Source organism: Cervus elaphus, chromosome 30, assembly GCF_910594005.1.
Source record: "Cervus elaphus chromosome 30, mCerEla1.1, whole genome shotgun sequence".
Classification (NCBI taxonomy): Eukaryota; Metazoa; Chordata; class Mammalia; order Artiodactyla; family Cervidae; genus Cervus; species Cervus elaphus.
In genome coordinates, this window is record NC_057844.1 from 33,112,700 (window position 1) to 33,256,878 (window position 144,179).

A 144,179-nucleotide genomic window follows, 5' to 3' on the forward strand; every position below is an offset into this window, starting at 1 on the left:
TCAGGGGCAAGGCGATACACCAAGCCAGATATTCGGAGATGACTTGCAAATAGGAGGTGCTCAATATGGTGCTGCATTATGTGATTTGGGGGAGAAAAGAAAACTGCATAGAATGAGCATTTGGGAAAGAGCAAATATCCCTGACTCTTAGAGAGATGAAAATAAAAGCGCAGGGCTGTGCAGGCAGACCAACTGCAGCCAAGGTAGGCTGGATGCTCTACTTAGGGGAAAATAAAGCAGAGTCAAAAATAGTCTCTTTCATCAGCAGGTCCCTGGCAGTGCAATCAGCCACCCACCCTTCCTTGACTGTCAGCTCCCAATAGCCCCAGGCGAGTGGTCCCTTGTTCCATCCTGATCGCTTACTGTCCCCTGGAGCTGGGACTGCTTTGAGGTTTGTCTTTTCACAACAGGGAGCAGCCGCTGCCCTGCATGTGCCCCCTGGGGAAACACTCTGCAGCGCCTTCACTCTGCTAGCCAGCCTTGCTTGGGGGCCAATAGCCAGTCCCTGGAGCCTTCTGAAGCCCAACGAGGGGCCCTGGCAGGGGCTGTGCGGTCAGCGCACAGTCTGGAGGTGCGCAGAGCCCTCAAACAGCTGAAGGGACCAAAGCCAGTGGGTGCCTCCCAGGCAGGCCTTCCCAGTGGCTCAGCCAAGGCGGCTGGCCTGGCCAGGTAAACTGAGGCAGAAGCTGGTGTGGCCGGGGGGGCATGGGGAGGGACCACGCTCCAGAGCCCCCTTTTGACCACTCAGGAGTGAGGATGCTCCTCTGGCCTTTTAGACTCCCAGGACCCTGTCAGACTGCATCCCTCCTGCCAGCTGGATTTGGTATGAAGACTGACCTCTCTAAAGCACTTGGGTCTGGAGTGTAGCCGCAGACCAGTGACCCTCATGGGCACATTGTGGTCTCAGGCTTTAGTAAAGACTGCAAGGCCCATGGCCTGGCTCCAGGACTTGGTCCATTTCACCTGCATTTTCAAATGTATTGGTGTAATTGCTTATTACCTTTTTGATGATTGGTGGGACTTTTAGCAAAAATCCCCTTTATACATCCTGACGTTGATTTTGTTACTTCCCTTTTTCTTTAAACTGGGGTTGTAACATTTGTCTTCTCAAAGAACCAGTCTTTGGCTTTCTCAATCCTCTTTTGTGTGCTTATTTTTCTAAGTCTTTTTCTTGACTTTTATCTTTATTATAAATGAAACTTTCTTTGGCTTTATTTTCCTGTTCGTTTTCAAACTTGTTGAGATAGACTCTTAGTGCTTTAGTTTTTAGCATTTATTTTTGTCTAATAAACTCATTTGGGCTTCCCAGGTATCTCAGTGGTAAAGAATCTGCCTGCCAACTAGGAGATGGGGGTTCAATCCCTGAATCAGGAAGATCCCCTGGAGGAGGAAGTGGCAACCCACTCCAGTATTCTTGCTGGAGAATCCCATGGACAGAGGAGCCTGGAGGGCAACAGTCCATGGGGTCCCAAAGAGTTGGACACAGCTGAGGGACTAAACTGCAGCAACAGCAATAGATTCATTTAAGGCCATAAATTTTTCTTCAGCCATGGCTTTGGCTGCATCCCAAACATTTTGATATGTAGTGTTTAAGAATAATTAAATTTAAAAATATTTTCGAATTTTTATAATGATTTCTTCTTTGTCCCATATAGTTCTTTAGAAAAAAATACTGCTTAATTACCCATCAAATACACTTATCTTTTTGTTATTGATTTTTAACCTAGTTGCATTGAAGTGAAAAAATATTCCCCTCTTCCTTATATTTTAGATGTGTCTCTTGTCAACGGCGTATCACTGGGCTGTGTTTATCCCATCTGGCAAACTTTGTATTAATTAGAACATTTATCATGTTTACAATTAATGATGTGTATTATAGATTACTTTTATTATTTCATTCTATTATCTCATTATACAGGTTTTCATATTCTAGTGGTTACCATGGAGATTACAAACAACACTCCAGACATGTCAAAGTCCAATACGAATTGGTTGTCTGCTTCCTTCTGCTGTATCCTGCTTTCTGTCCCTTCTTCTGCCTTGGATTGTTGGACGCATTTGTAACATTAATTTTCATTAGAGTACAGTTGCTTGATAATGCTGTGTCAGTTTCTTCTGTATGGCAAAGTGAATCAGCTCTACGTGTACACATAACGCCTTTTTATGGATTTCCTTCCCATTTAGGCTGCACTGCGCAGAGTTCCCTGTGCTCCATGTCGGTCCTCAATAGTTAGCTATTTTATACGTACTATCAATAGTGTATATATGTCCGTCTCAATCTCCCAACCCATCCCACCTCTCCTTCCCCCTTGGCGTCCACATGTTTGTTCTCTACGTCTGTACCGGTGTCCCGGCTGGGCCAGAGCTCAGGTTCAAAACACAGACTCCACTTGTCCAGCAAGTGGAGTCTGTGTTTCCTCAAGACTGTCTTTGTTAACAAGGACACCCGGATGTCTGCAGGCCCATGTGACATGCATGGTGGGGGGTGGTAGGTGGAGGTCAGGGTTCACTGAGTGATATCAAGCCTCCGGAGAGGAAATGCACCCAGGGGAGGAGGAGATGGGGCAGAACACAGAGCCCCGCTCCAGGTCAGGCCTCCATAGGGAGCTGGCACTTAGACTCCCCCCCAGACTCCCCCCCCACCCCCGGCAAGACACCCGGTCACACACATGGCCTCATCTGGGTGGGTGCAGGCTAAAATGCTGGACTACTGGACTTTGGGATGGGGGTCCCCTCCCCGAGGTGCCACCAGGGTGGTGGGGTCTCTTCTCTTTGGGTGTCACTGACTGGGGGGAAATTGCAGGGCCTGACATGCAGACAGAAGAGAGTCTGACCCACCGGGGGGAACACTGCCAGTGCTCCACAGAAGGCGGGCAGCCCCCGGCCTCCTGTGTGAGATACTAGAATTGCCCAGGGCTGCCGCCCGAGGCCTGGAGTCAGCGTTAGTGTGATCGCTTTCCTACTTCCCAGCAGAGACATCAGATCCCTGGGCAGTTTGTTAAAAAAAAAAAAAAAAAGATCACCATCTAAACTAAAAGAAAAACCCATGTGGGGAGAGTTCGTCCTCTGAGTTTGCAAGATAAGGGCTTGGAAACCAAGAAGTCTAAGCTCCTCCACTTGATGCCACAGACATGCAGTGAGGTTCCAGCCAGACCGTCTGGGGAATCTGATCACAACCACACTGAACACCCTTTGGTCATTTTTCTGAAAGTCTCTGCCTCTTGCTCAGCTGTGACGGCTCTCAACGCGCCCATGTCACGGCTGCCTGGTGAAGCCCATTTCTGGAGAAGGTCCCCCTATACCGCCGCTAGGTCATCCGCTCCCAGACTCCCCCACAGCTGTCCTCAGAATCTCAGAGGGACCTGGGGACCCAGGGCATGAGTCTGCGGCACCTCAGAGATGCCAGCTCCTCCCAGAGGCCACACCAGCCTGGGGTGAGGCGACGAGAAGCCTGTGGGTCCGAGCCCAGGTGCTGGGAGGAGAGACCTTCCCCCCGGGAGAGGGGGTGGACAGACCCCAGGGGTGGGGGTCGCAGGCTGACCTGGGGCCTCCCCCAGGCCTCTGTCCAGGGCCGTCTCACCTCTGCTGCCTCTAGACCTTCAGACCACAGGAACCTCGGCCTGGCCCCCTCCCTGATTACCAGGCAAACCCCCCCACTCACCGGCCCCCGCAATCTCAGGACACTGGCAGGCCTGCTTGCGAAGCCTGCCCTCTCTTCCCAGGACGCCGGCTCGTGTGCCTGAAGAACCTTCCACACTCCCTTGGCGTGTGGGCCCATCGCAGACACTTGAGCTGAGCTTCAGACAAGAGGCGCCCGGCAGCTCGTGATTGTTACCTAAATGAAACACAGCTGCAGCGGGCGCGGAGCGGGGGGCGCAGGGAGGCCCTCATGGAGCATGCATCCCCCGCTCCACGGAGTGAAAGAGCTTGCAGCCAGGCCACCCCGTGCTCTACAGGGCGTCCATCCTCATCTCTGAGTAGGTCTGACAGGAAGGCCTGCCCTCGGCACTCCCCGGCTCTGCTGGGCACCAGGGGCTCCAGGACGAGAGGGGACCCGCCAGGACCCTCCAAGGAAGCTGCCAGTCTGCAGACTTCTCCACTGCATCTGACCCGGCTTTAGGGAACAGCACAGCGGAACCCCAGCTCTGGTCCTGCACGCCTGGCAACTCGGGGCTGGTGGGACCCTAAGGACCTAGAACCCTCCTCCTGCATCTCAGCACCAACGAGAGCGAGGCTTCTACAGGCTTCTGAACACGACTATGGTAGGAAACGTGACACGCCACCACCCTCCACACGCTAGTTATTCCATTTCTTTTTGCCAGGGCTGTTTATGACCCAGCAAATTGATTTCATGTCTTCTAATCGATTTCCAACGCACATTTTGAAAAGACTAGCTTAAGGAACCCATACATCAGGAACCTGTTCATTCTTTCAGTGAATAATTTTGAGTCCCTCCCCGGTGGCGAGCGGGCTGGACACCTAATACGTAGTGCTGAGCTAAGGAGATAATGCCTGGCCTGGGGAAGTACACATGTTACCAGACTATGGGTGCTCAGTAAACAAGTACATTTGTAACTTTTGAATCGTATCATGGGCTGTGAGAGGGAAGAGCAGGGGGACGGAATGACTTGGACGAAGTGGGCAGTGAGAGTGCTCTCCAGGCAGAGGGAGCTCTGTGCACAAAGGCCCTAAGAGAGATCTCCAGGGGCTCAAGGATGAAAACCAAACTGCCAGTGGGCCCGAGGGCAGGGAGCCTGGCGGACACTGCAGGTGACCAGTGGCCACAGGCTGCAGGGGCGCCCCGCCCAGTGAGGGAGCCGCAGTCACGGGTGCCCTTGAGCACTGAAGCATGTACTGAGATGTGTCCCACCTGGAAAATATACTAGGATTTCTAAGACTTAGGGGATAATAACCATGTCAACCATCTCAGCAACTTTTTATATTAATTTCATGTTGAAATGATATTATGTTGACTATTCTGTATTGGGTTAACTAAAACAAATTATTCCTGGAGAAGGGAAAAGCTACCGACTCCAGTATTCTTGCCCGGAGAATCCCCATGGACAGAGGAGCTTGGCAGACTACAGTCCATGGGGTCGCAAAGAGTCGGACACCACTGAGCGACTAAGCACAAAATATATTATTAAAATTAATTTCAGTTTTTCAAAATTTGCAGTATGGCTACGAGAAACAGAAAGTTGTACCTGTGGTTCACATCTGTGGTTTGCATTAGAATCTGCTGGAAGGTGCTGCAAATCACAGAGGTTTAATCAGGGCAGTTAGGAAGTCCTTGGCTGCTCTGCAAGAGGCAGATTCAGGGCTCAGGGTGACAAGGAAAGATCGTGGGAAGGGGCTGTCTCACCCGACAAAGAGGGAGGGAGAGCGTTGACCTGGATAAGGGGGGTGGTCCTGAGGATGGGCAGATGGGGATGATGTCAGATGCGTTCGCAGGGCCCCGCACTGACCCACATACTCCTAAGCATCAAGAAAGAAGCCTTGGCCATTTCCTTCATCTTATGTGAAAATAGAGTGAAAGAGTTAGTCCCTCAGGTGTACCCGACTCTTTGTGACCCCATGGACTGAAGCCTGCCAGGCTCCTCTGTCAATGGGATTCTCCAGGCAAGGATACTGGAGTGGGTTGTCATGCCCTCCTCCAGGGGATCTTCCCGACCCAGGGATGGAACCCATGTCTCCTGCATTGCAGGCAGATTCTTCACCATCTAAGCCACCGTGTGTGTTGCACATAAGTATTTGCCTACACCCCTTAGTGGCATTATTAGCAGCTTTATTGTGTGTGTGTTTAGTCACTTAGTTATGTCCAATTTTTTGCAAACCCATGAACTCTGACCCCCCAGGCTCCTCTGTCCATGGGATTCTCCAGGCAAGAATACTGGAGTGGATTACCATTTCCTCCTCCAAGGGGATCTGCCCAACCCAGGGATTGAACCTAAGGTCAAACCACCTTTACTGCAGGCGGATTCTTTACCCCACTGAGCCATAGGGTAAGCCCAGCATTATTAGTAGTAGTATTTGTGTGCATGTGTGTGTGATTAAAAGGCTACTTTATTTTCTTTCCCATCACCTCTTTGTGACTTATTTGCTGAACATGAACTTCCTGCCCTTGATAAAAACATGGAAGGCCCATGACTTTTTTGCAAGTACACAGCTAAAATCAAAAGCTGCCACTAATATTATAAGAGGAATACTGTACCAATTTCATTATTTTTTTTAAAAAAAGATTTAAAAATCCAGTAAAACATTTTAAAGGGGTCCTTAAGGGCTTCCCTTGTGGCTCAGCTGGTAAAGAATCTGCCTGTAATCTGGGAGACCTGGGTTCAATCCCTGGGTTGGGAAGATCCCCTGGAGAAGGGAAAGGCTACCCACTCCAGTATTCTGGCCTGGAGAATTCCATGGACTGTATAGCCCGTGGGGTCACAAAGAGTCAGACATGACTGAGCGACTTTCACTAACTGTCCACAAGTTGGTATCATATTAGCAATATGAAGTGGTTTAACACTAGGACAGCAAAAGACGTAATTCACCGCACTGATAGAATATGGAGAAAAATGAATGATCAATTGAACACATGCAGAAAAAGCACTTTTAAGAATTCAGTATTCATTCTTGACAAAACATTTAGGAAATAGGACTACAGGGGATCGTCCTAATCTCACAGGATTTCCTAGCAGCAGTTTTAGAGGCATCTTTGCCATGTCTCCTTTGGCCCCCGTGACAACTAGAGCCAGTGCCTGTAAGATGTGGGCAAATCCCTCATTCTAGTGTTTATATCAATAATGGGAACATTTATATTTTGAGCCTGAGGGCCAAGGAATCTAATATCCGATATCTTGATCATTCCTTCCAGAGTTGAGTTCATTGCACATGATCAATATCTAACATAACTGTCGGTTATTAAAGCTCTGCTTCTTTAAAAACAACAATTGACCCTCTCCTGCAATGGACTCATGACACCGGGGACCTGGGAACCTGGGATGCTGGTCATTCTCTGACAATGATGGATTCCCTTCCCCTGCAAATATATTCTTCTCTCTATAAAATTGCACTTGATTGGGACACATGGATGATGTTTCAAAAAATGACCAAAGCTCAGCTTTCACAAGAGAGTAAGATCTCAGTATAGCCAGTCTTTGTAAAGAAGAGACACAAGACAGTGATGTGGCTCAAAAGAACACCAGGTTTTAGGGCCAAGGAGGGGCCAGGGCTCCGCGAAGAAGAGTCTTATTCCACTGACAGTACTGTTGAGGGGGCCACCTTTTCACATGACCCCAGGAGTCACAACACTGAGGTTCTCATCCACCTCCCACCCTGTGACACAGGCAGGCGAACTCAGGCCTCAAAACAACGTCCTCTGCCCGTGCTACAGATGGGAAAACCAAGTCACTAAGAAGTGAACACACGCAGAGAACTTAGAAGATGGTTCCACATGCAGAGAGTCCAGTATAAACAGTAATTATTCGAAAGCTGGCAGCTGTCTAAGGGTAATTGAAATTAATTGGGCTCACTTCTGAAACCATCAGCAACGGTAGCAGGATACAAGGTTAACAGACAAAGTCAACCACTTTCCTATTTACCAGCACAACCTGGACACTGGGACTTTCAAAACTGCCTCCAGATGGTTCTTCCATTCAGCCAGTGTTGGGAACCCCGGCCCCAGGCCACTGAGGCACCCCCAAGCCACCGACCGAGGCCTGATGAGCAGGCGGCTTAAAATGATCATAATATCAACTTTGCATGTTGCTAAGAACAGTCAGCTCCCTTGCCATGTTGCCATCCTAATCATCATAAAATTGTAGTGCATTGGCATAATTTGGAATCTTAATGAGAACTGCTTTCTTCATCTTAATTGGATTCCAAGTTACATTAATTCTTTATAAATATCTCTCAATATATTATGCTTAGTAAGTCAGAAATATTTTGTTAGCACTGCATTTTAAACATGAGAGAGAGAAAGGGGGGGAAAAAAAAGAACAGAGCAGATAGCTCATTTTAAAACACTCTAAAAGGCGAAAGCAATTCTTGCACACACCAGCACTGCAGACACGAATGCAGCCCCAGCTCGTGTTGTATAACAGAAGCGAGACTTCTAACTGCAGGACACAGACCACAGCCACCCAGGAAGCAGCGTGACTTGGGCCATGACCTGCCCCATCAGGAGACACGCCCCTGCCGCGGCCACCTCCACCCTTTGAGACTGTTCTTGGATTTGAAAGAGAACCTGCCACTCTCACTACCTGTGTGTGGCGAGGAACTGGGTCAGGTGCCTGTGCTTGCAAGCTGATGAGATAAATGATGAGACTTTCTTAACTCAGGCAAAACAGAGACCCAAGCACATGCGTTGTCCAAAATTACACAACCAGGAGAGGCAGAGACAGGATTCAAAAAACTGGGTACCTTTGAGTCCAAAGTCTTCTTTTTTTTTAATGTATAGAAACACACAATATTTGGGCTTCCCAGGTGATGCTTAGTAAGCAGTGGTAAAGAACCCATCTGTCAATGCAGAAGACAGGTTCGATCCCTGGGTCGGGAAGATCCCCTGGAGGAGGGCACGGCAACCCACTCCAGTATTCTTGCCTGGAGAATCCCATGGACAGAGGAGCCTGGCGGGCTAGAGTCCGTGGGGTTGCAAAAGAGTTGGACATGACTGAGTGACTGAAAACACACGCACAAGCTAATGTAAGCAAAAAAAAAAAAAAAAACAACACAACTGCATTATCTAGCAATATAAAACTCTAGGAATGAAAGAAATGTAGAAACAGACTATATTTGTTTTATTGAATAATCATAAAGATGAGATAAAATAACAGTAAAATTTTCAAGTATATAATACACTTAATAGGCACAAAGTCTTTCTGTCTATGCCACTCTGGTCTATTAATTCTGACTGAGATAAAAAGCCAGTTTAGACTTGAAGGCATCATGCCAATTGAAATAGACCTGCCCATAGATTCCGCTGATGTGAGGCTCAGGAAGATTATGGTGAATGAAGAGGCTTCTTAGACCTAAATCCATAACACACCGGGGTGGGAACCACTTTCTTATTTCACTTGAACTGTCTTGGGCCACTCAACAGCAGGAGTCTAGGAGACCCCAGGGGTGCCCTGCTGAGGGTGCCCTCTCTTCCACAGTGTAACCTATCCTGTGCCCCTTCCAGCTCTCTCTCCCTTCCGGCTCCCAGGAGGGCCTTCAGAGTCAGAGCACAGACACAGGGAAGTGATTTCCATCTCTTGCACCCAGCCTTCATCCCAGCCCGGTCCATGAGCCAAGGCAGCCTCAGCCAGCCTGGTCCAGTCTCCTCTGGCCTTGGATTCTCTGTTACAACAGCCTGGCAGCTCCAAATATGGAACTTACTGTACTTTTTGCAACTTCTTTTTCTAAGTCAGTGGCTCTCCCCCAGCTCCCTGGAGCAGAGAGGATGCTGAGGAGAAAGCTTCCAGGCCAGAGAGGTGCTCCCCCCAACCCCCGCCCCAGCTGTCTGGTTTGATGTGACAGCCACCTCCACTTACCACACAGCTAGGCCCACACCCCACTCCCCCCCAGGTCCCTGAAGGGTCCTTCACGCCCATCAGAGAGCAGACAGGGCCACCTCGTGACTCAGCATCCCGCCTCCGGGGATCCGCCCACGTCCAGGACTGTCCGAGGGGACAGCTTAACCCCTGCTTCTTCCAGCAGGAGGGAAGACCCGGGCAGGACGCCCACACCACCCTCCTCTCCCCGGCTCCATCCAGGGCACGTCCCACGTGGAAGGAAAAGCCCCTTTCCAGGCAGAAATAGCCTGGGGAAGCACACGTTTTAGACCGGTCACCCTGACTACCTGCTCTTAGAAGCTGGGCTGAGGGGCGGGGAAGCCCTGGACTCTGGGTCCGGGGGACCAGCTCTGAAGCAGTGCCCTCCTGGACTGGGCAGCGGGTCACCTGAGGGCAGGGGGTGACCAGGCAGGTGGGAGGACTCACCCCCGGGGCTGCCAAGGGACGCGGCGCCCGGTGACGCCTCATCCCGGTCCCGGAGCCGAGGCAGCACTGCCCCCGTGTGGACGGTCCCTGCACCGCAGCCACCTGGCCGCCCAAGGCCCGCCCGGCAGCCGCCTCGGACCGCCCGGCGTAGTAGCTGGATTCAGGTCCGCTGATGCCCCCACCATTCTCACCACGTTCCGGGTGAGGAACCCAACACTCAGAAGCCGCCCGCGACCTACCCCGGGCCGTGCAGCCCGTGACGGGCCGACAGGGGGCTGGGAGCCCGGTGCCCTGCAGGCCTGCTCCTCCCCGGCGCCACACCGGACTGACCGCCGCAGCTCCACAGCGAGTCTCAAGCAGGATCCTCCAGCCTCTGACTCTGCTCCCTCCTTCAGCAGTGTGCGGGCGGCCGTCCCTCGCCTCTCAGACCGCCTCTCTGGCCACTGGCCCATCCACACCCTCCCCCAGACCAGCCCCACCGCTGCCCCAGACTCGGCCAGGCCAGGCCCCCAGCCGCGTCCTCCCGGAGCAGTGGTCGCTGTGCAGGCCAGCGCCCGCGCACACTCTGGGGAGGTTTGGTTTTGGTTTTCTTCTGTTTCGGTTTAGTCCGCGGGGGCGGCCCTGGGAGAGGGGTCCCTGTCCTAGACCTGCACCTTCCCTGCCCCCTCTCGCCCACCAGATGCAGAGGCTGTTCTTTCAATGCACCTCCCTCCACATTCCCTGGGGTCCTCTGAACCTCTGCTAGGAGCTAACCACCTTGTCTTGTTCTACTTGGTAATTCTTTATATCAAAATGCCCTTGTTCAGGGGAAGGCGGGGTCAGTTGAGACAGTAGCACTGACGTATATACACTACCATGTGTAAAAACGCCAGCTTCTGGGAAGCTGATATATAACACAGGAGCCCAGGCCGGTGCTCTGTGATGACCTGGAGGGGTGGGGTGTGTGGGGAGGGGAGGGAGGCTCAAGAGGGAGCCCGTGTATGTATAATTATTTGTTATAATCACTGATTTGTGTTGTTCTACAGCAGAAACCAATACAACATAGTAAAATATGTAAACACAATACAACCAATACAACATAGTAAAAAATAAACAATAAAAAAGAAAGCATTAGTCGCTCAGTCATGTCTGACTCTTTGCAACCCCAAAGACTGTAGCCCGCCAGGCTCCTCTGTTCATGGGATTCTGCAGGCAAGAATACTGGAGTGGGTTGCCATTTCCTCCTCCAGGGGATCTTCCCGAATCAGGGATCACCCAGGTCTCCTGCTTTGCAGGCAGATTCTTTGCTGCCTGAGCCACCAAATATCCCTGTTCAAATAACCAGTGTAGTTACTGTTTCCAATCAAACCCTGACAGCCTGCTGGCAGAGCTCAAGACTGGCAAAAGGGGGCAGATCTCTGGCAGACCCTCCCCACCCCAGGGCATAAAGGGGAGAGGGAGCAGGGGGCCGTGGTTGGGGGATGCTTGTGAAGATAAGAGTCAATCACTCAACAACTGAACCAAGGGTGAAATACAGATAATTTCAGATGAAAATAATGAGTTTTTCCATCAGCAAACCCTCACTGAAGAACATTTTTAAATAACGTACTTCAGGAAAGAATGAAGTGATCCCAAATGGAAGGTCTGAAATACAGGAAGAAAGGAGGAGCAAAAATAATGATGAATTTTGGGGTAGATCTAAAAGGACATGAAACAATGCTATCTTACGAGGTTGAAAAAGGAAACCATAAGTCAGATCGGGGTGCTATGGACTAAATTTTGTCTCCAAAATTCACACAGCAAAGCCCTAATCCCACTGTGATGGTGTTCGGATGTGATTAAGTTATAAGAGGGGACCTTCTGGATGGGATGGGCGTGCTTATAAGAAGAGACCCTGGAGAGTTCTCCTCCACCCTGCCCCATGAGGGCACAGCAGGAAGGCAGCCGTCTGCAAGCCAGGAGGAGGTGCCTCCCCCCTCCGCCAGAATCCAGACATACTGGTACCCTGATGTTGGACTTCCAGCCTTTAGAACCATGAGAAAATACATTTCTGCTATCTAAGCCACCCAGGCTGCGGTACTTCGTTATGGCAGCTGAGCTAAACCAGGGAAGGTGATCTACACTCGAGATGTGGCAAAGCCTTCATCTTGTCCCAAAGGAGTGAGCAGACAGGGCTGGCAGCCAGCCCAATTGAACTTGTACATCTTCCCGAGTGGACTGGCCACTAGGGCTGATTGGCCCGTGTGTGTCATAAAACAAATAAGTTCATTACCTCTGGGGAAATTATTGACCATCTTTAGACTTTGATAAATTAAGCTTTCATATTATAATGCTGAGAGTAATGACCCATTAAAAATTTTCCAATTAAAACACAAAAACTGTCAGGAGGAGGAAAAAAAAATCCAAATATTTGCTAACAAGAGGCATATCCAAAACATAAGAATACACAAGATTGAAAGTAAAAGGACAGAAAAAGATACATCAAGAAGATGTTAATTTTAAAAAATGCTACTGGAACATTATAAATATTAGAACAGATTTAAGGTAAAGACAATCATCAGAAAGAAGTTCGTGTCATGACAACAAAAGCTCATTCACTAGAACGATGTAAGATCTGGTTAAAAGAACAGATTCCATTGTCTGTTGCTTCGTTTGCTATTATTTTCTCCCATTCTGAGGGCTGTCTTTTCAATAATAGCAAACGAAGCAACAGACAAAGGATTAATCTCAAAAATATACAAGCAACTCCTACAGCTCAATTCCAGAAAAATAAATGACCCAATCAAAAAATGGGCCAAAGAACTAAACAGACATTTCTCCAAAGAAGACATACAGATGGCTAACAAACACATGAAAAGATGCTCAACATCACTCATTATCAGAGAAATGCAAATCAAAACCACAATGAGGTACCATTACACGCCAGTCAGGATGGCTGCTATCCAAAAGTCTACAAGCAATAAATGCTGGAGAGGGTGTGGAGAAAAGGGAACCCTCTTACACTGTTGGTGGGAATGCAAACTAGTACAGCCGCTATGGAGAACAGTGTGGAGATTTCTTAAAAAACTGGAAATAGAACTGCCATATGACCCAGCAATCCCACTCCTGGGCATACACACTGAGGAAACTAGATCTGAAAGAGACACGTGCACCCCAATGTTCATCGCAGCACTGTTTATAATAGCCAGGACATGGAAGCAACCTAGATGCCCATCAGCAGACGAATGGATAAGGAAGCTATGGTACATATACACAATGGAATATTACTCAGCCATTAAAAAGAATTCATTTGAATCAGTTCTAATGAGATGGATGAAACTGGAGCCCATTATACAGAGTGAAGTAAGCCAGAAAGATAAAGACCAATACAGTATACTAACGCATATATATGGAATTTAAAAAGATGGTAACGATAACCCTATATGCAGGACAGAAAAAGAGACACAGATGTACAGAACAGACTTTTGGACTCTGTGGGAGAAGGTGAGGGTGGGATGTTCTGAGAGAATAGCAGTGAAACAAGTATACTATCAAGGGTGAAACAGATCAGCAGCCCAGGTTGGATGCATGAGACAAGTGCTCAGGGCTGGTGCACTGGGAAGACCCAGAGGGATGGGATGGGGAGGGAGGCGGGAGGGGGGATCGGGATGGGGAACACATGTAAATCCATGGCTGATTCATGTCAATGTATGGCAAAAACCACTACAATATTGTAAAGTAATTAGCCTTCTACTAATAAAAATAAATGGGAAAAAAAAAAAAAAAAGAACAGATTCCAGGGACAGTCTGTTCAAATCCCAGCACAGCTACTTACTATATGTGGAGTCCACAGCAAATTACTTAGTCTCTGTATTTTTCAGTTTCCATACGTAAGTGGCCTACTAATAGTAACTACCTCATAAGACAGTTGGGCTTCTCTGGTGGCTCAGTGCTATAAAGAATCTGCCTAACAATGCAGGAGACTTGGGTTCTACCCCTGGGTCAGGAAGATCCTTGGAGAAGGAAATGGCACCCCATTCAATATTCTTGCCTGGGAAATCCCATGGACAGAGGAGCCTGGCAGGGTGCAGTCCATGGGGTCACTGAGTCAGATGCAACTTAGTGGCTAAACAACATAGAATAGTTAAGAGGAAAAACAAGTTAGCATATATTTAAAGCAATTAGAACAATGCCTGGCATGTATGTATATAGTAGGCATTCCAGCCATAGGACTTGAAATTACAAACCCTAATAACATGAATCAACATATGTGAAAATAAGTTTCCTAGAACTACAAAATATAAGAGACACCAGCCCAGGCCCGTGCGCGGAGTCCATGTGGGCGCCGGCGCAGCCGGGAACCGCGCGCGCGCCGCCTGCTGTGAGGAAAGCCATGCGTCCATGCAGCAAGTCCATTGAGCGCTGCCATGCACCGCTGGCTCAAGCCCAGGCCCTGGTGACCAGCGAGTTGGAGAAGTTCCAGGACCGCCTGGCCCGGTGCACTGTGTATTGCAATGACAAGGCCAGAGATTCGATAGATGCAGGGAGTAAGGAGCTTCAGGTGAAGCGGCAGCTGGAGACCTGCGTGACCAAGTGTGTGGATGACCACATGAACCTCATCCCAACCATGACCAGGAAGATGAAGGAGTCGCTCTCATCCATGGGGAAATAGCTGTCTGCTAGTGGCCATCAGGGCTGAGGGCAGGAATCGATTTAAAAGGAGGAATGGGGATTTGGGTCTTTTAAGGAGAGTTAAGGAATGAGGAAATTAAGGATGGCAGCAAGTCTAAGGCCTTTGTTTCTTTCCTCTGGACGCTGGTTCCTTTGTGTTTCAATCCTAGAAAGTGAAATGGAAAAAAAATGGTGCTAAAATTTGGGTCACAGATAGCACAGGAGGTTTGTTGTGAGCCTGAATTTCATGTGGCAAGTACTTCTCCTGCCAATAGGGAGTCTCCCTTGTCCCAAACCAGGGCCCTCCAAGGTACCAGATTCTCCTACTGCACAGATACCAAGAGGCCGGCAGGTTCATGTAACCTGCTTATGGTCTAGTGGAGTATGAAAAGAGGAGTTTCTATTTGTTGCCCACCTGCTGTTCACCAGAAGGATCACTACAACATTTTCCACAAACTAATAAAATTCATGCAGTCACTAATGTCGAAAGGGGCAGGGGGCTTTAGGGGGTTTGTTTTGCTTGTTTTTCTTTTATAGACAAGGGCATGACGTTAAGATGTAAAGCTGGGAGAGCCAGTTTGGATAAAAACTTTGAAAGGTTAAAAAAAAAAAAAAAGAGACACCAGCCCAGATTCTCAGTGGGCTATTCTAGATACATCCTCTCAGTGATTTAAAAAATTCAGTAACAATATGGAAAAGTTGACAGTACAAAAACCTTAAATCAATGAACACATACAAAACACTGCATCCAATAACCTCCTATGAATTATTTTCCAAAATTTGACATATACTGCGTCATAAAGTAAATGTCAGCAAATGTCAAACAAAGCCTGCATGAAATCATGAAAAACATATTCTAGAACTAGACGCAACAAAGCTAGAAATAAAAAACCAAAAAACCCTAGAAGTCCCCTTATGTTTGGAAATTAACATGTCTAAATATTGGATTGACCAAAAGCTATTTGAATAACTTACCCAAGGTCACGGGGCAGAGGCAGGATTGGAATTCCAGAAGCCCAATTCTAGGGCCCCATTCTTTTCTGTTTGCCTTACTTGTAGAAAAATAAGGTGAGTTTTATGATGAACAGGAGTCTTTCATCTCTATATCACACGTGCAGCATATCAAAAGGACTTTATACATTTTAAAATAATTGGTCAATGTTTTCTAGGCTGGTGAACATTTGTTGTTGTACAGTTGGCAAGTTGTGTCCAGCTCTTTTGCAACCCCATCCATGGACTGCGTAGCCCACCAGCCTCCTCTGTCCATGGGATTTCCCAGGCAAGAATACTGGAGTGGGTTGCCATTTCTTTCTCCAGGGGGTCTTCCTGACCCAGGGATTGAACCCGCTGCTCCTGTTTGGCAGGTGGATTCCTTACCACTGAACCACCAGGGAGGCCCCCAGGTGAACATTTTCTTGGCTATAAAAGTGACAGGTATGAAAAGGGAAGCAGGCGAGATCCCTCTCCCCCACCCCGAGACATGTGTACGCTCCTGAGGTGTACTACTGACACTGTCTTGTGGATCCTTTCAGAAATATTTTATGCACCTAGAAATAAAGACATGCTTTTTTCTTTTTTATTTAACGAATGGCATATATGCACATTTTTCCAACCTTTGTTTTTTCACTTTAACAATTTATCTTGAGAATCATATTAATTCATTTAAAACACTCTTGTAGTTTGTACAGTGGCAGACTATTCCATTGTGTATACATTAAATTCTATAATTTGTATTCTGTCGATAGAACAGGAGGCTGTCTCCAATGTTCTGTTATTTCAAACCATGCTGTGGGGAAGATGTCATTTTGCAGTGTGCAAATAAGCTGGAAACACCTCTCTGTGCCAGCGACTGGAGTATGTCTCAGTTCCTAAAGGTGTGTAACAAATTACCCCAAATCTGAGTAACCTAAGGGGACATTTATTTTTGCTTACAAATCTGCAGTTTCAGCTGGCAGAACTCAGTGGGAATGGATGTCATTGCCCCAGCAATGGTGGGCTGTGGGGCCCCCAGTCCTCAGCAGGGGTCTCTCCCACTCCCCAGGCTGGCAGGCAATGCTGGGTGCCAGCTAGGACCAGACCTTAATGTGGCCCCTCTAGTGGGCTTCCTTGCAACATGGAGGCTGACCCCAGAGGTGGGTTCTGAGCCAGGCTTTCTTGTCTTTGTGACCTCGGCTTGGAAGTCTGGCCTGCAGAGAAGCAGCCCCTAAAACCCCACCCGGCTCCGGGGCTGGGGGGGTGGGGGGTGGGGAATAGAATCCGCTCCTGACACTGGAGGGGAACGTGGGCCCAGAAATACTGCTTCTGGAAAAGTCCTGCACAGAGATGGACTTGCTCGATCACAGGCATGTGCAGTCTTGATAGGTGTTTGCTAATCGCCCTTGGGGGGAATATGTCCCAGTTCCCTCCCAACGGTGGTGAACGAGAAACTCACACCTGTTTGATGGAGGAATGAGAGATGGAAGCAAAGAAGGGGTGCGGGGAGGGACCGCAGGAGCGCTGCTGTCCCACCAACGGCCGCTGGGGGGCGGCGCTTCCCCAGAGAAGCTCAGGGCGGTGCCCTCCGAGGCCCGCTGGGCCCTGGGGACCACAACGCGCTTGAAGAGCGAGGCCAGACGCTCTCTGCATCTGGTCGGCTCTGCGGGCTCACACCGCGTGGGTGCCTCGGTGGACGGAAGAGGAGAGGTGGGTCAGAGCCGTCCGTCTCTCGAGCTCTTCAGTAGAGCGCTGTCTGGTCTCCCTGGAGAGTCCATCCAGGGACTCCGCCCCCACCATCCTCCACAGGACTCTGGGGTGATGCAGTTCCATTTAAGGCAGGTTTCCAGAGGGCCTCAGGGTTAAGTGCCAACGCCTGGCTCGCTCAGTCCCCAGGGGAACAGGAGATGATGCTGGGGGTCAGAGGTTGTGCCGATGCTGAGCCCAAGCTGCGCTCCTGTCCAGATGACTCCAGGGGTGATTGTCTCTGATTCCACCTTGCTGAAACCTCGGTCACTTCCAGGGACCCTAAGACCAGAGCCCCTGGGACCGAGCCTCCTCCGCAGCACTGTGAGGCCCCGGGTGTGGCATTGGGGTGCTGGTAGAGGCTCAGCAACCCTCTGTGCCCGAGGTCTGAGATGCAGGCCTGCCTTGGGGTCATCATTCACACAGACCCACACCCGCCTCCAGCGCCCCTGAGTCTGCCCTCAAAATGCCCACCTTCCCATCTCCCTGCCCGGCCTAGAGCACCGAGCGGGGTGTCCACCGGCCGTGAGTGTCTCTCACCAGCTGAAGGCCACCCACGGGAGGGAGGGGTCAGGCCAGGCACCCACACCAATCCCCAGGGAGGTCCAGGCCAGCTCCCTGCCTACACACCGCTCCTCAGACGTCAGTGGGGCCCAAAGCAGGATGTCTTGACCATGAAGCTTTGATGCCAGGATGGTTCCATTGTGCATAAACCTTCCAAAAACCAGTGAAATGGGTGCATGGACCCCCCTATTCATCACCCTCCCCTGCCCGCACCATGTCCCTCTCCACCAGGGCTCTGGGGCTGGTGGAGTCGATTTGCTTGTAGTCCAAGCAGGCGACCAGCAGGTGGAGGAGCAGGGCTTCCCAGGTGGCGTTAGTAAAAATCTGCCTGACAATGCAGGAGATGCAAGAGACGTGGGTTCAATCCCTGGGTCAGGAAGATCCCCTGGAGAAGGGCATGGCAACCCACTCCAGGATCATCACCTGGACAGTCCCATGGACAGAGGAGCCTGGTGGGCCACAGTCCACGGGGTCGCAAAGAGTTGGACACGACTGAGTGACTAGGCAACAACAAGGGCCAGGCCTTTTGCCCAGGCCTGCTGTGCACCATGAAGAGGCCGTGTTATCACTTTGCCTGGGTGGACTCATCTACCTCTGGGGTGCATTGGGGCCCCGACTCTCTCACTTCCCACCTTGCAGTCCCGCGTCAGCTTCCTGGCAGAGCAGCGGCAGCAGTGGGGTCTACCAGCTGCCCACCAAGTCCTCCTACAAATTCCTGCCAGTTCGCCTGGCCAGGAGAGCGGAGTCTCACTGGGAGGCCTGGTTTGAACCTCGGTCCTTGGACCCCCGGGGGAAACAGGCGGCCTCACTTTTCTCACCTGTGAAATGGCTGCATCCCACTGCAGAGAATCGCTGTGTTCAACCCAACGGCTCACTCAGCCATCCTAGCGTGGGGCCGGGCATGGGGCAGCCGGGGGTCCGGGGGGGGCCTGTTCCCATCACCCTGGCCCTGTCCCACTCTTACAGCTCCCGGCCCAGTGCCTTCATCCCAGCGGGAGAGGCAGGTGTTCTGGTCACAGAGCGGAGAGGGGTCAGGTTTAGACTCAGGCCACGCGGACAGGGGGTCACGGGTGTCCCTCCAGCCACCCCCTCCACATGGTTTCTCCAGCTGAAGTGAACGGGCCCTCGGGGACACTCGATTGCTTCCCCTGTATCACCCTGCAAGGGGGGCAGGGTGGCAGTCTGCGTGCCAGGCCCCGAGTGCCTGCCCCCCTGGGCCCCGACCCGCCAGACTCTCTGCTGGACTACAGGGGACGCTTGACCTCGTCCCAACCCCCGTGCTGGTGGCCCCAGGACATGGTGTGAGGGGGCATCCTCTTTTTCACGCCCTAGTGGGCCTCTCACTGCCCTCTATTAGCATCCACTAAGGAGCCAGAACACAGGAAGCCCCGCCTCCAGTCTCCCTGCTCTGAGGAGGCCTCTGTCCAACCTGCTTTTAGGATGGCTTCCTAGCCGTGGCCTTAGGATAGACGGTGCTGCTCCCTCCTTCCGGGCGAGACTGGAATGAGTTCCGCGGGCAGGGCCGGGGAGGGGTGGGCGGGCTCCAGCTGGCTCATCCCCAGGCTCCCTGGGCCCCCAGGCTGAACACAGGCGCCCAGTATTCCTGATGCGCTGGAGGGCCCACCAGTATGTAGATGAGTCTCTTTGGCCACTCATCTTAGCAGAGGGCTGATAACCATGTTACCAGGTATGGGATCCAGCCGAGAATCTTTACTGTTTCCCATCTAAAGTGTTAGTTGCTCACTCGTCTGACACTCTGCAACCCCATGGACTGTGTACTCCACCAGGCTCCTCTTGTCTATGAGATTCTCCAAGCAAGAATACTGGAGTGGGTAGCCATTCCCTTCTCCAGGGGATCTTCCCGACCCAAGGATTGAACCCGGGTCTCCTGCACTGCAGGCAGATTTTTACCATTGCAGCCACCAGGGAAGCTCTTTCCCATTTAAAGTCAGTTACCAAATGGGAAGGGACGCCCTAGGGCACCCTCCACCCTGGGACCAGCTAGGGGACCCACCTGCTTGGGTCAGTCCTGCACCTGCAGACCGACTGTACTTAGGGAGACGAAGCCACTTTCCCCACTTCCCACCCCGTGTGACAGACCTCCACCAGCCCCCACAGAAGCATATTTTTGTAAAACACGTGACTCTAGAAAACCAAGGCAGTGCTTGGCTTCCATTCCTGTTGCCGTTCCCCCAGGGCCGGGGGTTAGGGCCCCTTGCCTCTCATCATAAACTTGCCTCACATGCCAGTCCTAAGGGCCATAAAGAGGGGTGGGGGAACTTTTAAAAAATATATATATTTTTAATACACCTTTATCTTTTGTCTCCACCGTGCAGGGTCTTAGTTCCCTGACCACGGTTTGAACCCATGCCCCCTGCAGTGGAAGTGTGGCGTTCTAACCACTGGACCACCAGGGAAGTCCCAAGAGAACTTTTAAGAGCAGGGTGCTCACACCTCCAGGAGAGAAGTCCTGGGAGCTTGGGGCCAATCCACACCCCTGAGCGTATCACACCAGCCCTGTCCCCACCCCAAGGACCCCACAGTGGTAGAAACGGAGCAGAGAATCAGACTCATCTCCCAGTCTAGCCAGGGCAGGACAAAGCTCTGTCCAGTGAATGGTGTCAATGGGGACAGCCCCCAGACAAAAGTCAGGCCCTGGGATTTTGTCTTCCCAGGTACTGAAGCCAAGAGTTCAGAGGGGCTCCTAAATTACCTGCTCTGCCCAGAACCATAAACTCTCCCAGGCGCTGCGTGCAGCCAAGACCCATCGGTACAAACAAGTGAGGAGCTTAGGGGTGGGGGGTGATCAGCAGGCAGGTTTGGAGCTGAGGGGACAGCCGTCCTGCAGGAACATGGGGCTGGGCCAGCGGATGTGAAGTAGCATGGCCACTCTGCACCCCAGCCCTGGGGTCCAAGATGAAGTTGCTTGGCGGGGGACTCTGCCCCCTCATGCACACCAGGACGGCATACTTCCCTCCACCGGGCACTAGTGGCAGACAGCCCTGGACTGGGGGGGGGGTCTGAGCCCCACCTCGAGTCCACCTGGTGCCTCGGTGGGCTGGCCTGGGTCACTGTCAGAATCTTTGGGTTCTGATCTGTCCTGTAAGGTCCTGTAAGAGCTCGTGTTTCTTGAACTCTAATGTCCCCAAGAATCACTTGCCTGGTGGGGTGAACTGCAATTCCAGGGTCTCCTGCTCGAGGTTTGGGATGGAGCCCGGAAACCTGCATTTTTAACACGCATCCCCCGGTAACTGCGGTGCGGGTGGGGTGGGAACAATGCTGGGAGAAAACTCAGACTCTTGGCTGGTGAGACCCTGGAGGGGGATGTGACCGCCGGGCTCCTCCGGCAGCATCCAGTCAGACGCACTGACTCCTCTATTAACTGCCCTGGGCCTCAGCGCCCCCAGTATTGCCTCAAGACCCAGTGGTGTGGCAGGGTCTGGACCCAGAGGGGAGGAGAGCAGAGAGCCGCGAGCTGGCCACTGGGGGTGGGGGCCGTGCTCTGGAGGAATCCAGGGACTCAGTAGTGACTCATTGCTCAGCTCGGCCTCAACGTAGCTGCCACTGAAAGCCTCTAACTTGCGAGTCAAATGAATGCCTAGGTTCTTGAAATGGTCAAAGACATTTCAAAGCAGATGAGAGGTAACACCCTAACTTAATTATCAAGATCGCAGTCTTGATTCCAAGAGGGTCCATTTTGAGCCACCATCACCTGCGCCCACAAAAGGCAACGTGTGATCCACATAAATGCTGAGTTACAACTCTCATCTGCAGGACGGGAAGGCTGCATCCTCTCAAATTGCTTGACTTCGATTTAAACCGGTTTGGGGCCAGAACTGCCAGAACGCACCCTAGAATACTAAATGCTTTGAAATGTCACTTCATGGAAAGTACCACCACTTGGTAGGTTTTAAATTACTCTCAGGGGGCCTGTTTTCTTCATGGTGAATCATCCACCAGTTCACCACCTCTAATCACGGTGCTGTGTTTGAAGCTAATTACTCAGATCACAAGCAGGCAGATGAATGTAGAGGGGGCCTTAGAAAGATGACATATGCAAATATTCACCACAGGGCTGCTGTGTTTTGGCACATACATGTCCAGCAGGTGTCAGCTCTGTGAAGAAAGTGTACTTTGAAAGCAAATCTTTCTCATCTAAGTCCTTGTCAAGACACCACCACAAGTTACTCCCACCTGCAAATACGTAAGTCTTCTCAGGCTTTGATGAATCTCTGTGTTAGCACTGCCTTTGCTGAATATACGAGAGCGCAGTACAAAGTGGGTTAACAGTGTGAAACCTTCTTGGTCTAAAGGTAAGAAAATCAGAGAGTGATGATGTCACGCAGTGGTTCTCCAGCTTCTAAGTAGAAAAACCAGTGTTTCAAATGAACCCCTAATAATAGAATTTCATTTCTAACAGTGAAAATATTAAAGTGCTTTGGGGAGCATAAAATTTGAGACTGGGGTTAGGACTGGCAATTTATTAAAGCAATCTCAATTTCCACATTATTTATGTGCTGTGTTTTGCTTACAGCTTAGAGACTATCCTGATTCATAGACATAAGGAAATGCAAACAGCGAGTGTTTCAGGGCACATTGTTCCTTAGTCACAGCCATGTCTGACTCTTTGTGACCCCATGGATTGTAGCCCGCCAGGCTCCTCTGTCCATGGGATTCTCCAGGCAAGAATACTGGAGTGGGTTGCCATTTCCATCTCCTGGGGATCTTCCCTACCCAGGGAGCAAACTTGCGTCTTCTGCATTGGAAGGTGGATTCTTTACCGCTGAGCCATCAGGGAAGCACATCATGCATGCAATTCTTCTTTACCATGTACATATAAAGAGATCGCAAGTCTCACTGCAGCGTCCTTGCAAAAACAAGTTTGCCTGGTAGAAAAATTGAACCACTGGTCTTCTGTTATATTTTTGGTATTTAAAAGTGGTCTGCGTTTTTAAAAATTACATTTAAAAATATTTAAAAAATAAACATTGCATCAGATATTTACAGAATGAGGCTCCTGGGAATGGAGGATGAATCTGTGCCAGACCAATTCTTTACAGAAAACAATTATAAGCTGGACAAACTACAGCACACAACTATTCCAGGCACTGGAGAGCAGTCAGAAAGACACTAGAGACACAAGCTGGTGCTTGAAAGGAAAGAAGTTTGGTGTATTTCCTGTTTTTTAACTGCCTTTTTTTTCCTTTTTTTGCATGAGGACAGGCTTCATCCTATCAGGCAGGGCAACTAAATTTGAATAGAAACCCTGCAGGGACTTTCCTGGCGGTTCAGTGGCTAAGATTCCACAATACTCTCAATGCAGGGGGACTGGTTTGATCCCTGGTCAGGGAACTATATCCCACATGCCTCAACCAAGATCTGACAAAGCCAAATTAAAAAAAAAGAAAAAAAAAAAAGGAACCCTGCAGCCTTGCTGGCTCACTCCAAAGTCTACTGGCTTAAAGAATAAGAGAACCAAATTCAGAGTGACCAGAGTAGACAGAAAGTGATGGGGGGGAATCCAAGAAAGGAGAGCTGGAGACGGGGCCTAAACATTGTGTAAAACTGCACATCTGTGGTTGAGCCTGCAACCAGGCATGTACCAGGAAAACTCCAGGCAGCCTGGCTAGGCTGAAAGAACTGAAAAGATTTCTGCTGTTACCCATTGCAAGGGGGAGTGGGGAAGCATTGGCAGTTTAATTCTTGCCATGTGAACTCTCTTTAAAAAATTAGCACTTTTCAGAGCACATAACAGAATCCAGAGTCTCTAAAATGTGTTATTAACCAAGTTTATGATACAATCCAAAACTACTAGGCATCATGCATTCATCAATATCAATAGAGACTGATCCTGGAAATATCCTGATGTTGGGGATTAGCAGGCAAGGGTTTTTTAAGAGGTAGTATAACTACGTACAAAGATATAAAGGAAAATGAGCTTTTAGTAAATGAACAAGTAGGAAATCTCAGGAAAGAAACTATTAAAAAAAAGAACAGCAAATTCCAGAATGGAAAAAAAATGAATAAAAGATTAGATGAGCTTAAGAGCAAATTATGGATGACCGATAGACTCAGTGAAACTGAAGATGGATACATAAAAATTATCCAACCTGCAAAACAGAGAGAAAGAAACTTTTTAAATGGAAACAGTCCCAAGCAACTGCGGGCCAACACTAAAAGGTGTAACACATGTAGACAGGCAGACCTCAGAGACACTGCAGGTTTGGCTTCACATCCCTTGCAAGATAGTGAGTCACATGAATTTTCTGGTTTCCCAGTGTTTTTGAAAGTCATGTTTACACATGCTGTAGTCTATTAAAGTGTGCAATAGCATTATGTCCACAAAAACAATGTACTTACCTTAATTTAAAAATATTTTACTGCTAAAAAATGCCAGGACAATTACAACAGTAACAACAAAGATCACTGATCACAAATCACTGTAACGCATCATGAAAAAGTCTAAAATATTGAGAGAATTACCCAAGAGTGACACAGAACATGAAGTGAGCAAATGCTGCTGGAAAAAAGGCACCAGCAGTCATGCTTGAGGCAGGGGTGCCGCAGGGCCTCAACTTGAAAAAAAATGCATCATCTGTAAAGAGCAATAAAGCAAAGCATAAAACAAGGTCTGCCTGTCACAGAGGTCTAAGAAGGTAAGTGTGGAAAGGGGCAGAAAATATATTTGAAAAAATAATGCCCAAATATTCCCCAAATTTCATTAAAGACATACATTTACAGATTCAAGATTGGTGAACCCCAAGCAGGATAAATACAAAGAAAATCCCAGCGAAGGATGTGACAGCATTTAGTGTCACCTCTTTAGATGAGATGCTCCCTGAGGGCAGAGACTGGCCTGTTTCTGTCTCCAGCAAGTGGCCTGCAGACACGGATGGCTAACGGTCCCCTCTGTCAGCTAGGCGTCCAGCACAGTTCTGTGTTTTACATGAGCTATTGCATTTACCTTCTTCTTAAGCCTTCAAATATGTGTTGATGAAGACTCCCTTTCTGATGAAGCTCTGTAAATGACCATCAGTCAATAAATATGTATGGACCCCTGTGAAGCACCAGGCGCTGTTGTTTGACTAACAGGCTGTAACAGTAAATATGATGCCCCCCGCCTGCCCTGCTGAGCCCTAGCTGCTGGGGGACACACGTAAATAGAGTGGGAGCCAGGCATCCAGGGACAAGTGCTAACAAGGCGGAAATACAGAGTACCTAGCAAAACGCTTCATATTTTAAAAATTGCACACAGCTAACTTTTGGTAAGAAAGTAACTCGGAAATCCACCATCCATCCAATCACTCCACGAGGAGCTGCTTGGTGTGGAGGCGTCGGGGCCGTGCTGGGGCTCAGACACACAGATGGCCGGGGTCCTCGCGGAGCACAGCGCGTGGACAGCCAGCTCAGAGCCGCGGCCGCAGGAGCCTGGATGCCAGCCTGCTCCCCTAAGGTGGCTGCTCCTGCCCCCCGACCTCAGCTGCCACAATCCCCTGCGGTGCTTTCCCATGTGCAGTGCAGGTCCATCAGAAACCGTCCCCAGCCAGCAGCTTAACCTCACTCTGTTCTCTCACAGGAAACAGGCAGAACGCCCCCTTTCAAAGGATCATTTTAAGGAATAGAGGGAAGCATCTCAGAAGCTATCCATGCTCCCGAATATCAGTCGCTACAATTCAGACTAGATGTGGTTAAGATGCCAAAGCCTCCTGGGCAGGTTGCTTCCTGCTCTGGGAACAGCGTTTTCAAACTGTACCAGTCCTTTCCCAAGTCACTCGCAGAACCAACTTCAACTCTTGTCTACACAAAAATTGTGTCAAAATTTTTTGAGCAGTATTACATCTGAGCAGTATCTTTTATCATCTAATAATGGAAAGTGAAAGTGAAGTCGCTCAATCGTGTCTGACTCTGCGACTCCACAGACTGTAGCCTACCAGGCTCTTCCATCCATGGAATTTTCCAGGCACGAGTATTGGAGTGGGTTGCCATTTCCTTCTCTAGGGGATCTTCCCGACCCAGGGATCGAACCCAGGTCTCCCACATTGCAGTCAGATGCTTTACCATCTGAGCCACCAGGGAAAAATGGAAAGGCTAATTAAAAACCCTACCAAGCCCCAATTTCTCCCCCCACCCCAAAAGGTTAACCATACAACACTGCTATAATAAGCAAAACTGTTTAGGGTTAAAAGTGTAATTTTATTTAGATGTTACTTGTACATAATCTATAGTAAGATATACAAACAGATAAAAATTGTTTACCAGGAGGTTTTTCTTTTTTAATACCACTTTAAATTCAGTGTACAACAGCATTGGTAATACTGCAAGGTGACAGACTCTGGTTTAGAAAACAAAAATTACTTGCTACTCTGGCTGATACATTCCCATGAGTCTTCAATGGATGAAAATGTATCATGAATTTCAGCTGCAAATTATTACAAAACTTTCACAATCTAGCCACGTGGTGCTCAGAAAAGATTTCGACATTCTAAAAATTTACTGAAATGAAAATGCTAATTCTCCAACAGTATACTTTTACTGAAGAAAAACGTAAGTGACCAAATCTTATGGTTTTAGTGCTAGACAACAGAAAATTGACTACATCATATGCGTGCAGTTAATGGGTGGTTCTGAGTCTTCTTCTCATCCCTCTGCCTGATCCATGACATGAGAAAAAGCTTGTAAGAAATTAGACTAAACAAAAAAATAAAATAACCTTACAACATAGAGCTTACTTTAAAATGTAAAATCCATAGATAGGAAATATGCATTTAAATGTTTTTCTCCATTTGTCTCGTAAATACTTCTTGAAAATGAAAATGGACAGTTCAAAATAGTCACTTTTTCCTTTTCATGTGCTATCGTATTAGAAAAAGTCTGGATTTCATTTTTAGAATAAATCAGTGCTGAGAAAAATACTGCAAAAAATAATTTAAAATGGATTTTAGTCCTTTTCCATTCTCTTAGAGGCTACATAACACATCAGGGCAAAAGCGTTTTCACTGGTCAGAACATCAAGTTGAAAATAACTTGTTGATTAAACTACAGGAAGACAACCAATACTTAACAGGCTCATGAATATGTATAAAGTGCCACTAATTTTACTGTGATAAGATATAAATAGAAGAAATCCTGACACGGATAGTAGCTTTATGCATTCTCTCCATCCTGAGGACAGAAGGGACATTACAAAAAAAAATAACAAAACAAAGATTTACCAAACATAGGTTCTAGAAGGACACAGATGCTTCCGTATCCAAAAGTAACAGTAAAGACAAAATACTGTAAGAAAGACAAAATATGACCACAATTGGTAAAAGTCCCAAGAAAAATGCCAACACAGCTGGCCTCTGCACTGGAGAAAAAGAAATTAAAAGAGAGGAACTGGGGAGTTGATTAATAACTACTTAGAGGCAACACAACATGGTGATGAGCTCCAACAAGCGTGTGCCTGAACAGCTGGTTTTAGCTGAAAAGACTCAGAGACAACCTTGGCCTGGGCACTTGGAAACAAGGGTAATACAGATCTGAGGCTCTTCTCGAGTTCCAACCTAGGTGACTCAAGGCCCGTCAGGCAGCCCTTACAGGATGACTGTGACCTTCCACAGCCCGTGTGTGTCCTTCAGGGACACAGACGTGATGGTGGGAGCAGCGGCTTCCTGGGGAGAACTCAGCAACAACACCCCCCACCCCCGGCAGTCAGGGTCCTGCTGACATCCTACCGTCCACCCAAACATCTCTGTTTTAGCCACAGATGCCTTGGTCACAACTGAGCATCACCAGGACCCGAGGCGCATGTGGCAGAGAAGGCAGACCTGCTCTGGGGTAAAGTGTCTTTGTACATCTGTGAAGCTGCACCTGAGATCAAAGCCTGGGGTGTTTTTTTCTTCCAAACAAACAGTTCACCTTCACCCAGCATTACAGAATCTAAGTTCTCATTCACGAGTTTCCTAGCAGTTTGTCCTGACCCGCTCAGGCTCACCTGTCATCACGTGGGAAGGGACAAGGAAGGGTTGACCCTCCCCCGGGGTACCTGGTCAAGCATGGTGTGCTGACAACTGGGTAGGAGAGGAACCCGTGCGCTTTGAGGGCTGAGTCCCTAACTGGCCACAGCACCAGGGAAGGCAAAAAAGATGCGACAGTCTCCTCTCACCCAAATGAAGCTCTCAGAACTCAAGACCAGGTGGGGCCAGGTGCCACCTGGAGCCTTCGCTGTGGCTCCAAGGCCTCCACGTGGCCCGCCTGGGATGTGGTTCCAGGAGAGAGGTTGTACAGGCCCTGCTCCCAGGTCCGTGTGGGCTGGTTCCCCAGCTCCAGGGGCCGCTGAGGGTGCTGAGTGCACCCCCGCCCCCGACAACCCCAAAGGAAAAAGAGCTGTTCTCCACTTCCCTTCCTACTGCGCTGCTGAAACCTCCTACAGAAACCACCAGCGAGCACTGACTCTGTGAATGCCTGCGAGGGATCCTGCCTGAGAAGGGCCAAGTTCACATTTCACAAGGTCAGCAGAGAAAATGAGGTTCTTCAACAGAGCCTCCAGATTGACAGAGGCCGCCGGGCCATGATAGTGCAAGCTCAGACAGCTGAGTCTCCTACTTGTCAAATCTTTCTCTCGAGAATCAACTTCTTGTGAAACACATTTTCTTTTTTTCTTTTTAAAAAAGTGGAAAACAATATCGCTTACTGATCGGAAGACACTGGTCTGTCGCACAGTTGTGAATCTCGCAGACACCTGACAACAGGCAGCTTCACAAACACACAGCAAGTCTGCAGGATTTTCACGATCAAGGAGCGTGAACCCAAACGGCACTGAACGGGTTTGTGGCCGAGAGAAAGAAGCAAGAGGCTGTTCTCAGGACGATGCGATAGTTACAGCGTTATTTCCTCATGTGCCGCGCGGTTTGCTATGTTTAGTGGCACTTAAGTATTACACAGTAAATACTGAAAAAACCCAGAAGTTTTGGATGTGCAAAAGCAATCTCACATTATTGATACAAAAGTGGCTAAGCTACGGGATTATAATACCACTATCTGGGTGCTGGGACCACTGACATCGTCAACACGCCCCCCCGGCCCGGCCCGGCCCGCTGGGAGCCCGTCTCAGTCGGACCAGTCGTTCTCATCGAACTCCGAGTCGTCGTCCGAGTCGCTGTACTCGACGGCGATGCGCCGGGACAGGATGGTGGCCACGTCGTTGCCCACCGGCTCGCGCTTGGCCTCCTGCTCCCGCTGCTCCTGCACCTTCTTCAGCTGAATCCCTAGAGACACGAGACGCGGCTCAGAACGCAATCCCTCTGCCCGCTCCGATGAAACAGAGATGGACCAGCAAGCCTGTTAGACTTTTTTTGGCCTACTGACGCTACAATGAAATGTTTTAGAAACTGGAGGGGAAATGCTTGGGAAATAGATGTTCCAGGACCAAGAAGAAAAATAAAATGTATAGAAGCCGTGACATTCCTTAAGCGATGTGTTGAAATGTAAGACAGACAGCTAACGATTCCAGAGCACATGAGCACTGAGAGAGAACTTTCTAGAGCAGCACAGCCCACCAAGGTAGCCACTGGCCACCAGACGCTGTTTCAAGGTTTCCAGTGGCCCCCTGCACTGGGACAGTTGTGCCAACATGAGTGTTTCCATCATGAAGACCATACTCCTGGATGGCCTGCAGCTCACTAGCACATCAAACTAAAAATATGAAAAGTCTAAGATAAGACACATCCTAGATATGAAAAACTAGATCACTGACAGGAGCTAATTTTCTTTTATTTATACTTCTGACCTTAAGTATAAGATGGAGTGAAAGAAGTATAAGTAAGTTTAAAGTATAAGTAAGTATAAAAAATATAAGTAAGATGGAGTGAAAAACAGAAGATCCAATTAATTGATGATCATTTTTATAACCTATTTCTAGTCAAGTAAAGCTTTCCTGAATTCTCAGTGCTTTATCACCATGTTTACTTGGCACTGAAAAAACACATCCACTGTTTAAAAAAAAAAAAGGAAAACCAAATGCAGCTCCTGTCACCCTCTCCTAAAGGCCATCTGGTGGAGGCTGGAGCTGATGGAAGCCGAGGAGGCCATGGCTGGTGGGCCGCTGTCCTGGGACAGGCACTCACCCATCCGGATGGCGGCGAGCAGGTCGCTGCGGGCATCGCTGACCGGCGGCTGCGCGGCCTCCTGCCTCTTGGCCTCGGCCCCCGGGGGGGCGTGCATTGGGGAGGAGGAGAGCGAGGAGCCGGCACCTGGAGGGCCAGGCGGGGGCGGCGGGGGGCCCGGGGGCGGCGGGGCCGTGACCACAAGCCCACCCGAGGGAGGGTGGGGAGGGCCGGCATAGGTGGAGCCGGCGGAGGCAGGGAAGGGGGGCTGCAGGGGCATCTGGAGGGGGCAGACGAAAGCAGTTTGTGCGGAGGGGATCACGGGCGGGGGCGGGGGCGGCGGGGGTCCTGAGGGGCTGTAATACTCCGTGATCTGAGCCGGCAGAATCCTGGCAGAGACAGGAAGCAGAGAGTCACTAGAGAGCAAAGGGCAGTCCCATCCTTGGAGGGTCTCCCCCACCTTGGAGACAGCGCCCCCCCAGACACTGCACACGCTGTCATGTGAAACACTGCAGGACACAAATAACCGTGCTTTGGACCACAGGTCATCACAAGTCACTGTGATGGGACTCGAGATGGTCCGCTGACGTGCACCAAGTGATAACCACCAGAAAAGGGGACGTTTGTGGAGCGCTGGACAGCTGACTGCAGCGTGAAGAAAGCAGGACAGGGCATCCTTACATGGGGCATCTCAGGAAAGGGGCTTGGGAGGGTTCTGAGGCCAATCAGATTGGCAAATTCTGTGTTTTACATCCCGTCCCCATGGAAATTCCCCAAAGCCCACAAAGCCCATCAGAACATCCAAAGCTTCGAAACCCCTCCAGCCAAGAAACCTGCAGGGTTCTACTTAGCCGAGAGTTTTCCAAACCAACTGGACCACAGACTCTCTCTGCCTGACACTTGGAGCCTTGGAACACTCTGTGGGAACCCTGAGTTACAGAGAACCAACTGCAGGGACTGTCTAAGACCCTGCGGTCGGAGAGAAAACTCCTGGGGGCTGAGGGATGTACGTTTAGAGTGTCACCCTTACTGCTCCACAGTGGAGAAAACCCTGTCCGTGGAAACACGTGTTCAAATTCCCTAGGTGCTGACTAGGAGGGACTAACTCTTGAAAGACTAAGCTTAAAGCCGAAAAGACCGCTTACCAAAACACAGGCGGTGCTTAACTTAACAAGCCCTTAACATGAGGATCACTTTTTTAGGAGATGTTTGAACTTTTCCCAAATAACACAAAACAAGAGGACCTGGTGGCAGAATAGTATTTGGGTACCCAGAGGTCAGGGTTACATACATCCAAGTCTAAGAAGTCCTGTGTTGCATATTATCGTTTTCTCCTTTGAAATGTGAATTCTCTGGAGCATTTGTGACATGCTGGTCACAAAACTGGCATGTCGTCCTTTGTCAAGGCCCTGCCTCAGCCATTCAAACATAAAGGTAACGTGTGTTCACAAACATAGACACAAACCTGAGGCTTGTGTGTAATAAAAGGGGAGTGGCGTGACCCTGCCTTTCCTAACACAGAGTTTCTCATAACAGATGGAATCTGCACCCGCTCATTCCTGGCTTCATCCTGGCCTCCAGAGTTTGGCTCAGGGTTCAGTGTTAGTCACTCAGTTGTGTCCAACTCTTTGTGGCCCCATGGACTGTAGCCCACCAGGCTCCTCTGTCTACAGAATTCCCCAGGCAAGAATTCTGGAGTGGGTTGCCATTTCCTTCTCCAGGTTATTCAGTGACAATTCCTCATCACCCATCCACAACACCCCCAAGCAATGGCGAGCCCCAGAGCAAGCCCAGGATGGGGTATTTACCCGTAGTCGGCTGGGGCCACGGGCGCGGGGGCCTGGGGGCCCTCCGCAGCCTGCGGCGGGGGCGGCGGGGGCTGCTGGGGCCTGTTCAGGGCCAGGTGTCGGGCCGAGGCCGATGGGGGCCGGAACTCATGCTCGGGGGCCTGGGCTGCCGGCCCATGGGGAGGCGCGTCACCTGCTCCGTAGGAAGGGGTCCCAGGCTGCGGGTGCAGAGAGTGGTTGGGGGTGGCCGGGTACGAGTAATCCGTGACATCCGATGCGTGGGACCTGAGGGCCAGAGCCAGGGGTGGGAGAAAGTGGCGTCAGTTAAGAAGACTTCCCCCCCAACCAGGCATCAGCGTACATTTAAATCTGAACACGGCCAAGGCACAGAAATCACACGCTTATTCCCTGTACTATCGACAAGGTCGAGGCCCATAAGAGCTTCCAAGCACAATGCAATCATGACTTTAGCGGCAAAGCTCCAGGGTTACGTGGTTTCAGAGCCACAGCTGTGATGTGCGCGGTCAGACAGACGGACAAGCGGCAGACAGCACAGCCCCTTCACAGCATCGCAGCAGACACGTTTGTAAGACAGGAGCCTCCAAGACAGGGCGTTGAACTTGAAAACGGCATCCAAGGTGGAAGATTTCAGTGGCGATTAAACTGACAGCATATAACTAGACCTTAACAAACGGCAGATGAATCAAAAAAAAAAATGAACCGTAAGAACAGAGAAAAAAGTCAAGAATGCAGTGAGTGGTAGTTTTCTTGAACAGGAGAAATGTATTTATGGCCAAAAGAGAGAGAGAAGGAACACAGTGCTGCAGGCAGAAGCCCTCTTGCTGCCTCCAAGGCCCGAGGGAGAGAGAAACTCTGAAAGGATGCACACATCTCCGTGTTAGTCGGCAGAGTTCAGAAGGGTGCTGGGACCCTGGGGGTACCGCTGGGGGCGGGGAGGGCTGGGCAGCGCCGCAGGGCGTTAGTCACCCGGGTTATGGGACGTGTGGTCAGTACAGGGCAGGGCATCCTCTCGTGACGCCGAAGCGGGGGGCCACGGGGGCTGGAACCCGGAGCAAGCGGAACCACAAACCCGGCGGGCGTCCTGGGCTCTGCCGCGCCCCCTGCCTGCTGCAGCCTCCTCGCGTCACTCATGAACTCAATGCCCATCTTCCTTCTCTCCCACTCTTCTCTTCTGGTCCTGACTTTTCTCACACTTATCTGCTGGCTTCTGTTGGGATTCAGCTTGTGTCTCTCTCTCTGAAGGGAAGAGGCAAACACACGTCGGGTCTTTGGAATTCAGACAGCAGCTTCCCTGGGACATCACTGCGTAGAAAAGTTCTCTAAATGGCAGAAAGACTACTGTTTTTGTTTTTTTTCCTTTTTTCTTCCCTAATTGCAGTATAAACATAACTTGAAACTCACTTCCTTTTTCCCTAACTGCAGTATAAACTGTACATTATGGTGTGCATACGACTGTCTTTTGAATTATGCCAACTGTTGGCAAGGGAGTTAAAAATATTTTCATTGGGGGAACAATCTGACCTGTTTTTAGTTTTAGCAAATTTTAAAAATGTAAATACCTGAAACTCTGGATTCCCTGATGATGAGGGCGTGACCCCATGTGGGGAACTGTGTCATAGCCGGGGTACAACTTTCTAAAGGAAACAAACTCATCTACAGGCTACGGACTGCTTCTGATGGGGCGAGGAGCCGGGGCTGGAAATACCCTGGCACAATTCAGAGCTCTGTTCTGTAAGGTGCGGGGTGATACAGGAGGCCATGGAGGACAAAACTCAATGGAGGACAGAAGTGAGCAGGACATGCCCAATGTCGGGAATTACAGCAGGAGAGCCTGGGGGGCAGGGCTCTGTGATGGTGGTGGGGTGGAGTGGAGAGGGGGCTGACTGGTCACTCCAAGTGTCACTGCCCCTGTTCAGGGGACACCGGTGGACTGGACAAGAGATGAGAAGGAGGGTGACCGCTGAGCGAAAAGGACCCCCCAACAGGAAGTCAGAATCAGGCCCAGGATTCATGGCACCAGTGTGGGCCCGGGCGGGTGGTCCTAAAGCTGCAGGGGCACCAGGAGCTATCTGTTAGGGGAAAGAGAATGTAGAGGAGTGAAGAAAAGATGGGACAGGAGAAGTGTCAGCAGTGGAGACTCAGTGGGAGAAGCGAATGAAGCCCTCGGGGTTCTGCGGGAGGGCAGGGTCGAGTGTCTGCGACACAAGGTCAGGCAGCTGCAATACCCAGAACAGGGTGAGGAAGGGGGAGGACAGGGGCCAGGGGGCACCCTGCTTCCTGATCGATGGGGGGAGCGGGGGACAAGCATTTCATCCAGGCTCATCCTAAATGTACCCTTAGAATCAAACCATTCCTGATGATCTACAAAGAGAGTGAAAACTTATCATTAGTTTGTGTGATGAGCTGAAAATGTATTACTTACAAGAACAAATTATATACATACCATCAAACTTAAAGCTCAAATTTCCCTCAGTTACCCTGAGTACATCCATTAAAAACCACGTTTCTAAATAACACTTCAAACAGGAATGTGTGAAAGTCGCTCAGTTGTGTTTGACTGTTTGCAACCCCATGGACTGTAGCCCACCAGGCTCCTCTGTCCATGGGATTCTCCAGGCAAGAATACTGGAGTGGGTAGCCATTCCCTTCTCCAGGGGCTCTTCCCAACCCAGGAATTGGCCCAGGTCTCCCACACTGCAGGCGATTCTTTATTCTCTGAGTCACCAGAGAAGCCCAGAAATATGAGACATTATAAAGTCAAAAGGTAAATAACACAGGGCAGACTTCAATTTCATTAAGTAAAAAATATACACATGTACAGAAAAAAGACCAAAAAAAGAAATACACTAAAATGCAAAAACAGTGATTTCTCTGGTAATAGGATTATGAATAATTTTTTCCAAATATAAAAATTTAATCTTATTTTATAATAAGAAAACTGTTACACTTTCATAAAATAAAAAATATCCGAAATAATTTAAGGGCTATAATCCATCAATTTTATACCCAGCATGGCACAGTCTAATCTCAGATTCCGGAATGAATATCGATTAATTCAACTGAGAGATTTTTAAAAAGTCATTTTTCCATCTGTACCTATGGAAAGAGTTATGTATGGAATATTACAAAGTATATGTTTTACACGAATAAACAGTCACAGCTTAGCTGGAGAAAACCGAACAGCAGATGTGACATCCTGGGAGCTGTCAAGTTCATGTACTTCTCACCCAAAGAACTATGAGCAGAAGTGTATCTTCAGTCTTAACCTTCTACAGAGATAAACTGACACAAAGACTAAAACTTGAGGCTACAGCTCAGTTCAAGCTGCAGGAATTGTCAAATCATTACCTGTTAACAGCTTGTATAGAAAAATCTAGACGCTGCAGTGACCGGCAGCCCTTGTGGGATAAGTGTATTTATGGGAACTATACCCACCAAACATTAAGCATCTTCTGTACGTCAGACTGAGCTAACCACGGAGGTTAATACACATTTCTTAAAACACAGATTTAATGCAAGGTCCAGGTTACTGCTGATGTAAGAATCCTCCATTCACATTTTTAAATGCCGATGGAAGAGCCCACCTTTACAGAAGCAAAAATATGAAATTAACTGTAAATTACAATTACTGGTCAGTTCTTCCTGTCCAGTGAAGCCCTTTCAGGATAAATGCTGCTTAGTGACCATGTCTTTCACATCTGCAAGAAAACAGCTTTACTGAATTGCTAACAATCTTTTAAAATAAATTCCTAAGAGAATTCTCCTCCTGCAATTAGAATACATAAGATTAGCGAACTGAAGGGGGGAAAAAAAAACTTTGTTCATCCCTTTTGGAAAGGTTATCAAAAAGAAAAATGAAGTTATTCCTTGATCACATCAATCACTACCTACAATCGTTTCAGATACCAAGTGGCAAAGGAAAAGCAAAATTCTAAGCAAAAGAGGCAGAGAAAGAATGAAAGGATTATCAAAATGAAAATGCCAGTCATGGGCAGGTACTAAGCCCAAATTCAGAATCGAGGTTAAAACAGTACATCTAGATTAATCAAATGATTAAGTGAAGTCACAGATGGAAAATGATGCAAAGTAACCCAACATCAAACAAAACTAAAGTATTATTTCAAACTCAAAACATACACAACACTCATCTTTAAGGGAAGTTTGGACACACACTGTGGACCACAAAGACACAAAGCTGTGCTCCATTTCCACTTACGGGAAGCCGGGCCCACTCGCCCTCACAAAGCATGCACGCGCGCGCGCACACACACACACACCTAGTGTCTGGGGACAAGGATCCTTCAGAAGACGCTCCGTGGTGTGTGCTCTGGGATAACCTGGTGTCGGGTCTAAGCTCTTTGTCATACGCCATCATATTCCATTCTTGGCGCCTGTTTCTGGCTTTTCTAACCTTTTTCACCTCCCGGGTTGTGCCATCTATACGCTTTTGCTCCTGACGTCCGAGGAGGAAGGCAAGTGTGCCGAGACAGAGGGAAGGAAAAGAGCGGGTTAGTGCGGTTGCCACGGCAGCGGTGAGGCAGGGGTGCAGACAGGGTGGGCCCCTTTCCATCACTCCCGGGTCGAGAACCTCCTGACACCCTCGCCCAACTCAGACCCAACCAAGAGAACAGAAACCTACTGATTTAACACCAACGTGTAAAAGTTACTGTGCTGCAGTTTCAAGAATTGCTTACCATCATTTTTGGTTAAGAATTCTCACTTCACTAAGATGGAGCTTCTTTTCAGTGTACGATACTTCTAGATCTATTTTATACACACGAAATACCTGCCCGCTCCATGCAGAGACATCGTTTCCCACCCTTATACTGCTCTGACTTGTTAATGTATAATTATCTGTCACAAAATAATTTTAAGTGCTCAGTTTCAAAAGGATTATTTCAGAATATTTGAGCGAACCCTGCAACTAGCTTAACACAAACTAAAAAGGAGCTGAGAACTTACCTTCCCTCTCACTCCTGCTCCAGATCTACTTTGCCAGTAAAAATGTCTTCAATAAATAACTTGGGTCCTATGCAGGTGCTTTTTTAAAGGTGAGGACACTGCTTCCATGAGTGTTTATATGTCCTTCCTGCTCCCCTCGTGAAATCTGACGATCTTCGGGAAACTGATCTATGAGCCTTTAAGTCCTACGCCCCCCCTTACAGCCCCTCCACACACGGCTCTGCAATGAACAAATCCAGGTAACAAGATGTTCACTACGGCTGAGGCACCTGCCAAGCCCGGACGGTACGAATGGCAAACAAAAGAGGACAGGTATCTGCCCTCATGGGGCTTGTGGTCTCACCCAAGCCGAACTCCTAACTGTCAATGGAAAGGAACCATTAAAAATTATATTTTAAAATTTTAAATGAAGATAATGCCTAATAAAAAGAGCGATAATCTTCATGACTGGAGGAGCCCTGTTAGGGGCATAAACTGGTCCAGTCCTGAGAGGGTCAAGAGCAAGAGGGTGGCACCTTTCAAAATTTTAAGTCCACGCTGCACTGCTGGGAACTGACCCTGAAGAAATATGTGCCCCGGAGTACAGGTACCCCCTACAGTGCTGTGTTAGTGACAGTTTAGAAGCAACCTAAATACTCATTAATTTATTAACTGGTAAATAGCTTATGAAGCATCCAAACTTTGGAATATGATACAACTCCTAAGAAGAACAAAGCATATCTTTATTATATCACGGTATGGATCTGTCTGTATCTGTGTATGCAGGTCAATTCCAGGGATAAAAAATACTTTGTGAAGTGTGTACACCTGTATTATGAATGCAGAGCTGTTACCAGAGGGCAGTTATGCCTGGGCAAGGGAGAAACTCACCCCCAAATTTTCTAAACGCATGTGTTTACTTCAGGATGGGTTAGGCATTTTACAACTGGCGTGTATTGTCTGAATGCTTTTAACACCAAGAGAAAGAAAAGGAAGGTGATTTCTCTGGATTCCAACATACCTCCTGCTTGAGAGTCACTGTCTTCGACTAATTAATAGCTATCACCCTACTTTTAAGAGGTGAATGCTGACATGGGTAGGGACAAGTGTAGTGGTATCTGCCACTCTCTTTACAATGGCTCAGCCTCCAATCTACCCATCAATGCTCAACTCACATTCACACACACACACACACACGCTGACTATGACATAACATTGACCCTGACACACCTGCACCTGACTACACCGCCTACATGAAGACCCCAAGGCTGTCCCCAGCTCCTTTTTACCCCAGGATGATTTCAGCTGCTGCTACTTAGAATGCTCCTCCATCCTGAAGCCCCACCACCCCCTCACACACACTCACTCCGCTCAGCCAGCCTCCTCTGCAGCCAGCCTGCATCTCAGGCACAGGCCTCCTCCACTCTCCATGTCCTCCTCGCAGTCACCTCGCCTCCTGCTGCCACCTTCCCCAAAGCCACCCGATCCCTCACTTTCCAGCTCTGCAACTTCAGCCTGACACCAACGTCGTTATTTGCACGACTTAAATGTTTTTACACCAACAAATGAAGGAAATTTCATGTTCAGAGACAACGGATGTCTTCTCCCCAAATTTGCTAAACTAATTCTTCTTTCAGATGGGCTTGTCCATTCCAAATGAGAGTGTGACTTCTGGGGTTTCTAGATTCCTGGGAAATGAAGGCTACCTTGCCTCGTTTTCTGTTCCTATAGAAAGCAGATTTTGTATTAAAAATTTCAAATTTCTTTCCCTCTTTATGAGTTCCAGAGGATGGCATGACTTTTTTTAATGTCTGTTTCCTCTACTCGACTCTCATCTCCATGAGGGTGATAGTCCTTTCTTTTACATCACAGCCTTTAGAAGGCATTCAAAAAAGAACCATTATACAAATGAGTGAAGGAGAAACTCTCATCAGAATTTTATGCGTTTGAGGCACAAAGGATGAGACAAAACCACCAAGGAAGTGACAATTCTGTACACACCGTAATCACACACAATCAACTGAGACTGCTTTCCCCTGAAGAACAATGGCAGAAAAGTTAAATATTTTTGCCAAAATGAACACTGCTGCTTCGAGGGAATTCTGGGAGGCCATTTTAAAGGAGGCATGCTGTAAAGGAGAGAACTTGTAAAGTCTTGGGGTTCTGCCCTGGTGCCATGAAGAGGTTTGGGGATTCAGATCCACTCCTTCTCCTTTGGAGATACCAGCACCTTCCCATTCTGTACTTCAGTCCTTAGCGGTGTCTCTGCTTGAATATTTCTCCACTTGAACACCCAGCAACTCTTCCAAGATTCCCCACTAAACTGCCCCAGTGGGAGTCTCCAGGCAAGAATACTGGAGCAGGTTGCCATGCTGTTCTCCAGGGGCTCTTCCCGACCCGGGGAACGAACCTGGGTCTCCTGCATTGCAGGCGGATTCGTTACCACCTGGGCCCCCTGGGGAGCCCCGAGAAGAGCACACAGACAACAATCTGAGAAATTCCCTCCTAGGATTTGAGGTAACATTTCACACCTGCAGTCTGCATGCTCCCTTTCCGAAATCCTGTTTTCAAATCTCAAGTCCTCTTCCATCCTGAGCTGTCACTCCTGCTGCGCCGGTACACCTACGGTGGTCTCCCACTCCCAGGGAGCCAGCCCACAAAATGCTAATAAGCTCTTAACTCACACGCTAGGTGGTCATTGTTTAAAACATTGTTCATATATAAAAGGCTTGGCAAACTAATTGCCTTTGGAGAATTAACTGATTTTCAGTCAGTTAAGTCTAATTTCTGGGCCCCAAAGGCACAATTTTCAAAATAGAAGTTCCTGAACCTGAGGGTGGGTTTGTCCCTCCAAGAGTGTTTGCAAGGCAGGTGCCTCAGTTCTCCTGCCTACGACCACCCCACCAAAGGGAAGCAGCTCATTTTCAGGAAATGCTATCCTCTCAGTGTGCTGACCACACATGCTTTTCCATCTGATACGAACCTCTCTCACCAAGGCCTTAATTACAGTTAGGTGGCAGCCCAACAATTAATACTGTTAAAAATGCCAAAAGCAGACAATTCTAACTGATAGTGGAAGGTTGACTGCTTTATGCAATTTGAAAGTGCAAGAGAAAAGTTATAAAATTCAGTGACAAACAATACTGAAATTTTTGCCACTACTTTTATGAAAGCAAAGCAAGTTTTAGAGAATAAATCAATAGAATTTATTGGCAGTAGTACTGTATTACTGTGTTAGATTGAATGGTATCTTCACGTGAAGAATGCAACCTCTAAAAAAACTTCAGCACAAAACCCAACATGTCAACTGTTTAAAAAATGTACTGATTTTTAAATCTCTAATTTCTAAGCAAGCATCTCAATTACACGTTTATATGAGCATTTCCCCTACTTGAATTCTTTACCTTTTGACGTCTTTTCTCTTTCCTTTTGTCTTCCGTGTCCTGTAACATTTTTTCTTTCCAGAGGTCAAAGAAATAGGAAGGATCAGTATAGAACTTCAGCCCATCCTTCTTATCATCTCTGTAAATCAATGTATTACAAGTCAGGTGGGAATAAAAGGTTGTTAGATATTTTCATATGGGGTAATTATTAATGTTCATTTAAACTCACGAGATAACAGCTGCATGAGAAATCTGAACTATCCTACACTCTCTGAAGTCTCCCAATTTTCCTTATTTGAAAAAAAATGTGTGAACATGCAGTAACAATAGTTTTTTCTAGAATAATTAAATAAAAACTACTCTTGCATATTTAGATTTAGAAAAATGCTACCCAAAATCACAATATAGCTCATAAACAGCAATATTTAATACCACAATTATTTCAAGGTATGTTCTGTTTATTCCAATGGGGGCTACATATAGAGATGGATGGATCTCTTAGCACATATATGTTCACTTCTATTCTGGAGCGACAAGGCTATTTGGATAAAAATTAGCAAGTACTCTTTTTTTAAAAATCAGGTTTGCCCAACATCTATAATTCAATTAGGAAAGAAGCAGAATATTCATGGTGCATAAATGTAACTAGGATAGAAAGTGATGACCTAGATACTTTTCAAATGGAAAGTGAAAGTGTTAGTCACTTAGTCATATCACTTTGCGACCCCTGGGACTGTGACCCGCCAGGTTCCTCTGTCCATGGAACTCTCCAGGCAAGAATACCAGAGTGGGTTGCCATTCCCTTCTCCAGGGTTGTAAACGGAAGTAACTCACAAAGAAAATTCACTTACAGCTATTTAGTTTTCACGAACTGCTATAATTACTATATATTAAAAAATATTTCAAGTCTTTATATGCTACTCATTTATCACAAAGTCAATAAAATGCAGCCAACATGGACCCAAAGTTGTAATATACATCAATAGACAGCAAAGCTCAAAATAATCATGTTAAGAAGTGAACACTCTATCTGCTAATGCTTTAAAAAGAGCATGTGACCTGTATATTACTTTCAAGAGGAAGCAAAACATTTTCACTTAAAGACAGCATTTCAATTAGTCATTTGAGGCATACAGAGAAAGAAAAAAAAATCAGAGAAAATAAGTCTAGGAAAGAGTTTGTGGCCCAGTAGTCAAACAAAGTGACGTGAATTACTTGAGGGAAACTGGTCTTGAAGTTCCTGCTTTGCTGGGTTCTCTAAGCTTCTCAGCATCAAATGATAGACCAGGCTCTCAGGAGGGTGGTCTGGCAGTTCCCTGCCTGAAAGTCGCTAACAAACCAGCACAATTCACTCTGTACTTCAATCTTTAGTTATTTAAAATCCTCTCTCTTCCCAGTTTCCTAAGTGACAAACAACCTGCATTATTGGGATTTTATTAAAAACATTGTTGTGAAAAATATAAACTATTTCCCTAAGATACTACTAGGTCATCAATATAGTTGAGGACATAGAAAAACTGAGCAGCAACTTGCTGCAATTTTAAAATATATAAAATGCATCTTCTTTTTTCCAAAAGTGGAGCTGATACTTTGATGAGGAGTTACTACTTAATGGAACAAATACGTATAATAACTTAAGCAAATGTTAACCTTGACACCAGAATATAAGCAGAAATATTCTATGTTTATCGCAACACTTGACTTTTCATTCACACTGTACTTATTTAAAACTGTGTTGTCACTATCATATTTAAATCCAATTGCAAAAGTTTGTGTTTTTTCCTACCCAAAGTATTTCTGTATTAATAAAAAGTAGATTTGAGTTGGCATGACTATTTTTAAATACACTATTAAAAGACAGTTTTCTTTTCCGTAAAACTGAGTATACACAATATATATGAACATCAATTTATTTTTATGCAATTAAAAATTTTAACCACCACAAAGATCATTTAATCATGATCTTGATTAGTAAATATGAGTGGTTCACTGAGTCTTCTGGGTTTCTTTTCTCCTTTATAACAAAATATTTAGTGAAGTTTCTTAGGAAAATTTTAGTAAGTTCTCATGGCTCTGGGATAAAAAGAGCTGAAACTGCCCCCAGAAAAATGTCTGCTGAACAAGTTAAAAAATTAGATTTCCCACCCCATCTCACCTCTCTAGCTTGTCACAGAGCCACGGTTTGAGTTCCCAGAGTCATATGGCAAATTCCCACTGGCTATCTATTTTACAGACAGTGGAGCGGGAGGCAGGAGAGAGGTTCAAGAGGGAGGGGAAATGTGTACACCTAGGATGGATTCATGCTGATGTACGGCAGAAACCAACACAGTATTACAAAGCAATTATCCTTCAATTAAAAATAAATTTTTAAAAGGTAAAAAAAATAAATTAGGCTTACAATACTACTATTCATTTTTAAGATGAGTATCTAAAGACTCCAGAAACATACACTTGTTTCATAGAAAAATGTGGTATCCTGATCCTCTCCCATCACAGCTTCCATGGAATCCCGATTTCATTTTCTGGAGCATTTTTCTGTCCATGCTGAAGAAAGGGATGCAGTCTGAACAACTACTTTCCTAGCAGAGCTGCAATAAAGGACGGGCCCAAACATTTCCTTTTGCACCCTGAGAAAGGACAGGAATTCAGACCAAGAAAACCCCTGGGCACTGCCTGAGAAGGGCCACTAGACCCAGGAGAGAAGTAATGGAAATGAAGGACTCGGTGAATTCAGGAAGGCTGGGGTACCACCCAGCAGAGCTAATCCTGTGGGACCATGAGGACCACCCCTCACCAGTCTGAGCTCATCAGAGGCTGAGAAGCAAGCTCTACAGAGGGTGAAGATGGGGACGAATTACTTGGGTAGGCCAAAAAGTTCATTTGGGTTTTCCTATAACCGTTCCAAAGACCCAAATGAACCTTTTAGCCAACCCAATACATGAAAACAGGAAAGAACACAGTGATGTGGCAGTAGGTCAGAGAGGAGTTCTAAAGAGCATTTTTAGTGTCTTAATAATAATTTTTGTACAATTTATTTTTCATTCTTTTTCTAGGAAGTTCAGTCCTGATAGTGAGTCCTACCAATTCAAACGAAAGGTTACCTTCTTGATTCTATATTCACTCTTAGAAACCCCAACGCTGCAGAACACACGTTTCTGAATTAAATAACAAACGTCTGCGGGGCTGAAATGCTGAGACAGGTACTTGACTGCATTAGAGATGAATTATGCAACTCCTTTAAACTTGACTTTGAACGTGAGGATCAACACAATCACACACCATTACTATGTAATGTACCCTCCTCTACTCAAGATATCTGCATCTGAAAGCTAACATCAGAGCTCACACTTCCCTTGGTAAGCTTATCTGTATTTTGAAATACTCAAACTTTAGCAACTCTGTAAATCACTAATGTCATCACGGTTGTTTTTGTTGTTGAGTCACCAAAAGTCGACTCTTTTGTGACCCCAAGAACTGTAGCCCGCCAGGCTCCTCTGTCCATGTAATTCTCCAGGCAAGAACCCACTGGAGTGGGTTGTCTTTTCCTTCTCCAGGGCATCTTCCTGACCCAGGGATCGAACCTGTGTCTCCTGCATCGGCAGGCGGGTTCTTTAGCATCTGTGCCATCTGGGAAGCACAATTTCATCGTGGATAATACTGCAATTATTATTCTCAAAGTCTGAAAAGATGTTTTCACCACACTGTCCACCTCTCCCAACTTACTTACCCTAAGAAGCTCTGGTGATACACCTGCACATGGAGGACCTACCTGTACGGTGTAAGGATGTTCAGAGGAGGTGGTTTATCACTCTGGTTGTAAATGTCAGCAACAGGATTAGGAATGCTGTTCTTTGAAACCACCTGCTGGTCTTGGACTGTGGAACTTTTGAAAGCTTTTTTCATGTTGATATCCTGTAGTGACACTGTTTAGAGAAAAGTCCCCCAAGTCGGGTTATGTGGAAATATTCTGAACCGTTTAGAAACAAGTATAATTTGATTCACAATCGTAAACATCTCCTAGAATAGCTGAATATATAACATCTATTCTAGCCGAACAATAGTATCTATCATTGTTCATTTAAAATCATGCTTACTAGTATGCGCAACCCCTACCTCTGATAAACAACAGTTATCTCTACAAATCATGTCTTTCCTTCTTTTGTGGCAATATAATGATTTCATTGAGCCTAATTATGAGTGCATCATTCTTTACCTAAATAGCATTTCTCAGAAATCACACAGGAAAAAAATTATGAGTATAATAGGTATGTAAACACAAAGATTCAGGGTATCCAGGGGGAGGGGACCCATTCAAACAGTTAATACCAGTTTAGTTACAATACATGTGGGAAATGCGTATGTAAAACATACATGAATGTAGAAAGTGCAGTAAGTTTTTCTGACAGCAATATTAAGGAGAAATGGCAAAGCTTTTCAGGACACCTAGAGTCCTGGAAATTAAGGAGCATGATACAACTCTACACTAAGGAGTCTGAGAGAAGCAGGCTAATTACACTCATTTCTTGAGTCTGAACGGCATGCTGCATCTCAGGTATTAACTCATCTGACCTTGACATGACTTTCTGAGGTGGGTGCACAGGCGCATTCACCCACTGGACCAATGAGGCTGACGGTCAGGGGTGTTAAATGACCTTTCCAAGCCTGCCCAACGGAAGAGTGGCAGGATCACATAGAGCATAGATTTCCTGACTTGGTCAAGGATTCTTCTATAGGAATATCCACACCAAGGAAAGTCAAAAGGGAGAATACTGATTGAGAAGGGAATTTAAGGCTATAAAATGTACTGTAGAATCTCAGGATGCTAACCTTTTCCAGGGTAAGTTTTATCACAAGCATCACAACTGCAAGAGCCAACAAAAAGCTGAATAAAGACAAGTAAGTATTTTTAAAATCATTTTTAATACCATTTGAAAAGTATATGATTGATTTAACTCCTTGTCTGAATAGACCCAGTAGCTATTCAAACTTTTCCTTTTAAATAAAAGATATATTTAAAAATCAAATTAAAAAGAGCATGTCTCTAGCTTCCTACTTACTGTTGGAAAAGTAAGAATGTTCCTAACTAATATTAAAATCTCAATGTTCTACGCTTGTTAAATTTTTAGTTCACTAATTTAATTTCGACCTTTGAAACAGGTCTGAAGATAAGAAAATAAGTTTTTTTGAGTGATGAGGGATGAATTTCATAAATAATTACATTTAAAAAAAAACTTTCACTTTTTATTAATACTGCTATTGTAGGCCTAGTAGAAAAATAAGGTGCTAGGATCATTTTAGTGCCAGGAGAGAAACTGTAACTACCTATATAAAGGAAAAATAATTTTTAATCTGAGCATTTTCTTCAAAGTAAATATAAAATGGCACATCTTGATGTGGGGGGACAGTTTTTTTCAGTCTTTTATTTGAAAGAGACAAAAAGTGAAAAATTTTTTAAGGGATTGTTGAATTTTAATTTTTTTTTAAACTATCCCAAATTCAGGGTACATCATCAAAATGACCATCAGTTAACTACACAGCACCTGTGGATATTAACTTTGTTTTAGAGGCCTGAAGCCCTTCATTTCTGGGCAATTAAGTCAGCAGGATCAGCTCAATTACTTACAATCGGTCCTAAGGGGAGCAGAGGGTACAGGGCTCTCTTAGCTGGACAGTATCTTTGGAGTGAGTCTGTGATTTTTCCGGTAAGAAAGTATCTTTCTAATAACAACCAGTAACCTCCATTAGGACTTCTAACACCAAATGCATTCAGAGAGTCCTTTAAAACAAATACTGCATGTGTCATTTATTTAAAAATTGAGTGTGGTTCACAAGATAGACCAGATGTGACTCTTAATTACTAAGTAACCCCTCACTGTGGGTTTTGCCCCTCGCTTTTCTTCTAGGAAAAGACGAGATGAAGGATGAGCGCACGACCCGAGGAAGCAGCAGGTGACTCCCTCCCCTCCTTCAGCATCACTTCCAGCTCCCGGCTCTCCAGGGATGACCTACCCTCTTCCACCGTGGAATCCAGCTGGGTGACCTTAACAGCGAGGCGATCAATCCTGTCCTGCAGAGAGTTCGCGCGGATGTAGAAGTTGTTGGCCTCGTTAAATAGCTCTCCGAATATGTCCTCAGCATGTTTGCCTGCAGAAGGCATGAGCAGAAGGGCGCCTGGTCAGAGGCGACACTCTCACCCAAACCCAACGCCAACCTCCACATGTGCGGTTTTGTGCAAATCATCACAAAATGCATCACTGTCAAAGACCTGTAGGATCTTTCAAAATTTATTAGGAATACTCATACATATCTGAAAGTGACCCAAAGTTGTAGGATTTTTAAATGACCCAGATAATATAGAATTTTTACCATGAGCTTTCCACCCCCACCAAGTTGCTTCCCATTAAATTAAGCTTCTTTGAGAAAAAAACTCACTCTCATTTTGCATGCTTTGCGATACACGGCTCAGAACCTGAACTTTCCTTTTACTTCCCAAGTAAACAAATTTAATTCAACAAATCATGTTGGCTTCTAAATTCAGGATTTTAACCTCAGCAATATCAGATATCTTATATGGTGCCTCACACTTCCAATGGCATCAAATTCTTCTAATTCATATTTCAAAATCTAGGTATAGAATGCTGACTTTGGCCCTCCCTAAGAATCAGTACGTTGAATTCTGAGTTAAATTTTTCTGTACAGATCATCTCTTCTTTTCCGTGAGTGTGAGACATACATCCATCTTCCTTAAAGTGTAATTAATAACATTTCTGAAAATTTCACAAGATGGGAATCAGTATCTGCTTATGCTCAATTTCCAAATCCTAACACCATTCCTTTACTCACTCAACAAACATTTAATAACTGCCTACTAAGCGTGCAAGGAGCATGACCGCTAGAGCATGACTGCTATGGTGTGAGTAGGTTTAGTGCTTTAAGAAACAGCTAAACCGTCTTCCAGAGTGGCTGGACCATTCTGCATTCCCACCAGCAATGAACGAGAGTTCCTGCTGCTCTGCACCCTCCTTAGCACCTGATGTTGTGAGTGTTTTATGTTGTGGCCGTTCTAATAGGTGTTTTTTATCTTGTTTTAAGCTGCATTTCCCTGAAGACTGTGATGTGGAGCATCTTTTCACGTGCTTGTTTGCCACCTGCACATCTTCCCCAGTGAGAGGTCTGTTCAGGTCTTTTGCCCATTTCTCAAACAAGTTGTTCATTTTCTTATTGCTGAGTTTTAAGAGTTCTTTGGATATATTTTGGATACCGGCCCTTTATCAGATTATGTCTTTTGGAAACATCTTTCCCCAGTCGTTGGCCTGTCTTCTTCTTCTCCACAATATCTTTTACAGAACGGAAGTCTTTCATTTGGATGAAGTCCAGCTTATCAATTATTTCTTTCACTGTCATGCCTTTTAGCACCGTGCGTAAAAAGTCACAGTCATATCCAAGCTCATCTAGGCTTTTTCCTTTGCTATCATCGAGGAGTTTTATTGTGTTACATCTAGGTCTAGGATCCATTTTGACTTAATTTTTGTGAGGGGTATAACATGCGTTGACCTGCAACTTTTTATCTGCACATTCTATCAACTTATCACTCAAAAGGGAAGAAAGCCTGAACCTTCCCAGAAGAAAAGTTACCTGGAGCAAGAATAACTATAATGTTTTCACTGTGCTTTACAATTTACACGGTTTTCTCACACTCACTCACCTTAGTCTTTGCTGTGAACCCTGAGACTATAACCTCCATGAGAGTTAAGAACCACCTGTGTCCACCGGGTGTCCCCAGCTGTCCCCACCTGGGACAGAGCCTTCTGGCACCACCTGTATGATGAGTGAGAACTCATGAGCCAGACATGGAGCCGCTGCTCCCACCTTCCAGGTGACTAAGCTGGGCACCACGTCCAGACACCGTGCCAAGCAAGCGGGAGAAACAGATGAAATGACAACTTGGGTCTCCTCTCTTCTGATTCCGTGCCTTAGCTCATACTTCCCTCAACTTTCTCGGCTAGAAATTTGCAACTCCCCATGAATTATCTCAGGTCATGAGACACTTGGAAATTTCCTGTTTACTTCATAAAATGGATTGAAATATTCTGCTGCTTCAGTGGTTACTCCTAGATACTGGATAAGCATCTCTTAAGAATTGAGAATTTGTATAATTTCATAAATTCTAACACTGTAACTGTCTTAATAACAGGAACGCTGTCTGAGGAAGGAAGAATAAGAAAGGCATCAATGAATACCACTAAAACCGGGAGTGGGGACTTTGACTACGTACCTCAGTTGAGCAGTAAATCATTTCTCCTGAAGCTGAAAACCTGCAGTGCGGCTTTCTGGAGTCACCTGAAATCCTGCTGACAGTCCCCACTCACGCAATATACAAAATGGTTCCAAAAGGCGAACCAATTTAAAAAGGGTCTTCAAACGAACTATGCATGCTTTTAAACACTGTAACTAGATGTGGCATCCAACGGTAAGGTTTGCTTGCTGCCTTCATTATGAACTTCCTGAGCAGGCCTTGTGTGTCTAATTACCTAATAGACATCTCCATGCTGGTGTCCTGTAAGAATCGAAATCCCTGGACAAGTTCTCATAGGAGCTCATGTTCCCATTAACTCAAACCCACACCCCTACGGGGAAAGGCATGGTCCACCTGCGATGAAGCCCCAGAAAGAACAGAGTCACCATGACTGCTCCCTCCCCCCACGGGACTGACATCAAACCACTCCTGCTCCCCACCCCCTGGGCTCCGGCCCTCCCTGTTTCTCTCCTAAATTACATCAACAGCTTTGTTTTCCCGTGTCCAGATTCACCTTCCATTCTTAGATCTGCACATACAATGCTGCTAGTCCGACCCTTCACGGCTTCCATCATCTCAAGACCAAACCCAAGGCTCTGAGCAGGCACGGGGGCCCCATGCACTTTCGCTCTGTCCTTTTTCTGGGCTCCGGCAGAACACACTGCCTGAACCCTCCCCGCTTGCTCACAGATGCCGTTAGTCCTCTGCGTGTTCAAACCCTTCCATGATGTCACCTCACTCAGAAGGAGAGATGAAGGCCGGGAGTGACTCAGAAGGCTCTGCCGGATCCAGTTCAGTGACCTCCCGGGCCCATCCCCTGCTTCCATCTCCCTCCCACGTTCCACGCCAACCACACGGGCCGCAGATACTCAGACACGCCAGACACGCCCGCTCTTGCCCGGGCTTTCACATTTCCTGCACCTCCCGCCTGGACCACTTCTGTCAGCCAGGTCTAGACCCCAGTGTCATCTTCTAAGGGAGACGTTATTAGCACCTCTAGCTAAATGGAGTCACCTCTCTGTACACACACTCACAGATGTAAACAAACTCCCACACCCCCGCCGTCCCCTCCCTGCTATGTTTTTCTCTGAGCACTCACCGCCATATAATAAGTTATACACTTGTATTTAGTGATCCTGTTTCCGGCCTGCCTCCTTCCACAAGAACGCACGATCCAGGAGAGGAGGACTCTATGCATTGCTGCACCCATCGCCAAGGTCTAGGGCGTGTCTGGCTTATTGTAGGTGCTCAAAAAGAGATTTGAAGAAACGAACAAAAATGCACACACTTAAAACCTATCCTTCGGGAAGCAGACTGGGGTCCGTGAGACCAGAGGCCCCTTCCTGTGTGCGCAGATACCCAGAGGACATCTCAGTCACAGGACGCATCCCACACCCCTCCGCTTGGCTTTTTCACACAAGTCCTGTAAGGCGTGGGCCACGCCCCTGGTCTCTGCACTGATCGCGCTAGCCGGTGCTCAGCATCTCTTGAATAAAAACACATAACCTGTACTGGTGTTTTCATTCACAAGGACACAACCAACAAAGGCTCCCTGCTCAGGTACATTTGGGAAATGCTGGACTAGAAAGTTTAAACATGTATATGCCTCAGGCATCTCAAAATCTTCAACATGCTCATGTGTGTTGGGGTTCCACAGGACAAGCACGGTGCACACCACCTTTTCAAACTGACTGGTTTTTGAAACACCTGTAATGCCTTTCAGACTGTTTTCTGAAGCCTGTTTGGGAAAACACCTGCCCATTCAGCTGGACAACCTGTAGACAAAGTACCATGTTCCAAATGGTTTGGATTCAAGTCTACCAGCTGTTTTTCAGAACGCCAGATGTAATCAAAATAGAACCAACTAATTTTTTTCTACTTGACCATTCATGGTTAAAATAAAAAAAAATTCCAGTGGAACTCCAAGAAAACTCCTTTCCCTTCAGCACTGCAGAAATCTAATTAATAGCGACAGTGTGTACCACCAACAACTCGGGCATGGACAGCCTCTTGCTGAAGGGACTTCAATGTTCTCAAAACACACTCTGTAGAAGCTAAACAGGTTGAAAAGAATCAATAACACGGACCCTCCACCTTCATTGCTTAATCCTATTTGAAAAAACACAACGGACACTCTACTCCCCTTAGAAGTTCTCAATTTATAAAAAGAAACAGAAATTAAAGACTTGCAAACTTAATCTTCTACCAGCTGCTGGAAGCTGACAAGTGACTAAAGAAAAGAAAATGCGAGGAACTCTATTTTCTGATGAACAAGAATAAAGTATTGCAACCACAGCACTCAGTTCTAGGAAGAGTCACTTGTTTGAAGAGCTTCATTTGACTCACTCTTCCAATGGCAAGTCCGATAATAGTTGACTGAACTAATTCTGAATTGAATTAAAGACCATGAAGAGGTAAGAGCCACTGATTCATTCTTAACTGACAAAGAACCAATTAGGGATTTATCTGTACCACATGAGTTCGAGTCCAAGCTCAAAAAATCTTGTTGGGAAGGAAGGGAGCAAGGAACGGGGCAATGGACAGAGGGTGATCTCTCAATAAATGAGTATTTGGTAGGAAGGATACAGACGGGAGTCAGGGGTGCATGAGGCAGGCAAGAAGCGGGTAAACCCAGTCCCGGGATCACCACCGTAGAGTGGGCGGGGCAGGACGTGCCGGTATAGAGGCAAAGCAGAGGGCTGAGACGGCAGAAGGGGGATGTCTGGTTCTCCCCTAAAAGCTTTTATTTTCCCAGTGAAATAAGCAAATCATTAGCTCACTATCTGGGATGGGGGGCTGAGGTGAGAAAAGACGTGAAACAGGCAGCAAACTAATTACTGCAGGAATTACAGCGTGCCTGCCGAGAAGCCCTGAATGCCCACATGAGGAAGGCTGCTGATTTCACGTCCCTCTCCTTTTCTGACACAAGCATTTAAAGATACAAACTTCCCTCTGAGCACCTCTTTACATAAATCCCACAGATACGTTGGTGATTCTGTGTGTTCATTACCAGTGCAGTGAGAGTTTGCAATTTCCTTTTTGATTTCTTCTTTGACCCAAGGATTAATTTAGAAGCTGCCGTTTGATTTTCCAATATGTGAGAACTATCTAGAAAGATTATTAGAATTATTTTCTCATTAACATCATGCTCTTGGTGGTATGAGTCTCTTCAAATGTATTATTTTATGGCCAAGCACATGCCCCATCTTAGAGAGGCAGCATTAAAAGAATGTATATTCTGCAGGTGGGAGTTCTGTGTTCTACAAACACGGATGAAGTCAGCCTGGCAGGCACTGTAGTTCAAACCTCCCATATCCTGGTGGAATCTGTCTTTCCCAGTTCTGGGGCAGTGGTTTGTCCTGTGACCTCAGTTCTCCGATGATCTAAGAGAAGCTGCTGAGATCTTTTCTTATGAAGGTGGGTGTGACTTCCATGTCTGGAATGCCAGGCTGGGGTCATCTGTGGTTCCTGCTTCTTTCTGTAACTTCTCTTTTTCTTGATCGGGTGTCACGCTTTTCTCCCTTCCCATGAGTCTCCTACTTTATTTTTTGGCTGGACCACGTGTGTAAAAGGCTGGTAGAGAAAGAAACAGACACAGTAGACCTACCCTTACGAAAGGCCCTGTGTCGAGGAGGAACACAACTGACCTGAGACTGCTGATGATCATAGTCATGGACTGATGGGACAGTGGTGTCATGGTTTGGACAATTTTAGAAAAAAACATTAAAAACCTTGAAAACCTTCCCTCAACGTTTTTAGGTGATAATAACAGTGCAGATCGCAACAGTCAGAAAGACACCTGTAAGTCACTTATGAAACGTTACCGTAGGCCTATGAACTCATGAGACGGGAAGAACACAGATGATGAAGGCAGAGAGGTCTGATAGCTGGCTCTCCACGTGTGTTAGGAAGAATCAGTCTGCATTTAAATCCTGCCGCGATGCAGTCAGCCCAGAGCAGGGAGAGGTGAGAAACAACCCCGGTGTCATTACTTCTATTGAGGAAACACGTCTAATGCTCCAGGTGAGGGATGGGTGAGGGAAAACGCTTCAGTTTCCAACAGCCCTGTCTTTGTCAGGAGGGGATTCTTCCACTTACCTTCAATTCTGTGGCTGACAGAGCCTTACTTTACACATACACATACACAGGACTGCTTACCTCCTTCACTGGCTTTCTATTTTTATCCACAAGAAATGTAAACACGTATCTCAGTTTGAGGCAGTAAATTTTTAAAAATTCATGCTGTTTCTTCCAGTCAACTCTGTCTAGTACATAAACCCCTCTTCTCTCAAAGCACCCTTAGCCTAGCCTGAACCTGCATGGTAATGAACTTGTGATCTATCTCTTGCATATATTATATTTAATCTTCGCTTTTTCCCCCTCAAATCTTCCATTTGGCTAAAAACATCCAAGAAATCTATTCAGCGCATGCCTTCAAAACACTTACAATCTCTCTTCTGACTAAAACTGCACTTGGTATAATCAATTAACACAACCCTGAATTTCAGATCCAATTACATAAAGCAAATGTATTATGCTTCAAGCCATCAAGAAAAGTATTTTGATTCAATTTAGCATTTGGTTTGATATGAGACATAATACATAAAGAGTATTAATAAAAATATTAATCACTAATTAAAAAACTGAGAAGAAAACAGACTTTCCTTCTCATTTATACAAGTACTCAATGTAGAAATTAAATGGAAAATAGGTTTTGTAATCTTTTTTTTTAAAGAGACTCATGTTTAAAACTGATAGTCTCAGAATTTTTATACCATTGGTAAGGATGATCTTAGCTCTGTGGGAGGAAGCTTGATGACATATAAGATGAAATCTTAAAAAAAAAAAAGAAAAGAGAGATGCCAAAAAAGATTTGAGATGTAAGTACTAGTTTTATACAAGAATTATGACAGTGTTTCCCCAAAGAAACATATGTATGCGCAACAGCAAGATAATGGTTATTCATGGTATATCAATATAATAATCTCTAGCTATTAAAAATGTATCTTAGATGCTGAATATCTACCAAGTGAGAATAGGCTATAAAACCAGATGTATGAGAAATCACTTTTAGAATGATATATATATGAACCATTATCAATGACTTCCTGTGATTAATAAAAAAAAAATGGTAATTTTTTCCTTTCATGTTATCCTGTGCTAAGTTCTCTATACTATCTTATTAGTACCATCAAATATAACCAAAAACTCTGGGCAGGGGGTACCTAAGGTCTAATTCCTTTCCTTGTGACATCTTGGGGGCCTTCATACGAAAGGAAAAGAAAGCTATTACTGCAAGAATGTAGAGAGAGAAACGGAAACTGGCTTGGGAGGCACAGAAATGGACTGGACACAAATGCTCTGTCTCCTTTTTAAAGCAAATTCTATTAGAATTATATTATAATATCGGAAGGAATTTGATTGCAAGACAATAATTTTAATTGAGCAACTAGGTGAAAAGGACAAGAGCACTCAGATAATTAATCAAGGAAAATGATGAAAAAGCACTCCCAATTCAATGTTAATTGCTACACGAAACTGTCATTATTTGAAGAAAAAAATATCAATACTCCATTGCTGGAAAACCAAGTAACACACTAATTTTTTTTCACTGAAGTAAAGTTGATTTACATATTATTTTCATTTCAGTTAAATAGCACAGTGATTCAGTATTTTTACAGGTTATATACTGCATTAAAAGCTATTACGAGATAATGGCTATAATTCTCTGTGCTATATATAGTAGATTCTTGTTGCTTATCTGCTTTGTACATAGTCGTTTGTATCTCTTAATCCCACACCCATATCTTGCCCCTCCCTCTGCCCCACTGGTAACCATTAGCTTGTTTTCTGTATCTGTGAGTCTGTTTCTGTTTTGCTATATACAATCATTTATTTTCTAGATTCCACATATAAGTGATATGCAGTATGTCTTTCTCTGACACTTATTTCACCAAGTATAATATTCTCTTGGTCCGTCCACATTGCTGCAAATGGCAGAATTTCACTCTTTTTTATGGCAGAGTAATATTCTCCTGCATGTATGTGTGTATCTGCAGCCCACTGTCTCTGTCCATTGGTCTGTCAATGGACAGTCAGGCTGCTTCCACCTCTCAGTTTTTGCAAACAGTGCTGCTAGGAACACAGAGGCTGCTGAAGAATGTTTTCCAGTTAGTATACATTTTCTTCTGGATATAAATCCAGGAGTGGAATCGCTGGGTCATATGTGAGTTCTGTTTGCATTCTGAGGGACTATTTGGTATCTATTATCCCTTCATGACGCTGAACTATCCCCCCACAGATGTAAAGAGAACCAGAGAGACACCAGAGGTGCACCAGGCCCTCCACTGCTAAGTCTTCCTTCTGGAAAAGACCAAAGAGATGCCTTCTGGCCCTGGCTCTGTTCTTCCTCCCCTAGACCCACGAGAGCAGTGCTCCCCAGCCTTCTTGGTCTTGGGGGACCGATTTTGTGGCAGAAAATTCTTCCACAGATCGGAGGCAAGGGGCTGGCTTCAGGATGATCCAACACACTACACTTGCTATGCTCTTTATCTCTACTCTAACATTACCACTGACCTGACGGGAGGCAGTGGTCTGTGGCCCAGGGGTTGGGGACCGCTGCACTAGAGAACTAATGACTCCGGATTGCCCATTTAAAGGACCCCCGGTTTTCACTGGGCCCACCTGGACAGCCCAGGGTAACTTGCTTCTTGTGAGATGAGCTGACAAGCAGCCTCAACCCTCTGCCTGCCGAGTGACACAGCACACCCGTGGGTCCCCAGGGTGAAGATTCAGAAGCCCTCGGACGGGCGGCCCTCAGTCTGCCCAGAGGGGGCTCCACGGAACAGACCAGACCGTGTGGGCGGCTCCACTTACAAACAGGCCCCACAGACACGGCTGATGCAACGCTGTACGGAACACGGCATGATTATTAACAACCGTAATAGTTCATGTTGGTTTTCCTCACGTAGACCCCATGCCCATAGACGCTTCAGGCATAAAAACAAGAGACTGAAAAGCATTCTTACAGAAATACATGAAGGCACACAGAAACACGTTCACCCTTCAATAATCTACATGGTGTCCTCTTGTAACATGAATCTACACATTTTATCAACAACCGCTACCAAAAATCAATTATAATTAGTTCAGACTCCAGAAGAAATCTATTTTGAAACACATTTTAAGTAATTTCCAGGTTATTCTGGCCTCAGCCAACGATTATAGGTATCATATATCAAAAATATATCCATAACAACACAGTACAATTCTTTTAAAGAAAAAAAAACTCATCTGTTATGTTTCTTCTTCAAAACAAATAAAAGTACTTGAGTTGTGTTTTTTTTTTTTTTTAAACCACTCTCCTGTGCTTGAGGTGACCGGGACGTGAAATTTCATGGAGGATTTTCTCATTATTAACAGAGGTTCTGAAAATTTAACTGTGAAAACCTGTCACCCAAAATGCAGTGTGAACCATCTAAACCGAAAAGGAGTGGGATGAAGTGAGAAAATAAGATCACGACGTGAATGTAAAAGTTAGGCAGAAAGACTGCAACTTCAAAAAGCTTTGGAGGAAAAGCATTTTCATGCACAAATAAGTCTTAAGAAATGGAGTATTCCTTGTGTATCTCATACTAATGTTCAAAATTGGAAAAAAAGGAAGCCCTCTCCTCCTTATGCTTGTGTTTGCTTACATGTCTGTAACCCACGCGTGTGATGTGTACATAGCACTGCATACGTGTCACCAGCAGCTCATTGCTGACCTCCATTTGGAAGTCAGTACCCGAACTTTAACTTTTAGAAGGTTAAAATCGGCAAGTCTCACTGGTTTCAGGCTGGATCCTCTGATTCAGTTGAAATCTTATTCAATCAACAAACATGTATCGAGCCTCCACTCTATGCCAGACATAGCACCAGTTCTCAATTCACCACGTTTAAAAAAAAGATTAGTCCTGTCCAAGTGTAATAAGTAACTCACTTAAAAAAAAACAACTACCAATGACTTTATCCTTATGTATAATAAGCTTTTAACAATGAACACTACTTTAAACTACACATTTGGTCTTATCTAGTCATCTGCGAACCAGTCAATTCCAACGTGATCACACCAAGCTGGTGTCAGCAGACCAGAGAGGGCAGACAGCTCATTTCATGCTGGGAAATTTTCAGGAGGGAGGAAGGCTCTTTCCTCCAAAGCCTCTTCTTTGGACAATCCCAGAACCACTGAACTGAAATCACTTGGCTGAAGTCATTAAAATTAACACGTCACTGGCAATCGGAACGGAGGGAGCCTGAGGCGAGGGGACTCACTCAGACTGCTCAGCTGGCGGATGATGGCGGCCAGGGTGCTGTTGGTCACACACTCGAGCTCGCTGGTGATGCCCTCGGGCAGGGCTCCCCGGCACAGGTGCCGGGGCTCGATGTTCCTCTTCACTAAGGGCATGGCTCACGACCTGAAAATGAGAAAGATGGTTTCAGAAGCTCACAGTCCCAGTGCAACACGCCTGGAGCTTCGACTCCCTGGAAAAAGACTCTTGCCCAGGAATCTGCATTATCCTATCGCTTCTATGTGAGTGAACTGGCTAAACACGCAACAGATGTCGAACTACTTATATAAACGTTACAGATTTCAAAGATATACAGACAGCACATCCTACTTTTATAGAAAAATGATGTATGCACAATTTCTAGTTAAGCATGGCTAAAATAAAATACTTAAAATTATTTCCCATCTAATTTTGCTTACTGTACAATTAATCTAAATCTGAATTTTTCCTGTGATTTTACTCATTACGCAACAAGACGCCTGCATACTGGCATTTAACTTCCAGTAGTACTCTTCATTACAATTCAAGTCAAATGATAAAAGAATTTCAGAATCGTATCAATATGCTTTCTACTTTCAGGCAACTTTCCTATCTTCCAATAACTCATCTAATCTCTTTTAAAAATTCCATACAACGAAGCTCTTCAGTTATCCCATAGAATGATTAACTGGAAGACCTTTTTTCTTAAAAAAAAAAGAAAGAAAGAAATTAAGGAAGCAACTCCACAGATGTTTAAAACAGTATGAAGTTCTCAGAGCATCTCTTTCTGTGACCATCCCTTCCATGTGAACCATCTGGAAGATGTCTTTTGGGTGAGCAGCCAAAGCCATCTGAGTGAGACAAACACAATTAGTCAGTTTTTCCAGATCTCTTACTGCTGGTGGTTTTCAGTTTAATTTTGTTGTGATCAGAGGGCATGCTTTGTCTGATTTTAATTCTTTTAAATCTGCTTTGTTTTACGGCCCAGAAAACAGTGTGTCTTGGAGAATGCCTCACACGTGCTTCAAAAGACTGTGTATCGGCTGCAGTGACTGACGCTGCTGCTGAGATGTTCCGTATCCTTGGCTGATTTCTAATACACTCGTTCCATGAATTACTGAGAGGGGGGCTGGAGCTGTCAGTGATCACTGTGGATCTGTCAATTTCTCCCTTGAGCTCCATCAGTTTTTGTTTATCTATTTTGAAGGTCTGCTGTTGAACATACACACAACATTTAAGATTCCTGTGTCTTCTTTTTTAATTTATTACGTTTGGTTGCCCTGGGTCTACATTGCTGCTTGTGGGCATTCTCTAGTTGTGGCAAATGGGGGCTACTCTCTAGTTGTGGTGTGTGGGCTTCTCATCACACCGGCTTTTCTTGTTGCAGAGCGTGGGCTCTAGGTGCACGGGCTCTCAGGCTCAGCAGTTGTAGTGCCTGGGCTTAGTGGCTCTGCAGCATGTGGGGTCTTAGTTCCTCAACCAGGGATCAAACCTGCGTCCCCTGCACCGGCAGGAGGATTCTTAGCCCCTGGACCATCAGGGAAGTACCCACTGTATATTTTCAGTGAAATGACCTCATTATCTTTCGGTGATGGTCCACTTTTTCTGGGAGATCGCGGTGCTGGCTGCCCGTGTTTGGATCTGTGATCATGTTGACAGGTATGCAGGAATTCTGTCCTCAGAATAAACATGATCCCAGAAAAACTGGCCACATAGAGCCTGTGCTCTGACTCCGCCGTACTGTCCACTGTCAAGGGCAAGGTTGCGGCTGCTCCCCAGTTTTACAGCACTCCGCTTGCCGGCTGACATCCCAGGAGGTCACGTGTCCGCAGTCAGAGGGGGAACCTGGGCTTCCCCAAGGCCCAGCCCATTCTGTGACCTTCTAGAGAGATACCGCCTGGCCTCTTCCTAGTTAAGCTTCAGATGAAAGTCGTGATCAAGTGAGGGGCGGGGCGGGGGAAGGATCACAGATGGTTCACCAGTCGTGGTTCACTGGGATCAACGTCCTGACTTTGCTACTAGGACACAGTCTGTCCACTTCTGCAGGATGAGAGACAGAGAATACGGGGTCCTGCCACTAACACCGCGCGGCCCTGGGAGACATCTTAACCGAGAGAGGTCTCAGGTTCCTCTTCTGATCAACAGAGCCACTGCTCTCCAAGGGTCCCGGGCTCTCATAGGCTTTCCTTCCTTCCAGTTAGATACACTTAGCTGGATTCCAGAAACATCCACATTGGATTCGCCTGCACGCCAAACATCTGCATTTTGATTATACTTCAGCCAGTGGAAATGCAGAGAATAAACAGCAAAAAATAAGACAAAATTCCCTTTCCTCAAGGAATTAAAGGTTCAGTGAGAGAGACAGGCATATAAATGAAGTTACAATCCAGGGTGACAAGCACTAGTTTAAGGTATTTCCCATTTCCCGGGAAGTTAAAACACAACTGGAAAGACTTCACTGGCGGGGAAGAGGGGGAAGGGGCGGGGTCGCACTGCATCGCCGACCCCATGCGTGGCACATGGAGGCCACTCACTAAACACAGGGGTGGTGGAGGAGTGCCGTTCACAGCTGTGGCTTAGAAGCAGATCCGAGGTACAGTGGGGAGCAGAGCTGCCTTCCAAGGCTTAGAAGCAGCATCCCATTATTTTAAAAAAATCATCCAGTCTTTGCTCAAAACCCTTTACAACTAAATAATAAGTATCTCTGGGTGGGGAAAGCAGAGTTCTGTCTATGGACTAACACAGTGATACATAAACAGTCATGCACCTTTCCTTGACACGTGAACCCTTCAGGTGGATGCTAACACCCAGTTCTAACTGAAAAGGCAGAGAGCAGAGGGCAAGGATGACATTCCTCTGCCCCCGTGCGTTCACCACTGGCTCCTGTCTCATTGCTTGTCTGCTATAAGAAGAAGCCCCAGAGCCATCAGTCTATCATGAAGGAGATGCAAACTGAAACCACTAGGAGGTGGTGGGCACACCTGTTAGAATGGATAAGGTAAAACCACCGGCCACACTGAATGTTTGGTAAGGATGTGGACAGAGCAGAGTTCTCTGCAGAAGGGAATGGAAAACGACCCAATCACTACGGCAGTCTGGCAGGTTCTCCAAAGATTAAACACACACTTCTCAGGATGATCCTAGGATCTACTCCATGCCTGGGAACTCACGCAGAAGAAGTAAAAGCACACGCCCAAAAAAAGACCTGTACATGAACGATCATACGCCCTCATCTGTAAAAGCCAAAAACAACCCCAGAATAGAAACAAGCCCAAATTCATCAACAGGTGAGTAGATAAACAAACAGCACTTCTCAGCAACAGCGAGGAATGAATCACTGATCCGGGAAACAACGTGGATGAACCTGGGATGATCACACTGAACCAAAGTCAGACCAAAAAACAGTACAACGATGCAGGACTCCATCTATGTAACTATTATACTGTGATTTATAGTAACAAATATATATATATTTGGTCTTCATCTCCATCGATGGTACAGAGCTCCAAAAACTCTCGGAATTCCTAAGTGACAAGAGCTATAAAGGTGTCTTTTGCCACAAACAAGCCAACCCCATTGAACCACACCTGTGGATGTTACTGAAGTGACTCTGGACCCTCCCCAAGGATGGGGACTGGTTATCAGGGGAACCAACCCAGTGAGTAGGAGGCTGGAAGCTTCAGTCTTACCCCCGAATCCCTGAGGAGAGGACAGCGGCTAGAGGCTGAGTCCCATTACCCACTGCCGATGACCTAATGCATCGTGTCTGTCACGAAGCCACCATACTCCCAAAATGATGGGGTTCAAGGGCTCCCAGCTTCATGCACCAGATGCATTTACGTGCCAGGAGGGTGAACTTCAAGACCAAGCTCACGGGGACAGAAGCTCCAGGGGCTCGGGGCCCACAAGATTTTGCCCTCTGTCCTCATCATCGAACTGCGCATCGTGTCCTTGAAGGTCCTTCTAACAACGCTGCCATGAGTCTGGTGGGAAAACTGGCTTCCTGGGCTTTGGGCACCATGAAGCTCAGATGGGGCCATGGGAACCTTGGATTTACAGTTAGTCGGCCAGAGCGCAGGTGACAAAGGAAGCTTGTGGGGTGAGGGCGGGGGGTCGTGGGGGACGGACACAAAAGGCCACAGTTAATGGCTCAGTGAATCCAGCAGACTGAAACGCTAGCTCAGTTCCGAGGAAAAGTTTCCTTCTGCAGAGTTCCCTCCTCCTCAGGGGATGAGTTCCCCCCTCAGCAGGCCCCAAGTCAGTACTGCAAAGAGGGTGAGCGCTGAGCAGAGACAGCTGCTCTGCCGGGCCCCGCCTCCCTCCCGCACCGCAGCCAGACAAGCCAGACCACTGAGCCGAACCCGAGTTCTTCCACTAAACCCCACTCCTCACCTACAACACGGGAGCAACACCAGCTGCTCACCTCCAAGGGCCGCGATGAGACTACACACGAGCAAGGTCGGGAATGCCGAAAAGTGGACCCCAAACCCCCAGACACTACTCCTGTGAAGGGATCGAGGCTTACTTGACACATTAAAGAACTAGCCCCATCCCTCCCTCTCCTCTTTAACTGGACAGGAAGGGGAGGACGGTTTATCAGCACCACAACCGGGCTGTGATCACACTGTGATGAGCAGGCCAGGCTCACGAGCTGCCTTCTGCAGTATTATTCCTGCGGTATTCATTAGGATCCACACTAAGTGTCTGTTACGTGAATGCCCTTTTAAATAAAACTAAAATAGTCAACTTCTGATCCGAAGTACAATAAACATGTGACCTATAGACACTTGACAAACACAAGATTAAGTTGAGTGGCCACTGCATTATTTTCCTAAGAACACATGAAGAAGCTGAAACCATCAAGAGTGCTTTAAGACTTGTGAGGGAGACAGAGCTTTCTGAAAAATATGAATCTCAAAGAATTCTCAGGGGCTCAGACTCTACTATATGACCTATGAACTCAAGGTTTAATTCTCAAAAGGCTCTAGTTTTTGTTTCTGTTCACTCACTTGACCATAAATGGAGAGTCTTCCTGGAGGTAAGTCAGCATCTCCTCTTCTTGTTAAGAAAGATGCAGCTCTCCTTTTTCTCCACCCTACTCCTTTACAGCAACCATCTGAGAATGACATTCACCAAAGAAATGAACGAAAGTCCAAAATGCATTAAAAATAAATTTAAGGTCCTGGAGGAAATGAACTATAAGATACAAAAGCAGATCATTTGCCAATCGTGTAAAGAAAACACTATCGGCATAGCCTGAAATATCAACTTGAACCATACAAAATTACCACTTTTGTTGGTCAAAAATAGTCAAATGTTGGTGATTCATATGAATGACATAAAGTAAGGTCAAAATAGCAGTAAATCTGTAGAACCTATCAACTGTTCCCCAGTACACGTGCTATGAATCTGTGGAGTCTCTGTATTTTTAGAAACCAAAAGCATCCTGATGGCAGTATTTTTGGCAACTAGAAGCTGTGCTCATGGAAGAAAGTTAAGATAAACTGAACGGCTATTTTAGTTAACTACTCTCAATTGTTTGCACTATGAAAGCAGGAAGTGATGTACTAGTGAAGTATCTAAAATTTGCAACACTCGGTCTCAAAGAGCACACCCGGCATCCTATTGGTTCCAACACAGTACAAAAGGTGGATTATGATCATCTCCAAAAGGATCATTCAGGCTTCCAGGTGATGCAGAGTCCTGCCCCAAGGCCACAGAAGCTGAGCCCAGTACTAAGGTCATCTCTGGAACTGACTGGGCCCCTTGTAACTATTGCCAAATAGTCCCCCTGATCCTTACCAGCCAGTTTTCATGACCCCAAATTAGGCAAAAATGCCCATCCCAGTACTCTCCCAATAGCACCCTAACCATTCATCTAATGCCACCCTTCCAGCAGAAATTTTCTTTGTTTTGAAGCTATACACACTGGCTCAGTTCAGTTGCTCAGTCATGTCCGACTCTTTGCAATCCCATGGACTGTAGCATGCCAGGCTTCTCTGTCCATCACCAACTCCCGGAGCCTACTTTAACTCATGTCCATTGCGTTGGCAATGCCACCCAACCATCTCATCCTCTGTCATCCCCTTCTCCTCCCACCTTCAATCTTTCCCAGCATCAGGGTCTTTTCAAATGAGTTGTTTCTTCGCATCAGGTGGCTGAAGTATTGGAGTTACAGCTTCAACATCAGTCCTTCCAATGAACACTCAGGACTGATCTCCTTTAGGATGGACTGGTTGGATCTCCTTGCAGTCCAAGGGACTCTCAAGAGTCTTCTCCAACACCACAGTTCAAAAGCATTCAATTAATCCCCAAAAAGCAGTGATTTGCCCTGGTCGGTCAGGAGGACAGCCTGCTGCACTCACGGTGCCCACATGATCTCTGCTCTTTGTTCTCAATAAACTCACTCCTTTCTGAAATCATCTGTGCCTGGAACTTCTCTTCTAACCCATGTTCGGACATGTCATTTTACAGAAAATCAACCAAAGAAACAAAATCATAAAGCTGATGATGGTAAATTGGTTATACATGATAAATGGGAACATGTTATCAATACATATGTAAGCATTTTATATGTCATTGATACCCACTACAACTTTATAGGCTGGCAGATAAAGATACACTTAACAGATTAAGAACTCAGGGCTCAAAAAGTAACTTATCCAGAGTGATGTGACTAGTAAGTGCAAGAACTTCAACTCCAAACCAGCTGTGGCAGGTGCCAAAGTCTTAGTATGTTTCTGCAACTAACATCCTCCGTCAGCATCACCAAGTGAGGGTCCACGGTCTCCAAGGTGCCCTGAGGAATGTTTTTCAATGTTTTCAGCAGCTTATCAAGATTGTGTGTGTGTGCCAAGTCGCTTCAGTTGTGTCCCACTCTTTGCAACCCCATGGATTGTAGCCCGCCAGGCTCCTCTGTCCATGGGATTCTCTAGGCAAGAGTGGGTTGCCCTGCCCTTCTCCAGGGGATCTTATATTATTACACAAAACATGTCGGCATACTCTAAGACATGACAGCAAGCACACAGAACAACTGTTAACTCCTCCAAAGCCAAGTGACAGTTATAACACAGTTAACAAATAATGTTGTTATACTATCACAGAATTTGAGAGGACCTCTTAACATTGTTTCAGATAGCCTTTTTCTTTGAAAAACAAAGGCTATTTAATGAAGTTGAAACCAATGCATAACTTTTAAGTACTATACACAGCTTTCCAGTTACATTAACAGAAAGAAGAAAATGCCGAAATAAGACCTCCCAATAAATGATGCTGACTTTTAACTTTAAACTTAAAAGAAAACAGTAATTTAAACCCGCAAGTGATATAAATGTGTTGCCTTGCTTTCTTGAGTTTCAGATCACAACCACAGAAACCAAAATTTAGTAGACAGTACGGGCTGGTATTCAACAGTGACTCCCAGCCCCTACCCTCCCTGATATATCAGAGGCTAGCAGGCGAACCCACATTTCTGAGGCCCCTGGCGAGGGGAACCCTGAATCTGCTTTCGCCTCTTTCCCTATCCATATACCTTATATTTCTTTTTCTTGCTTTGTTTCACTGACTAGGACAATTCTGAAGTAAATGGGCAAAATACACAGGGGAGAAAAATGAGACCCAGTTTAATGAGTCAGAAACTGCATAGCCACATTTGTGGTTCACATAAAAATTAACAGGAAATTAAGATATCAAATTTCAGTTTTCCTCTTTCAAATTCTTACTGTTGACTAGGAACAAAAGCTTGATATGTTACCTGGCTGTTAATATTTATATATTAAATTATATTAATATTTACTATTTAGAAACATTAACATATTTTATCCTATTCTATTTCAAATTAACATTTTGAACTACAATGTTATAGAAATTAAATGGCTTTAATGATGAAATGCATACACACTTACCATGTAGCTGTTGACTTATGGGTTGCAGAAATGTCCCCTAGGTAGCATCACCACTGGCTCAGGTATCAGTAGTAACAGCAATCAAAATTAAAGCTAAAAAGGAAAAAATAAAATTAAATACTGGCAAGCAAAATGCATTCGAGTCTCCAAGAAAGTTTAAAATTCAAATTTCACATTTTGATTATCTCATCAGCAAAGCTCTAGTCCCAGAACTAGTTCTTTTTTAATTAGCAGGGAGCTAATAAGGAATGTGCATTCTGGTATGACTCCCACTCCTTTTCTTGGAATAAGCTCTGCAAGTAACTTCAAGGAGTCGAGTAAATAACAGCCAAAGGGAAGAAACACAAAAGCCCAGTAAATCACAGGTCTGTTCAATGGAACTGCTCACACACAATGTAGGCTTGTGACCACCCTCAATTAATGGAATACCAACCCTCTGCACAAGAACTCTTATTTCAAGTCCATAAAAATTTTGGTGATCACTTCAAAAATATTTCAATAGCACATATGGGGATAAAACAGTGACAAAGACTCCATGTGAGCCGAACTGACCCTAGTGTTTCCAGGATGACTGACAGTAACAGCAAGTCTACAGAGTCACCTGAAGTTAAACACTGTTCACCAGTGAGAAGAAGCTAAGCCAAGTCACTTCAGTCGTGTCCGACTCTATGCGACCCCATAGACATCAGACCCCCAGGCTCCCCCGTCCCTGGGATTCTCCAGGCAAGAACACTGGAGTGGGTTGCCATTTCCTTCTCCAACGCATGAAAGAGAAAAGTGAAAGTGAAGTTGCTCAGTCGTGTCTGACTCTTAGCGACCCCATGGACCGCAGCCTACCAGGCTCCTCCATCTATGGGATTTTCCAGGCAAGAGTACTGGAGTTGGGTGCCATTGCCTTCTCTTAGAAGAAGCTATGCAGTACCAAAAACAGTATAGCTTCCTACCCAAACAGAGTTATGGTTCACTATGGCGAATACAGTTAAGAAAGTTATAGTGAACAAGCATTCATTCATCCAAAAAAACTTTTCCAAGTACCTGGCATAAGTTGGCCCCGCCTTTTCAACACTGCGGACACAAAAATGACTGAGAGGATGCCCGCTCAACCCTGTGAGGATGGCCAACGCTGGCATGTACAACACAACACAGCAGGTGCAGGCAAGGTCAGAGCAGCCCGGAAGTGGGTGTAGGAGAGCAAAAGCTTCCCGGGAGATCAAGGGCGGCTGGGGAGGGGTGACGCTAGGAAAGGAGGCCCAGGAAAGGACAGGATACAATGTCCTTAGGCAAGGTGAGCAACCTGAAGTCTAGAAAAGGCTGTGTTGTGAGCTGTACGTGGGTCAGCAGACAACGAACACCCAGAGTTAGGATCATCACCATCCTTTTGAAAGTGTGGAAAAAAAAAAATAGATCGTTCAATGACACTCTGATCCACATATGTCCTCCTCGTTTGCTCACTTAAAATTAACAGCAGCACATGACTTCCTTCCCCTTTCTCAGGAGCAGCTGTACGGCGGGCGCTTGATTACACAAAATTAAAAATTACTTTTCCCTAAGCCATTTGCATAAGCGACCATCCTATTTTCAATGACAGAGAAGAATCTCTGGGTTTTAGATGATCCAGGCCAAATTTCTCCTGAACCAGATCACCACATCTGCATGATTCTGAAAGTAACCAGCATGTATGTTTCACTTTGGATAAGGTTATTATATATATCTGCTAGCTGTGCATAAGGGCAAGGCCGGTGTCCACATACACGTGTCCTGGGTGACGCTTTGTATTTACAGCCCTGGGTTACCTCTTTCTTCGGGAAACACAAGTGTGGATTTCCTCATTCATGTGAAAGGCTATGCAACTAATATTCTGTTATCAGTTATCTAGTGGTAAATGTCTCACTGAAGACTAAGCAGAATGCTAACATGTAACTCACACTTAACCTTCGCAAGGCAGGACAGAACCATGCTCCCTGCCATTTCAATAAACAAAGAACGCTGCCCACCATCCAACCAGCAGCCATAGCAGCTGCCCTGACAAGTCAGCCCTGAGGGAATTCAGAATTGAGAAAAACAGGATACCAGCCCTAGGCAGTCAAGACAGAGGATGAAGGACTATGTTCCATGAGCCCAGATCCCTGCATCTTCCCCCAAACAGAAAAGCACTAAAATCATTAAACTAAGACGTCCATCTTTTATGATTACTAGTGACCTTCTGATGTTCAACTACATGTTTGTTCATTTTTCCCCAACAAAACTCCAGTTTATCCTGGCTCCCCCTTCACCTCTTTGGAGCAGTCCCTCAGAGAAACTGCGAGGCTATCTCCCAGGCTCTAGTCCTCAGTAGGGCCCCCACCCAAATGAAACGTAACTCCCAACTTTCAGGCTGTGTGGTTTTCTTTGGTTGACACAGGTAAACACCCTTATTAAAAAAGAGAGGAAACGGGGGATAGGAAGGTGTCTTGTCCAGATGACACGGCTTTGGAGAGGCAGAGTCCGGACAGGCTGTCTGGCCCCACCATTGCTCTTAGTTACCACATCACACAATGTGCATCACAGGACCTCCTTGGGACGTGCACACGTGCACTCTTCTTTCCTACTGACTGGCGAACACGTCTAAGCTAAGTCAGGAGCTGTGAAGGGCTTGAAGAATTAACTCGGCTCTGTGAATGTGCTGCCTCACTTTACAGGGGAACGTGAATCTTTAACTCCTTGGAAGTTACAGGGGAAGACTGCAAAGTGTGAAATGCAGTGCCTCTAAGGAGAGATGTCACACTAGCTCAGGGAAACACAGTTATATGCCGCACCATCAACACGGTAACCCAAAGGTCTATGTCCCTGGGTGAGGCCCTGGCCATGGTGCTGAACATGCCCCTCCGTGGCTCCTCCTGGGAGCACAGCGCCCTTCACTTCCTGCCAACAGGCGTGCATCTCTGACGGTCCCCATCACGAATGCCTCTTTTCTTCTGGTTTCCATGCATCCGAACTGGCTCCAGCCTTCACAGCGCAACCTCGAGTGGCCTCCTTCACCCACCCGTTCCTCCCTCTGTCTGCTCAATGAACACACACCTGCTGGGGTGATGTGTCAGGTTTCGTGTGTGTGTCCCGACCCTGTCAAGTCAAAGCCCATACTGCACCCACAAGAACCTCTTGGTGCCCCAGAAGAAAAGTCCTATTGATGAGGAATCAGCGTTCAATGTGATGAATGTATGCGTGTCGTATCGAGAGCACAGGGGAGCAGTGGCAGCCATGGGGGACAGGGGAGGAATTCACAACCTGGTAACACTGCAGCCTTAATTCAGACGACAGATGACCAAGACCTACAATGAGATGGGGAGAAGTTTTTAATGGGAATGAGCTTGAGAGGCGTAGGCGCTGGGTGATGGGGCAGATGGGCACTGGGGTGTCTCAGGGGTAGGGGTGGGCCTGGGGCAGAGGCAGCACTGCCTGGCTCAGCTCCTCCATACACAACCCCATGCCACAGCGATGGACGTGTTCCACAGATGGACACTGGTCCGTGTACAGCCCAAGCCACAGACGGCACTTGAGTGACTGCTTGACCTTGACAAGTGTTACTGAGGAGCTGAGTTTTCCATTTTATTTCTTAATTAACATTAAACAGCAGTACATGGGGCTTTCCAGGTGGTGCTAGTGATAAAGAATCCACCTGTCAATGCAGGAGACATAAGAGATGAGGGTTCGATCCCTGGGTCGGGAAGATCCCCTGCAGGAGGACATGGCAACCCACTCCAGTATTCTTGCCTGGGAAAATTCCATGGACAGAGAAGCCTGGCAGGCTATAGTGCATGGGGTCGCAAAGAGTTGGACGCAACTGAAGTGACTTAGCATGCACACACTCATGCGCACAGCAATGCGTGGCTAGTGGCCACGAGACGGAACAGTGCAGCTCCTAATGTTGCAGGCTTGCGATTCTGAGCTGAGGGGTGGTCACCAGATCTGGGAAAGGGAACACTAAGAGAAAGGCATGCAGACATGCAATTATTTGTTGAATAGACGGATGAAGAAGTCAAAGGACAGAGGAAGAAACTGAGTGAGCTTAAGGACTCCTCCCTTTAAAATCCCACCAAGACGTGGCTGTCCTCATCCAGTCAGGTCTCCAGTAAAGTCCTCAACATGGGGGCATCAGAGTGTACTCACGCTGGCCTCAGATCACAGCCTAATCCTTAAAACACTGCTACTAACTTAAAATCCCTTATCCTGTGAAGTACAAAAACAAAAGGGAGGGGGGAGAAAAAATGAAGAATAAGGAAAAACTATTATTTTGAAACTACAGCGTCATAATGCAGATCAAGGATAATGAACGAAGCCAGGATAAGTATCTGTCTAGAAAAATATGTCTTTTTCTAAAAAGAGGAGGCAGAGAAGGGAGAGGTGGCTTGATCGTGAGTTCAGGTCATTTCAGATACATTACAGGCCACTCAGCTCCTAAGCGGTTCAGCTGAACTTGGTCTACACTCTTCTGTGAAAGAAATGACTGAATTTACTTACGAAATAACGCATTTTGTTCTAAACAGCATTTTGTTCTAAACTTTAAAAAGATAATAAAGCTGTCCCTGGGATTTTGCCCTTTCCTCTTAGTTCCTACAACGTCCAAAGTCAACACAAAAGAAGGAACTCTGTGATGTGAAAACATCTAACCTGAGGACAGGTTGTGTCTAAATAACTCACTGGTAATCTGCCAATAATTAACCTAATCTGATTGTATCAGGATTTGTTTACTATTTCGGTCCCTGCCATCCCGCCTAAGCTTCTGAATTCCAGTTTTCCGGAAATGGGGAGCTGCGTACATACGACACACACATGTGGTCCAGGATGGTGGTTTCTGCACTGCATTCCGGGGCCACCTTCCTTCTCAGACTCAGGTTCTAAGCTCCTCTCCATCCAGGAGATCACAGCATCAACCATCTTCACTCTGCACACAGCAAGCTCTACTTACAAGATGGTGAGCACCCCGGAACATGCAGACTCTACCGTCTTCAGAGAAACGTCTCATCAGTATGTCTAACAGGAATGGTTTTAGCTAAAGTGCGTGTCTAACAATATGATAAAACAGCAACCTCTGTGTTGCTCCGCCTGGCCTCTCAGGTTGGTTATCTGAGCTTCAGCTCCCACGGCTGGAGTCGTTTTACACCTCCCAGGTCAGGGCCACTAGGGACACACTTAGCCGGCCCCATGGCTCAGCTCAACATGTAGGGAGCTCCTGTGTAGAAGTGCCAAGGGGCACACACGGTCCTGGTGCCCTGTGTGTGTGTGTGTGTGAGAGACACAGTCCTGATGCCCTGAGCTTCACCTGGTGAGGAACAGGGTGTGTGCGTGTGTGTGTGTGTGTGCATGTAAGACATGGTCCTGGTGCTGTGTATGTGTGTGTGACACAGTCCTGGGGCCCTGAGAGCTTCACCTGGTGAGGAACAGGGTGTGTGCGTGTGTGTGTGTGTGTGTGTGTGTGTGTGTGTGACACAGTCCTGGGGTCCTGAGAGCTTCACCTGGTGAGAAACAGGGGTGTGTGTGTGTGTGTGTGTGTGTATGTGTGCATGTAAGACATGGTCCTGGTGCTGCGTGTTTAAGACACAGTCCCGGAGCCCTGAGAGCTTCACCTGGTGAGGAACAGGGTGTGTGTGTGTGTGTGTGTGTGTGTATGTGTGTGTAAGACATGGTCCTGGTGCTGCGTGTTTAAGACACAGTCCCGGAGCCCTGAGAGCTTCACCTGGTGAGGAACAGGGTGTGTGTGTGTGTGTGTGTGTGTGTATGTGTGTGTAAGACATGGTCCTGGTGCTGTGTGTGTGTGTGACACAGTCCTGGGGCCCTGAGAGCTTCACCTGGTGAGGAATAGGGTGTGTGTGTGTGTGTACACATAAAACAAGCAGCAGGAGAGGTACTGCTGTATAAAACACAAAAATAATGTCAGCTGACATTCAGAGCCCACCCCCAACTAGGGACACTCATTTAACAATTAACAAAACCACATTAATTATCTTATGAGGATGCAGATGAGGAAAAATTCTCCCAGTTTTAAGTATTTGTTCATTTAAAAAGTACGTATCACAGATTTATATGCTAAGGTCATAAAAACAATAGTTTCTCCCCCTTCATTTCATGATCAATAACTACCCAGTATAACAGGAAGATAAAATGATCGATTCCTGATACGACGCGGCTGTGTGGAGCCACGGCTGGCCCACACCTCTGGGCTGAGTCCCCAGCCAGAGACTCGGATAACCCAGACGGAGATCTGGGCCATGTCAACACCTCACAGTCCATTCAATCACTGAGCGTCTTCCTACGACACAGAAGAAACACAGTCACAAATCAGGCGGAAACGAGGCCTGAAAGCGCTATGTGGCCAGAGCGACCCGCACAGTGTCCTGGGAGGAGAGGACCAGCTGCCACGAATAAGACAAGACTTAGACGTGTGTGCAGAACAAAGTGACACCAGGAGACTGAGTCCTGTCCTCGGAGGCACGGGGACGCGGCGAGGTCCAGACAGACAAGGGCTCCGCCACCACCTAAATACGGAGGCATCGTGAGGGGCTGAGAACGTTCCCAGGTCCAGAGCCTGCTCATAACATAAACCATCTGTCCTCTCTGCCGAGGTCTCGACAGCTACAGGAAATGCAGTGGCCAGAGCGGGAAGGGCCGGAGAGCCGCCCACCACTCAGTGCAGACTCCCCTCTGGGCTGCCCCACCCCTGGGGGCTTCTCCTGAACACTGCCCAGGCAGGAGACGCTGTAACCTCTCGTGAACACCAGCTCTGTATTCAGTTCAAGCCTGTGTCTTTATCACTTCAAACCCGTGCTCTCCGTCTGCCCTTGGAAACCAAAGAATCCAGCTTGGCCACCTCTCGCCTCTGCAAGCTTCCAGGGACCTGAAGGCAGGGGTGGGCTCCCAGCCCCTCTGGCCTTCCCCAGGTCCTCCAGTTCGCCCTTCACAGATGCAGGTGCGTCAGAGGCACCGGGGGCTGCAGTGCACCCTCCCATTAACACGGCCAGCCTGCCTGCTAAATAAGCTGGCTTTTCCTTGGGGTCCCCATGCGATGAGCACAACCCCACCCCACGGGTGACATAGCCAATTCCTGGGCAGGCTCCACAGGTTTCCCCACCTGCCCCTCCTCCCCACCTGCATCTCCCACACCTGCCCTCCCACCTGTACGCCCTCGGTTCCCCTCTGACCAATGAGTGATCACTTACACTGCTAGCTGCAGGTGGAGCCCGCCCCCTCCTCTGTGCCCACCAAACCAGCTGGGCAATGCAGGATGGCATGGTGTGGTGGGCTCTGGAGCCAGAATCCAGCTCAGACTGGGCTCCCACTTACACCCTCTAAGGCAGGTTACTTAAGCTTAAACTCCCTGAGATACAAAAATGAGACTGAGAATCAAAGGAATGATCCCTGGGACAAGCTGGGCTCCCACATGGTAACATCGCCCTGAGAGCCTCCATCACTGACCCGGCGCTGGCCCTGCCTGGTCCCTGTGACTGCCCCCCAGGCTGCGGGAGGATCACCTCATCCTTATACCCCCAGGGTTTCACACAGAAAGGAGCTCAGAGACCTCCTGAACCATCCTGGGTCCAGAACAAAACAGTGAACCAGTGAACGAGCACACAAGAGTCTAATACCAAGACGATCGAAGAAGCCCAGATTTAGGTCTGGTCTTACATCTGCCTGGTTATTCATTACCGCAGCACAAGATACCCGAGCTATTGGAGACCAAAGAACTCAGAGGCTGAAAAAGTTTGGAAATTCACAGTAAACAATCAGTTTTCAAAGAAAAGTGGATTTTCTAATTAGTTGTTGCTTCTGCCAACTATGACTGTTTAGCGTTCATAAATATATATATAATGTTTTTAGGGCTTCCCAGGCGGCGCTAGTGGTAAAGAACCTGCCTGCCAGTGCAAGAGACATAAGAGACACGGGTTTGATCCCCGGGTCGGGCAGAGCCCCTGGAGGAGGGCACAGCAACCCACTCCAGTATTAGAGAATCCAATGGACAGAAGAGCCTGGCAGGCTACAGTCCATAGGGTTGCAGAGAGTCAGACATGACCAAAGCGACTTAGCGCGCACACATGTAACATTTCTAACACTCACAGCAGAGAGGTCTGGCTGTGGGCAGCTACCTGAGTCCTAACACTGCACTCCTCACTCCCAAAGATCTTTTTCATTTTCTTTTTTAATTCCTAGTACCCGGCTCCATGCTTGGCACACAAGCAATGATCAAAGGGCATTTGTCAAATAAGTGAACTTTCCCAAATGCCTTGGTTAAAAAAAAAAAAATCACACTGCACCTTCATGACCTACTTCAGCCAGGTGCCTCGTGCCCTGGCGTCAGCCCCACGGTCACCACCTCAAGGGCTGGGCTCCACCCAGGGGAGCAGCAGGAGAATCTGGGTCAACAGAACCCCCGATTCAACGCAGCCCAACAGTTAATGAGCTTTTGCGGAAGGGGCATGAAAGACAAAGTAATAATAACTTGCACGGGATAAAATAAGGCTCCCAGCTCGAGGAGAGATTGCTGACAGGGAGCAAGTTTTCAGAGAGCTGTTTAGCAACGTTATGGAACGATCCACAGCCATTAGATACAAATGTGGATCGGGACCAACTGGCAGCTATATGCCCTGTGCCTTCACAGTATTCACAGGCCGCAGAGAACGGGAAAAACAACCGAGCACAGAACCGATGCAGGAGACGGGCAGAACTGACCAGCGGGGAGGGTCTGAGGACAGGCAGACGGGGGGACGCCCAGGGATCCCTCCGCATTTCTTCCAGAGCCCTGCCGATGACACAGTTACCACAAGCTTACCCATTAAAGACATCCCAAGGATTTTTTTTTTTTTAAACTTCCCTTCTTAAAAAGGGGACACTGTGTCCTTGGCTGAGGTCCTGGCACTCTTCTTCTTGTTTGTGACCCCACGGGGGATGACAGACCAACAATTCTGGGCAGACCCCGAGGACAGCAGTCTGAACCCTGAAACAGAGTCAACTCAAGTAAAAAGATTTTCTTGCCTACACAATGTTATATTTTTCTCTGCTTTAATTACTGAATCCTGTAACTGGGATTCATCACTGATTCAAACAGATGCTAAAAATAGTCTGTTCTAGAATGTGGAATGAGAAGCATCGTGTGATTTTGCTACTAAATGGACTCTGTTTTTTTCACAGCTCAGTAACTTACTCTTCAGATATATTTCCTCTTTTTATTAACCAAAAATGTAAAACCCTCCAGATTCACACTAAACATTAATTTTCAGTACTAATTATGTATTTATAAGTTTGTAAGTTAAGATCTCAGACATACACTAACCTTACTAAAAAAGTCTCTTTGACTCCTTCCCTCAATGTCTAATCACGACCTTCATCAAACACCTCTGATTACAAGAATACAACCTCATTTACATATGATGAATGAATTAAAACGGAGCTGTGATCCAACAGGCTCCTGCTGCAAATGGCAAATTATTAATAACACCTCACATCTGAATCCATGGTGCCATTTACAAAGGGCTCTCACATAAATCGTCCTGTTTAATCTCTACAACAAGCATGATGCCAACAAGCAAGGCAGAAATTAAACTAGCTTACCAGTGAGGAAATGGGCTCCAGGGGCCAACAGCATGAAAAGGTGGGAGAGGGAAGGGCCCTCCCCACATTCCCCTCACTGAAGTCCCACCTAGTATAACATTTCCTAAGCACCCCCAGGCCAGCCCGCTCACCCCCTCCTCCGGCTTCAATAGAACTCAGGATAAGCACCCAGGTAACACCCAATGCCTCTTCTTCCTACTGAGGTTTCCCTCTGGATGCAGAGGCTCTGTCTTCTCACCTCAATGAGAAGCTCTGTACGGTAAAAAGAGCAGCTTACATTTCATGCTGTCCAGAATAACACCACACACACCACAGGGGGACGCTGGACCAGTGTTACGACATCTCCTATCAAGAAACCGGCGTGGCTCTTGGCTTTGGCCTCGCCTTCCTCGCTGCAGCTATGTTAGAAAGTCCATCCCAGGCCATCGTTAGTAAATATAAAGGAGGTTTCCTTAGCAATGATTCAAGTTGCTTTCACCTTTATAAATGGTCCCTGGCTTCTGACTGTGTGTTGGTTCTTGAGAACCTGGGAACCTGACCCACTGGGTGTCTCCATGGTGTCTTATTTCCTTGCTATGACCCTCCTTGATTCCCATTTGCCCCTGGCTTCTGTCCATTCCTTTCACTTCCAGCCCCACCAACCTGACTTTCTAACCCGTCCTCACATGGACCCCAGTCAGTCCCTACAGGGACCCACAGAGTTTCTACAACTGCCGGAAAGAGGGGGTACTTCTTCACTTATACCTTGAGTCCTGCAGGTCCAAGCTCCTTCAGGAGGACAGACGTAACTCAGATATGAGGGCAGTCACTCTGGCCTCCCCACAACAATATACTTCCTCTTCAAACTCGGACTAATCAATATCACAACCTCCCAAAGCACCACACAGTCAGCAATCAGCACACTGCCAGACACCAAACAGACCATAACAAATCAGGACCACTGTTTAGTTTCATTCAATATGCTGAATCTTAAATTTGGACCAAAACTATCACATAAATGCACAAAAGTACTTAAGAAATCTGCACCTTATCAGATGGAAATAGAGGATATAAATGCGCAGCAGAGGGCTGGGTTTTTCCCATCACCATGACAATTTTTATGTATTCCAGAATCAAAATCTATTTCAAAGCTTTCTGTGTACCACTAAACCTGACATAAAGATTTCACGAGCAATTCAACAAGTAACGTCAGCTCTTTTTCTCCCTGGGGACAGAGTATAGTCACAGCTGCTGTAACAAAGGGGTCCATAAACAGCGCCCCCCGCCCCCAGCAAAGGGGACCTGTTCCTGCAAACAAGACAGATACACGTGGCTATCACAGTTTATGATGCGTCCGCATTCAGGTCTCCCGAGTCCCTGGTCACACCCTGCAGTAGCCACGCCTGAAACACACTGAGGAGGAAAAACACAGCCCGTGGGAGGAGACAAACAGGGGGGAATGATAACCGCCCAGAAAGACAGGTGAAATTTCAGTCGCCTGGAAAGTAGCTCATCACTAAAGAGGAAATGGGAAAGAACTGAGAATCGCTCCCACACCCCCAAGCTTCACTTGTCTCCAAAGGGAACAGGGCAGGAGGAGCAGGTCGCGATGGAAAGAGAACACTTACCAGCCTGGAGGTGGGGACCCGAGGTGCAGGGAAAGCCCCAGACCCCCAGTGAACAGAGCTGAGCCCAGAGTAAGAATGTCAGGATCCACCAGCACTGCTGCAACTGGCGGACGGAACAGGGACACGGCAGGTGGGAGGCCAGGGGAATGAACACAGATGAAAGAAAACAGCCTGAGAGCAAATGCCAGCAGAAAGGCGCTCTCCTAAAGTGCCAGTGGGGGTAGAAACTGTTGTACTTCTGTTGTCAGTGTATGTTAAGAGCCTTAAATTATTTAAACGATTTCAACTAGCAATTCTTTATATATATGGAAGTTAAAGTGAAAGTTGCTGAGCCGTGTCCGACTCTTTGTGACCCTGTGGACTGTATAGCCCACCAGGCTCCTCTGTCCATGAGATTCTCCAGGCAGGAATACTGGAGTGCGTAGGCATGCCCTCCACCAGGGGATCTTCCTGACTCAGGGATCGAACCCAGGTCTCCTGCAGTGGAGGCGGATTCTTCACTATCTGAGCTACAATGTGTCACTATATATATAAATATACGCTAAAGAAGTAAACACAAATGTGGGCAAAGATTTGTACATTAAGATGTTCCCCTTAGTGTTATTTATAATAATAAAACACAGGAAAAATAGAACAAAAGAAATTAATTTAAAGCAAATTATGTTACATTTGTAAAATAAATTATTAGGCAACCACCTATGTTGCATTTTAGAAGACTTCCAAATTACATGGTAAAAGTCTTGTGACACAAGGTTACATGGGAAGCGTACAAAATAGTATCTACAGTATTAACTTATAAAAAAATTATTTGTTGGGTATCTACTACGTACTAGTGCCTAGGTACTAGGGACCTAGTAAAAAATGCAGTAAAAGATATAATTCCTTATTTTTGTGGAACATGGATTCTATTGGTAAGCATCCCAGAAAGGGTAAATAAATAAATCTGCAAGAGAATCTCATGTGAAATAAATGCTAACAAGGCAAACATTAACAGATGATATAAAAAGAGTATCAACTATAAGAAAAAAATCTGAAGTTGAGTTAAAATGTAAAGCAAAAAGCAAAATGTAAAATAAAAACCAAGAGCGAATTTCAGGTGACTTAATTTCAGGTCTAGAAAAATAAAGGTGGCATTAAGACAACTGAAAAAGCGTCTGGGTCCTTTATAGTTTACCCTTCAGTATCCCCAGGAGGCGAACTTACAAGCTCCGACCTCTCAGCCTCAAACATAAAAGTCAGGAAGTGCAGGAAGGCAGGCTGCCCACGGAGGCCTGGGCTCCACCCCTGGCTCCCAACAGCCTATTCCCCACTCAGAAGGGAGAGCAATTCTGTCAACAGGGGAGCTGGCTCTCCGTCTTTCCTGATCTGAAACTCTCTAAGGGCTGGTCACCTCACTCAGGTAAAAGCCACAAGCCCTACGACGACCCGGAAGAGGCACCTGGCCCGTGTCCTCCCCTCCCTTCACCGCTCTGCCTCGTCTCTCCCATCTGACTCTGGCCACCTCCCTGTCCTTCGGGGACTCCTCTTCCCCCAGACCACCGCCTCCTTCCGATGTGCACGTGTGTGTAACTGACTAGGTTTCCTCCTCTGCCGCCCATTTCTCCCATTAATGGTGGCTCAGCAGGGGTGGGGCGAAGATTTTCTCACTGTCTGGTTCACTGATGAATCCCCAGTGTCCAGAGAACACAACACATAACACGGGAGTCAACAGCCAGCCTGCTTTAAGTCCGTGTGGCGTTTCATCCCTACTTCTCATACAGAAGAAACTAGCGAGTTATGAGACTATCAGATTTTAGATGTATTTATTTGGAACTTTTCCTCAGTGATCTCATCTAGATCTGCCTTGTACTTAAGTCTCAGCCAGATTACTTTCTACGAGTAAATTTTCAGGGGATATTTCTGGTTTAAGATCTACATTTAAAGATGAGATCTGTAGGAAGAAAGACATTTTATAAGAATCATCAACTTATCAACTTATGCCTCCTTTTAGTTTTCCCCTCAAATAAGAAAGGTCAAAATTAAAAAAAAAAAGTGACTGAAGTGAAAGTAAATATCAGGTTACATCTTTTTACAGAGAGTGAGAGACGGCAATCTTCTGAGTCTGATTAAATGGGGACGAGAGATCTTCTCAGCAGAGGATCACAGATAAGAAAAGAGCAGGGAGGAAACCCAAGCGTTCCAGCCTCCAGCCAAGAATATCCGAACAGTGTCTTGCTGCCGAGGACGGACAAAGCATATTAATGAGAAATCCTGTTGTGAACGCTATTCAGATGCGGGCTCAGCACCAGCTTCCCCAAACGGAATGGGTTTCATTCACAGGGGAGGGAAAGTTACACACACGAGAACAAAGGCGTGTTTACATTCCCCATTCACTCCTGTAACCTGAGCTTATGAGGCCACCTTCGCCCGCACTGGCGGAAATCCAGGAAGGGGTGGTGGTGGTCAGTCAAGGAACCAATGTGGGGACGGGACGCTGCCCTGCTCCAGTTCAGTGTGAGAGGCATGACAAGGGTGTTCACCGAGGCTAAAGTCTAAAGAATCATCTGGCCAAGCAGCGTGAGTCTACCCATGTCCAAGATCACGCAGAGCACGAGGTCTAACATTGAGAGGAAGATGGTCCACTCCACCCCAACCTTCACCAGCGGGACTGTTTTTAACGTAACTGCAAGAGAAGCACACAGACACGTCTGCCCAGCTCCGTGGTGCTTTGGAGAAATAGCCAAAGGGGAGATTTGCAAATATATGCAAAATCATTCCCAAAGGATTTTTACTTTCAGCATTCAACAATGTTGAATCAGCAAGATGCATCCGACACAGGCATCTATGGACACTACCATACCAGGTCAACGTCTCTAACGTTCATGGAACTTTGTCACTTGCGACATAGGTAACTGGCCAGACCATACAGTTCCCGATGCCTGCTGAGTGGTCACGGCTACAGTCCTACTGATCACGATCGACCTGTCGGCCCGGCGGTTCCCATCAGGCGCGCTCACTTCCTTCCGTGCTCTGCTGGCACCTGCCTGCTCCCCCCGCCCAAGCTGGTCCCAAGATGAACCTATATCTATGTGAACCTAGTGCTATATCTGATGCCTCACAGAACAAGTTGAAACTCTTCCCAAATGAATCCTCTCACAAAACAGAAGACTCCCTGCAGCCCAGGGACTCGTCTGAACAAAAACAGGGAACTCAGGGAACTAAGTCACGCTCCATCCAGTGATTAACAGAAGAGCAGGCATGAAGAGGACTTTCCTGTGGCTCAGATAGTAAAGAATCTGCCTGCAACGCAGGAGACCCGGGTTCGATCCCTGGGTGGTGAAGACCCTCTGGAGAAGGGAATGGCAATCCACTCCAGTATTCTCGCCTGGAGAATTCCATGAACAGAGAACTTGGCGGGCTACAGTCCATGGGGTTGCAAAGAGTCGGACAAGACTGAGCAACTAACCCTAAGCATGAAGAAGTGGCTAACCTCACGTGACATCCATAAATGCAGAGGAGAGCCGCTGCGCCATACGCTCTTTTCACTTATTATATTAGCAAAGGTTGAGACACGAAAATCTACATGCTGGCCAGGGTAGGGGAACAGACACTCTGACACTTTACTGGCACACATATAAGCTATAAAGGAAGCTTTTTCAGATGGCAAAGGGTGCCCAAGATCAAATTAGAATCTAAGGAAAAAATATGTATTTCCCGGGCTTCCCTGGTGGTTCTGTGATTAAGAATCTGCTTTGCAATTCAGGGAACACCTGTTTGACCTCTAGTCCTGGGAGATCCCACGTGCCTTGGGGCAACTAAGCCCATGTACCACAACCACGAGCCAGAGCCACAACTACGGAAGCCCACAACTACTGAAATCCCACACCTAGTGCCCATGCTCCAAACCAAGAGAAGCTTCCACAGGGAGAAGCCAGTGCACCCCAACAAGAGTAAGACACACACACACACACACACACACACACACACACACACACACACACACACACACACACACACACACACACACACACACACACGCTCCCCGGCCGCAGTGTGACCAGGACGGACATGACCCAAAATCACTTCCACAGGGAGAAGCCAGTGCACCCCAACAAGAGTAAGACACACACACACACACACACACACACACACACACACACACACACACACACACACACACACACGCTCCCCGGCCGCAGTGTGACCAGGACGGAAGCCAGTGCACCCCAACAAGAGTAAGACACACACACACACACACACACACACACACACACACACACACACACACACACACACACACACACACACACACACACACACACACACGCTCCCCGGCCGCAGTGTGACCAGGACGGAAGCCAGTGCACCCCAACAAGAGTAAGACACACACACACACACACACACACACACACACACACACACACACACACACACACACACACACACACACACACACACACACGCTCCCCGGCCGCAGTGTGACCAGGACGGAAGCCAGTGCACCCCAACAAGAGTAAGACACACACACACACACACACACACACACACACACACACACACACACACACACACACACGCTCCCCGGCCGCAGTGTGACCAGGACGGAAGCCAGTGCACCCCAACAAGAGTAAGACACACACACACACACACACACACACACACACACACACACACACACACACACACACACACACACACGCTCCCCGGCCGCAGTGTGACGGAAGCCAGTGCACCCCAACAAGAGTAAGACACACACACACACACACACACACACACACACACACACACACACACACACACACACACACACACACACACACACACACACACACACACACACACACACACGCTCCCCGGCCGCAGTGTGACCAGGACGGACATGACCCAAAATGGGCTAGTCGGCTTCCCTCCCAGGACCTGGGATCTGAGACTCTGATTCTGGCTGACCCCCATCATGTGTGTGCCAATGAAGGAAACTCACATCAAGGGCTTTACCGACTGAAGTCCCACGTTCCTGGCATGTCCTCTTTCTACTTAGCACACAAACAGCATCTGGATCCAGTCAACTGACTCCCAGTTTGAATTTTCCAAATGTAGGATTGCTGTTGCTGTTTTTTAGTTGCTCTGTCATGCCTGACTCTTTGCAACCCCATGGACTGTAGCCTGCCAGGCTCCTCTGTCCATGGGATTCTCCAGGCAAGAATCCAGGAGTGGGTTGCCATTTCTTTCTCCAGGGGATTTTCCTGACCCAGGGACTGAACCCCCAGTCTCTGCAATGGCAGGCAGATTCTTTATCACTGAGCCCCCAGGGAAGCCATACTCTAAGATTATTTTCTTATGTTCTTGTTTTTCCTAAACCCCCTTCTTTAACCTTTCTAATTTCATAGTGGTGATTTAACAAGTTTATCTGATGACTATATTGACCCCTATGATTTGCGTTTCTTAAAGAGACTGTCTGCTGTAACTAGATTCAACACATCCCAAACCTCACCCTTCACTTCAGAATACCATTCTGATAGAATTATAGGATTTTTCATGGCTCTTTTTTTAGGTTTTTTTCCTTTAAGTCCCATAACAACTTTAAAATCAATGAATCCTGAAAGTAATTTTCCAAAGGGGACAAAAAAAAGAAACTGTCATCTCCTCACTTTTAAAACTCACTTTAATGGTAACCGCTATTCACTTATAGATGAAGGCCAATCTTCTCCCATCATTTGTTCCATTATTTTCCAATCTGTTACAGAATCCCACAAAGTATAGACGTGATGTGCCCTTCAAAATGTAAACTCTGGCTCATCTGAGAATTAACACAGCCTTGATTGTCTCCTCCCATAATCATTCCATCCAAGGCTTTCTCCGGCCCTAACAACGAACACTCAGAAAGGGAAGAAGATATGTACATACTTATTTCAATCATAATAGTCAACTATGACAACACAAAGAATGCAAGCTTTCAAAGCACTTAATTCTGCTGAAGATGCAGTTGCGTTACATGCTTCGAAAATAACCCACTCCCCCATCCTGTTTTTAGAGAACTTTGAAAATCTAGACAATATGCTTCCTTTCAAAACACCAACTGCTTACAGAGGAAAAGAAAGAAACAGACAAATGATCCTGCCAAGAACCACTTCTGCAGTTTCTCTTGTTGGAGTAGCCCTTTCAGCCACGACAAAGATGTAAATTCAATCCTTGATGGGGTTGATGATATACCACCTCTCGTTTATCTAGAACTGAATTTTAGAACAAAAAAGAGCTTACAGGACTCTAATTCAGCTGCTTCCAACTTCTGCAAGGATGAGCACCCCACTTCGATGCTAAAAAATGTTAAAGGTTCTTACAATAGTTGTGTCTAGTGACTGAGAAAGTTAAAAAAAAAAAGTGAGTACACAGCAATTCTTTAAAAGCACCTGCAAACAGCTGTAAAACAGTAAAACGTGAATCCGATTTTTTTTTTTTTATTACAAAGCCAGTTAATGTCCGAACTAGGTTTAAAATCAAGTCTCTAGGCTAACAACACAGATGGGGCCCTAAGAATCCAGAGTGTCACTCATCACAGAGGATGGTTTTTCACTAAGTATGCCCAACAATCCTCTTAGGAACAAGACAAGCCGATTTTAAAGTTCTTATGGGAAAACAAGCAGAGATGTGAAATTCTGAAAAAGAAGACTAAAGAGCTGATAGCATCCCCATCAGACACAGAGACACTAAAGCTACAGTAATTAATCAGTGTGGTGCTGACTTATGAGTAAATACACCTATGAAGGAGCAGATTAGAAAATGCAGAAAATGACAAATACATACACATCTAGGAACTCAGTCTAAAATGGATGTGGCATTTCAAACCACTGGAGTAAAGATTATTATTAAATGCTACTGTAACAACCCATTCAGTCAGTCAGTTCAGTCACTTAGTCGTGTCCAACTCGTTGTGACCCCATGAATCGCAGCACACCAGGCCTCTCTGTCCATCACCAATTCCTGGAGTTTATTCAAACTCATGTCCATCGAGTCGGTGACGCCATCCAGCCATCTCATCCTCTGTCGTCCCCTTCTCCTCCTGCCCCCAATCCCTCCCAGCATCAGGGTCTTTTCCAATTAGTCAACTCTTCGCATGAGGTAGCCAAAGTATTGGAATTTCAGCTTCAGCATCAGTCCTTCCAATGAACACCCAGGAATGATCTCCTTTAGGATGGACTGGTTGGATCTCCTTGCGCTCCAAGGGACTCTCAAGAGTCTTCTCCAACACCACAGTTCAAAAGCATCAATTCTTAGGCGCTCAGCTTTCTTCACAGTCCAACTCTCACATCCATACATGATCACTGGAAAAACCATAGCCTTGGCTAGATGGACCTTTGTTGGCAAAGTAATGTCTCTGTTTTTTAATATGCTATCTAGGTTGGTCATAACTTTCCTTTCAAGGAGTAAGCATCTTTTAATTTCATAGCTGCAATCACCATCTGCAGTGATTTTGGAGCCCCCAAAAATAAAAGTCTGACACTGTTTCCACTGTTTCCCCATCTATTTCCCATGAAGTGACGGGACCAGATGCCATGATCTTAGTTTTCTGAATGTTGAGCTTTAAGCCAACTTTTTCACTCTCCTCTTTCACTTTCATCAAGAGGCTTTTTAGTTCCTCTTCACTTTCTGCCATAAGGGTGGTGTCATCTGCATATCTGAGGCCCATTAGGGGGTTAAAAATCCACTGAGTCTGAACCCATCCTTTATACCAAAAGAAATTTCAAATACGAGCCAACAAAGGACTGAAAGAAACAGAAGATTTTTTTCAATATGTATCGTGCAGTGGAGAAGGTCTTTCAAAACATGATTGAACAAGAAGCCAAACGTTAAATTACTTGAAAAAAATCAAATATTACATCATTACTGAAAATTCTATGCATGCACTGTCAGTCGTCTCCAACTCTTTACTACCCCATGGACTGTAGCCCACCAGGTTCCTCTATCCATGGGATTCTCCAGGGAAGAATACTGGAGAGGGCTGCCATTTCCTTCTCCAGGGGATCTTCCTGACCCGGGGTCAAATCCCATGTCTCCTGCATTTCCTGCACTGGCAGGCAGATTTTTTTACCACTGAGCCACAATCATTTGAAACATGATTGAACAACAGAAGCCAAATGTTAAACTACTTGGAGAAATCAAATATTACTTCATTATTAAAAATTCTATAAACAAAGCCAGAATTCTGCACTAGAAGAGGACCCCTTCAGAACACGATTCCGACCAGCGAACACACCCAAGTTCTCCGCCACCGCTGCACAGCGCTCCTGTTTGCTATACAGCTCCAGATTAAAAAAAAAACTAAACCTCACAGAATCCAGGGGAACAACGTCAAACCTTTCTCTCTTGCCTGGACCTGGGAAGCGAGGTTTCTAGAGCACTGTCCTCAGCTACGACCTCCACTCACACTGGAAACCATCAGCCACACAGTAAATCTTTCATCAGGCATCTGGGGCCACAGTTGAACTTAACAAAACATACACATGGCAAAGCAACAAGCGATTTTTGTTTTTTTGTTTCTGTTTTTTTTTTTTTCCAGAATAAGCCTGCTCTGGGGTTTACGGTCTGACGGTCCGCATGCAGACTCGGCAGTGAACGCTTACTGATTTATGATGTCCACAGACGCGCCTGGGCACCTGCTGTATGTAAGCTGTGACACCAACTCTAAGATGGAGAAGAGCCAGCCTTCTGCCTTTGAGAAGCTTACTGTCTAACTTATTAGCCAAACAAACCGTATGGATCAACAGCAGCAACATGGGTCACGTTTCAGTCTTCTCACTTCCCCGTATGACCAAATAAAGCAAAACAACTGTTATCTAATGTATTCAGTCAGTTCAGTTCAGTCGCTCAGTCGTGTCTGACTCTTTGCGACCCCATGAATCGCAGCACGCCAGGCCTCCCTGTCCATCACCAACTCCTGGAGTTTACTCAAACTCATGCCCATTGAGTCGGTGATGCCATCCAACCGTCTTATTCTCTGTCGTCCCCTTCTCCTCCTTCTCCCGATCCCTCCCAGCATCAGGGTCTTTTCCAATGAATCAACCCTTTGCATCAGGTGGCCAAAGTATTGGAGTTTCAGCTTCAGCACCAGTCCTTCCAATGAACACCCAGGACTGATCTAATGTGTTATTTATAAGCAAGTCACTTCTAATCATGTTTTTTTTTTAAAACCAGTTTATGGGTTACCTAAATGCCTCGGCCTCAAACTAGAAGGCACCAAAGAATAGCCTCTTAGCTGAGTGGGGGCTCCATTGGCATGGTAAACAGCTGCTGTGTGTGTATGTGTGTGTGTGTGTGTGTGTGTGTGACTCAGTCACGTCCGACTCTTTGTGACCCCATGGACTGTGACCCACCAGGCTCCCCTGTCCACGGGATTCTCCAGGCAAGAATACTGGAGTGGGCTGTCATGCCCTTCTCCAGGGTATCTTCCTGACTCAGGGATCGAACCCAGGTCTCCTGCATTGCAGCTGCTATTAATATTTAAACTCAACCGTTATTCAGTATCAGTATCACATAGGTCCTGAAACCATGGAATTTCTACTTCTTGTGGATTCGTTCCCCTTTATCCATAGCCTGTTTTCCTCCAAGTTTTCATCCACTCATTCTTTCTCTTTGACATGAGAATTCCATTTGCTACAATTACGTATTCGCACACTTCTATTTTTGCCAAGTTTTCTTCCTTTTGTGCTTCCCGTGCTATTACTTTGGAGGATATTATGTATTTCATGATGGAAGCTCTGATTCGGAGGGAATTTGCTCCCCACCATCCCACCATCACTCCCCAGAGAACGGGAGACATTTCTCCTTCGCGTCCTTGGCCAAACGCACCAGCTGTCAGAACTATCAAAGGAGGAACTCTTTTCATCTTTTTCGTTTACAGTCTTTGAAACAGTTCTGACTTTCTGTAAGGTCATTTGCAGGGCAATTCTGACTTTGCAAAAGATTCCAAAACCTCTTATCCTATGTGTACCTTCAGCATGCAGAGTCTAAAAAGATTCCTGAATAACTATTTCATGTGTTTCTTTGCTGCCCATGAACGTTCCCCATAAAGCTGAAAAAGATTTTATAGGTTCCTTATTTTAATTTGAGGAAATGACTGAACTCAAGACAAAGCATCCTTTAATCTGGTAGTTACGAAGAGGTGAATGAAATTATAAGTCAATTCCATTAAGCTGTCCTTAATAATTTCTGCAATAAATAATTCTTTGGTTAACAACCAGGACTCTCAATATACTGCAGTGAATATATTAAATGTAGATTAGGTTAACAGAGGCCATATAGTCTTAATTTCAGATCCCATGACTAGTTTCATAAAAATTATGTTCACTGCCTAGTACTGGAAATTAAAGTCACACTTCTACTCCAAAAATAAGTGCTCCAGAGAAGCACTCTTAGCAAATATTTCTCGTGAATTATAAGATACCTTCATTTGCCACAGTCAGAGATTTTCATAGTAAATATCTTTAAAATACTGAGTGTTTTATTTGTATTCCAGCAGAAACCATCCAGCCCTCAAGAAAAAGGAACAGGAGAAGGCTTCCCAGTCTGTTAACGTACAGGTCCCCTGTCATTCAGCCATGATGAAGAGCCTTTGTTATCATGCTCACTGGACCTCCATAATCCTGCAAAACCAAGGGTGTCTTTGCTTTTCTTTTCTGGAAGGGAGGGGAATGATAGGAGAGCACCAGAGGTACCACTTAAAAGTTAGAGATGTAAGGAAACAGGAGGCAAAAATGCATTATCTTACAGGAGGTCAGGGGCTTCCCTGGTGGTTCATCAGTAAAGAATCCGCCTGCCAGTGCAGGAGACAATGTTCGATCCCTGGGTGGGGAAGATCCCCTGGAGGAGGAAATGGCAACCCACTCCAGTATTCTTGCCTGGAGAATCCCATGGACAGAGGACTGGTGGGATACAGTCCATGGGGTTGCAAAGAGTCAGACATGACTGAGCACACAGACCAGGAGATCAGAGATTCACTGCCCTGAGCCCAAGATGAACTGCACTGACCTGAGTTCTCAGGACCTTTCTGAGATCTCTTTCTGGTGAGCCGTGGCTTCTGCACACCCAACCTTTCCCGGCTACTGAGGGGACGGCCATCTTACTGATGCCTTTTACCACCTGTGGAGACTGAAATGGTCCTGACGCAGCCGCCCAACCACAAAGGCAAACTTGAAGAAAGCAAGAGAGGCTCCAACAGACAGTCATGGCTCTAAGGGACATCCTACAGATGTGATACAGAAGAGGAATGGGGAGGCGGCCCAAAGCCACAGGACAGTGTGTTAGGGGCCATTTCCCCAAAAAACTTCTCAAAGAAACAACAAAAGCAGGAAATAACAAATTCACAATTTAAAAAGCAAATACAAATACTTTTTAATAGAATGGGCTTCCCTGGTGCTGCTCAGTCTATAAGGAATCTGCCTGCAATGCAAGAGATAGGGATTGTATCCTTGGGTCAGGAAGATCCCCTAAGGAAAGGCATGGCAACCCACTCCAGAATTCTCGCCTGGAGAATCTCATGGACGGAGGAACCTCGCATGCTGCTGTCCATGGGGTCACAGTGTCGGACACAACTTAGCAACTGAACAACACAACAACAACAGTGAGAGAGGGTTAAAACATAGCCTTGGTGGTGGTGGTGGTTTACTCGCTAAGTCGTGTCCAACTCTTGCAACCCCGTGGACTTTAGCCTGCCAGGTTCCTCTGTCCATGGGATTTTCCAAGCAAGAATACTGGAGTGGATTGCCATTTCCTTCTCCAGGGGATCTTCCCGACCCAGGAATCGAACCCAGGTCTCCTGCATTGCAGGCAGATTCTTTACTGACTGGGCTACAAACATAGCCTTAGGATGTAGCATTTACTGTTTCCGCATCGCGTGAGAAGGAAGGACAACAGATCAAAAAGTTTTGGTCAACTCAAACCTCTCTGGGTTTACATTTATTCAACTTTCCTAAAATGTGGCTTAACTCACTACTGTTCATATCCCCAACACTTCAAAACTTCTGGAAACTTAACTTTAAATGAAACTGGCGCAATCTTATGTATTTTAATAATTTCTTATATATTTTAGTACTTGAGATAAATCAAATTTCACTCAATTCAGGAACAGAAATCATATTCCATCCATCCAGATAAGGGTTTCTCGTTTCACCAACAAACCAATGCTTGTAAAACAAACATAATCTTTAAAAAAAAATCTGAAATTACCAGAAATAATTTGAGGCTGACACTAGAATTACGGGGCAGAAAAAAGTCAACAAAGTGCTGAAATGTATTATATGAAATCCAACACTTCAGAAATAATATTTCAAAGCTAACTAGACCTACAAAAGCATATGAATCTAATGCTTGGCCGCTTTTATACAAAGCCCATTGAAAGGGATTCCATTCACTGAGGTTCTTTGAGATGTTCCTGATAGAAACAGAAACTGCACATATTTTTAAGCTTCATTATGCTATAGCACTTCTGAGGGGGAAAAAAAAACATGAAAGCCAACTTTTGGACACATTCATATTAATAAGAACCTATCCTAATAACTGCTCTAAAAGGAAAAACTGAAAAGGTTATTTTCAAGTGCCTTTCATACTGGAAACCCAAAAATACATAATAAGAAATGACTGGAAATACATACATCTCTAATTTTCAACAGCTAAGGCTTCTGAAAGGCAGTCAATCCAGAAATCATGTGTTTTTTGGGCATGATTCAGTTTCATTTTTCTCTGGGCTCATTCATTTGCTTCTGATGACCATGCATAATCAGTGGGCATGCTAACCGTCAGGAATGGCGTCTCCTGCTGGAAAGGGTCATCACAAGAATATGTGCTCAGTTGTGTCCAACTCTGTATGACCCCATGGACTGCAGCCTGCCAGGCTCCTCTGTCCATGGGATTTTCCAGGCAAGAATACTGGAGTGGGTTGCTATGCCCTCTTCTAGGGGATTTTCCTGACCCAGGGATTGAACCCAAGTCTTCTGCATTGCAGGCAGATTCTTTACTGCTGAGCCACTGGGGAAGCCCCTCACAAGGGTACACACCATCTCTACAGATCATAGTGAGGGATGGATGCAGGGTGACCAGGATACAAAGAGAGTCACGTTTTTCTTTTTCCTTTTTTTTCATTCCCCCCCCCAAAAGTTCATAGACAAAAGAAAAATGGTAAAATAGGCAAGGTGATAATATATGTGAGATTTTGTTATATCTGGAAAACAAACCAAAATACAAATATTCCCTCATAAAGAAGAACTATTATTTTCAACCTATTTCCTATCTTCCATACTTTGATTTAATGTTTGTCTGGAATCCATGAAACATTAAAACACTTGAATTTTATTTGCCTATATCGAAAATTACTCAGTAAAAGGGAAGCAAAAAATTATAATTAAATAATTTGCTTATTATTTAAAGGTGATGGATCACCACCATCTTTCCCCTTCTCTAGCTTGCGTAGTTTATTTACCTTTGTGTTTTAATCTAGTTTCTCTCTTCTTGCTGTACAACAGTTTCACAGTAAAGAGACAGTTTCAGACAACTGTCATTCTAAAATTTTATAGTCTAAAACACATTCATAGATCATTTTTCAACAGTTTTGAAGTTAAGTTCTACCTAGATGGAGAAGATTAACAAAACTGACTGACCATGAAACAAGGAGAGGAATCACAAATCGGTAAAGTCAGGAATGAAAGAACAGACATTGATCACTACTAAGGATTACAAGGAAATACTCTGAAGAAGTTTATGCCACTAAACTAGACAATTTAGATGAAAAGGAAAATTCCTAGAAACATGTATATTAACAAAACTGACTTAGAAAGAGAAAAGCTGAATAAATGGACAGCAAGTTAAGAGACTGAATTAGTAATTAAAAATCTTCCCACAGAGAAAAGCTCAGGTCCAAATGACTTCACAGGTGAACATCTAAAAAGAAATACCAATCTTTCACAAATTCTGCTACAAGAGGAAACACTTCCTAATTCATTCTACAAACCAGTTTTATGCTGACACCAAAGCCAAACAAAATACCACAAGGAAATTATACATCAACAGCCCTCTTGAATTAGATGCAAAAACCCTCAACAAAATAAATCAAATCTAGAAAATAAAGTTACATATCATGAACAAATTGGATTTATCCTAGGAATGCAAAGTTAGCTTAACCCCACAAAATCAATTAGCACAACATGTCATATTAATACGGAGAAGGCAGTGGCAACCCACTCCAGTACTCTTGCCTGGAAAATCCCATGGACAGAGAAGCCTGGTAGACTGCAGTCCATGGGGTCACGAAGAGTCGGACATGACTGAGCGACTTCACTTTCACTTTTCCCTTTCATGCATTGGAGAAGGAAATAGCAATCCACTCCAGTGTTCTTGCCTGGAGAACCCCAGGGATGGCGGAGCCTGGTGGGCTGCCGTCTATAGGGTCGCACAGAGTCAGACACGACTGAAGCGACTTAGCAGCAGCAGCAGTCAATTTCATGACTAGAGCATGTCATGATCCTATATGTAGATCCTATATGTAGGGAATCCACAGTGACACTGCTAAAACCAAAAGACAGGTTCTATAAGGTCACAGAACACAAACCAGCACAAAGCAACTGGTGCCATGAAACCAGAAGACGACTGCTTCCTGGCAGGAAAGCAATGGCAAACCTAGACAGTGTGTTGAAAAGCAGAGATATTACTCTGCCAACAAAGGTCCATACAGTCAAGGCTAGGGTCTTCCCAGTGGTTGTGAGAGTTGGACCGTAGAGAAGGCAGAATGCCAAAGAATTGATGCCTTTGAACTGTGGCGCTGGAGAAGACTCCTCAAAGTCCCTTGGACTGCAAGAAGATCAAATCAATCAATCTTAAGGGAGATCAACCCTGAATATTCACTGAAAGGACTGAAGCTGAAGTTTCAGTATTTTGGTCATCTGATGCGAACAGGCGACTCATTGGAAAAGTCCCTGATGCTGGGAAAGATTGAGGGCAGAAAGAGAAGAGGGTGTCAGAGGATGAGATGGCTGGAAGGCATCACCCATGCAATGAACATGAACTTGGGCAAACTCCAGGAGATGGTGAGGGACAGGGAGGCCTGGCGTGCTGCAGTCTATGGGGTCGCAAAGAGTCAGACACGACTGGGTGACTGAACAAGAAGAAGGTGAAAACAAAGGTTTTTCTTTTTAATTACATTAAAAACATTTAAAACAGACTCAAATGGCCTCTTCCTTTTCTTTTTCTACTTAAATGTTTAAAACTTTTTTCTTGGAAATATTTCACATCTACAAAAAGGTTCACATCCCCCTAAACCTACAACTTTTAGAGAATTACCATAAAGTGGACAAACCCAGGTAATTCACAGAGATCATGAAGCGGGGCACTGTCAGCACCCTCAGATGTGCCCTCCATGCCCGCTCAGGTGTTAATCCTTTCTCCTTCCCAAAGGGAACCATTTCCTTAACACCCCTTTTTAATTTTATTTAAGTAAAATCTCACAGTTATGAATTCTGCTGTTGAGCATCTTCTGCCCAACATTAAATGTACGAGATTATCACTGTTGTTGCATGGAGGCATTATGTTTTCCGTTTCTATCACTGAACAATACGTGAATTCACCACAATTTACTCAGTCGCTCTACTGCTGATGAACATCTAGGCTGTTTCCAAACGGGCTATTGCAGCAGTGCTGCTGTGACCACCACCATACCTGCATCCTGGTAGGGTCGTGCATTTCTGCTGGATGTGTGTACACCTAGAACAGAGATTCTGGCTCACAAGGCATGTAGATAGTCAGCTTTAGTAAATAACGCCTGACAATTCTCCATGTTTGTGACAATCCGCACACCCATGGGTCAGGGATACGAGTGCCCGCTGCCCCACTGCTCTCCACACTACAGGCCTCTGTCTGGTCTTTTCCATGTTAGCCAATCTGATGACTGTACGGCGGCATCTCAGGATTATTTCTATCTGTGCTTCCTGATTCCTAATGAATGTAAGCTTCTTTTCATGTGTTCACTGGCCATCTGTATGGCCATACCTGTACATTTGCAAAATACTTATTCAAATCTCTTACCCATTTTTCTTTTGGATCACACACCAATTCTCAAAAAGACCATACTTTCCAAACTTTCTGTATGTAATACAATCAAATGTCTACACATTTCTGGTTCTGTTTCAGGGCTTTCTATACAATTTCATTAATCTGTTTGCCTACGCCTGTACCAATATTGCACTGTCTAGAACATATGACTTTATAAACTCTTGATATCTGGTAAGTCCACTTGTTTTTCTTCAAGGGTATCTTGAAATTCTCTGCTCTCTACATTCATATAAATCCTAGAAACACATAAACACATAGCCAATTTCCATACCCCTAAATTTTTTCAGGCTATGGACTAGAGTTGAAAGGAATCTGTATCAATTTAGGAAGAATGGACATCTCTGTAATATTAGTCTCTCACTCCATGAACATGGTATATTCCTTCTTTACTTACCTGTTCCTTGAATTTTCTAAATATTTTATGGTTTTCTACGTAAAGGTATTGCAAATTACTTGCAAGTTCTACTCCTGTATATTCAGATACTTACTGTTATTATAAACAGTACCTTTATTAACTTCATTTTCTAATTGTTTATGGCTATAGAGAATCTAGCAAGCAGCCTAAACACCCATCTTAAGTCTAATAACTTACACATAATCTTTTGGATGTTTATACATACAAAATAGTTTTGTCTGCATGTACTGAATTTTCTCCTCTTCCAACTCCTGTTGCTTTTATTTCGTTTTCTTATCTTCGTGCACTGGCAAGAACCCAGAACATAATGCTGAATAAATGTGATAACAAGCATCCATATCTCATTTCCAATTTCAGAAGGTCACTCTTTATTATTTCACCACCAATATGACACCTGCTGCACATTTTCTTCCAGATACTCTTCCTGCTTTGCTTGAAAGTTTTTCATCACAAATAGATATTAAATTTAGTGTTTCCTGCATCTAATGGTGATTGTCTAGTTTTTTTTCCTTCATTAATATGGTGATATACACTGGATTCTGAATGCTAAACCAACAATGCATGCTAGAATAAACACAAATAGCACATGATGTATTATCCTTTTATATTAATAGATGTAACTATTATTTTTTAGGATTTAGCAAGCACATTTATGAATCAGACTACCCTTTGATTTTTTTCCTTGTAACATCCTTGACAATATTAGATATTAAAATTATGCTGGCCTGGCAGGACTTCCAGGCTCCGAGGATTTTTGTCTACCTAATTTAAAATCTCCCCATTCTCCCTCCAAACCATCCACAAGAAGAGTGAAAAATTCACCTATGACCATGCCTTCCAGCATTAATAGAGAAGGCAAAATACAACAGCCTTCAAACTACTTGTAAGTAGAGGAATAAACTGAATTCCAACAGAGCTTCCAACACACACCACCTCAAGCCACTTGAGTCACTGACACCTTGCATTATTCAAATAAGTCCATCACATCTAAAACAATGACCTGGAAGGCTCGAATGCCACTGACAGTACAGATATTGTCGTTTTAATTCCCGATCCTCATAGAGTTTTGATTCTCATTATTTATAACAGCTTTATTATTATGAGCATCTCCTATAAGTTAATTCAAGCCTCTATGTAATGGGGGAACAAGAGCGATAAACCCCCATTGTTTCTGTCCAATAAAATCATCAAGTATCCCAATAAATATTTGAAAAGACTACACATTCCATTTAAACAAAACTGTACTTGGAACTTTCACTTATACACAGTGGATCTAAGTTATTTCGGTGTCCAAAAAAAAAGAAAAAAAAATGCTGAGTAAATATAAAAATACAGGGCAATATCATTTGTCTCAAGTGAAGTTTGACAATCATTAGCCACCAAATAGCTGCAGAAATAAAGCCATAAACTTCCAAACTGTGTATCAGGGAATAGTAGCCACAGATGTGGCTTAAAAGAAATTCTCTTCTAAACCCTTTAATGCCTAATCCCTAATACAATTCTTTCAAATGATGCCCAAAGGTTTTGTCATGTCCATAGTTTTTTTTTTTTTGGAGGAGTAGAATGTCCAGGATGTTCCTGGACATCCTGAAGAAGGTTTTAACTAACCTATGTGACTGCAATGGACAAACAGTGCATTTTTAATTAGGCTCAGGCAGGGACTTCACTAAGGCTGACAAGCCTGTAACCATTCAAAATTACAATGCCAATTTGTAAAAAGAAGTAATGTTTTAATAATCTTCCTCCCTGGGACATCTCAAAGAACAACTTCCACTGCAGTCAAGCCTTTGGAAACAAAGCTGTTTGCCATGTGCAATTGAAATCTGAAGACAGGTGACTGGGGAGTTTGGGGGATTCTGTGTACTGCCGTTTTTTAAATCAATAATCAAGGTGGTTAACTCTGAACTGTACAAAAATGGGAGACAAATCCTATGGAAAACCAAGAACAAAGATATGTTCTAAATATACAGGGCCGGTTGTAAAACAAATTAGTTTTCTGTTACTACTGAAACAGACGAATGTCTTATCTTAAAAAATTACAATCATGGCCCCCAAATTAAGATGTTACTTTGCAGAAATGGAAGGTGACTCTGTGGCTCCCCTTTCCAGGCTACGGACAGCCGCTCTGAGGATGAGACCAACAGGAGCAAACGCTGCTTCATCTCTCTCCTTGCAACTTCCTGGTTAATGCCATCCCACTTCGGACTGGACACTTGGCTCTCTGTTTAGGCACTATTCCTTCCAGGCACCACAAGGAGTAATTTAAATCCCTGAGCCTCTCCAGAAGCATTCATTCTAGCCTGAGGAAAGAGCTACAATGTCAGGCCGATGCAGAAATCTGCCAGGTAACTCCCTAACCCAGCACTACATAAAGGAACAGGTGAAAACCAAAAACCACAGCATCATATACAAGTTTGAAAAGCTGAAAGAAAATAAGTGTGACGCTAGCAGGACAAAATGACTCCAGTCAAGTTTTTACAATTACACAGTAGGGGTAGTGCTCTGCTTAGGTCATGAATCAAAATTTATGACATTCAGTCAATGAAAAAATATTTGTTGAGGCTCTTCTATGGGCAAGGAATACACTATTTCATTCATTTAGTGGATAAAATATGGCCACATGGGCTGTGGTTCACAGTCAATCACATCCATACCTTTACACTGCCAACAGAATTTCACTGAACTGTTGACAAGCACAAAACAGGGACCTGCACTCAGGGAGAGGATGGCAGGAGATGAACGAAAATGGAACTGTTGCCGTAGATAATAAAATCTTTCGATTGGGACTCCCTTGGTGGCCCAGTGGCAAAGACTCCATGCTCCCAATGCAGCCGGCCTAGGTTCAAGCCCTGGTCAGGGAACTAGATCCCACATGCCACAACTAAAGACTCCACCTGCCGCCATAAAGATCAAAGACCCTACATGCTGCAACTAAGACCCAGGGCAGCCAAAATAATAAAAATAAACATTAAAAAAAAAAAACTTTGGATAGCACTGGAACACAACTTTTAAAGTCCAATACTGTCAGAAGCACTCAGAGACCAAAGGTCAAGTTGGCTGGCAGAAGACAATGAGTGTTACCCCTTTGAGCTAAGGCTATGAGCTATTGAGGTCTTTACCTGAGGTCATCTGACAAAGCCAGACACATCTACCAAGACAGGCACCACCTGTCAGGTTCCTGCCCATCAGGAGTTTATAGATGGTGAATGAGACAATTAACCCTCTGCCTCACCTCTCTGGCTTTAGAGGACAGGGGTTTGGCTCTATCAATCCTGTCACCACCAGTAACTATCATGATACATGGTAGGCATTCAAACACGAGGGAACCTCCTGAAAAGAACCAGAAAGCAAAAACTAAAAGAAAGAAATTAAAATAAATAAAACATTGAAAAAGTTCAAGGATATGTAATACAACTGAAAACATCTTTACATCAATTTCAAGACCATTGTTCCAGAAGGTCAGAGGGTACCCCAACAACGGGCATTAAGAGGGAAAAAAAAATCTCATTTGTAAGAAGTCTGAGAAATGATCCCAGGTGCTAAGCTCAGACTCAAGGCTCAGAGGCTCTAACAGACCTGAAAAGTGAGAAAATACCCTGGGGTGTTTGGGATATTTAAAATTTTTTAAAAATAAAAAGTCAACAGAGGTGAAGAGCTAACCTCAGAGACAAGAGGCATGGTCCAGGGAAAAAAAAACAGATGAGGGTGACTCCAAAGATCTGGAGTGAAATCTGAGTATGGAGAATATTCTAATCAAAGGACATCTATTAAGTTAGGGGGAGGGGCTCTGATAGGAAACAAACAAGACTGGCCTTGAGACCAGTGGGCAAGAAAGCACCACCAGGACGGTGCAGCCAGAGAAAGGATGTCACAGACAATGTGACCCCCCAAGGACACCAGGACCCGGGAAAATGACAAGGCTGTGTACACAAATACCCATCCTTAGAAGAACCACCTGCTGCAGGAAAAGCATGCCTTAAGAGGAAAACAGCATCTTAAGAAGACTGCTTTTAACAAAGGAAACTTCTGACAGTACTGGACCTTAAAAGTTGTGTTCCAATGCTATCCAAAGTTTTTTTTTTAATATTTATTTTTATTTATTTATTTTGGCTGCGCCGGGTCTTAGTTGCAGCATGTAGGGTCTTTGATCTCTGTTGTGGCAGGCGGAGTCTTTAGTTGCAGCATGTGGGTTCTAGTTCCTTGACCAGGGGCCTTGAACCTGAGGCCCTGTGCTGGGAGCATGAAAGTCCCAATCCAAAGATTTTACTATCTACTGCAACAGTTCCATTTTAGCTTAACTCATAACAATCCTCTCTCTGAGTGCCAGTCCCCATTTTGTGTTTGTCACAAAACACAAAACTCACCCTGAACTAGGGTTCCTCTCTAAGCAAAGGCCCTTCTCTCATCTTCAAAATCTAGCCTTCCCTGACTGGCTTCACCCCCTTCGCTCCATCACCCCTCAATCCAGAGCAATAAGGCTCCCTTGAGATGCTTCCTGCCAAAATCAGTAACTACATCTTAGGGCTAAATCCAACAAAAACCTTGAAACCACCATCCAACAGCATGTCTGTCTAGCACCCTCTCCCCCTTGGTCCTTTAATATGCTCAAACGCCTCCAGTAAAAAAGAAGAAAATGCCCCCCTTCACCTACCCTCCTCCATCACCCTTCAGCACCACACTTCTGGCCCCCACTTACAAGGAAGCCCCCTTACAAACTGGCTGTCTTGCTCCTGTTCCCATAACTGTGTCACCACTGCCATCACCTCTGTGATAATGTCCTGGCTGCTATCACCCCCCCCCCTTGAATGACGTTTCACTGGATCATGGTTTCCCAGACACCAACCATGTCCCCAACTCCCATTTGCAGTCTTGACGTGGCAGCCTGCCTTTTAAACATGAGAACCCCTCAGAGTCCATTCTCCTCACTTCTCTTCTCACTCTACACATGCTCCCTGAATAACCTGATCTACTCCACAGCCTCCACTGTTAACAAAGGCAGAGGTTCCAGAACTTTCTCTGCTCACTGCACATGTTCACTGCACCCAGAAAATACCCAGCGAGTAATGAAACCCTTAGCTACATGAAAGTAACAAATATCTACTAGCAACTTAGTACCCATTTGAAAACAGTGCACTTCTATTGAGAGAAAACGGGTATTTTACTTCACTCTTAAATAAACCATGAACAGCCCACATACCTGTGTGGAACAGCTCACAATTTCTCACACCTGGAGTCAGACTGGATACCATTCCCCCCAGCCCTTCCCTAGCAAGCAGGGAAGGTCTAGCTTTGCAAAGATGACATCATCAGAAGGAATTTTGTAGAAACTCCGGTGGAAGCTGTCCTTAGGTGCTCAGCACTGACAGGTGTTTGCACCGCTGAGGCTCCTTCAACAATTTAATCCCCACAATCTCCCTGTGACTTCACTGTAGCAAGTAGTTTGGGAGCCAATGCTGAGAACTCTCGAGTGTGTGTCTCCAAGTCCAGACACCTCCCAATATCTGGATCCCAGTGCAGCCACTGACCGATGTGCCCTGCAGGCACCTTGAACTTGACAAGGTCAGCATCTTCCCCCAAGGGAATGGCTGCTGCTCCCTGACCTGGTGTCGAGGGACAGCAGTGCCATCCACCAGCCAACACCCTGCATGGCCCTGTCCCCTCCCTCTGCCAACACACACAACCCCATCCTACTCTTCAACCCCCCTCCCTCCAGCCTTGCCCCAGTGCCCGTTCTCCAAGGACACACCTGACCATGCAGAAACAAACAGGACAGGACTAGAGCGCCAATAAGAGGAGGAGAGGAGACTGCAGACTTTCTACTCCACTGATCTCTAGAGTGATGTTAAAATTACTGTACAATATGCATTATTTATGCACTGCTGGTCTACGATATTCCTGTATTACCTGCCTAAAATGAGGTGGAGGTAAAGAACCAGCGCTGAAGAAGAATGCAGAGGTCCAAATGCCAAGAGCATTTGGAAAAACCAGGTGCTAAGAAAAAGATGGAAAAGAGAAGTTGAGCATTTGCAGTCTGTCCAGCCATGTGGATGCGCTCCCAAGAAAATATAAGGAACAACAGTCGCCTATGCCTGGAAAACACAATCTCGAAGAGCTATCCTTCAGAGAAAGTTCTGGGCACTCTGAAAGACCATCAGCAGTAGCCCAGGAGCTCAGATACCTCTGAACACTTGAAACAGGCAACTGTTTCAATCAAAATGTCCCAATAACCAAAAAGTTCCTTGTCACATGCAGACCTCCACAGGAAGAAGGGTAAAGCCCACCTACAAGGACACACTGGGAAGAGAAGCGATGCCCTAATGCTGGCAGGACTGCTCAGCGAAGTGTGTTTTTCTACCTTTATATTCAGAATTTGTAAAAATGGTATAGAACATCATTGACTATTCAGTCAATAAATCTGAGACAGACAGAGAAAACGATGCTATAATGCAACTTCAGGTCAGCAACCAGAAGGGCAGGAACAATTTTTTATAAGTAGATAGTTCTAGAACAAGCTTTTCATGGTGGTAAGAAAACAGAGACTACAGGTCAGATGGTAACTACATAAAGCCAAGCAAACTTTCCAACCTAGTGAGTTTGAAACGTCTGAAAAGACACAACTCTCATGAATATAAATTAAGGAGGTCTTTTAAAATGAAGAAAAATGAGTCTGACTGTGGCTGTTCTTAGAAAGGAGCCCAGACACACAATGAGAACTGCCTATGGGAAAGACCAGACCGGCTTCCTTTTGTTTAACCTCTCAAGCAGATAAAAAGAACTAGCTTTCAAGAATCTCCGCATTGTTTCACTGCTAGAAAAGGAAAGTTGGGTGAAGCAGATACGAAAAGAAGCAACCAACCTTCAGCGGAATTTGCCCTAGAGGCAAAAGAAAAGTAAGTCAATTATAATACTTTGAACCTAATTTCGATAGAGAAGCAGACATTTTAAATTTTTGGCAAACCTCATTTTTTTTAAAGATGCAAAACATTTCTAATGGCTGGCTCCTCCCCTTAAAAAAATGTGGATTCCAGTTCTTAAGTTAGTATCTCCTGCCCCACGAGACACTTGATTTGAAGCGCTTCAAAAGCTAAAGCAGACCTTTTAAAGTGTCAGCTTTTAAAAACTTATTAATTATTGCTAGTAGTGACTGAGTATTTAAAATTCACCCCCATATGAGAAAGAATTCCTATTCCGCCCAATAGCAGCTAAGAAATGAGATGTTCCATTCATCCCTTAAGCCCACGGCTGAGTTTCTTAATAATTAAGAACTCTGCTCTCCACCAGGGAACTCTCCCTTGCAGAGACTGAACCAAGAAGAAATCGCCATTGCCCGTGAGCCGGCACACCGAGAGGCAAAGGCTTTCGCCCCCGGCCGAAGCCCCGGGCCCCGCCGGCCCCGCGGGGAGAGTCTCCCCGAAGGACGCATCCCTGCCCAGCGACCCCGCGGCCCCGCGGCCCCGCAGCGCGCCGCTCCCGGGCTGCCGACCCCTTCCCGGAGCCCAGCCCGAACGAAGGCCGAGGCCGGGACCCTGACCTCGGGTGCCCGCAGCCCCGGGGGAGGGCCGAGCCGAGCGGAGAAGGCCGGACCTCGGTCGGCGGGCACCCGGGGACCGGGCCAAGGTGCGACGAGGGCGCGCGCAGCCCGGAGGGACGCGAGGTTCCCGGGCGCTGGGCAGCCCCGAGCTCGTGCGTGCGGCGCGAGCCGAGGCCCGGGCGCCCGCCCTGGGGCCGGGAGGCGCGTACCGGGGCCAAGGGCCGCAGACCGACCGCTGGAAGCCGGCGAGGAGAATGCGCCGGGCCGCAGTGGGCCCCGCCGATCGCCCAGGCGCCCGGGCGATGCAGCAAGTTCACTTGGCCGCGGGGCTGCGGGGCGCGCACCCGCCTCCGCCCGGCCCGGAGCCGGCAGGGATCGAGGCCGGGGACAGACAGCCGGCCGGCCGCAGCACGCACTCACCGGTCCGCGCCCCCAGCTCCATGGTCCCGCCGCGGCCGCCCCGCACCTCCCGCACCGCCCCGCACCGCCCCGCGCGCAGCGGCGCCGGCGACGCCGCCTCCGGCCCGGCCACGGCCGCGGCCACGCCCCCTCCCGGCTGGGGGCCCGGCGGAGCGGGGTGGGGCCCATCGCCGGCTCCACCAACCAGAGCCCGCTCACCGACCGCGGCTCTCGGATTGGCGGGCGCCTCGGCCAATGGGGGCGCGGTAGGAGCGCGGCGTGTCTGCGCCGAGGGGCGGGGCATTGCGGAGGAGGCGGTACTTAGCCTTGGTCCTCCGCCCCTGGCTTGGGGATGAGGCTCTGGCCGAAGTCCCTCCCCCGGGGGTTGGACAGGTGAGGACGCTGTGGGCAGAGTTTAGCGTGCGGACCGTGCATCCTCTCCGCTTACGATGGGCCCACTGCAGTCCCTTCGGGTGTCCTCCCCTACCTGAACCTTGGCGGGCTTGGAGGGCTCTTGCAGACAGAGATGCATGTACCTGCGTGCTGCAGAGTTGAGGGCTGGCCGCCCTGAGAGGATTAGAGCCGTGCCCGCGGTTGGTCTTATGCCCTTCTCAAATCCTTTACCGGCCTCCCTGCAGAGCATTCTCATCTCCCTCTGCAGGTGTTTTCCCTTCTTTTCCCCAACCCCAGTCTCCCTCTTTCCAAATGTGAGAGAATCCACAATATCTATTAAACGCAGGGTACGCCTGAAACTACTCAGCCAAGCCCCCTGGCAGTGGGACTTGATGACTTAGGGGTAAACTTAAGGAAAGAAAAGAAGGGGGGGGGGGGGGGGGGGAAAAGGGAGGAAAGGAAGACAAAAAGACAAAAAGAGAGAGAGAGAAGCCAATTATGTTCTCCTAGGTCCTGAAGGATGTGTGGATCATAACAAATAGTGGAAAACTCTTAAAGAGATGGGAATAACAGACCATCTTACCTGCCTCCTGAGAAACCTGTATGCCGGTCAAGAAGCAATAGTTAAAACCTTATATGGTACAACTGACTGATTCAGGATTCAGAAAGGAGTATGATAGGGCTGTTTATTGTCACCCTGTTTATTTAACTTATGCGCAGAGCACATCATGAGAAATGCAGGGCTGGAAGAGTTACAAGATGGAATCAAGCTTGCAGGGAGAGACAGCAACAACTTCAGATACGCTGATGATACCACTCTAATGGCAGAAAACGAAAGGAACTAAAGAACCTCTTGATGAGGGTGAAGGAGAGTGAAAAAGCAGGCTTAAAACTAAATATTAAAAAAACTAAGATCATGGCATCTGGCCCCATCATTTCATGGCAAATAGAAGAGGAAAGGTGGAAGCAGTGACAGATTTCCTCTGCTTGGGCTCTACAATCACTGCGGATGGTGGCTGCAGCCATGAAATTAGAAGACGATTGCTTCTTGGCAGGAAAGCTATGACAAACCTAGGCAGTGTGTTAAAAAGCAAAGACATCACTTTGCCTACAAAGGTCCCTATAGTCAAGGCTATGGTCTTCCCAGTAGTCACATACAGTTGTGAGAGTTGGACCATAAAGAAGGCAGAGCGCCAAAGAATTGATGCTTTTGAACTGTGGTGCTGGAGAAGGCTCTTGAGAGTCCCTGGACAGTAAGATCAAACCAGTCAATCTTAAAGGAAATCCACCCTGAATACTCATTGTTAAGGGGAACTTCAGCTGAACCTGAAGCTCCAATACTTTGGCCACCTGATGGAAAGAGCTGACTCATTGGAAAAGACCCTGATGCTGGGAAAGATTGAAGGCAGAAGGAGAACAGGGCGACAGAGGATGAGATGGTTGGATGGCAGCACCAGTGCAATGGACATGAACTTGGGCAAAATCCAGGAGATGGTAGGGGACAGGAGGTCTAGGAGAAGGAAATGGCAACCTACTCCAGTATTCTTGCCTGGAGAATCCCAGGGACAGAGGAACCTGGTGGGCTGCCATCTATGGGGTCACTCAGAGTCGGACACGACTGAAGTGACTTAGCAGCAGCAGCAGCAACAGGGAGGCCTGGCTTGCTACAGCCCATGGGGTTGCAAAGAGCCAGACATGACCTGGTGACTGAACAACAGCTTTATTCTTTTGATTTACCAATAAGAACACTAAATCCCAAGTTCAAATCCCAATAAAGAGTTCTAGAAAAACTAACTCAGGTTGTCTTTACAGACATGTGATAACTACCCACATCTTATCCTGCTGGTAACAGCAACTACATGCTAGGAAAAATGCATAGTAGTTGATAACAATTTTAGCAATGTTTGCAGCACTGGAAATGCAGAAGAAAAAGCATACACCCCTCTTTATGTGTAATCTATTAACCTACATTACTTCCAAAGGAAGGGTTTTTGAAGCTCTATTTTAAGGTGACATATATTTAGTTTCCATATCATGGCAACATGAAATATACTGGCCATTCATAAGGTAAACAGGATATTAGTGAATTATCACAGTGCTCTGTATTTGAAGTATTAATACCCGAGTGATAAATTTCTGCTCAATTCAAAGCTGAATTGGCATTCAAGTTAAAATGTTTTTTCTTCATTCTGTCTTCACTTACCCAGGGGAGTAGCTTCCATGTCTATATTTAGGTCATTGATTTAGAATTCAAAAACATGAAGGCATAGATTATCCAGAGTGTGTTTTCAGGGCTGCTAATCACATTTGCCTTGTTCCTCCTGGCTTCAGTGACCGCCCCCCACCACCGTATGTAAAGTGCTGCTACACTTAATTTACACCTTCTATTAGCTCTTAATTGTATTATCCTGATGTGTACAGGGTTGTCTCCTAGAAGTTGGCCTGATCTCAAATTAGATGGTAAATCCCATGAGGGTAAGGCACTTACTTTCTACTCCTGTTTCCTCACTGCATAATGTCTAGAGCAGTGCTGGAACATCCAGTAAATATAACCCTACCCTAGTACCGTGTCCACAATGTAGAACATTTTCTTCAAATATACTACTTCTGTGAACCAGTCCTTCAGTTAAAATTGCTCAGAGCATTTTCATTAAAGGGCTAATGCCTCACACTTAACAGAGCTTGAAAAATGTTGCCAAATCTGGAGTCAATTGGTTGCCTGTAACAGAAACTTGAGGCAAGTGTATAAGAGGGAGGGGGGAGGGGGGGTGTTTCTTAACCACATAGTAAGAAGGCTGGAGTCAGCCTGGGGCTTCTGCCTCAGCTCCAAGGGGTCCGTGGGTGTCAGCCTCCTTCTCCCCATTGTCTCTGCTGTCCTTGACACGTGACTCTGTCTCCGTCTCACATATGCCTGCTCCCCTCTGGACGTTGTCTCGTACTCTGGAAAATGGTAGGGGGATGGGTAAAGGACACAAGGGCAAAGAGATGACTGCCAACTGAATCTTCCCCTTAACAGTCTTTCTGGGAGGTCCCAACCACCACCTTCTGCCTGCTTCTGATTGGCCAGACATGTGTCACACTGACCACCCTTAGATGCCAAAGAATCTAAAAGTAACATAAGCCATGGACCTTGTCTGCACCAATGTTAGGGCTCTGATAGTGAGGGAAAAGGGGAATGTAGTTTCTTTCATGGTCGCCCAGTCTCTTCCTTCACTCTTATTTATTTATTCATGAGATGACCCACTTTTTTAAACAAGTCATTCAAATCTCAGTAAGAAAACAAAGAGCCCAGTGTAAAAGTGAGCAAAAGGTCTGAAGAGACTCCTCATCAAACAGAGAGGGCAATATTCATTACATGTCAGAGATCTGTAAGTCAAACAATGAAATACTGCAACATACCTTCTAGAATGGCTAAAATCCAAAAAACTAATAATACCAGACCTGGAAAGGATGCCGAGCAACTGGAACAGTCGTTCCCTGATGGTGGGAATGCAGAATGGTGCAGCCGTCTTGGAAGATAGCATGGTAGTTTTCCACAAAGCTAAGCAGAGTCTGACCACATAATCCAGCATTTGAGCCCCTTGGTATTTACCTAGATGAGTTGAAACAAAGGTCCCCGTGAGAACCTGCATCCACATGTTTGTTAACATTCACCAAACACTGGAAGCAACCAAGACGTCCTTCTGCAGGTTAATGGATAAACAAACTGGTATATCCAGACAATGGGATGTTATTCAATGATAAAAAGAAATGAGGTATCAAGCCATGAAAAGATGTAGACAAATCTGAAGTATATACAGTATTGCTAAATGAGAGAAGCTAGGCTATATACTGTGTGATTCCAACTATATGACATTCTGGAAAAGGCAAAACTATGGAGAGAGTAAAAAAAGATCAGTGGGGGACTTCCCTGGTGGTCCAGGGGCTAGGACTCCATGCTTCCAATGCAGGGGGCCCAGGTTCAATCCCTGGTCAGGGTACTAGATCCCACATGCCACAACTAAGACCTGGTGCAGCCACATAAATTAAATAAATAAAAAGAATTTAAAAAAAAAAAAGCAATAGCATGAAATCACTTGCTTTAAGTTATCCAAAGGGACTGAAAACTAAAAAAAAAAAAAAAAAAAAAAAAAAATCAGTGGTTGCCAGGGGTTAGGAGGAGGATGGGATGTATAGGCAGAATACAGGATTTTTAGGGTAGTGAGACTGCTCTGTATATTATAATCATAGACACATCATTATATATATATATATATATATATATATATATATATGTCAAAAGTCCATAGAATGTACAACCCAATGTATAACACAAAAGTGAAATATCCTGTAAACCACAGGCCTTAATTAATAAAAATGTATCAGTATTGGTTCATTCATTGTAACCATACTAAAAGATGTTATTAATAGTAGAAACCATGTGAGGGGGTCGGTTGGGGAGGGGTGCACGTGGTGGTTGTATGGCCCTCTATCTGCGGCCCTCTATGTACTATCTGCCCAATTATCATGTGAATCTAAAACTGTGCTAAAGAATAAAGTCTATTAATCATTAAAAAAAAAAACAGAAACCATAGTTAACATAATGATGTCAACATAATGAAGCTATCATAATAAAAATAAAAAATTTGCTTTGAAGGAGTCATCTTTGTTTTATTTATGGACTTTGAATGCATTCACAGACAAATTCTATTGTCCTTCAACTACTGCTAAATCTTAAAAAGTTCTTCACATATACCTTTTTTTTCAGATTTGAAAGTGAAAGTGAAGTCACTCAGTCCTGTCCGACTCTTTGCGACCCCATGGACTGTAGCCTACCAGGCTCCTCCCTCCATGGGATTCTCCGGGCAAGAATACTGGAGTGGGTTGCCATTTCCTTCTCCAGGGGATCTTCCCAACTCAGGGATCGAACCCAGGTCTCCTGCACTGCAGGCAGACGCTTTAACCTCTGAGCCACCAGGGAAGCCCATACTTTTTTTTTTTTAGCTTTAGTTCTGGGTAAAAGATTCACCAATTGTCTGCCACTGCCACATTTTTTTCAATCTTTATCAGTCTCTCTCTCCCTCTCTGAACCCCCTCCCATTTTATCTGTCTCTGTCTATCTGTCTCTCTCTCAGCATGCATGACTTTTTTTCCATTCAACCACTGAAAGTGAATTCCAGACACCCAGACACTCTACCCTTGATACTTCAGCATGCATCTCCAGGAACAAAAACATCTTGATTGTTCTACAAGATGGGACCATGGAGATTAGGCACACGAACTACTCAAGACTTCATCATTTCCTTTTTTTTCCCCTATAAATATTTGTCCAACCTGATATACAGTGCCCTTATCCCCAGGAACTGAAATTCTGCTGAAGCAGTAAAATTAAGTTTGGGAGCACTGGAGGTGATGATAAAGCATCGTGCTGAAGAGAATCCTGGTGATGTGAGGCGATCAGTCGTTCATGTTCTATGAAATGATGTGTGTGGAGCATGTGATGCAGCCAGTCCTGTAACCACCAGTGAGCTGAATGCACACTGCCCGGTGTTATTATTAGGACAACTGAACAAACTCTCAAGTATATTCCTAATGAGATCCTCACAGCTATATTCTTCAAAGTTTTTGAAATGTGCCAACGTTGTTCCTCTTTACCCTTGCTGGTCAAAATCTTGGATAAATTCCCAAAGTTAAAATATAGGCAGTTTTAGTGTCATCTTTACTTTTAAATCAGATGAATCTGAGAGTGATAACACCGTGATTTTGTGAGACTCTTTATAAATGAGATACTTGCTTGGTGATGTGCTTAAGTTATCTTTATCATTGTTAAGTCCTTAGTGAAAAAACAATTGTCATTCTTTTTACTTAATAGCATGTCATCTTACATAAAAATTACAAACTGTTTTGCATTAGGAAGTGAGTTCAGCCTCACTTTGTGTGAAGCCAAGGAATGAGAGTGGTTACTAATTAAAAGAACATGATTAGAATATGTAAGAAATCAAATTAGAAGAGCACAATAATTGTCAACACTTTTGACATGTTCATCTGTCCTTGTTCTCAGAATGAAGTGTAGTAATGACTATAAATACCTCAGTTCTCAAGAGTTAATGTAGCTCCATATATAAATCTTTATAAACATGCTTCACTTACGCTAGCTTTCTGTTGAAGGATGGTATCTATTTCTATCTTGACACGAGAGTGAGATAAATACACACATCTACGTGCCCACATCTCACAAGAATAAAATCTACCCCAGAAAAATGAAGTGCTTTATCTTACATTGGAATATTAGCTCAATTATCTTGTGAGAACAGGGCAGTATATTGATATCAACCTTATTTTCAAGTGATAGGAATTACAGGGTGGTGGTAATAACTAACATGTATTGACAATTCATTATTTGCAATGCAATATGCTTGTTATCCTTAACATTTATAACATCTTATTCAGTACATGGAATTATGTCCATTTTACAGATGGACATGGAGAAATTATGTTATTTACCTGGGGTGATATTTTAGTGCTAAAGCTGTTTTTCCAGTGAACCAGGACAATGGTGAAAATTGCCACGTGCACACACTCTTCCGAGACCACATCCAGTACTTCTGCCATCTGTCCCCTGCCTTTCTTTCCAAGTGCCACTGTGCAAGCTGAGGTCACTGCCACCACCTTCTGTACTGTGACAGAAGTATTTCTAATACTGGTCTCCAGGCTTCAGTCCCCTTCTGTCTTCACACAATTTTGTGAGTGGTTTTAAAAATTCCTATGAATTTGATTGAATCCCTTCACTGCTCACAAACCTTCCAAGGTGCCTACCGTCTGCACGTTTAAGTCAAATTATTTTCTGGCTCCAGCCAGTTTTCCTAAAGCATCCTGCACTCACCTGCATGCCTGGGCTGTCTGATACCCGTGGTGTCCTTCCCTTCTGCCCCTGGGAAGCTCGCCTTTCACAGGCAGCTCGATGTCACCCTCTCTGGAGCCTTCTGGCGCTTATTCACCTCCGCCTCTGTGCTGACCTGTGTACCCCTCCACCTTCGTTTCCTCCCGCAGCTGCTTCACTGGCCCCCACCAGACAGGGGATCCCTAGAAGGCAGCAGCTCGTTCTTATCTGTCTTGAATCCCAGGCCCCTCCACATGCTAGGCATTTAACTAAGCCTGTTGAATGGATTTCATGACAGCAGAGGAATAACTTACATCCGAGAGATTCACGGAGCACTTAAGGACAGAGGGCTCTGAGGCACCAGGCTTAGACATTTCCATGGTGAGTGGGTGGAAAGTAGGCTTCCATCCCCCATGAAGGCCACGAAGCTGACGGCAGTGGGAGCAGGAAGGGTGAAGGTGTCCGGGTGGTGGGCAGCCTGGCCACGCATGGCCTGGGGCTTCCGCCTGCTCCAGCGCTGCCCCCACCCCACGGCCCTGGTCACCTTCTCCTGACCCTCGTCTGCTAGCCTCGCGGTCTGACCTTGCTGCAGGGAAAGCATGAGGATCTGAAGTTACCTGACTGCCAAATGCGTTCCCAAAAGAGAAGCACGGGCCATAACTAGACGCCATTTGTTGTCTGCTCACTCTGGGCCCTGAAGCCTGCGGAGGCAGCAGGGATGGGCTGCGAAGGGTGTGAGTTCTGGAATGAACCACTCAGGACCTGCACTTCTGAACCCCATTCATGCAGGGCAGTAACCATGTTTCTGAGCCCCAGCTGCCTCATATAAAATGTGCATCAAAGTGGTTGTACCGGCTTCCCTGGTGGTCCAGTGGTTAAGAATCTGACTCGCAAGGCAAGGAACTCTGGTTTGATCCCTGGTCCGGGAGGATCCCACAAGCCAAGGAGCAACTGAGCCTACACCCCGATTACTGGGCCTGTGCTGTACTCTGGAGCCCGGGAGCCCCAACTAGTGAAGCCCACGCACGTCAGAGCCCGTGCTCTGCACCGAGAGAAGCCCGTGCAATGAGAAGCCCACAGACCTCAACTAAAGAGCAACCCCAGATCTCTGCAACTAGAGAAAGCCCACACTCAGTGCAACCAAAAACAAATAACTTAAAAAAAATGATTGTACCCTAAGTATACATACGTCCCCTCCCTCTTCAACCTGCCTCCCCTGTGTATACTCACAGCTGACTCAAGAAAACTTAAAACATAAAATAAAAATAAATTTTTAAAAAGTGGTTGTACCCTTGCCAGTGTTCAGGAAATGTTAATTATTCCTCTTCTCCACCTTCTCAATGTCCAGACGACACTCGATTTATCAGCTCTATTCCCTTCACCACCTGAAGGAATCCTGTTTTAAGTCAGTATTTTACTAACAATGCAGAAGAGTTACTTGGAAATGCCTGAACCAAACCTATGACGTGGACTCAAGTTATGGTAAGTATGTAAACAAGCAGTAAATAGGGTGCAGGATGGACCTGGGTGTTGCAATGAGGAGGTTTTTTTTTGTTTCGTTTTGTTTTATCAACCCTGTAGTTGATATTGCTGAGGGTACAGGCTGGTCCAATTGGACTCATAGGGAATGTGTTAATCCCTAGCTGGGATGGGTGCTTCTTTTACTAATAGATCCATGTGTGCTATATTTTCGTATCATCACAAAAACTGAAGAGCGCTTGTTTCAAATTCAGTTATTAAATGACAAGTCTTCATTTTACTGCTCGGGTTATTATTGTGCCTAATTTGCTCCTGAAACAAGTTTACAGCTCTCTCGTGTACTGCAGGCTACACAGTGACCAGCTAGAGCTGCTGGGGCCATTTTCAACTCCGTGAGGTCGAGTTAAATAAGACATCGGGTCCTTAACAGGAAGTAACTGGCTCCCAGGTAGATGCTACCTGAGGGATGTACCTTCATTTCCAGATGCTCCCTTTGACCATCACAGCTGGAGTTTTGCCAGTTAACCCCATTGCAAACCCATTTATATGTGGATTATGATGCAATGGCTTTTCCTATAAAATGTAAGGGCTTCCCTGGTGGCTCAGACGGTAAAGAATCTGCCTGCGATGCAGGAGACCTAAAAGATCTTAACAGATTTGGGTGTTTTAAAAAATTTATGTTTTCTTAGAAAAGCCCTTGAAGGTAAGATATTTGACAGATGAGGCATGGGAGGCTCAAGGAAGTTAAATATCTTGCCTGGGGTTACAGAGGATTTTTATTTTAATAAACCTCAGAAGATGTCCTGATTGCCTTAGCTGCCAGTCTGAGTCATCCTGGGTGGAAAGTCTGTTTTCTTCCCCCTCTTTGTGATTCCCACATCATGTTCACTAGCCCTCACTACTCATAAGCAACCATCAAGTCTTCTTAGTTACTGCAAAGCACTAATGATATTCAACAACCTTTCTAAAAGGAAATATAACTTGCAAGGTATTCTGAAGGATGCCAAGCCAAAAGTCATGTTCCTTCCTGCCCACAAGCGGCATCTCGGGAGGGAAACCCAGGCGTGTTATCAAGTTCAAACCTTGTAAGTCAAGGAAGAAAGGTTAGCTGTAGGGGAGAAGAAAGGTAGGTAGTTCTAGGGTAGAAGTCAGTTATAAATTACATTCCACTGGAACATTGTAGAGGGGGGTATAGATTCATTCGAGTGGAAGCATGGAAGAGATAACCTTCAAGTTGAACCTTCAAGGGTAGAGATGTCATTTTGGAAATGGCAGAGTTGGGGAGAAATAGGAAGAAGTTTTGGAGAAGCCAGAGGAAGAGATTAGGACTTATCTCCATTGGGTCATTAAGGTCTTGCTAAGAAATTCAGACATCATTGCATAGATGGCGAGGACCCAGTGGAGACAGTCGGTCGGTCCAGCCACACATGCAAGCGAGCTAAGTGGCCAGAGCCCTGGGGAAGGGTTGAAATGACTTGCACTTGTGCTTCGGGAGGACTTGTGTCCTGTGGAGGGGAGGTGGGCTGGAGAGGAGAGGTCGGGGGTGAGTGAGTGAGTTCTCACAGTTACTCACAGGTTACAAGGATTCAAACTGGTCACACAGCAGAGGGAACAGAGAGGAATGGCAGGTGTGGAGCGTGGGCAGTGGTCTGGCCCTTGGGGTTTAGCCCTGGTCTGGAAGGAGGAAGAGAGGAGGTTAAAATGTCAGGGATTTGAGTCAAGGTTTCAAGTTTCTGGGGAGGGCCAGGAGGATGTTACTATAAACAGAGGAGGCTGGAGAAAGGGCAGGCTGGAAGACATATCTGGAGTTTCACAGTGAACACTAAGGAAATTCACCGGGTACTGTATAGATAGAAAAGATAGAAATCTACAACCAAAAACACACTGGTGTAGGGCTCCCTGGAGGTCCAATGGTTAACAATGCACTTCCCCTGCCGGGGCCACAGGTTGGGTCCCTGGTTGGGGAATAAGGAAACTGCATGCCTTGCAGGAGGCCAAAAAAATAAATAACAAATATAATCTATCTATGCTGTTTACTCAGGAGTTCCTTTCTGCGAGAGAAAAAACAGAAATAAATGGAATTTTTAAAAAATCCATTGGTGCATAGATGAACAATGAAGTCCTACTATATAGCACAGGGAAGTTGTATGTGTAACTGAGTGACTTTGTTGTACACCAGAAACTAACACAGCATTGTAAATCAACTATACTTCAATTAAACATACATATATGTGAAGTGAAGTGAAGTGAAGTCGCTCAGTCGTGTCTGACTCTTTGCGACCCCATGGACTGTAGCCTACCGGGCTCCTCTGTCCATGGGATTTTCCAGGCAAGAGTACTGGAGTGGGTTGCCATTTCCTTCTCCAGAGGATCTTCCTGACCCAGGGTCTCCCGCAGTGTAGGCAGATGCTTTAGCGTCTGAGCCACAAGGGAAGCCTTGTGTTTATATATGTACATATATATTATATATATATATATTATATACAGGCACAGAGGTTGACTTATTAGAATCTGAAAACCTGAACCATCTCTCTGCAAAACTGAATATGAGGTCAGTGTGTTAAACCAAGTGATCTATTATGACAGCTATTAATAAAGTGAAACCTTACTCTCCAGGGGAAATCAAGTGATTTTTAGATAGCGTCATTGATTGACACTGACAGAAGACTGAATGACCACACCAAACCTACACAGACTATCTTAATTCACCCAAACAAAGGTCCGTTCTCTGAGGTGTCCTTGCTGGTTTCTATTTTGTCACTCGTTCCAATGTGGGCAAGAGTCGGGAGCATTTTACTTGCCCTTAATGAAAGTGTTCAAAAAATTAAAAGTCTCAGCTGCTGAGGAATTTGCAGTTTAGTCGAGAATATCAGGAGAAGCAAGTGGACTATCTCAGTCAGTGTGCACACACTTCCAGAAGGTTCTATGAGAAGCATCTTAAGCAGAGAAGCTGAAAAAGGGAAACTGATGCAAGAAGCCTTCTTGAGGAGGAGACTCAGGATGAGCAGGAATCAGTAAGCTCGAGCAAAGAGCCACCTGTAGGCAAAGTTGTACCAAAAGCAAAGGTACCAGGGTGTATGGAGAATTCAGGTAAATATCACTGTTAACTCCGGACAGACGTAGAAAGCTGATGTACATGGAGTGTGTGTATGTGTGCACACCCATGTCAGTGCAGGCATAGGAGAGAGGTATGGAAAGGTTATACAGAAATGAGGCAGGAGGCAAACTGAGGCAGGTCCTATTCATGTAGCCGAATAATTTACTTACACATTATATGATTACAAAGAAGGTTTAAAGGATGTCATAGCATATATTCCACAAAACAAGGTAAAAAGACTAATGAGGAGGGCTTCCCTGGTGGTTCAGTGATTAGGAATCTGCTTTGCAATGCAAGGGACACTGGTTTGTTCCCTGATCCGAGAAGATTTCACATGCCTTGGAGCAACTAAGCCCTTGGAGCAACTAAGCCCGTGCTCTAGAGCTCAGGAGCCGCAACTACTGAAATCTGAGTGCCTGGAGCCCATTCTCTGCAACAAGAGAAGCTACCACAATGAGAAGCCCGCACACCACAACGAAGAGTAGTCCCTGCTAGCCGCAGCTAGAGAAAAACCACACGCAGCAACAAAGAGCCAGTGCAATCAGAAACAAACAAATAAATAAATCTTAAAAAAAAAACTAACAAGGAAATTGAAGAACAAACATATGAGGCCTGGACATCCTGAGATGAGGCTGAAATCACAAAGAGTAGTGAAAGGTGGACCATTTATTTGGTTCTGAGTTTCCTAGCTGCCAACCTAAAGAAGAATGACTCACAAAGTTGATTAAATAAAAAGAATTCAGTGGCTCAGAAGAAGCAGTGGCACCTGGAATGTAGAAAAGGTTCCTGAAGGTTCGCAGGGTAGATGTTTTGCTGACAGGAACATGGAGCTGGAAAAATAAAGATCTGAGGACAACCATCCTCGTAAGGTACCAAGCGGGATGAGAGGATGAGGGGGCGGCTATACTAGCAGCCAGGCCTCCCACCCCCTCTTTGCCATCCAGGCTCCTCTCCTGCCATCTGGGATTAAATCAGCATGGGAGCCGGGCACCCACATACACCCAGCATAGGTGTTCTGGCTGGCCGGCATCGTGTTTTCATTATTGTTGTCTTTTGTTTTAACTCTTCTCCCACTATTACCAAACCAATTCATTTGTAAAATTTTAAGATATAGAAATATATTTTCTATATAAAATACAGGAAAAAAAAGACAAAACAAACTTCAATCCTGATCAGAAATGAGCACTATTCACACCTGCTTTTTATCCTGGATATTAGCTCCAGTGACAAACACACCAGCCCCCCGGTGTCTCATCCTCTTCTTACAAAGACATGGGTCATCTTGGCTTAGGGTCCTACCCCAGTGGGCTCATTCAACTTAACCCTTTCTTTAGCGATTGCATCTTCCAATACAGACACATTTTGAGGTACTGGGGTTTGGGACTCCCATACATGAAACTAGGGGAGACACAGTTTAGCACATCACAGCATCATTCATAATGTCTAACTGGAAAACATTGGCTTCAGCTTATACTGTATTCAGCAGTTTCTAATCTGGTATCTGCCCAAGTATATACGAAAGATCTAAGATCTACCACAGGTTTGCTTGTAACACCTTCCAATGGCAGAGTCTTTTAAGAAGGATATGATGGGCTGCAGGGGGGAAGGGGTGTTTACATCCAGCCCCAGGAAACAAAGCAGAATTGGAGGGTGAGGGCAGTGCCAATCCCCAGTCCCAGATGTAGAATCATTGCTTTTTAAGGATTTGTTGCAGAACTAGCCTTTATGTCAATAACAATTGCTGGGATCTTAGAGATTGATTCTGGCAGGCTTAAATATAGCTACGGTTAATGACTTATAGATTATTACAGTATAACAGCCCTGTAAAAGCCGTTTCCCACTCAATTGTCAGTTGAAACCAGGAGAAGAAGTCAGGCTCAGCCAGGCTCTGGAAACCAACAGTGCCACACAGTCTTTCTGTAATTCCAGGTTTTTCGAAAGAGAGAGAATTGTCAGTCAGGCAGGTGCTGTTAAACACGGTTCTGATACCAGGACAGAGGACTGGAGGCCCCGAGGCTCTGGGACGGGGGGGCTCACTTTGTTTAGTGCTTCCCATCGTTCCACCTGGAGTCCACACACCGCCTCTCCTCCTTGTCCTAGAATTGGCTGTTTATATCTGACATTTACAACTGCATGAATCTATTACTCCCCCCACCTCAGCCCCCATGCAACAGTGATAGTTCTTTTGTTGTTGTTCAGTAGCTCAGTTGTGTCCAACTCTTTGCAACCCCATGAACCGCAGCACGCCAGGCTTCCCGGTCCTTCACCGTCTCCCGGAGCTTGCTCAAACTCATGTTCACTGAGTCAGTGATGCCACCCAACCATCTTGTCCTCTGCCATCCCCTTCTCCTCCTGCCTTCCTTCTTTCCCAGCATCAAGGTCTTTTCTAAGGAGTCAGCTCTTTGCATCAGATGGCCAAAGTATTGGAACTTCAGCTTCAGCATCAGTCCTTCCAATGAATATTCAGGACTGATTTCCTTTAGGATGGACTGGTTGGATCTCCTTGCAGTCCAAGGGACTCTCAAGAGTCTTCTCCAACACCATAGTTCAAAAGCATCAATTTTTTGGTGCTCAGTCTTCTTTATAGGCCAACTCTGGACCAGATTCAAAATGAAGTCATTGTCTCTTTGAATGATCTCTATCATATTTTTTCAGTCCTAACTGGAAAATAAACGTCTTCTGAATCAACAAATAATCCACCTTCATTTCTAACAACTTTTCCCACATAGTTTTCCAGATTTGCTTTCAAACTAAGCAAACATCCATCCATCCATCCTTCCACTCATCCATGCTTTACTTCCTCCAACATGCACAGAGGGATCCCAAGAGCCCAGGTGAAATACTTCCAGAAAAACAAAGACCCAGGTCAAAGTCAGGGCAGATCCCTTCCCACCACTTCTGTATCACCCTAGCATGCTGCTGCCTGGACATGATTCAGAGAAGTGGGGCTCAGGCTTCAACACAGGGACCAATGGGCCATGACGCCCCAAAGCCCTGTGCTACTCCCCTTCATGTCTTCATTTTCTTTGCCTACTTTACAGACTCCAACATTTTAGCCCAATTCAGAAATTCTTTATCCCATTAAATCTGTAGGCTCCTCATGCTGTACTCTACTCGCTGCCTCCACAAAAGTGACACTAAATAAATGTCACAGGCCACCAGTCTATGAGCATTTGCTGAGCACCTGGCCTATGCCCAGGGCAACAACAGCCCTTGCTGCTGGGTTTTAGTTTTCAATGGGCCTTGGGCAGGAGGAGGTGGGGAGGACTGGTTACCCCAGATGAAACACACTCGACATGTGGCCTTGAACCCTCATCCTCACATCAGTGTGTGACGTTAACACGGCTTCAGGCAAAGAGGTGCCCACCTCGACAACTACTTCTCACTGGCAGGTTTTGTTTTTGTTTGGTTTTTTATTTTATTGAAGTATAGTTGATTTATAATAATGTGTTGGCTTCTACTGTACAGCAAAGTGAGAAGTTGTATGTGTCTATACCTTCTTGTTCATGTTCTTTTCCGTTACGGTGTATCACTATATTCAGGATATTGAATCCTGAATCCTCCACAGTAGGACCTTGTTGTTTACTCATCCTACATGTAATGGCTTGTATCTGCTAATCCCAAACTCCCAATCCATCCCTCCCCCTTGGCAACCACAAATCTCTTCTCTCTACCTATCTGTTTCTGTTTTGTAGATACGTTCATTTGTTTCACAGTTTAGATTTCACATAGAAGAGATTTCATATGGTCTTTCTCTTTCTGACTTCACTTAGTATGATAATCCCTAGGTCCATCCATGTTGCTGCAAATGGCATTACTTCGTTCTTTTTTATGGCTGAGTAGTATTCCGCTGTATACATGTCCCACATTTTCTTCATTCATCTGTCAACGGACATTTAGTTTGCTACCATGTCTTGGTTACTGAGAATACTGCTGCTACGGACACAGGGGTGCATGTATCTTTTCGAATCATAGTTTTGTCTGGATATACGCACAGAAGTGGGATTGCTGGATCATACAATAGTTCTATTTTTAGCTTTTTGAGGTTCCTCCATAGTGGTCACACCAGTTTGCATTCCCACCAGCTTGCTGGCAGGTTTCAATGCTGTCCTCCAATTAAGATTCTGTGGCTCCCCAGCAAACAGAAGACAAAAACATTTGAGAAGCAAGTATGGTCTAGATGGAGATGATTTACAGTTTATTTGCCAAGATGTGTAGAGGTAAGTCTAAAACAAAACCCTAACAAGTTTAGCATTTTCCTTCTCCAAATATAATGTGGCTGACTCCAGGCCAACAATATAGCCTCACACTGATCAGCACACTTCCTCATGCTAAAATGTGCCCAGAACGGCAGCCATCACTGCTCAGCAACGAGACACCATCCCAGTCATTTGTGAGTTTGTGGCCACATACTGGCTTCTTCAGACAACCTGCACTCTTACTTACAACTGACCTTGCAGAGAACAAATTTAATGGTGGAACTTGTTGAAACAGTGAGCCTTTACACATAACCAAAGGTCATATTTTTTTTCCTCAAAGATCATGTTTTGAATGTGCAATTAGTCTTCCTCACAGATGTGAAGCAACAAGTGAAGGACAGTTGCCATGAAGCAGTGAAGGTCAGCATCTCACAGGTGCCCAGCCAGGAGATTCCAAGTAGCATTTTTGTAGAGCAAACTGATTGTCTTCAAAACGTGCGATTCAACTCAGATAATCCACGGAAGGTATGGCAGTTTCCTGGCATATGGTTCCCAAAAGGAGTGAAATAAGTGCCCAGTTAACCAGCAGAAGGGAGGCACGTTCAGGGAACCTGGTTCAGAGCGACAGACGGATGCAGGGGAGAGTGGAGCCACTCCAGGTCAGAGGCTCAAAAAAGGAAATCTTGAGTAAAGGATGTGAGGTTTGAGATGGAGTTGAAAGGCTAGATGGGGGACTTTCCTGGCAGTCCTGTATGGTTAGGATTTTGTGCTTCTACCACTGAGGGCATGGGTTCAATCCCTGGTCAGGGAACTAAGTTCCTGCATGCAAGACAAGTTGGCCAAAAAAACAAAAAATGAGCTAAATTTCTTTTTTAAAAAACAAAGAAAGAAAGGCTAGGTGGGACTTTGGAGATATAAAAAGGAGGAACCCAAATGGTGTTGGAGCGCCAGGTGAGACACACACCCCCACCCAATCCTGTCTGCCTTCTCCCCATAGGAGTTAACATTGATTGCATACTTACTACATACCAGACACCAGACAAAGTACTTGTTACATAAATAATTCATTCAATTCTCAAAATACTCCTGAGATTATCCATAAAATAATCTTATCCCATTTTTTTCATCAGACACACAAGGCACAGAGAGGTTAAGCAGCTGGCCCAGGATTGCACAGCTGTCAGATGATGGGCTGGATAAAAACCAGGCTAGCTGCTAACAGTCACAGTCTTAAGCACCCCTTCCCCTGCCCTAGGGAGCTTGGGCCCCACACTTGGGGACTTGGCTTGACTCTGCTCTGGGGCCAGGGCTCACAGCTGACCTCACCCTTGCATCAGAGAATCAGGACTCTTGGAAATACCTTACATTTTTAATTTATAAAAATAATGTCTTTGGGTTGTTTTTCTTACTAAAAACACAATACTTCTTTACTGTAGAATAATCAAATGATAGAGAGAAAGAAGAAAAGTAAAAGACTTCCAGAATATCACCACCTCCCACCCCGAGACAGTCACTCATAACATATGGCTGAGTTTCCTGAAAGACTCTCTCTGTACATACATACCACACCCCTGGGGTTATTGCACACAGATACAAACTCCCTTGCAATCTGCTTTTTATCACTTAGCACCGACACAAACATCTGTCTGGATCAATAAATATTTATCTATAGCCTGATTTATCATCTCCTAATAGGGAGTTGGGTGCAAAGCACGTGGGTGGGGGAAGGGGTTGTTTGGGGTCTGAAGCAGGGAAGAAGGCCCTGGAACTGATGGAACACAGGATGAAGAGGCAGCATGGGTGGTCAGGGGCTCAGGATTGTCAACCTCATCCAGAGGGGGCAGAGGACATGGTAAATTCAGCCTGATTCAGAGCTGCCCTGGGAGCAGGTGCGGGCGGCAGACTTCTGAGTGCTGATTATGAAACACCGGGATGGAGCAGGACTGGGGCCAGGACCAATGTTCTACCTTATTCTCGGCACCCATCTGGGCTTGACAGGTAGTCCTGCCAGGGCTGGAAGCCTGCTCTGGTTTGCAGACTTCCTGTCTGTTGCAACTTGAACATTTCCACACATCCTCTCACGGGACCCCTCCAAGCCTGCTCCAGGCCTCAGTGCGTTCACTCACAAGGCCTCAGACACCATGTTCTGCCCGCCAGGCGGCTGTCCTTCCCACACCTGTACCTTACCTGGACCCATGCATCCCTCCCAGGGCCTCTACATAGTTGGAGTCAGCCAGGCTGACTCACCACGTCCAAGGACACTGCAGGAGAACGCTAGAGTGGAGGCGGGCTAGGCAAGAACGCCCCGCCGTGTCTTGAACAGCGGGACAAGGAACCTGTTCAACTCAGAGTGAAAGGAGAGCCACGGAAGGTTCCAGAGCACTGGCCCTGAAAGGGTCATCTGGAAGTAGCATGGAGGATGGATGATGGGGAAGATGACCAAGCAGTGCTTGATTCTGACTTCTCTAGCATCTCCTGGGCAGTTGCTGGGCTGCCCATTTTCAGAGACTCTAACTCAAGTGGTCCCAGGGAGGTACTTGTTAAATACCTTGAACGGTTTAACCAGGAATGGGGAGTCTTAAAGAAAGGACGTGATCCGAAAAACACAGCTGAGTGGCCTACTCATTTTTTTCCAAAAACAGAAAGGTATTTCCAGGAATGAGTTCCTCCCTGGGTCTCTGGTTCCTGGTCTCACTTTTGCATTAGTTCCTGAATCTGGTAGCCACCCTCAGCCCCTGCCACCCTCACCTCTGCTGACCAGTCTGCACTCACCTGACGCTTGGTTGGCCACCCTGACGCTCGGTAACTAGGCCCGGCTATGCCTCCAGATTCTGCGTTTGCCTCCACAGTTGATATAATCAGCCGTTGTTTTCCCGGCAAGCCCACACCCCCAGACCATGTAAAGCTGATAGGAGTATGTGTGTGTGTGTGTGTGAGTGTGTGTGTGTAGGGGGGTGGTGTATGTGAGAGGCATTACAAAAGGAAACACTCAGGGCTCTGCAGCTGATTGAAGCTGACAGGCTACAATTGAAGAGAGAAGAGCGAGATTTCATTGAACAGCCATGAATTCCTGCAGCTGATTAACATTTGCTGAGAACACAGAGTGTAAAGTCTGTAGGAGGAAAAATATCTCCTACGTCGCATGTCTTGGGCTGTGGGAGGGTGTGCGTTTCCGGCAGCAACACAGGCGTGGTGGTTGCCGACGGGAGGCGGGTGAATTGACAGGTGTGGAGAGCCGAGCTGGAGCCCGTCAGGAGAAAAGATGATAGAAGGAGATTAGCAAAGCCGCAGTGCGGGGATTAGAAGCAGGCGGGAGCTCCCACTCCTGAAATGCCAGAGTGAGGCCGAGGCCCGGCGTGGAGGAGGGTTTCAGGCTTTGACCTGAGCCATGATTTGAGCAGAAGGAGTCTATTGAAAAGATTTTCCCTCCTGGTATAAAATGAAATGAATAAGAGGGTGCATGCTTAATTTTTAGATGTCCTCCGTGAGTGTGATGGTTCAGAAGGACTCAGTTTGGAACTGGCTCATAAGACAGGGAGATTCTGGCCTGATTGGAACAGAGCGGTGTATTCATTGGGGGAGAACTCGAAGTCAGCTCTGAGACATTCTGGGGGGCGGGGGGCAGTCCACGGGCCCACACAGTCCCCACCCAGGCACCTCAGCCCTGAAACTCAACAGTTTGATATTCATTTCCTCGTGTGCCTTCCCATTTAGCCCTCTTGTTAAAATTCAGACACTCGCTTTTAGAGGTAACACATTAAGTACATTTGCACCAAGGTGTTAATGATTTCTCAGATCTCCTTTCCTGATGACAAGAGTGTAGAGTAAAGGGAGAAATCGCCAGAAACTTGGATTACAAATCAGAAGGGAGAGGGAGACAGAGGGAGGGAGAAGAGAGAAAGAGAGTTATTTGTATACCAATGTCCAGAGAAGCATTATTCACAGCAACCAAAAAGTGGAAGCAACCCAAGTTTCCTGTAGGGAGTGAACGGATAAAGGAAAAGTGGTCCATCCAGACAGTGGAATACCACTTGGCTTTTAAGGAAGGAAATCCTGACGACGGATACATAGATAAACCTGGAGGACATTGTGCTCAGTGAAATAAGCCAGTCACACAAAGGCAAACACTGCATGATTCCACTTGCATGAGGTACCAGGTGTGGTCAAGCTCGTGGAGACAGAGAGTAGGATGGTGGATGCCAGGGGCCAGGGGCAGTGGGCGGAGCATCGGTATTTAATTGACATGGAGTTGCCGTTTTGCAAGATGGAAAAGTACTGGAGATTGGTTCCATCACGGTGTGAACGCGCTTAGCGCTACTGAACTACGCACTTTAAAATGGTTAGGAAGAGAAATTTTATGCTATGGGTTTTCTTTTAAATAAGGGTAGTGAAAGACAAAAAGAAATTTTGTCTGTTTTGAAATTTTGCACAGAGCAGGCTCTGAATGGAAATTTTTTGGTTTTATTTTTGTTTTTTTTTTTTTTTAAGAGACAAAAGGAAGAGATATGCTGTAGTTGTTGCTTTTCTGTCTGGAGTGCCCACCTCTGAATTCCCGTTGGTGGGTTAAGTTAGGGTCTCTTTCACCATCGATATCAAGTTCAGTTCCCATGGACTGAGCACCTCCCACAGGGTCTGTGCTCCTGTGAGTCCTCATTTGTAGGGACCAGTCTCCGTATGGTACAGAGGGAGAAACTGAGAAACAGCAACTCCTCCAGGATCCAGGAGCTGGCCTCCAGTGAGCTCCCGCTTTGGAGAGGTTTCTGTGATTGTTTCTTGGCCCTAGTCAGTATTTGTATTTCCCCATCGTCTTTATTCTCCTGGATTACAGAAAACTTGGAAGTGGAAAATAAGAGGCTTCATAGAGGCCTCTCTATGAAAATAGAGAGGAAAATAAGAGGAAAAAAAAGAGCCTTCTCCTTGAGAACAAGTGGGGGACACAGTGTGAGCGGAGGAGGCCAGTCAAAGACTGTCCACGGTGTGCGCCCCGCGGCCAGCATCCTGCAACTTCACCTTCACTCTCTGCACGCAGTTCAAGCCCAGCACAGGCAAACGCCCCTCCATGTGAAGACACACACGTGCAGAGCTAGCAAACAGCCACGAGCTCTGGCGAGTCAAGGAGCAAGGACTTCTGAGCTGGTCGCCTTCTTTCTTGCAATCTCATGAGGCCCCCACAGCAAATAACTGTGCTTCCTTGTGTTTACCCTGGTGATTCAGTGGTAAGAAAACACCAGCCGATGTAAGACATGTGGGTTTGATCCTTGGGTCAGGTAGATCCCCTGGGAGGAGGGCATGGCAACCCACTCCAGTATTCTTGCCTGGAGAATCCCATGGACAGAGGAGCCTGGTGGGTTACAGTCTATGGGGTCGCAAAGAGTCAGACTGAACTTAGTGACTAAACCACCACCATCACCACTTGTGTTTACACGTTAACACTTGCCAGTAGAGACGGATCCCCCTCCGCTCTACTTTCACTCCTACCCAGGCAGACCTTGCACTGGTTCTCTCTGGACTTAGGTCAGAGCCCAGCCACTGCCCTACAAAGCTCTATTGAGGTGGTCTTACCCCTTTCCTGCCTTCTTGCTCTTGGTAGATGCACAAGTGGCCAGATCCATGTGTGTGTCAGTGCAGGAGACTAGGTTTCATCCTCAGGTTGGGAAGACCAAAGGCCTCACATGTGTTATCTCCTCTGATTTGTAGAACAATCCTCCAATGTTGGTATTATTGATCCCGTTTTACAGATGAGGAAACAGGCTCAGAAATACTTCAGAGTTTGCCCATGATCACAGAGTTTGCATGCAGCGGTCAGAAAATGAAACAGGCCTGCCTGACTCCAAAGCCAGGACTCTCAAACTCGATCTGTCCACTTGGCCAAGTGTGTTTCCCCAAATGCTGCAAACCCTTCTTTGCTTATTTTTCGGTCGGACTGTACAGCATGTCGGATCTTAGCTCCCCAACAAGGTATCGAGCCTGAGTCCCCTGCATTGGAAGTAGGGAGTCTTAACCACTGGACCACCAGGGAAGTTCCCACAAATGCTTCTTTAAAACCCTCCTTGACCTTACCTCCTACCCCTCACCCCTGCAGGCACATCCTGTGACTTCTCCTTCCTGACTCCTTTGTTAAACCCTGTGTCCTGAGGGCCTGCAGCCGGCCAGGCCTTTGAAGGGAACAAACCCTCCAGTCTGATAAGTTGTAACTGTCGCTCCCTCAAGGGCAGGGCCTGGGTTGTGTTTTTGTTGCTGGCCCTCCTACTTCCCAGGTGAGTAGATCGACCTGATTCTCAGCCTGGAGGCCTATGGTTAGGAGAAGGTTTATTTATCCTGGGGCCCTCTCCCCTTTTTATGAGGTTTGCTGGAGGGGAGGTTCTTCTACTTTCTAAATCCTTCATGCCGCCCCCCACATAACAGTGCTGTCCACAATCAAGCTTAGGGCTGCAGGTTGTAGACCCGTCCTCCTCCCACCAAGGTCACCGTGATCCCCAACTAGTCATTTCTGTGAACAAATCCTTTGATTTAAAATTGTATTAATGCAAGACCAATCTGGCCACCAAATGATGTCTAAGAAGTATCTTGCTCAAACTTGCTGTGAACCAACGGCCTGAGCATCAGCAACAGAGAGAAGGCCTAGAGCACTCCCCTCCAGTGGCCCTCGGCATCAGGAATGCACAGGACACGTGGTGACCGGCTTGTCCAAGAGTCCTGCCAGGGGTGCTTAAGGCGCCCCTGTAAGAGAGGGGACAAGAGGGTAGCATTGACATAGGTACACTGCCATGTGTAAGACAGATAGATGGCTCGTGGGAAGCTGATGTAAAGAACAGGGAGCTCAGCTTGGTGCTCTGTGATGACCTAGAGGGGTGGCATGCAGGGTGGGGTAGGAGAGAGGTCCAAGAGGGAGGGGATATATGTATACATATAGCTGATTCACTTCATCGTGCAGCAGAAACTAACACAACATTCCAAAGCAATTTGTTGCTGTTGTTCAGTCATTAAGTTGCATACAACTTTGCACGACCCCGTGGACTGCAGCACACCAGGCTTCCCTGTCCTTCACCATCTCCCGGAGTTTGCTCAAACTCATGTCCATTGAGTCAGAGATGCCATCCAACCATCTCATTCTCTGTTGTCCCCTTCTCCTCCCACCTTCAATCTTTCCCAGCAACAGAGTCTTTTCAAATGAGTCAGCTGTTCCCTCAGATGGCCAAAGTATTGGAACTTCAGCTTCAGCATCAGTCCTTCCAATGAATATTCAGGACTGATTTCCTTTGGTATTGACTGGTTGGATCTCCTTGCAGTCCAAGGGACTCTCAAGAGTCTTCTCCAACACCACAGTTCAAAAGCATTAATTCTTCTGTGCTCAGCCTTCTTTATAGTCCAACTCCCACATTCATACATGAGTACTGGAAAAACCATAGCTTTGACTATACAGATCTTTTTTGGCAAAGTGATGTCTCTGCTTTTTAAATCTCTAAGTTTGTCATAGCTTTTCTTCCAAGGAGCAAGCATCTTTTAATTTCATGGCAATTATCCTCCAATTAAAAAAAAATGCAGCTCCAAAAAAGGGGGGAGGGGGAAAGAATGGCCAAGAGTTTTCCCACAATATTTGCCTTTTACTCACCCCACAAGCATGAAGAAGTCCAGCCCTTATCCTGACCCCCCGGAGACCTGCTCAGTCACCCAAGCTGAGTCCCTGGGTCTTATCGATCTGGTCAAAAGAACAAAATGCCGGGTGCCAAGGATTCTTCCCCTGGGCAGGAGCCACAGGGAAGCTGTGTGAACTCTCTGGGCCCTGAAAGTACTGTTTACCAGATTACAGAACATTCAGAGCACCTGAGTCATGGAATTAGGTCCTGACAATCTGGTTCCATGGAAACGCATGAGGAAGGATTTAAGCAGCACATGGAGGCCTCACTGTCTATTCTGTGCCGAAGGAATCACGTCTGCTTTGTGAAGTGCTGCGAACCAGGGGATTTAATCCTATTTTATAAAAATCTTCCAACACCGTTCTCCTGATAAACTGTTAACAGGTCACCTGCAGTGGGTGCCAGCTGTTTGGCTCTCGCCCACCTCAAGTCATTGGCGTGGAAGACTAACCAGCCTTTAGGGACGAGAGCTTAGACCTTGGCAGACACCTCCTTTGTAGACACAAGCTCAGGGCTGAGATGTTTCTGTCTGTCTTTAGGGAAACACTATGGAGCCACATCAATTAGTCATTTAGGTCCAAAGCTTTCATTCCATTTTCCTTCCACTGAGACATGTTGAATTTATGAGGCTGGGCTTACAGAATAAATGTTTCCAACATCTCAAGGGAAGCTCTTTCTTTCTTTCTTTTTTTTTTTTTGAGTTTTTTTTTTTTTTTTTGCTGAGGACTATTTTTAAATTCTTTATTGAATTTGTTATAATATTGTTTCTGTTTTCTGTTACGGTTTTTTGGCCGAGAGACATGTGGGATATAGTTCCCTGACCAGGGATCGAACCTGCCTCCCTGCATCGGATGGTGAAGCAGTCTTAACCACTGGACCACCAGGGAAGTCCCCTGGAAGTTCTTCTTCTTCTTTTCATTGGCCATTTTGTATTGCCTAAATTCTAGGTATTTCAGATGTTTCTTTTATGTTTCTTTACCTTTAAGGCAATATTAAAATTTGTATTCTCATTGAGTTTCAGTCAATAATTTTTCCTCTGGAAAAAATGTTCCTCAATATGCAAGAACAAATGGTTGTTATTTCTGGAGAATGGAAGAGGAACTAGGTTTGAGGGTGATGGAAAATGGCATTCTAGTCTTTCTCTGTTGAATATATTCTACTAACATACTTACAAATAAAAATTTGTTGTGTTGTTCAGTTGCTCAGTTGTGTCTGACTCTTTGCGACCCCATGGACTGTAACACGCCAGGCTTCCCTGTCCTTCACTGCCTCCCGGAGTTTGCTCAAATTCATGTCCATTGAGTCAATGATGCTATCTAACCATTTCATCTTCTGCCATCCCTTTCTCCTTTTGTCTTCAACCTTTCCCAGCATCAGGGTCTATAAGTAAATATAAACAGTGTGAACAAAGTAGCTGATTTGGAACAAGGTAGCTGTCACTGCCTCCCCCAACACAGCTAAAATAAAGCTGTTCCATAGGTCTCCACAGACTCCTGAGGAGTTCATTCAGTCTGTACCAGCCATTCCCTGCTGCTGCTTCCCAGCCAGGCCTGGGTACAGCCCCAGAACACTGGCACCTCCATTTCCTGGCAGTTGTTTCTGCCACAACTTTTGGGGTGGTGCTGGCCCCTCCCGTGGGGCCACTGCCAACATTCCCAGCCTGCAAACTCTCTCGGAGCCCAAAGAGCTTTCTGTTGCCTTCCTGGCTCCTCTCCTCCCAGCCCTCGGTCCTTTTCTTTTGTGCATGAATTGAGGACAGTATTCCTCTCCCTAAGGTCCACCTTAGCCCTTGGTACTGGGATGAGCAGCAGATACTACATTTTTCTGCTTCTTTTCCTTGACTTGACTTAGGAGGTCACCTGGTTCATTGTCTGCTCCAAGAATCTCCAAAGTGTTCCCTTGGAAGACCTTATTTCCCTTGCAAATCATTCAGGAAGAGAGTTTGGAGAACAATGGATCCTCCTTGGCCCCACAACACAAATAGCTTAGATTCAGTCATATATGTTTACTTACACATGCATGCGAAAAAAAGGTGTGTGTGTATTTGAAAGTATAAAACCATATTTACACACATAAGCAGATGTACGAATGAATGTACAATTCAAGTAGAGATTCAGGCAACCACTAAGTGCAGTGCCTGGCTCCTAATCTGACCACTTGTTGCTTTTATAATTTTATATTCCTGGAGTCCAGTACATTCTCATTAACATAGCTGTGAAGTGGGTGAGTGAAAGTCACTCCATCGTATTCAACTCTTTTCTACCCCAAGGACTATACAGTCCATGAAATTCTCCAGGCTGGGATACTAGAGTGGGTAGCCATTCCCTTCTCCAGGGGATCTTCCCAACCCGGGGATCAAACCCAGGTCTACTGCATTGCAGGTGCATTCTTTACCAACTGAGCTATGTGAGCTATTATAAGTTAACATAGTTGTAGCTTATAATAATTCTCAATGGGACACATTATTTCAATATGTTTGGAAAGATCTCCTCAAGCCTTTAAATATTGCTATTAAAAAAAAATCCTTGCAAATGTCATCAAGGAGTTAAAAGATTTCAAAATACCAGGGGTTTATTATGAATGCCACTTTACAAGTTAAATTATACATCAGGGTTATATGTAAGGTAAATAGTAAGAAATAATGGTACAAAATTCAGTAACTAGCCAAAGATTTATAGAGGAAAATATGGCTGAATGTTTATCTGATGTTTTCAACATTCCTACATCCAATACTTATACAGTAAATATATATCCCTTTATAAAACATATCTGTGTGCATAAATGAGAAAGGCAATGAAAATGTGCTAAAACAAATGACCTAATGGGGCTTGCCTGGTGGCTCAGATGATAAAAAACCCACCTGCAATTCAGAAGACTCAGTTTCCATCCCTGGGTCAGGAAGATCCCCTGGAGAAGAAAATGGCAACCCACTCGAGTATTCTTGACTGGAGAATTCCATGGTCAGAGAAGCCTGGCAGGCTGCAGTGCACGGGGTCCCATTACTGCTTATAGAGTAAATATATTTCCTCTTATGAAACATATCTATGTGTGTAAATGAGAAAAGCAATGAAAATGTGCTAAAACAAAGAAACTTATTTGATTTCTTCGAGAACTCATTAAATTAATTTCACTTGGTTCTTAGGGTGGCTAAGCTTGGAAAATCAGGTTCAAGAACATCTGCTTCCTCCCAGAAAAAGAATCTGTAATTCAAGGCAAAAGAATACAAAATAGAGACAAAATGTGCTGTGGATCGTTTGGCTGGGACACACAGGCATTTCAGGTTTGGGGGTGGGGGAAAGGAGTGTGTGTGTGCACGTCTACCTGCATCTTTAATTTGCAGAGGCTTGGCTCCCAGCATAATCTGGACACCCAGCAGCAGGAGATGGCATGCTTAATTACTTAAGAGACCCAGAGAATAACAGCAAGATCTTTATTAATGGAGGCGTTTCTTGCTTCTTGTGCTTCTTTCTCTGATAAGCTGATTATCATTTTATTGGTGCCAGTCTTGTCAGGACCATGGACAGCTCCACCACAGCGGGGAGTCTCTGCCTCCTCTTCCACTGGTAGAATTTCAGAGAAAAACAGACCTGAAAGCTTAACTATTTTCACACTTCACTATACAGATGACAAAATGGGTGCCCACAGAAGTTAAAGGACATGTTCAAGTCACACGTTTAAATCCAAAGAGCAGTCTCTCCCCTGACACAGCGGGGGAGAAAATGTACATGAATGAGTCTAAATGGACATTCTGCCTGTTAGTAGCTCTGTGTAATTTGGACTTCAGCTTCCTGATTCTGCAAAATGGGTGCCAGGATGCCTTCCGTATACAGAAGGGGGCTTCAGAGTGAAGCCTGTAAAATGCTGAGCTCAACCTGACAAAAAGTAAGGCCTCCATAAACAATAGCCAGGGATGAAATCAATGCAAGCCACATACCGCACCGAGAAATAAGTGCAAGACATCACCCAAGGTGGGGTTGGCTCCCTGAAATGAGTGAGGCTGAATTCCAAAGAGCCTGGAGTTCTACCTGACTAGTGTGAAGTCATATTGTTGTTGTTGTTATTGTTTAGTCGATATGTCGTTCTGACTCTTTGTGGCCTCATGGACTGTAGCCCACCAGGCTTCTCCATCCAGGCAGGAATACTGGAGTGGATTGACATCCTCTCCTCCTGGGGGTCTTCCCGACCCAGGGATGGATCCTGCATCTATTACATCTCCTACATTGACAGGCAGGTTCTTTACCACTAGCGCCACCTGGGAAGCCCTCTACAATGGACATGTAATGGCAAAATCCAGCATTTCAAATCTTATAACATGAAATATGTTTTTAGTGCTGTCAACTTTTTCCTTCGCTGGAAGAACACATCAGAATGAGGTCTTTTTAATGTAGCTAACAAAAAAAGGGAAATCTTCTAGAAGTACATTAAAATATACATCACAAAGCCCATGCTGGGCCAACAATCACATTGGAATGCTCACAAAAGATTAAGATACAGGTGATCAGCAAACCAGTCTGGAGTGTGCATTTGGGAGTTTTTGAATATGTGATTAATGTGGATGTTGACTCGGGACTTTGTACATGCTTATCTACTTTTGAGCCATGTTACCTGATTTGTTGCATAAATTTCACATCTAAGGCTTATTATACAGAGCGTAGCTAATACTAATAAGGATTTGTGTGTAAATGTTCATCCTCAAAGTACTCAGTAAGCATTAATTAATACATTAAGCCCCTTGTTGAAAGAGATGTGCTTTGTAGCCCTATTTTTAGAGACTCGGGACTCTACACTTCACCTCAAGGCAGTAAGGGAATTAGTGATGGAATGTGGTTATCTCAGTGTGTAAAATACTTATCCTCAAGGTGTGTGCAAGTGCACACGTGTGTATGTCTAAGTATGTACTCACTCTCTTTAGCTTTATCTCTCTTTTCTTTCTCCATTCCCCCCGCCCCCCTTTTTTTTCTCTCCAATCTTAAAGACCAGCAGTTTGGAAACAAGTTAGATTAGGAAGAAATCAGCAGAAAAGAAAAGAAGTGAAATGGAAAAGAAAAAGTATCCAGTCTATAAATAATTCATATTGGCTTATGTAACACTTCACTTTCCTGCCCATGATTTACTACTGTTTGATTTAAAATGATAACAGCTATCCTGCATTGAGTGACTTATATGTGAGGCATTGTGCCAGGCAGTGTTCCAGGCAGAGGAGAAAGGTTTTTAAAAATGGGAGAGACAGGGACTTCCCTGGAGGTCCAGTGGTTAACACTCTGCACTTCCACTGCAGGGGGGCATGGATTCGATCCCTCGTTGGGGAAAAAAGATCCTGCATGCCAAATGGCACGGCCAAACAATAAATAAATTTTAAAAATAAAATGGAAGAGACAAGCCCTGGCTTTCCAGGGATGTATAGTATATTGAGGAGACAACCTCAGAAATAGCTGTGATGTCCTGTGGTAAATGATATGGCAGCTGTACCCATAGTGTGTAAAGTCATCATAGAGAAGGAGAATTTGATCTAGTCTGAATCAGTCATGGGAGAATCCCTAGAGGAGATGCGACCTGGGCAAAGTCTTATGAGGTGAATGAGAGTTCCAGGGTGTAGAGGGGAGAGGCATTCCAGGCAGGAGAGCAGCATGCTATGTGTGTGTGTGTTTGTGCATGTGTATGCATGTGTGGTGGGCGGGGGTGGCTGCAGCAGAGGCAGGTGGAGGAAGCCACAACATTCATCTTAGTTGCCGGGCGATGATCAAGGCATAGAGTAGGAGGCCTGGAATCAGGAGTGAAGATGGAAGCCTCCATAACTAAGGGGAAGCCATCATCTCCCTCTATCGGCTCTTTGTTGGCCACATTGTACAATTTGATGGAAAGAAGCCACGTTCCTGAATATATTTTTCATAAACAAAGCGTGGGGCATCCATGAGGCAGAATACTACTCAGCACTAAAGAGGAAACACTCCTGGTATACACAACATGCTTGAATCTTGTATGAATTATGCTAACAAGCCAGGTTGAAGTCAGTCAGTTGTGACAGCCCTCCGAGATGAATAGACTTATTAACAGTCAATACATTTTGTTTAAAGATATGTATTCCTTTAGAATAAAAACTTTCAAAATGTCTAATCACTTTGGAGAAATATATTTATCAGCTATATGTATAAATGCAGTATATTGAGCATGTTTTATCCCCTTGTTGCTTCCACCAGGCCTGCCCATCTTCCTTTTGTATCAGGTTGGAACGGGGCACGGCTGGGCTCTCGGGGACTTGAGAAGACAGGGCTCTCTGTCTCTTCTGTGTCTGGTCCCAGGATGCTCTGCTTGTTGAGGACTTTCATCTGCTTTTAGGCTTTGGTTTGGTTTTGTCTTTGTCTCCTCCTATTCTTTCAGGCTGCAATTTTCTCCCATTTTTTTCACGTTCTTGTCTCTAGAAGACTTCTGACTTCTTCCTAAAGGTATTTCTTATGGGTTGTGAGCTGAACATCAGATAACCAAGTTTGCTGGGATTCTGTCTAAAAATTCACGTCTTTGTCTCAGATGTTGTGACATCTCTTTTTAACTTTTCAGAAGTGGTCTAACGTCCTTCCTAGGTCTTGGCAGCGTCATGCACACTTGAGATGGCCATCTAACTGACTGCCAGGTAAATGAGATGTCTCCGAGACAATGGAGATTTCTTCATGGGTGTGACTAGCTGTCTCCCCAGGGCTCCAGAGTGCGAGGTTCGTTGATACCTTTCACTCTGTTCTGTCTGCCTTATCAGACAGCCCTGGGGTCTCAGGCCACACTGGCTGTCCCATGGAGCGGCTGTCAGGAATTCTTTCTTGTCTTCCTGGCCTGACATTCTGCTGGATTTGTGACTCTCGTGGAAGACAGATACCATTTGTCTTCCTACATCTCCATCTAGATCCAGAAAGATACCCTAATTTGTCAGAACTCATTCACAGCCATCACAAAATTCAGGGCCCGTAGACTGGCAAGGCAATTTTTTAAATGTCAAAAGAAAACTTGTCTTGAGGACCAAAATTAAACTTGAGCAAACTGGCCCATGAGATGGAAGCCCTGGGCACTGGCTCTAGTTCAGCTGTGGCTCCGTGGGGGCTGGGGCCATGCTGGTACCCAGGGGGAAGATGCCCAGCCCTCTGTGCTTTAGTTTAATTGAAGTGACGATTCCTTCTTGTTTAACTCTGAGCTGAGCGGCACTGGGGGGACCCTGAGTACTTGCTAACCTCTGGCCTGTTCATTGCCCAAGGCTGCATTATAGATTCCTGAGCACATCACAGCGGACCAGGGAGGGAAGGCTGAAGTGGACAGGTCATCCTTGCAGCCACATCTACTGCTATTTCCACTGGAACCACAAACGCTGCCACCCTCCATGTCTTCCCCAGGGTCCCTTCAATCTCACATCCTTACGCTGTCAGTAGATATGGAAAAAAGGTGTGTTTGCAGTTTATTTTATGCAGACACTAGGGAAGTCCAGGTGGCTCAGTGGTAAAGAATCTGCCTGCAGTGCAGGAGACGCAGGTTCAATCCCTGGGTCGGAAGATCCCCTGGAGAAGGAAATGACAACCCACTGCAGCATTCTTGCCTGGGAAATCCCATGGACAGAGGAGCCTGGCGGGGTAGAGTCCATGGGGACACAACTGAGTGACTAAACAACATGGCCCAAGTAAGTTCAAGGCAGGACTTTTACCCAAAGCTGCAGGCACCAGCTGGCGCTAGTGGTGAAGAATCTGCCTACCAATACAGGAGACCTGGGTTTGACCCCTGGGTCAAGAAGATCCCCTGGAGAAGGGAATGTCTACCCACTCCAGTATTCTTGCCTGCAGAATTCCATGGGCAGGAGAGCTTGGTGGGCTACAGTCCACGGGGTCACAAAGAGTTGGACACGACAGAGAGATTAACACTTTACTTTCAACGCATGGATGACAGTGGCCCAGAGAAGCCACTCAATCTTGCTGGGCTTCAGCTAATGAGAATGAAGACTCTTAAGTTCCACCAGCCCTCTGGGTGACCCATCGTAAAAGCTGACACCCACTTCGCCGGCTGACCTGGGTTGGGACACAAGAGTGAGTGTTAACGTTTCATGTATGTTTGTCTTGGCTCCTCTGTTGGACGCTCCCCAACAGGGCTGGGACCAGGCTGCTGGCATTCACGCATGTGAGCAATCATTTATTCACATGTTCACTTAGAGTAAACCCAGCACTCAAGGGATGCCTCATCTGGTCATCAGCCTGGCTTGCCTCTCTTCTCTAAGCTAGAATAATATTACCCTAATGTCCTTGGGATGCTAAGCGTCATGCCCTAACTCGGGCTGGCAGCGTGGCCTCTGGGGGCAAGGCTGAGGGTGTTTCAGACGCCTTCAGACCCCACCTCTCCCTTTTCAGCTGGAGGAACACTGACCTCGTGTTTCTTTGCACTGCCTATGGTAGCACCATTCAACACTGTTGGCTTAAAGGGAACCCCACACTCATCCTCATGGCCCCTGATCACTCAATGCCCAGCTGACTTTGAAGCCACCCTGTGCCCTGCGCTGTATCTTAATTCATGGTTAGGAGCGGGTGGTATCACCGAATTTTTATTTGATGACTTCTATAGTTTCCATTTCATATAATTTTCTCAGGAAGAAGGCTCTTGTGAGCTCTCCACCCTGATCTGCACTTTCCTCTGTGACCTCCTTAATCTGGGATTTCTCAGCCTGTTCTTTCCGCAGCAGGGGCTTGTCTGGTGCCATCAGAGGGGACCTTAATTGGAATCTAGAGCTAAATTCCAATTAAGAATTGGAAAAAGACTGCTCTGCGGAGGCTGCTGGGGGTGTGAGGAAGGAAAGGACAGATGACGCTCCCATGCTGGATGGAGGCTCAGAGTCAGGAGGCCCTTTACTTCTGAGTGGCCCCCGCATTCAAGCCCCTCTTGTCCAGGCAACCTCCTCCCGTGCTTGTCCTTTCCCAGCCCTCTCCCTCCACCTCTGACCACGGGAGATGAGACAGGCGAGAAAAAGAAGAAAGAGGAGATTGGGGATGCGGTGGACGCAGAGGAGGAAACCTTACTTCTCCCTCCCCCAGCCCACCCTTCAGCTGAAAAACAGCTCCTGTCACCTTAACTTAACTCTAACCTCCCCAGCAAGCCTTCTGCACAACAAAGCTGCTTTTAGCATTTGCTCATTCCAAGCTGAGATGGGAATTACATGGGGAAAGCACTCTTATTTCTTCCCTCCCATCCTGGAGGAGAGACTCATGCAAGTAAACAAGAAAACGTTGAGAAAACAAGAACAAGCCCTTCAGTAGACTGTACTCGTAGATGCATGCCCTAAGAGATTCTGTAAAATACAGCCAATCAATGAATCAGAAAGAGAAAAAAAAACAGAAGGAAGAGAATACTGAAAATAGTACCTGCCTATAAACCTCGGCACGTGAATCACCTGGGATGTACCAGCTGGTGAGGTATGAAGCCAGCTTTAAACAAGCACACCTACTGTCATTTACATTTTAATTATCACGTTTTATGAGGCTGTTACATCTTAATGAAATACAAATTTGTTTACCCAAAGTTCTCTTTGCCATATGGCTCAATAATTGGGCCTGTCTCGTAAGCGTCACAGGGTCAGGATGGAGAAGAATGATCCTTCATAATAACACAACCTTCCAGAAGGATGCTGTCCAGCCATCATCCCAGAGGTGGGGTCCAGCCAGCCTCAGGAGAAGGCCTGGAGGACTTAAATTGCCATCTGAAAAATCTCTCTTCAGAAGACTTGTCCTCCACTGCTGCTCTCAAAATGTGTGAGGGATCTGAATTGATTCACGGTGGACAAAAAATAATAGAAATCACCCTCCCGTCTGTCAGCAAAGGGCCACTTTTTGTCTGTGCGTGCTCAGTCACGTTCGACTTTTTGGACCCCAGGGACTGTAGCCCACCAGGCTCCGCTGTCCTTGGAGTTTTCCAGGCAAGAATACTGGAGTGGGTTGCCATTTCCAACCCCAAGTTATCTTCCCAACCCAGGGATCGAACCGGAGTCCCCTGCATTGGCAGGCAGATTCTTTACCACCGTGCCATCTGGGGATTCTCATTCCTAACAAAGGAACATGTTATTTGTCATGATAGAAAAAGGCATTAGCTTTCCTCTGAAATGGCGTATTTTGTGGGGGGACAGAAGTCTCCTTCTCTCTTTGAGGAGGAAGCTTTCTAATAAATCCAGCATTCCCTCCCTTCCTTTAGAAATTTTCACCTGGAACTGTCAACATCCTGTGATAAACCATAATGGAAAAGAGTATTAGAAAAAGAATGGATGTATATGTGTAACTGAGTCAGTTTGCTGCACAGCAAAAATTAACATTGCAAATCCACTGTACTTCAATAAATTAAAAAAAATTTTTTTTATTGGAGGATAATTGCTTTACACTATTGTGTTGGTTTCTGCTACACATCGAAATGGATCAGCCACAGGTATACATGTTTCCCGTCCCTCCCGAACCTCCCTCCCCCCTCGCACGCCACCCCACCCGTCTAGGTTGTCACAGAGCACTGGACTGAGCTCCCTGAGCTACACAGCGAATTCCCACTGGCTGCCTATTTTACATATGGTGGTGTATATGTTTCCATGCTATTCTCTCCATTCATCCCATCCTCTCCTTCCCCCGCTGTGTCCACAAGTCTGGTCTCTATATCTGTGTCTCCACTGCTGCCCTGCAAATGGGTTCCTCAGTACCATCTTTCTAGATTCCATATGCATGCATTAATATACAATAAATTTCTTTCTTCAATAAAATTTTTAGAAAATTCTCTCCCGGTGATCTTCAGAATTAGTTTGAAGACTCCACAGGTGAGTAGAAGTTCACAGCTCCAGGAGTTCTCCACGGCTTTCTGGTTTCTTCAGTCTCACTGTTTTCACACTGTCCCCTCCCTGTGTTAACAGGGATGGAAAGGCCACCTGCAGAGCTGGGATGTCTCAGGGCTCAAAACTGTGCACAGAACAAATGGCAAAGGCCTCTCTGACTCACCCCAGAATTGGGCTGTAACTGCCATTCCTGTTCTCACCAAAGGCACACCCAGTCCCAGCGGCTAGAAAAGAGGCCAAGGGCCAAAGTGTGTGGGGGGTTGGAGCATCACTGCACCAAGGGTTAAAGCGGCGGAAGGCGAGAAGGCACAGCCAAGCCGATTCTAACTCTGTTACGGGAAGGTGACCCCGGGATGCAGGTCGGCCCACGGGAGCGAAGGGGATGCTCCTGAAGGCCTGGGTCAGGCAGGGGTCCCAAGGGCCCGCCTTTCCTTCTTTGCCCTTTGGTAGTGCTTCCAGGGACACTGATGGTGACGATGGGGACAAAAGGCATGTTTTATCATTCGGTCAACTTTGCAGTCACATCACACACACGTTGTATCATTGTGAGGCAGGCTGGGTGGCTGATCACAACCAGTTAAGAGATAGGGAAACCAAAGCTCAGAAGTTTCAGTGATTTTTCCCAGTCTCATGGCAATAAACTCAGGACTCCAGTTATCCAGAATATGTAACTCCAAATCCTGTGTTTTTTACAACACCAAGTTTTCTTCCTAAAATTACTCAAACAAACAAACAAAAAAAAGAAAACCCAAAACACCCCTAATATTAGAAAAGAGGGCTGGCCCTCTAGTCATCATGCTGAGTCGTTTATCTGGCCTGTCAAGGGTATGTTTTCCATCTAAGGTCATACAGCTCACAGTCTTCTGTTTAGACTTTTTTATTTGATAAGTTCAAGGTTGCCTGGAAACAGTGAGCAGAAGAAATGAAAAACCAATATCTCCTCTTTTTTTTAAATCCCCAAATGTAATTGAATTTATAACTCACGTGGGAATTCTGATGTTAAAAGTCTATTTTTACCTAGCCTTCAGAAAGGCAGCCTTCCTTCATTTCAACAAAACTTATTTGAAATGACTTTGTAGATTCACAAGTAACTTGGAAAGCTCACTGATGGCAATAAAGGTTTCTATTAATCAGACAATGCTGTGTACTCCAGGGAAGGGAACACAGCCTCAAGCTGCCTATCATCTAGTTGGGGCTGGGGACATGGAGAGCCATTAGGAAGCTGCTGGACCAGAAGTCAGAGAGGGAAAATGACGGAGCTTTTCCAGACATATTTCTGTCTTTTTAAATACTCCTCAACCCTTTCCTGCCTCTCTTTAACTTCAAGGACCATCCATCCATCCATTCATCATCCATCCATTCATACATCTATCCATTCATACATCTATCTATCCATCCATTCATTCATCCATCCATCCATCTATTCAGCTTGTCCATGACTTAAAGTTGACTGTGTCCAATAGAGCAGGAGACATCCTTGCCTTTTTTAGGCCACCTCATTGATTTATGTTTCCACTAAAGCATCAGTTTCTAGTGTAGGATACCCCCAAACTCTTGACTCAAAATTTTCATGACACTGGTGAAATTTCATTTCTTCCCTGAAGACTTCCTATAAGTTGCCAATGTCATCTAATGAACCAGAAAATGATAGAATCAGAACTTTCTTTGAACTGGGAGGAATCTTAACAATCATTTCTTTTTACAGATGAGGGAACTGAAGCCTCTGAAATGAAGATGCTTTTCCCAGGGCCCCAGCTGTTGGGTGATGGATGTGGTCCTAGAAGCCCCCTTTTCTGCCAACTGGGCACCCACAGCAGCTGGGGTCCAGGGTGGGCACTGCGAGATGAACAAGTCCTTCCTACCTCCCTAACTCCTTGTTATTATTTATGTCTGACTTCCAAATAATGCTAGTCGATTGTGATAATATACTCTAGAGATTTTCTGCCCAACTGCAGTCTGGCTGACCTTTCCGTAATCTTCCTTTGCCAGATTCTGGGAAAAGTCTAAAGGGAAATTAACAATGATGTTCATTTTTTTTAAGGTTAAAACCTTGATTTCAGTTTTCAAACCACTGCCATTTTATTTAAGCTTTGAAAACTTTCCAGAATTTCCAGGTTTTTCTTATATAGGAATATACTGCTTTCAAAACAACACAAGCAACTACAAAGTGGCTAGAATTAACCTGTAAAATAATTAATAGGAATATTATGTGATGCTCAATTCAAGACCTCTTCATAGATGAGCATAGACTATGTCCCAAACAAGGGATTCCCCCCCACCATCTTCTCTGTAATTTAAGGCTGCATGGTTAAATAGTAAACAACTCACAGTTGCAAAAAGGAAGTTGGAGACAGACTATAATTTTACATCAAATACAATTCCAAAGAGGTCTATAATTTGTGAGAATGGTATTGTTTCTCTGATTCTTTCCTTATATATCAGCTTCCCCTTAACACAAACCTATACAAAGGATTTCATGTTTTCAAGTATTAGCATCTCCTGTGAAAGAATGAAAGAATTCTAACTTTGCCAGCACACCCTCAGTTTCCATGTGGGTCAGCAAGATAGACCCTATTACTAGAAGCTTCTGGGACGGCTTTAAATTAAGCCAAGATAAGAAAGAGAAGTCTTTGGTGGTCTTTTGACACCAATAAATCTGGGCATATAACCGTTCCTATGTTTCATCTGAGTGCAATTCAATTGCATACGCAGAGTGGTGGCCTGAAATTTATTGGGGCACAGAAGAACCTGGCATTTAAAAAATACCCAAATGAGGCAATTTTATGGCGCGGAGTTTCTAATGGCAGAGATGCCAAGAGCTAAAGAGGTTTCAAAGTGTTCTCTCCTCCTCAAATTCCGGGACTATGTGCCACTGAAGCCGCTGGAGTGGTCTGGAATAAGTGCCAGGGATAATAAAGCCAGGGCAATCAGAGGCTGATGATGTGGAAAAGCACACTTTAGCAAAACTGAACTACACGCGGGCTTCAGCCTTTCTGGGGTCAACACCGAGCCTTTGGAGGGAGGCTGGGTGCTGCCTGCTGCTCTTGGGGAGGGGTGGCAGGGCAGGGAAGGGAAGGCAGGCAGGTGCCTTCAGACAAGGTGGAGCCAGGATGGAGGGACAGCGTGGATAAGAGCAGCACGTTCTTCTCTTCCAAACTTCCTCGGGATTCAGATAGATCTTTTTTCCTTTAAGTTCAGTTTTTAATATTTTTAATTTTTATTTTTAATTGGAGGATAACTGTTTTACAATATTGTGTTCGTTTCGGCCATACTGGTTTTTAATTTTTATTTCAAAATAAATCTCACACTTACCGAAAAGTCGCAAGAATAATACCCAGACTTTTCACGTACCTTTCGCCCACATCCTTCAAATGTTAGCATTTAAAAGATGTTCTACATTTGTGATGGGTGTATAGTTGATTTTCAGTGCTGTGTTTCAGGGGTGCAGAAAAGTGAGTCCGTTATACAAGGCATCCCTTCTTTTACAGACTCGTTTCCCATAGAGGTTGTTACAGAAGATAGAGGAGAGTTCCCTGTGCTACATCAGACAGATCTTGAAAGGGGAAAAAAATTCCAAAAATGATGAGGAAAAGGAGGAGGCGCTGGCGAGACTGAGCAGCAGAGAAGCCAAGCTGAGCCTCCAGCTGACTCTGGAGAGGGGACGAGGAGGCCAGGGGGACCTTAGGAAGCTGAGTTGTCTTCAAAATTAGAGACTGAGGGCGCTGCATTTCAATATGAGACGATGTTCCTGGCTACCTGTTTTAAAAAGAAGGTCAAGTACCCCCAAGACAGGCCAGAGCCAATTAAGCTGCTTTTCTTCACCTTCAAAGCCCAGGAGAAGACAGGCCTTGATATTTACCTACCGGTCTTTCTCTTTTCCCTTTTCCCCAAGAGGGGAAAACCCCCACTTTAGCCAAAATGGTAGAGAACTCTCCAGACTGGCTGGCGTGGCAGGGGTGGGCAGGGTGGTGATGGTGGTGGCAATTCAGGGCTGATGCTTTAAACGCTAAAGCCATTTAAACAAAGCACAACAAAACCCTCTTTAATCTGGTCTTCAACCCAGAAACCAACAAACCTGTTTTTAGAAAATCGAGCCCGTGGAATTCCCACCTGTAGGCATTTCTTTAGATTCCCAGGACTGCCATAGTAAAGCACCACAGACTGGGCGGCTCAGAATGACAGGAATGGTTGTCTCCCAGTCCTGGAGGCTGGAAGTTTAAGATCAAGGTGCCAGCCGGGCCTTGATGCCCCTGAATCCTGCATCCCGTCTTCCGATGGCCTTAGGGCTCCTGGGCTTGTAGACGCCTGGCTCCCCTGTGTCTTCAGGTCATCTTCCATCTGGGTGTCTGCACCCAAATGACCCATTTTCATGAGCACACAGTCACACTGGACTGGAGCCCACCCTCATGGCCTCATTTGAACTTGATCACCTCTGCAAAGGCCTCGTCTCCAAACAAGGTCACGTGCTGAGGTCCTGGGGGCTCAGCACTCCAGCGCATCTTTCTTGGGGGACACAGTTTAACATGTAGTGGGGCTTGGGGTCAGGGCGTGGATGGAGGCATGATACTCCGGCCTGACATGCTTCCACTGGAGGCTGTGGCCACCCCTAGAATGGACTCTGCACGTCTCCAGAAGCACCATCGAAGAGCCCAGGGGCTGACCATCTCCAACCCTCTCCCACAGGTTCTGTGCTTTCTTATTTTAAAAAATTGAAGCATAGTTGATTTACAATGTTGTGTTTATTTATTTTAAACTCTTGGCTGCCCCCCGTGACATGTTTGGGTTCTGGTTTCCCGACCAGGGATTGAACCCACACCCTCTGCATTGGAAGGTGGAGCCCCAGCCCCTGGGCCTCCAGGGGAGTCCCCTCTCCCATAGGTTTTGAACTCAACCTGCAGAAGGTTTGTTTTTCCTTCCTAGGGAATCCAGCTTCAATTTTAAAAGAAAAACTAGTGGAAAAATGGGGTTCACATACCTTCTATTTAAAGGTGACATATTAAACACCAACTTTTTAATCTCCTTTTTCCTCCCACACCCTGCTAAGATGATAGTAAGGCAATGAGAATTATTCCTAAACTATTAATAATGCATATGACATTGCATATATGCAATATGCAATGCTTGTTGGAATAATGCAAATAACCATACGACACTCTGGAAATGGGAAAACTATGAAGAAGTAAAAGGATCGGGGGTTGCCAAGGGCTGCGGGGGGAGAGAGTTGAATGGGCAAGGCACAGGCGAGTTTTAGGGCAGCAATGTTGTGTAGGACACCATATTAGTGAGTATGTGTCATTACCCATCTGTCCAAGTCCATAGCGTGTGTACCATGGAGAGTGCTCCCTGCTGTCTGACTATGGACTCCGGGTGATGAGGGCATGTGGATGTGGGATCGTGGACTGACCGGAACATCCCTCAGGTGGGGATGTTGATAGCCGGGAGATGGTTTACAAGAATTCTCTGCACCTCCTGCTCAATCCAACTGTGACTCTAAAACCACTGTAAAAATAGTTTCATTATTAAAAATATTAACCCCAAAAGACAAGCCATACAGAAAAGAGGGAAACTAAACGCTGTTTGGAAGATTCACAGGAGGTGGAGTAGTGGGATGAAGGAAGCCGGGGTGGGCAGGGCGGTGAGATGAACTCCCTCGCAGCCTCGGTGGACCCACGAAGCCCTGAAGGCTCGGCGGTCCCTGGGGTCCCCATGCACGCTGGCCATCATCCTGAGTTGGGGACTCTTTCCTTCCAGAGAGAAGCCCTCCGCTGGGCTGGCTGCAGCAAGGCATGACCAGCCCCCCAGGTGGGGAAGGAGGCTGGAGAAGGTACCGGGTCACCCACGTCATCCCGGCACTCAGGGTCACCTCACCCCACTCCAGGGGGCATCCCAGAGACCTCCCCTCTCCACCCGACCTTCCCAGGCCCTGCTGTTAGCCCGGCCCCCACCCAGCTGCCTGATGGACCCTCAGCGGGAATCACCTGCTCTTTCATCTGCTGGCCCCCCTCCCCCACCCCCTCCCTCTCCTTCATGCTGTGAGTAAATGACCACTGCCCTGTGTCAGAATCCACACACTTGTTTGGATGGTCGTCTAGAGTATTAAGAGACTTCCTTGCTGGTCCAGTGGCTAAGACGCTGCACTCCCAATGCAGGGGGCCCAGGTTTGATCCCTGGACAGGGAACTAGATCCCATATGCTGCAACTAAGACCTGGGACAGTCAAATATTTTGGAGAAAGAAATGGCAACCCACTCCAGTATTCTTGCCTGGCACATTCCATGGACGGAGGAGCCTGGTGGGCCATAGTCCATGGGGTCGCAAAGAGTCAGACACGAGTCAGCGACTTCACCTTCTTTCTTTCCAGAGTATTATGTTTAGTGACATAAGTCAGAGAAAGACAAATACTCTATTATCATTAATATCCGGAATCTAAAAGATGAAAGGAAGGAATTATAAGGAAGCAGAAACTGGACTCAGAGGTAGAGAGCAAACTAGTGGTTACCAGTGGGGAGAGGGAAGTGGGGAGGAACAAATAGGGGCTGGGGATGAAGCGGTCCAAACTACTGTGTGTAAAATAAGTAGGTGACAGTGATAGACTGTACAGCAGGGGAAGTGATAACTTTAGACGGAGCATAATTTATCAGAATGCTGAATCACTATGTTGTACACCTGAAGTTAATACAATTTTGTAAGTCAGTTTATAAAAAGAAAAAATCAGTTATCAAAAACTCCTAACACTTGTAAAAAGCTGTATATTTGGAGACGTCTTACCTGTGGCTCCTTCCACTCCCACCCACCCCGTCCCCCCCACAGGTAACTGTTTTATGGGTCTTTCACGTCTCACCTGCCTCTCTTAGTTCCTTCCCAGGGAGGGAGGTTCATAGTGATGTGTTTATGCTTCCCCACTCTGCTAAGCTGGTTTCTTCTTATTTCATCTTTCAAATATTTCCTGAAATATTGTTATCTACTCTCCCATTTTCTTCTCCTTGTGCATTTATACTTCAAAACTTTTCTTTATTGTCATTTTAGTGACCTCATGAAGGAATGAAGAAAAAGTCAGCAGAAGATTTCATTCCTGCCTGAACTCTCATGCTCTCTTTTAACCCTGAACAAATGGTCAAATAGAACTTAACTGGAAAAGAGGCAACGCTGATGTGTACAGTTTGCCACTTAAAAGGCTGACACTTACTGAACCATGGCCAGGCCCAAATACAGATCATGACCAGCTCACAGATTCCCCCACCCCACATTCCTGACCCTCCCCAGCCCCAGCCCCCGTGAGTGCATTGTAGGTTAATGACCATCACCAGGGGAAGCTGGCTGAAGGGTACGTGGGCCTCTGTCCCCTTCCTGCAATGTCATGTAAATATATAATCATCACAAAAGAAGCCTGTATATATTCATAGATATGATGAATTACATGTGCATCAAAATGTGAACCAATTTCTATACTTTTTGTGACAATCACAGTCACACACCAGAAAAATTACTTGGAAAGGCACATGTCCACCATTTGCTAGCTGTTCAGAAAATATGGACATGGTACGTTTGTAAGAAAAACTGGCAGACTAGGGAAGGAAGAGAATTCAAACTCTGTGGACACTATTCGTATCTCCATTTTAGTGACAAGAAAAGAGAGGTGCTCTAAGATGCCCAGGGTCACACTGCTTGCATGGATGCCGCCTTGGTTCCTGTGCAGTCTGGTCTTACAGGGTGTCACTTCCCCAGAGACACTCACTGGTGACCCATCTAAACCACCTTTACACCTTCACGTTCTCCCGTCCTAGCCTGTTATTTTCCTCCAAAGTGGTTATTATCACCAACACTCTATTAAGCACTCACTCATGGTCTTCTTATCAGCCATCTTCTTCCCCTTACCCCCAGTTTGTAGACCCCATGAAGGGTTTTGTCTGCCTTATTGATCTTATTGATGCTGAAGCTCCAATACTTTGGCCAACTGATGCGAAGAGCCAATTCATTGGAAAATATCCTGATGCTGGGAAAGGTTGAAGGCAGGAGGAGAAGGAGGTGACAGAGCATGAGATGGTTGGATGGCATCACCGACTCAATGGACGTGAGTTTGAGCAAAGTCGGGGAGACAGTGAAGGACAGGTAAGCCTGGTGTGCTGCAGTTCATGGGGTCGCAGAGTCAGACACAACTGAGAGACTGAACAACAACAATTGATCTCTGATCCCCAGTGCCCATAAAAATGCCTGACACATAGTAGGCTTGCAAGAAATATGAGGTTAATGAAAAATAATCAATTTTTAAAACAAAGGAATGTGTATCATCCTTAAGAGAAAAATAGCTCTATACGAGTGCCCCAAATAGGATGCCTTCTCACTTGGCTTGATACCAGAAGCCAGGGAAAAGTCATTCTCCCTCATTATGGATTTTTCCTGAAACCTTAGACTGGATGTGTATCAGAAAACCATCAAAATGCTTGTAGGCAACATAATATTAACAGGGCATCTAGCATTTCCTACCAGCTTCATGACCTTAAGAATTTAATAGTTGAATTTGTAAGTGTACCAATGGCTATGATGAAATGTACACCGTCACTGAAAATTCAGCGTTCCTGGTTGGTGTGTTCGAATCCCTTCCAACCTCTGTAGGCAGCTGCCCATGTTGTCTAGGTTTGTCTACAGCAGGGGCACTTTCAGCACATGCTGACCCCTTGACCCAAGCATGTAGACCCGTTAATTAAGACAATATTCCCCTAACTGTGGTCCATGGAGGAAAATATTTTCCTCAAAAAGAAATCCTTTATTTTCGTGAACTCGAAAAAGGTAATAGGATATCCCTTGTGGTCCAGTGGTTAAGACTTCTCCTCCCAATGCAGGGTGTGTGGGCGCGATCCCTGGTTGGGAAGCTAAGATCCTACAATGCCTAATAGCCAAAAACGCAAAATGTAAAACAGAAGCAATATTGTAACAGATTCAATAAAGACTTTAAAAATGGGCCACACTTAAAAAAAAAAAAACTTTAAAAAATTTTAAAAAGAAAAAAGATAACTGATATTGTCAGAGTTGGCCCAAGGGAGCCTGGGGCTGTGGTGCTGAGTCCCTGTGATAACTTGACACAGATGGGCATTTAGGTGTAATCAGTTTCCAAGCGTTAATAGTACTCAACTTTGAAGTCATTCTTTCCACACCCCAATCCTTCTGACACTCTCCCCTCACTGTGGGCTGAGAAAAATCATTCCCAAGCAGGAGAAGGAGAAGCATGGGCCCCCGGAAGCTCACCCCTCAGAGACAAATCTAGCTCGTGGGTAAGAGCAAGGACCCTCATTCTGTCTATTGGGATGGGTTGCTCAACATTTTTGTGCCTCCATTTCCTCAACTCTCAACTGGGGATACTCGTGGCACTTACCCAATAGGGGCGGAATGGGGGTTGAACAAGTTAATACATGCACATACCTGGTAATCGTTAACTCTTCCTGTCTCACTAGAACTTAAGCTTACTGAGGGCAAAGATGTGGTCTGTTTGGAGGA

The 144,179-nt window shown here is 45.9% G+C and overlaps 1 protein-coding gene and 1 non-coding gene across 4 annotated transcripts; one reads left to right on the forward strand and one right to left on the reverse strand.

The window, feature by feature from the left end:
- Window positions 1-26,054: 26,054 nt before the first annotated feature.
- On the reverse strand, window positions 26,055-100,344 carry WASF3 (WASP family member 3). 3 transcript variants are annotated; one of them, XM_043892239.1, is made up of 11 exons: window positions 100,227-100,344; window positions 64,607-64,699; window positions 61,712-61,818; window positions 56,707-56,849; window positions 46,110-46,244; window positions 43,870-44,023; window positions 40,122-40,239; window positions 36,054-36,229; window positions 31,777-32,040; window positions 29,990-30,357; window positions 26,055-29,131 (listed from the first exon to the last, which is right to left on the reverse strand). In XM_043892239.1, the coding sequence occupies exons 4-11, from the start codon at window positions 56,837-56,839 to the stop codon at window positions 28,974-28,976; spliced, it is 1,506 nt and encodes a 501-aa protein (XP_043748174.1). In that variant the 5' UTR covers window positions 56,840-56,849; window positions 61,712-61,818; window positions 64,607-64,699; window positions 100,227-100,344; the 3' UTR covers window positions 26,055-28,973. The 3 variants fall into 3 exon arrangements, with proteins under 3 accessions (XP_043748174.1, XP_043748175.1, XP_043748173.1); XM_043892240.1 differs by lacking the exons at window positions 36,054-36,229; window positions 61,712-61,818 and adding an exon at window positions 32,846-33,012; XM_043892238.1 differs by lacking the exon at window positions 61,712-61,818.
- Window positions 100,345-140,794: 40,450 nt separating this feature from the next.
- TRNAG-CCC lies at window positions 140,795-140,867 on the forward strand. Its single transcript has one exon. It is a non-coding gene; the product is annotated as a tRNA-Gly (tRNA).
- The last annotated feature ends 3,312 nt before the right edge of the window (window positions 140,868-144,179 follow it).

What these genes read in the sequence shown, in the direction of transcription:
- WASF3 (XM_043892238.1), bottom strand. Translation starts at nt 56,839, where the DNA reads ATGCCCTTAGTGAAGAGGAACATCGAGCCCCGGCACCTGTGCCGGGGA. An exon ending in AAGAGAAAAGACGTCAAAAG is followed by an intron (nt 36,230 to 40,121) that starts GTAAAGAATTCA and finishes CTCGGACGTCAG; the next exon opens with GAGCAAAAGCGTATAGATGG. An exon ending in TCCTTGTCCCCAGACACTAG is followed by an intron (nt 32,041 to 36,053) that starts GTGTGTGTGTGT and finishes TCTGGCCCTCAG; the next exon opens with GTCCCACGCATCGGATGTCA.